This window comes from Lontra canadensis, unplaced genomic scaffold (assembly GCF_010015895.1).
Source record: "Lontra canadensis isolate GAN:19392208 unplaced genomic scaffold, GSC_riverotter_1.0 scaffold16, whole genome shotgun sequence".
NCBI lineage: Eukaryota > Metazoa > Chordata > Mammalia > Carnivora > Mustelidae > Lontra > Lontra canadensis.
The window spans coordinates 6,076,191-6,195,722 of NW_022631010.1; the positions used below are offsets into that span (position 1 = coordinate 6,076,191).

At 46.3% G+C, this 119,532-nt stretch overlaps 3 protein-coding genes, 5 non-coding genes and 1 pseudogene across 10 annotated transcripts; 7 read left to right on the plus strand and 2 right to left on the minus strand.

Moving 5' to 3' along the window:
* Window positions 1-24,992: 24,992 nt before the first annotated feature.
* Window positions 24,993-77,025, plus strand: TMC2 (transmembrane channel like 2). The gene is made up of 19 exons (XM_032859430.1): window positions 24,993-25,023; window positions 26,649-26,970; window positions 29,970-30,122; window positions 38,384-38,474; window positions 40,347-40,428; window positions 40,776-40,882; window positions 42,975-43,073; window positions 46,226-46,368; window positions 48,239-48,386; window positions 51,585-51,773; window positions 54,786-54,965; window positions 56,474-56,623; window positions 58,676-58,804; window positions 61,312-61,379; window positions 62,192-62,431; window positions 69,689-69,814; window positions 72,657-72,735; window positions 73,601-73,718; window positions 76,808-77,025. The coding sequence occupies exons 1-19, from the start codon at window positions 24,993-24,995 to the stop codon at window positions 77,023-77,025; spliced, it is 2,673 nt and encodes an 890-aa protein (XP_032715321.1).
* A 9,656-nt stretch (window positions 77,026-86,681) lies between these two features.
* Window positions 86,682-92,351, plus strand: NOP56 (NOP56 ribonucleoprotein). The gene is made up of 12 exons (XM_032859034.1): window positions 86,682-86,757; window positions 86,920-87,009; window positions 87,376-87,490; window positions 88,418-88,579; window positions 88,745-88,943; window positions 89,309-89,496; window positions 89,575-89,726; window positions 89,901-90,001; window positions 90,360-90,508; window positions 90,741-90,862; window positions 91,051-91,188; window positions 91,887-92,351. The coding sequence occupies exons 1-12, from the start codon at window positions 86,755-86,757 to the stop codon at window positions 92,259-92,261; spliced, it is 1,794 nt and encodes a 597-aa protein (XP_032714925.1). The 5' UTR covers window positions 86,682-86,754; the 3' UTR covers window positions 92,262-92,351.
* On the plus strand, window positions 88,189-88,256 carry LOC116868826. The gene has a single exon (XR_004382904.1). It is a non-coding gene; the product is annotated as a small nucleolar RNA SNORD110 (small nucleolar RNA).
* On the plus strand, window positions 89,057-89,187 carry LOC116868822. Its single transcript, XR_004382900.1, has one exon. It is a non-coding gene; the product is annotated as a small nucleolar RNA SNORA51 (small nucleolar RNA).
* Window positions 90,064-90,149, plus strand: LOC116868825. The gene has a single exon (XR_004382903.1). It is a non-coding gene; the product is annotated as a small nucleolar RNA SNORD86 (small nucleolar RNA).
* Window positions 90,576-90,646, plus strand: LOC116868821. The gene has a single exon (XR_004382899.1). It is a non-coding gene; the product is annotated as a small nucleolar RNA SNORD56 (small nucleolar RNA).
* LOC116868820 lies at window positions 90,909-90,979 on the plus strand. The gene has a single exon (XR_004382898.1). It is a non-coding gene; the product is annotated as a small nucleolar RNA SNORD57 (small nucleolar RNA).
* On the minus strand, window positions 92,342-97,573 carry IDH3B (isocitrate dehydrogenase (NAD(+)) 3 non-catalytic subunit beta). Of its 3 annotated transcripts, XR_004382865.1 has the most exons (13): window positions 97,491-97,573; window positions 97,287-97,367; window positions 97,080-97,178; window positions 96,857-96,977; window positions 94,867-94,927; window positions 94,658-94,790; window positions 94,420-94,553; window positions 94,226-94,328; window positions 93,983-94,129; window positions 93,652-93,746; window positions 93,465-93,525; window positions 92,591-92,793; window positions 92,364-92,475 (listed from the first exon to the last, which is right to left on the minus strand). XR_004382865.1 is itself a non-coding variant. In XM_032859037.1 (12 exons), exons 1-12 carry the CDS (start codon window positions 97,524-97,526, stop codon window positions 92,395-92,397), a joined length of 1,152 nt encoding a protein of 383 aa, XP_032714928.1. In that variant the 5' UTR covers window positions 97,527-97,573; the 3' UTR covers window positions 92,342-92,394. The 3 variants fall into 3 exon arrangements, 2 of the variants coding, with proteins under 2 accessions (XP_032714928.1, XP_032714926.1); XM_032859037.1 differs by lacking the exon at window positions 92,591-92,793 and having other exon boundaries at window positions 92,342-92,475; XM_032859035.1 differs by lacking the exon at window positions 92,364-92,475 and having other exon boundaries at window positions 92,527-92,793.
* A 5,248-nt stretch (window positions 97,574-102,821) lies between these two features.
* Window positions 102,822-106,606, minus strand: LOC116868734 (annotated as a pseudogene).
* Between the last annotated feature and the right edge of the window lie 12,926 nt (window positions 106,607-119,532).

Below are 119,532 nucleotides of genomic sequence, written 5' to 3' on the forward strand. Positions count from 1 at the left end.
CAAAACAAAACTGCTTAGATGCCAATCCCCAGCAGTGCAATCCACCATCACTAGAGGATATCCGTCCCAGGACAAAACCTCCCCCACCCTAAAAACCCCCAGGGACTCCAGACACTCCGCCATAACCTCCTAAGTGTATTTCACCCACATTAGACTCACCTCCCACCCCCAACAAAATCAAGGCACAGCGGAGCCTGGGACGGTCCGCACACACCCCGATTATGGGTCCGGAGTAAGCCCCACCAAAAGCAACCAACCCAAAACTTGACCTTCACGATCAGCCCCGGGTTTCTACAGCCTCACCGGGATGAAGACCCAAGTAAATGTTCCCTCGCCCAAGCACAACTGGGCATTCAGGGCCCGAGCCCCCCACCAGGGCGATGTTTGCTGTTTGACCCTGGCTGAACTCATCCCTACCATCAAATAAACCCTGAGGTTTATTTGGGCCCCCCTATCCGGAAACCGTTTGGCCCAGAATATACCCACCCCCTTCAGAAATAAAAAGTTATGGAGTTCCAAGTCATTCGCCCCAGCCGGGAAAGGGAGTTCCGCACAGCCCCCAGGAACTTAGGGATTCCCGGCTGGCTAAGGGTCCCTCGGTTCCCTCGCCCTAAGCGTGCGCCCCCTCCTCCCAACATGGAAGTCCCAGCCCCCCACCCGCCGGCCTCAGCAGCCACACTCCCCACCTGCCGCAGTCTAGGGGGGGTCCCTGACCCTAGGCCCGCCCTTTGCTGACCCTCCTAACGCTACTAGAAGGACCTCGAGGTTGCCAAGGGCCGGGGCAGCCCTCGCTCACCGTAGCTGACTGAACCCGCCCCGCCTGCCCTTGGCCATGGCCGGTCCTCGCCAGAACTACATTTCCCAGAATCCCCGCAAGCACGGCCTAGGGTTAGCAGCCGCTGCGGCCGCTCCTCAGCCGTGTTCATTTACTAGGACAATGGCTATTGTAATGACAGCCTACCCTTAAAACAGGTAGTGATTTCTGTGTGAAATCGAGGCTCCCTCTGCCTCTTCTCTGGAAAGACTACACTCCCCAGAAACCTCTGCGGCAGCTCCCTACACAACTTCTGGACTCCGATCTCCGTGGGAGGGCCAGGTCGTGCATCCCCAGGCAGTTCTGGATTGGCTTTCTGGGCCGAGTTTTTGCATTTCAGTTTTGTTTTCCTCCCGTGACAGAACTAAATTCAATAGGCTTGGGCTCTACGACAAACACAACACCCTCGTGAGTGCTATCAAATGTAATAAATGGTACAGCAACTTTGGAAGACAGCTGCCAGTTATAAAACTAAACATACTCTCTAACCAAGTGATCCAGCAATTGTGGTCCTTGGTGATGTGATGTGGGCCAGGAAGGAACTGTCAAGAAAGACTTCTTGAGATGTTTTCAGTGCAAAAAGGTGCTTTTATTGAAGCACAGGGACAGGACCGTGGGCAGAAAGAACTGCACTGTGAAATTGTGAGGAGTGATTAATTGTATACTTTAAGTTGGGGGTGGGTGGTAGAGATAAAGGAAGTCTCAGGATCCTGAAGGTCTGGATATTGTCTAGCTGATGAGGGAGCAGAAGGCAAGCTGAGGACAAAGCACAGGCTGACACCCTGCACACCACCCTCCCATCCCCAACCCCTACCCCCACCCACACACCCCACTCCTGGGTGGGATCTGTGTGACATTCCTCCAGAAAGCTTCCACCTGTCTTAATGCCTTGCTAGAGGGAAAGACAACCTTAACTTCACAATGGCAAGGCCTCCCGTATCCTGTGAGTCTTTAACAGATGAAAATCCTTTTGAAACCTTCCTTTTCCTTACTTCCCCCAACTCCCAAGTATATAATCAGGCACCACCACCACCACCACCACCACCCCACCCCCGGCGCAGCAACTCTTTCTGCCTGCAGGTCCTGTCCCCATGCATTAATAAAACCACCATTTTGCACCAAAGACATCTCAAGAATTTTCTCTTGGTGGTCAGCCCCAGACCCCACCCCACTGAACCTCACCTATATTCCAAAACTACATCAAACCTAAGGTTGCTTTTTGCCTCTAGCAAAGCAGTAACATTAAGGCAGTTTTAATGTGACACTATGACTGTCTCAGGTGATGGGGTCTTAGAATATAGGTGAGGTTCAGTGGGGTGGGGTCTGGAGCCAACAACCAAGAGAGAATTCTTGAGACATCTTTGGTGCAAAATATTGGTTTATTAAAGCACAGAGACAGGACCCCAGGGCGAAAAGAGCTGCTGCCTTGGGGTTGTGAGGGGTGGTTGATTATATACTACGGGGCTGGGGAGGTGATAAGGAAAAGGGAGGTTTTCAAAAGGATTTTCATATGTTAAGAAGACTCAACAGGTTACCAGAGGCCTTGCCACTGTCAAGTTAAAGTTGTTTTTCTCTCTAGCAAGGTATTAACAATAATATAGTTGGGAGCTTCTGAGAGGAACATCATACTCTGCCAGCTTCAAGTGTCAGTCAATGGGCTGCAGGTGAAAGGTCCCCCAATAATGGGTCCGTGATCAAAGGAGCGAGACTGATACAAAGCGAAGGTCAAGCAAAGCTTTATTTTGAGCCAAGCTTTGAGAATCAAACCGACCGGCCAGGGCCATCTCTTACAAAGAGGCGACCCCTCCCTGCCTTACAGACTAACTTTTATAGAGCAAAGGCCATGTGGTTGGGCCTGGCCACACAGAGGTGGCCAGTGAGATTGTAACACACAGAGAAAGCAGCACAGTCGTGCTAGGTCACACACAGGTGGCCAATTGAATTACAATTTACCCTATAGATGTTTGAACTAGCCTATCACCTTGGTCAGAATTGTTGCCCAAAAGGCGGGACCCACACTCCTTGGTAGCTAGGGAGACAGTATGCGCGCCCCACTGATTGGATGTCTCCACCTGGCCTGACCCACCCTTGTATTTGGGCTTTGTTGCCAGGGACTGGTTTCCCGGACTTGCTTTTAAGTAAGTTCCCTGAGGGGGGGGCAGGGTAAGTTTAAGTTTTACTGCATAAACAACAAAATCACTGTTTAACCGGATGGAATCGCTCTGGCTAAATAGGCCCTTACATAGGTTATAGGGACATTAAATTGTGACTGAAAATGATTGTCAGGGTCAAAGTTAGAGTCAGGTTCAGTGTGCAAGTCAGGGTCAGGGTCTGGGTCTAAACATGTTCTAACGCACAATAAGAAATTTCATTTGAAATGTTCCTGGACCTCAACTGAAAGTATGGTTTTCTGCCTGTTTTCAATTATTCTGCTTATTTTCATTTGGATTTTAGCTCAGTCACCATAGGAAGTTACCTTAGATAAGAATGCACTTCAGTTTGGGAAGTGGGATGTAGCCTGTGGGGTAACAGGTGACCCCTAGGGCCAAAATGAGACTCTCACCAGCAGGACATGTGGTGGGGTCTTTGCATCTGTATGGAAAAGTAGGGTCTTAGCCTCTGGTGTGAGGAGTGGAATCTTCACTTCACTTCCCACAAATGGGAGATGGGGGGGGGCTTAGCTTCTGGAGCTGAAATCTGGACTCAGTCTCTGGAGGGGGAAGCAGAGATGTAGGTGCTGGTAGTCTCCCTCAAAACCATTTCTGTCTGGGAAAAGAGGGGCCTTTATGCTAGACCTGAAGAGCTCCCCCTAGCAAGTGAGAGAAGCAGGAAATTTTGAGATGAATGTGTTCTGAGCTTTTTTGCACACATAAAGTTTTTTTTTTTTAATTTCTATTTATTTATTTGACAGAGAGAGAGAGATCACAAGTAGGGATAGAGGCAGGCAGGGGTGCGGGTGGGGTGGGAAGCAGGCTCCCTGCCAAGCAGAGAGCCCAGTGCAGGGCTTGATCCCAGGACCCTGAGATCATGACCTGAGCCAAAGGCAGAGGCTTAACCCACTGAGCCACCCAGGTGCCCCTGCATACATAAAGTTTACAAAGTACTTATGAAGCTTAAAAGATTTTTTTGAAATGATTGAATGGTTTCGAGCTTGATTTCACATAAACTCTTAGATACACTCTAAATTACTCTAAGAATGTCCTTTCAAGAATGCTTGAATGGGACTTGTGTTAATATTAACTTTTATGGGTGGCTCAGTTGGTTAAGCAACTGCCTTTGGCTCAGGTCATGATCCTGGAGTCCCAGGATCAAGTCCCACATCAGGACCTCTGCTCATCGGGGAGCCGGCTTCTCCCTCTGTGCCTCGCCCCTTGCATGCTCTCTCTCTCTCAAATAAATAAAATCTTTAAAAAAAAAAAAAAAAGAAATATTAACTTTTACATATGAATTATCTTTAAGGGGCAATAAGGAGTTTCATTGGAAATGAATGAGTGATTTGGAACTTGATTTCACCGAAAGTGCCTCGTATTAAATCTATTTACTCTAATTCCTCCTAACAAGGTAGATTAAGGAATGATGACATATTCCCTAATACTGCTGAGATTTATCTAAATTGGGCTTAACTCATTTTTATTTGCTCTTTGTCACCATTGGATGTTTCCTTAGAGGGAAATGTCTGATTCTTAGCTTGTTTACAGACCCATTGCTTGCTTATACACATAGTTTAGTTTCATTTTATTTTCACTAACTCAACATGTTACTTTTAATTTACTTTACATATAACTGTGTGATGTAACACTGTTTTTACTTAACCTACTTAATTTGCTCAAATTTGCACTAAACTTCTGATGTGACAGTGTGTTTCTGAGCTTATCTGCACATAAAGAAATTTTTACATCACAATTTAAAGCTCATGCATTTGATCACAGATGCATGATTTTGAGCCCAATTTCACGGAGATGCAATGTATTCTAATTTCCCATAGGAAGTTAGGTTTAGGAATACTACTTAGATTTATCTTAATTTGTTCTGAGTTGCAATAAGATATTTAATTTGAGATGCGTCTTTCTGAGCTAATTTGCTAATGTACCTTTCTGAGCTAATGTGCTCTAGCTCCTGATAAGAAGTCAATATAGCTTAGTCTTAATTTTAACATTAACGGCTTAATTACATTTATGTTTGCTCTTACTCACAGTAAGAAGTGACTTTTTTTTTTTTTAATTAGAGAGAGAAAGCATAAGCAGGGGGAGTGGCAGGCAGAGGGAGAAGCAGGCTCCCACCATGCAAGGAGCCCGAAGCGGAACTCCGTCCCAGGACCCCAGGATCATGACCTGAGCCAAAGGCAGCTGCTCAACTGGCTGAGCCACCCAGGCATCCCAAGAAGTGAGTTTTACCACAAAAACAAAACATAGTTCTGCCAGTCTGCATCAGACTTCCAACTTCCCAGTGAAAGCCTGTTCTGTGTTCTTATGTCACGACCAAACCCATAGTAAAATGTTGATTTTATTTATTTATTTATTTATTTATTTATTTATTTATTTTTAAAGTAGGTTCCACTCCCAACATGGAGCCCAGCGTGGGGCTTGAACTCACTACCTTGAAATCAAGACTTGAACTGAGATCAAAAGTCAAACACTGGGGCGCCTGGGTGGCTCAGTGGTTAAAGCCTCTGCCTTAGTCTCAGGTCATGATCCCACGGTCCTGGGATCGAGTCCTGCATGGGGTTCTCTGCTCAGCAGGGAGCCTGCCTCCTCCTCTCTCTCTCTGCCTACCTCTCTGCCTACCTGTGATCTGTCTGTCAAATAAATTAAAAAAAAAAAAGTCAGACACTGGGGCACCTGGGTGCCTCAGTCATTAAGCGTCTACCTTCGGCTTTCTCTCCCTCTCCTTTTCCCTCAAGACTTGAGCCCCACAATGAGCTGGCTGCTCCATAGGGAGCCTTCTTCTGCCTCCAACTCCCCTTACTTGTGTTCTCTCTCTCTGTCAAATAAACAAACAACTACAAAAAAAAAAAAAAAAAAAGCCAGACACTTAACCGACTGAGACACCCAGGTGCCCCTAGAAAGTTGATTTTAATCATCCACATAGCTTGTTACTGTTCTGGGTTCTTCCTTTTGTTTTCTTATGAATTCTAAGGAAAATATATTTGGGAAAACAGATTTCTTTGGAAATAACCTAGTAATCTAGCCCAGAAATCATCAGCTGAAATAAATAATCATTGACTACAGCAGCCAATATTAATTTCAATCTCTACTAATGCCAACTATTCTCTTGAGAAATTCTGTTAAGAATAAAAAACAAAAACAAAAACGGGGGGGTGGGGGGGCGGCTCCTGGCTGGCTCATTCAGAAGAGCATGCTACTTTTTCTCTCAGGGTCATGAGTTCAAGCTCCATATTGGGTGTAGAGATTACGTAATAAAAACTTTAAAATAAATAAAAATAAAAAGCTACTTTTGAGATCAAAGACCTGAGCCTCTTTTAAATTATACTGCTCAGAATCATCTAAAGTTGCCTTAACAAGAAATGCTGATCTTGGCAAACAATTGTGTGATTTTGAGGCTGTTTTCACACATCCTGCTTAGTATCTACCCATGCTGCACCTCGATGGGTCTCTCCAGGCTCCTTCCGGAGGCTGGTTCTGGTCCTGGCTGCAGGTCTGTCCCCGCCGCGAGCCTCTACCCCTGAACCCTAAGGTCTGCGCAATAGCCAAGTCTCGGCTTGGCCGACAGGGGGCGCCCGACGGACCAGCCTGGACCCAGGCAGGCCAACAGCTTCCCCTCCCGGTTCTCACTTCGGGGGCGAGCAATCCGGTAGACGGGCCGGACTGGCTGGAAGCCCCAGGTGCAGGGCGACGTGAGACACCCCCCTCCCCCGCCCCGGCTCCGCCGCTGGCTCGACCGCGCCCTCCCCTATCTGGTCCTTTCCTGGCCCGAGGCCGAGGCGGGGAGGGTGGAAGGCGGTGGGGACCTTTAGGGAGCACTTTCCTTACAGCTGGTCCGGGAGGCCAACTTCCCCATTCTCCATTCAGAAGCTGAGTCCCTTGCTTAAAGCCCACCTGGATCCCTGCCGGCGCCCCCAGTGCTTAGGCAATGAAACATCCAAAAAGTGAGGACTTAGGAGCGCTTACCCAAGTGACTAAGAGAGCTTAATGATGTCCCTGACAAACATACCATCTCATCTGAAGTCCCTCGGCGTCCTTTCCAGCTTTCTTTGCCGTGGTCCATGCTCACCATGCAGCATTTCAACCAACTGGTCTAGTGGTTTCCCGGGGATCTTAAAAGGGAGAATTTCCTGCTCGGTATAAGGACTTTTTCTCCACGTCAACCTGTGCATAATTATCCTGCCGTCCTAGTTTATCAGACCAGCCCTGTCTCGCTAGCAAGAGGGAGCTCTAGAAACGAAGTGGCAGAAGAAAACATCTGCGGGATGGGGGCATTCCTGTGGCACAAGTGGCCAGGGATCTTCAAGCTGTTAATTCCTCCCGGTTTAGGGTTTCCTGCCCTGGGCTCTGCTATAACCCCAACCGGTGACAGGCAAGTTGTGGACGAGAGTGGTTACACACCAGAGCCTAGGCTTAGTCTGCTCTGTGGAATAGAGTAGAAATTGCTCCCCTACAGAGCCAAACGAGCTGGAGGAAGCAGAGCAGGGGCAGAGAGAGAGAGAGCGAGTTTGACCCTTCTGCCACTGTAGCCATCCTTCTGTGAAGCAGTTGCACACAGTAAAGGGCTTTGTGGCAGGTGCATAAAGAAGCAGAGGAAAAGGGGCGGGTCTGTGCCTCATAGAAGTGGGGCCTGCCATCCACCACAGGTCCACCTAATGGGGTTTGGAATATAGGTGTGGAGTCCGGAGCTGACAACCAAGAAAGAATTCTTGAGACGTCTTTGGTGCAAAATGGTTTATGAAAGCATGGGGACAGGACCCCAGGGCAGAAGGTGCTGCTGCCTTGAGGTTGTGAGTGGTGGCTGATTATATACTATGGGGTTGGGGGGAGGGGATAAGGAGAAGGAAGGTTTCAAAAGGATTTTCATATGTTAAAGAACACTCACAGGAGGGGCGCCTGGGATGGCTCAGTGAGTTAAAGTTTCTGCCTTCAGCTCATGTCAAGATCCCAGGGCTCTCTGCTCGGTGGGGAGCCAGCTCCCCCCCCCCCCCCCCCCCCCCCCCGCCTGCTTGTGATCTCTGTCTGTGAAGTAAATAAATAAATAAATAAATATCTTTAAAAAAAAAACAAACACTCACAGGATACCAGAGGCCTTACCCTTGTCAAGTTAAGGTTGTTTTTCCTTCTAGTAAAGCAGTAACAGTAATATATTTGGGATCTTCCTGGAGGAACATTACACTCGGCCCACTTCAAGTATCTGTCCTTGGGCTGCAGATTATAAGGACATTTAATTGTATCTACATTTCCTCCTGGAAGCTAGGTGATTGATAGAAATGCTTTGTTCTTGTAGATCGCTAAGATATTTGTAAACGGAGGGAGAATCCCCTCCCACAGGATTGTGATCTCTGTAAATTTAACTATTTGTTTTTCCTTTCCTTAGCTTTAGGGCAGCCCAGGATGCTTGGAGGAATGCCACATATATCCCACCTGAAGGGGAGGAGGGTTGTGGGGTGTCACCTTCTACTTTGTCCTCAGCTTGCCTTCTGTTCCCTCATCCCACGCACTGCAGCTGTGAGCCAAGTGATGGCCCGGCCAAGTGACGGTGGGCAGGCATTCCAGAGACCCGTCTGAACTCCTCGGGGCATTGAGATGTTCTGTCTGTAGCCGTGTTGTCTCCCTCTATGCCCAAAGGACCCTTGTAGGAATTGTAGCAGAATTACCTCCACCCATCAAGTGAAGAAAAGGAGGGTACAAAAATCTTCAGCAGCTTGCTTAATACCTACACCTGGTAGAAGGCTGAAAGAGGATTTGTCACCATCTGTAAATGGGGTTTGACTTTTGTCATTTAACATCTCACATTTGCTAGTGAGAGTTTTCCTGTTGTTAATCGCCCTTTCAGCTACAGGCAGAAGTAATAGAACCCCGGAATTCTGGCTCCCAGCTCTCTTTCCCTGACTCTGCCTCCCCGGGTGGAGGCAGGAATAGGCAGACACATAGAATCGTGGCCCATAGACCCCACCTGGCAGCGGCTTTCTTCATGGGCTGTGTAGGAGGTGTCTAGCTAGGGCTCTCCGTCTGTCTGGCTTTAACCTGGCAGGAGTCGCCCCTGCCTTGGGACGAATGTCCCTCAGGTTACAAACACCCGGGTGTGAATCTCCCTTCCAAACTAAGAGCCCTAAATGGCAGAGACAACTCTCCCAGTTCCTTGCAAACAAGACCCTTCTGCCCCATCTTCAGTCCTCACTGAGGAAAGTCCAAGAGCTGAGAAATAATCTGTTCAAAATACACGTCCCCAAATCTTATAATGTGGGAAGGGGACATGTGGCCACTGGTCAGATCTTCTACAGCTTCTCTGCTCCCCGGCACCACACGCAAGCCCAGCGAGGGTCTTTGCGGCAGGTTAGCAGGTGGATGGCTGTGCCAGGCAGCCAATGCCCGCTCACACTATCCAGAAAGGGCATTACCACCCATCACCCAAGCCTCCGCATTGCACTGCTTTACAGCATCCACAAGCAACACTGGAGGTTTGGTAAGCAGATACCCAAAGCTAATTATATTTTTTAAATTAATTAATTTTTTATTATTATTTATATTATATAAAAAACATTGTTTTATTTTTATTTTACTATTTATTTATATGTTATATGTTTTTATTTTTTATTTATTTACTTATTTTTTTAAGATCTTATTTATTTATTTGACAGACAGAGATCACAAGTAGGCAGAGAGGCAGGAAGAGAGAGAGAGGGAAGCGGACTCCCAGTTGAGCAGAGAGCCCTATGCAGGGCTCGATCCCAGGACCCTGAGATCATGACCTGAGCTGAAGGCAGAGGCTTAACCCACTCAGCCACCCAGGCGCTCCTTATTTATTTTATTTTATTTTTTTGATGAGAGAGAGAAAGCAACAAGATGGCTCAAGAAGCTTCCCAATTAACAAAGCCTTTTGAGACAAAACCACCACTGGATTTAGACATCCTGAAACTTTTAGTTGAAATTGTGCATGATTTTTGTGGTTGTCATACTGGAATTGAGGGTTTTATTTCCCGATGAAATATTAGGAGCCACTCCAATATCACTATCCTTCAGAACAATGTTTATTTTTTTTTAATTTTTTAAATTTTTTTTGCTTTTATTATTTATTTTTATTTTTAATTTTTTTCTACTTTTACATTTTTTTAATTTTTAAAAAAGATTTTATTTTACTTGAAAAAGAGAGAGCACAAGTAGGCAGAGCAGCAAGCAGAGGAAGCAGAAGGCTCCCTGCTCAGGGAGCCAGATGCAGGGCTCGATCCCAGGACCCCAGGATCATGACCTGAGCCGAATGCAGCCATTTAACTGACTGAGCCACCCAGGCACCCCCTGGGTCATATTTGTAAATGTCGAATGGCCATTGTGCTGCCACAGCCTTCAGAGTTGTGCTCCAGGCAGAAAGGACAGTAGAAGCAAAAGCGAAAGGAAAGCATAGTCCCAGCCCCAGAGCAAGGTGCATTGGTAGGTTGGAATAAGACTGAAGTGCAGTTTTATTTTTGTTTTTCAACATTTCCTTAGCGATTCGGGGTCTCCTTCTGTTTCCATACAAATTTTAGGATTATTTGCTCCAGCTCTTTGAAAAATACCGGTGGAATTTTGATCGGAATGGCATTAAAAGTATAGATGGCTCTAGGCAGTATAGACATTTTAACTATGTTTATTCTTTCAATCCAAGAGCATGGAATGGTCTTCCATCTTTTTGTGTCTTCTTCAATTTCTTTCATGAGTGTTCTGTAGTTCCTCGAGTACAGATCCTTTACCTCTTTGGTTAGGTTTATTCCCAGGTATCTTATGGTTCTTGGTGCCATAGTAAATGGAATCGATTCTCTAATTTCCCTTTCTGTATTTTCATTGTTAGTGTATAAGAAAGCCACTGATTTCTGTACATTGACTTTGTATCCAGCCACGTTACACCTCAAACTCAACACACACAAAACAGACAATCATATCAAAAAATGGGCAGAAGATATGAACAGGCACTTCTCCAATGAAGACATACAAATGGCTATCAGACACATGAAAAAATGTTCATCATCACTAGCCATCAGGGAGATTCAAATTAAAACCACATTGAGATACCACCTTACACCAGTTAGAATGGCCAAAATTAGCAAGACAGGAAACAACATGTGTTGGAGGGGATGTGGAGAAAGGGGAACCCTCTTACACTGTTGGTGGGAATGCAAGTTGGTGCAGCCACTTTGGAGAACAGTGTGGAGATTCCTGAAGAAATTAAAAATAGAGCTTCCCTATGACCCTGCAATTGCACTACTGGGTATTTACCCCAAAGATACAGATGTAGTGAAAAGAAGGGCCAACTGTACCCCAGTGTTTATAGCAGCAATGGCCACGGTCGCCAAACTGTGGAAAGAACCAAGATGCCCTTCAACAGATGAATGGATAAGGAAGATGTGGTCCATATACACTATGGAGTATTATGCCTCCATCAGAAAGGATGAATACCCAACTTTTGTAGCAACATGGATGCAACTGGAAGAGATTATGCTGAGTGAAATAAGTCAAGCAGAGAGAGTCAATTATCATATGGTTTCACTTATTTGTGGAGCATAACAAATAGCATGGAGGACAAGGGGAGTTAGAGAGGAGAAGGGAGTCGGGGGGAATTGGAAGGGGAGGTGAACCATGAGAGACAATGGACTCTGAAAAACAATCTGAGGGGTTTGAAGTGGCAGGGGGTGGGAGGTTGGGGGATCCAGGTGGTGGGTATTGGAGAGGGCACGGATTTCATGGAGCACTGGGTGTGGTGCAAAAACAAGGAATACTGTTATGCTGAAAAAAAAATTAAATTAAAAATATTTAAAAAAAAAAAAAAGACTGAAATGCAGAGGCAGAGGGGAGCTGGAGGGGCCCGGAGCTCTCTGGGTGGGGAGTGGGGGGGTGCTTAACTGGCAGGGTAGGGAGTCTGAGGCTGTGGGGTTCCAGGACATGGTGTTAATGCGGGTCAAAATGTGGTCAGACTTCTGTTTGGGGGCTCCCCCCACTGCCATGCAGGAGAGAGGTGGAAGGCGAAGAGCCAGAAGCCCGGGGCCCAGGTAGGAGATAGACACAGTGATCTTTCGAAGGAAGGATGTGGTATGGTCCAGATTTTTCCTGAGAGGTGAAGCGTGTGAACTATAGAAGCCTGGCCTAGGAGTGAGAGCAGTCACCAGTGCTGGTCCCTGTTCCTGGGGACTTTGGGGACATGTTACTTATCTTAACCTCAGGTTCTTCATCTGTTAAAAAAAAAAAGGGGGGGGGAAGAAGAAGAAGAAAAAGGAGGAGGAGGAGAAAATGAGACTATAAGCTTCAGATGGTTGGGGTGATACATCAGTCGTTTAAAGGGCTTGGCAAATGCCTGACAGAAAGGAAAAGAGAAACCTTTCAGAGAGATCCCAGCACCATACAACACACGTGCGACATGAATAAGAGTTATAAAATATTAATGTCATCTCTTTCTGTCACTCCTTGAGCAAGTGGCTCAAACCCAGATCCCTGTGCCTCACAAGCCCTGGCTTCCCCACCCCCTGCTGCTACCCTGTTGTTTGGGGGGGGCGGGCTTGGAGATGAGGACAGACTCCCCTTCCTCCATTCCTCAGGGCAGTATGATAGCAGAGGAGGTGTTTACCTCAGGAGTATTGATGTGAATGGTGAGCCACCAATAAAGCAGAATACTCAGTGTTTGTCTTGACTCCCAAACTTGGACTTTGAATTCTCTAGCAAGAGTTGTCACAGGCTTTGTTGGGAGAAAGGAGACATTTCTGAATTCCCAGCTTTCCCCTCGAGACGTCAAGGCCTCCCTCACGCAGCAGAGACAGCAGAAATAGCCTCCCCCTGCATGGCAGGGGTCTCTGCTTTAGTCACTGATGATTCCTCCATCCCTACAAATGAGTCAAGCCCTCGTGGGTGCTTGCCATGCTCTGTGGGAAGCAGAGAAATGGTGTTTTCTTTGGCATAGATGGGCCAGATGCTGGCCTGCGAGGGCATTTCCCTCCAGCGGTGAAGTTGGTGTAGAAAGCCTTCCCTTCCAACTTTTGTATCAACATGAACGGGACTGGAAGAGATTATGCTGAGTGAAATAAGTCAAGCAGAGAGAGTCAATTATCATATGGTTTTGCTTATTTGTGGAGCATAAAGAATAACAGGGAGGAGACGTGGGGAGATGGAGAGGAAAAGGAAATTGGGGGAAATTGGAGGGGGATATGAGCCATGAGAGACTGTGGACTCTGAGAAACTATCTGAGGGTTTTGGAGGGGCTGGGGGTGGGAGGTTGGGTGAGCCTGGTGGTGGGTATTATGGAGGGCACGTATTGCATGGAGCACTGGGTGTGGTGCATAAACAATGAATTCTGGAACACTGAAAATAAATTTAAAAAATAAATAAAAATTTAAAAAGAAAGAAAGAAAGAAAGAAAGCCTTCCTCCTCAGACAATAGAAAACGGGGAAGGGCTGGGAGGGTCCTCACTTGTCAGCAGAGGTGGGCAGGTGAGCTGGGAGCACTAGGGGAGGGGAGGATGGTGGATTGCTGCAGTGGGCGCAGGGGGCTCTACAAGGGTTTGCTCTGGCTGCAGGCCCACTAGCCTCCCCCCTGCCCCACCCGTGCTAAAGCATGGAGGTCACAGAATGCAACAGAATCCCCTCACTGCCCTGGAGTCCTGGGGCTGGGGGATGCTGCCGGAAATTTCTGGATCAGGGAGGCCAGGTGACAAAAGGAAAGTTTTAAAGCCTGAACTGAACCATGTGCATTTCAGTTGCTACCACACGGGATGGTTCTTTTGCCCCTTCCCTTCACGAAGGTGGCCAGGCCACAGGCCCTCCTGATAAGCAAATAACAAGGTCTAGGAGCAGGTTTATAACTATCATACTTTCAAAGTAGCGATATAAGCATAAATGATATTTTGAGAAGCCCTTCATGGCTTAATGGGCTGAGAAAATGTCTATTTTGGGGACAAAATCACACATTTTTGAGGGAAATGCTGAATGTCCGTTCAAAGACTAAGAAAAATAAAATTGTTATGTTCCCCTCTTTCTGCTCCCAGGGACCCCAGGTGAAGAACCCCATCCCCGAGGGCCGGTGACTGCCTTCCAGAGGATCTACTCAGAACCTCGAGCAGCCAGATTTGCCCTTTGGGAAGACGGGCAGCAGTAGGAAGAGCTACGAAGTAAGTGACAGGCGGCAGGAGGGGAGCAGCTCTTCAGAGGGGACCCAGGACTCGGCATCAGGACACCAGGTGTAGATTCCTCAGGTGCTGCCCAGACCTACTGATTCGAATGCCCCATGTCAGTCCTGGGAATCTGCATTTTAAACAGAAGCCCCGTGATTGATTTTCACCAATATCCTAGGATTTCCCTGGTGCCTTGTCCTGACCAGGGACTCAAAGTAGAGGGAAAGAGCTCTGGGAATGCTCCTCACATCTCCCGGGGCAGGTGGCGTCATGGCTGGGAGGTGAGCTGGCAGCTCCCGGCCCCTCCAGGGCCCCTCTGTGTGTAAGTGATGCCTGAAACGTGAGGCCACACTACCTCTTTGCTGGGGAACCTGAGCGGAGGAGTGTGTGGAAGGATTGAAGGGCTGGGAACTCCCCGCCTCTTGCCCTCCTCTCTCCCAACCTTCCCCCTCCTCGGGTTCAGTCTCTAACAAGCCCAGGAGCCCTGGCAGCTGGCGGGGCCCAGAAAGAGAGCCCAGCCACCATGAGGGAGGAAAGGCATCCCCGGTTGAAGGTGTGTGCAGACCAGCAAGCCGTGTGAGCAGTGCCGAGAGCCCAGCTGACCATGAGCCGCCAGCTGAAGGGCCGGGGGGAGGAAGGTGAGTGGTCCTCATCTCTGAGGGGAGCACCCACGGGGTTCCTGGGCAGCAGCAGGGGGCCAGGCAAAGCAGAGGGGGACTCTCGAGGCACAGGGACCGGGCTTGAGTCCAGGGCCTGCCACTTGCTCACTGAGTGACCCCAGTCTGCTTACCCAGCCTCTCTTGGCCTCAGTGCCCATGCTGGGATTGAGTGGCGGTGACCCTCAGAGCGCACCGGGGCTTTCAGCCTCCTGCTCTCTTGGTTAAAATCACCTTTCCTCAGCAATCCCCGCAGCAGACTTGTCTGTCTGTCTGGGGCAGCAGGATGTGGGACTTTCTGACCTCATGTCTGCTGCGGGGTGTCAGAGCTACGTCAGGACTGGGGATGCTGGTTAGTAAAATAGTCAGGGTCAGGTCCTGGTCTGAGGCAGCAGCCCCCAGCTGAGGGTTCCCACTGTGAAACAAGGGTGACGTGGCAGGGGGACTCCCAGAGGTCAGCCACCCCTCACGTGCCATCTCTTCCAGCAGACGGTGGAGCCAGAGGGCGGGCGAGGAGTGGCTCTCCGGGAACAGGTGAGGCGGGATGGTTCTTGAGGCGGTATGTGTGTGAGATGGGGTGGTGTATTCCCGGTCCAGCCACCACCCAGAGTTCTCTTCCATCCTCCTTCCTCTCTCCCTTCTTCTGTCCCTCCCTCCCTCACATGTAAGGAGCCCTGGCGGTGGGTGGTTCAACCTGAGGGGGAGGCCCAGAGAGGACCTGCCCACAGACCAGAGTTAGCGACACTGAGTTGAGCCTCAGGAAGCAGTGACCATTCATCAGCCTGGGGGGCAGGGAAGCTGGTGGGGCCAGGACTCACACCCAGGCCACAGGACTCCAGACGGCACACTCTTCACCTCCACAAAGCACCGGCAGGAGTGGGGCTAGGCCACCTTCCCATTAGGAATGTGGCCATGGCTCTTCTGTGAGGCAGAGAGGGATTTACCTCTCTGAGGTAAAGTGGGGAGACCCCAGACAGTGGGCCCACTTGCTCCAGGAGGAGCTAGAGGAAGTCATATGCAGGAGACAAGACCCTCCACTTCCATGAGGTAGGCAGAAGCCATACCCACAGGTCAGGCCATCCTACACTTCAAGTCCTGAGACAGGATGGAGATAGGACGCCATTTTCTCCTTCTTGACTCATAGGCGGGGCCTGCACACACACCAGTAAGTGAGGAAGCAGACTCTCAGGAAAGAATGGACTTCCGAGATGGGGGTGGAAGAGAATCCCCCTGGACAATTCTGAGGGGGAGGGACTTGTCCAGCCCCCACTCAGGCACACTGAGGTATGTGGGGGAGCTGACGAGGATCAGCCCTCCTCTGCCAAGCCCTTCCCTCTTATCATCCACTGCTCCCCCACTGCCAGGGGCCTGAGTCCCTGCTGAGGCAGGTCTGTGACAGAGGGGGAGACCCAAGAGCAAGACTGGTGGAAAAGCCAGGATCCTGGGCAGGAAGAAGGCCCACAGGGAGGCACCCCTGGCATCTCAATACCCCCTCCTACCTCCGGAGCTGCCCCTCAGCCATGTCTGTCCTCCCCACCGCACCCACCATCCCGTCATTCTTTCCCTCCAGACATGGGGACGAGCGTTCAAAAATGTGCCTGAGTGTGACTGGATGAGAAAAGCCTTCCTCATGGGAAGGTTGGTGCTCTTGGTCACAGTTGTCTAGACATATGACGCTCAGATCTGGTTCTCCACATTCCATTCTCCTTGTAGTCCTCCAGTTGCTGTCCCTTCTGGACCCAACCTCGCTCCCCTCTGCCCCAGCCAAAGACACTACTCTTGGAGGGGTCACCTGTGGGCACATGGTCCTTTAAGCAGGACTGAAATGGAAAGTCATTCTGCCTAAAATACAAACCTTTTCTTCCTGAAATATGCCACTCACAGCCCCACCCTTAAAGAAAGAAGAATTTTCATTTAGGGGTCCAGATGGTCAAGGAATACAGCAAAGTTAAATATTGGGAATCCACTAAATGAACTGAAATCCAATTACAAAAAACTTTCCATTTTAAATCTCCTCTGGAGTCACCTCTGAGGGGACCTGATAGCGTATTCCTTCAGCTTATGGTCTACAAGGAGAAAAAAAAAAAAGTCTGAGAATACAAAGTTATTTTCTCAAAATAATTACAATTTGTTATTCTACTAGTTGACAAAAAGGGTCAGAACTCTTCCTCCTTCCAGATCATTTGCTAAATCTACTTAACAGGTTAAAATCACCAAGTTGGAGGATGAGCCAAATCCATTGGGCCTTCCAGCTTCTCCTCAGCCTATTTTCACCTTAGGTCATATGCGTATGCATGAGGAGGCCTATGACATGTGAGGGAGAGTGTGCTGGGCTTGGAGGTCTTCCTAATGGAGCAGCTGTTTTTCTGGCTCCTAAATTATTCATTACATGGAGTCCATGGAAAACTGGCTGCAAAGAAAAAAAACTAAAAAAATAGCTCATTTTCTGTTGCTCTCCAAGTTCCATATGAATTGCGTTCAGATGGGAAATAAGATTAAAATGGAAATCACAGCATATAAAAAATGCATGAACGCCCAACTTCTACCTACAGTGTTTGAAAGAACGCCTGGTACAGATCATTACCAAAAAGAAGACCATTTGTTAGCTGATTGAGAACACACAATGCTCAGAAGAAGACGCAGACAGATGTTGACATTCTTACCCAGTTCTTCCAAGCAATATGGTGCCAGTAGTGTATGCGGGCCTAGGAGATACTTCTCCTTCACCTCTTGCACACACTCTTTGCTCTTCTGTCCTCTCTCTCAATTCTAGAACTTTACTAGGGGTCACGGCAGCAGGGACACACACTTTCTCACACTTGCTCCTGGGTCTTTGGAGGGAGTGGATTTGTTTCTGTCTCCATCCCTCCTCCAAGATGGGGGCTGAAGCCTTCCAGAGCCATGGGGAAGAACATCTAGAGGACAACCCACCTCTCATTGGCTGATACTGACCAGCTTCCTAACTTGGATGAGTTCTCATTATACTCAAATAGTCCTGCTTTACATTTTCTGACTGAGACCAGGGCTGGTGTGGGCCAAGAAAACCTGTCCCCTCCTCCCCACCCCCCACCCCGCCACACACACACACAAGCATCTCTCTTTCCGTCCATAAACAGCACTCACTGCTTTTCAATGTGCTTGCAACCAGTTAGCTCAAGCAGTAATCGCCCCAATTAGAACTGAGCCCCAGAGATTGTTAATGGTGGAGTCAGACCCTTGCTTGGTGTCCTTTTGTGCGTTCACAGTGGGTGAAGCAGCCACAGCAAACACGCTCGCACTTGTTGGGGGCAGGGAGAGCATTTCTCTGCAGTGACTGGGAGCTGGTGTCCATGTTCCACGACAGCCTCTGCCGTGTTGTTAGCATGATCCTTGGGTGCAGACCACATCCTGCAAAACAGGCTGCACTATCACACCTTCACCCTCCAGATTTCAACCCAGCAGCCCCACCAGTATAGCTCTCCCTTAGCACACTCCCCATCTCCAGCTACCGGATCCCACCTGAGACTCAGCTCTGCATTGTTCACCCCTATCTCCGACCTCTTGCATTTCCACTGGGGCCCCTCAGTCCCCTGTTTCCTCTGCCTAGAATCCCCTCACCCTGCTAGCGCCACCCTCCTCCCATTCTTCTCTTGGCAAACTCCTGTTCATCTTCAGCAATCAGAGTAAACATCTGTTCCAATTATACCCTGTCCCACTCTCTCTGTATTCCCATGGCTTTTTTTTTTCATCCACCATTTGTTCCCTCTTTTTAAAAACAAAAATATGTTTATCTGAGTTATTGTCAAAAACTGGCTTCCTAAGTATCACCAACCCATCTTATCGATAATACAAAGCTGCCTTGTTGCTTACAGCAGGCAAGGTCTCAGAAAGGGGAAGGTAAGGTCGGAATTTCTTGAGAATCAAAAGTTTGATTTAAGGCAGGACTTCCAAAGTGGGGAGCTTGACTGGGATTGGGTAAGAATTACCGTATAACAGTCCACAATAAACAGCAAGGCCAGGGTTTTGAGGCAAAGCATTCAAGGAAACTTAGGGTGCAAATTGTCTGTGATGCTTTCCATTGAAGAGCTGATGAGTCTTTGGGGAAATCCTGCAATGACCAGTCAAGCCACTTGCTTGGGCAGGAGACTCCTGGAAAAATAAAGTCATGCCAATGAAGACAGAGATATAGCACAAAGTCCATCTTAATGAAGACACGATGGTGTAGGTTGGGTTCTCCGTGTCTGGGATGAATGTGGGATAGATGGTTTCAGTTCTCAGTTGGTCTTTGTGGTCATTATTTAGCCCAGACTGAAGAATGCCAATCCAGATCTTCACCACTGTTTGAGGAATCCTAACTGAATGTCAGTTAGGATAACTGTTTGGAATTCCAGATTTCTGGGGGAAATTGTTTCAACCTGTGTGTGAAGTTTTCCGGCTCCTTCTTCTGGGTGACCCTTTGCTGAATCATTTGACACACAGCAGCTGTACAACAGCATTGAAAACCCTGGAGATCACCCGTCTGAATGTTGGTACACAGACAAATGCGAAGAGGATTATGACCGGACTTTTTATGGTTCCGTTTTCCGCCAGGAGCCAAGAATGTCCAGACTAAATAAAAGAACAAAACTCCTGCCCAATCAGAAAAGTCCATAGAACCAAAGGCCAACATATATCTAAAGCAGCTCTGTTCTAGGGGCACCTGACTGGCTCAGTGAGAGGAACCTGGGACTCTTGATCCCAGGGTCATGAGTTTAAGCCCCACATTGGGTGTAGAGATTACTTAAATAAATAAAACTTGAAAAAATAAGGCAGCTCCATTCTAAGTCATCACCTGTCTAATTTCATAAACCTCTCAGGATATGTGTTCTTGATGGTATTGTCCACTTACCTGCTATTCTCTTAATCATAACATATAAGATTCACTTCACTCTCCAGACCTCTTGTAATGTGCGGAAATGCAAGTCCTGAATTTCACAGTTCTCCTAGAGTAGTTAGGGAATCAGGGCACACTTTTTCTCCTTCCAGTAAATTGTCTATTTATCCTGTTTTCCTAAAGGACAAACTAATAGTCCAAAATAGATCCTGGGAGATGTCACAGGCTATCCTGAGAATAGGTATCAACATATTAATGTTAATTAATTATTTAGTATTAATTATTACTTTTTACCAAAGTAATAATTTCCTGTCTGACTTGTGAGTAACTGTAGACTTCTGTACCAGATCCAATACCAGTCACTGGGGACCACAGAGTGATCTGGTTTTGGCCAAAATACTCCTTTGCAAAGGAGTATTGTGAAGTAATGCTGTAATCTTTTGGCACTGTTCATCAAGAGTAGTTTGGTGTAGTGAATTTTCTAGTATGGAGATCATTAGGTGGGACTAAAGGAAAAGAAGAGTAACATGTCTTACTTGTAGATCTGTGAAAGTGAGACGGTGTCCAAAAATATGCCATAGGTTCCCTGATCTCCTCCCAAATTCTCTTTCAGTGAAAGTTCAAAGTTGTGATAATCTCTGTCAATTTTTGACAAATACATCTCTGTATTTGACAATACATCTCTGAAGTATTGCTTCAGAGAGTCAAGACCCTTCTAGGAAGTGATGGGAGTTTTAGATTTTTCACCAGCTGGCCTGCTGTGGAATTTCTCATCTAATACATCGCCCAAAGGTGGGGTTCAGTTACTCAGGAAACCAACTGATTTCTTATAAGAAACTGGAACCAAAGAAAGCTGACTGGGAAATAAGTACTTTAGTCAGTTCATGAATGAATTGTAACTGGGTATTGGATTCATACCAAGGAGGGATTAAGGATGAAAAGAGCAATATTAGAAATAGAGGCTTATTAGTAACACAATTAAAAATAACCTTAAGTAGGGGCGCCTGGGTGGCTCAGTGGGTTAAAGCCTCTGCCTTCGGCTCAGGTCATGATCCCAGGTCCTGGAATTGAGCCCTGCATCAGGATCTCTGCTCAGCGGGTAGCCTGCTTCCCTTCCTCTCTCTCTGCCTGCCTCTCTGCCTAGTTGTGATCTCTGTCTGTCAAATAAGTAAATAAAAATTTTTATTTAAAAAAAGTAATCTTTAAAAAAATAAATAAATAACCTTAAGTTAGTGCAGGATAGAATTAGATTAAAGAATAGAAAACAGAAGAATACAGGTTACAAAGTGACAATCTGTGGTCTTGTTCCAGTGGATTTTGAGCACAGCTTTCTATATCCAAAGACTGTCTGGTTTAACCCTCAAACCAAGGTCACCAGTAGGGATGGATGGTCTTCCGGTAATTTGAGGATGGTGATGTCTTTTCAGTTGAAGGACATGAATCCAAGAATCAATCCCTTTGACAGTTATACTACTGTGCTAGTTAGCAGTAACCACTAGAGTCCTTCCTGTCGGGGTTCCAAGACAGTCCAGTGGTTGAAGACAAAAACGCTGGTCTACAGTTGAGGTTTCAAGGAACTTTGAGGATACAACCTGTAACATCCGTAAATGAGAGAAACTTAAAATGGCAATGGCAACTTATTACCGATAACTTTCAAAAGTCAAACGTTATCCATAGCAATAGTGAAACTGACAAGGAAATTTGGTCATTCCTATAGGATGCAAAACAAACATTAATAAGGCAATCTGAAAGTTTTGGGCAAAATGCTTTTAATGATTAAACATGTTTTTACAGACATGGAACATTATCTCTGACTTACAAAGATGGTTTAACCTAGTCTTTACGGAGAAAAAGATCTTGAGGTATAATGTATAATTAGATAAAGACATATATGCAATATAACAAGAATATAACAAACATATAAGAAAAAGAGATCAAGAATATTAAGTAAAGAGATTCAGTGAGTCCAGAGTAGGTCCTAAGCAGGTGTGGTTTTTTTGAGAGAAAGAGTGAGTGAGGGGAGGGGCAGAGGGAGAGAGAGAGAGAGAGAGAGAGGTTCTCAAAGAGGCTTTATGCTCAGTGCAGAGGCTGACATGGGGCTCAATCCCAGGACCCCAAGATCATGACCTGAGCCAAAATCAAGAGTCACACACTAAACCAACTGAGCCACCCAGGCTCCTCTAAGCATGTATATTTTAATAAAACTCCATAGGTAAATCTGATCAGTATTTCCAGCTGAAAAGCACTGGCCTAAAAGATGCCAGATTCAAATTAAAGACTTGATACCAAGTAAACATTTTAAATGATAACTGAACTTTGGTTATTACACTGTTGCCTAACATTAGGCAAAGCACCTTCAGGACTCTGATTAATGGAAACAGGTCATGGACAGCAAGGGCAATGACAAATTTCTAGGAACTGCCCACAGAGCATTCAGTTGCTGAAGTATTTAAACATTCGACCTAAACCAACTTAACCTAGAAAAGGCTGAGCCTCTCTTCTGATTTGACAGCTCTTCTCATGAAACTCCAACAGTAACATCAAATAATCCTGATTGTTTCTGGCACCTCTCTTTTTCATAAGGTGGAAGAGGAAGTTTTTGTGATTTTCCAGGACCTTTGGGAAATCTCAAAGATAGTTTTAGACACAAAAGATATCCTAAAAGTTATTTTACTTCATTTTACACTTAGGAGTCAGTCTTGGAAAGAAGAAATCAAAAGTTGTCAGATATGAACACTTAAGATCATGGGGGGACACATGGGTGTCTCCATCGGTTATATGTCTGCCTTTGGCTCAGGTCATGATCTCAGGGTCCTGGGAATGAGTCCTGCATTGGGCTCCTTACTCAGAAGGGAGCCTGCTCTCCCCCTGCTTGTGCTCTCTCTCTCTCTTTCTCTGTGTCAAATAAATAAAGTTTAAAAAAAAAAAGTTAAAAAAAAAAGATAGGATTGTGGGTGCCTTAGAAACAATATTATATTTGCCTACTCATTTGTTTTATAGGCCAGAATGTAGTCTGTCTTGGTGAATGTTCCATGCGGGCTCAAGAAGAAGGTGTATTCTGTTGTGGTTGGATTAAGTGTTCTAGAAACATCAATTAGATTCAGTTGCTTGACGGTGCTGTTCCGTTTAACTATGTCCTTATTGACTTTGTGCCTGCTGGATCTCTTGATTAGTGACAGAGGGGGCTGGACTCTCCAGCTGTAATCATGGATTTGCCCATTTCTCCCTGCAGTTCTACCAGTTTTCGATGTTCTGTTGTTAGGCGTATGCATATTAAGAAATGTTATGCCTTTCTGGAGAACTGATCTCTTTAACATTATGCAATGTGATGCTCTACGTTTTCCATGATAATTTTCCCTGCTCTAAAATCTGCTTCATCTGAAATTAGTACAGTTACTCCAGCTTTCTTTTGGTTCGTGTTAGCATGGCATAGTCTCCTACACCCTTTCCCTTGTAATCTGAATTTTTCTTCCTATTTAAAGTGGATTTCTTGTAGACAGTTTCTTGTTGGGCCTTTTTTGCTATCGACTCTGACAATCTCTTTCTTTAACTGGTGTAGTTAGACCATTGCTGTTAAAGTGATTGTTAATATAGTTGGATTAATATTTGCCATAGTTGATGCTGTTTTCTAATCATTGCCATTGTTCTTTGTTCCTATTTTTGTCTTCCACTCTCCTACCTCTTGTGGGTTTTTTTTTTTAAGATTTTATTTATTTATTTGACAGACAGAGATCACAAGTAGGCAGAGAGGCAGGCAGAGAGAGAGAGAGGAGGAAGCAGGCTCCCTGCGGAGCAGAGAGCCCGATGCGGGGCTCGATCCCAGGACTCTGGGATCATGACCTGAGCCGAAGGCAGAGGCTTTAACCCACTGAGCCACCCAGGTGCCCCCACCTCTTGTGGTTTTGACTGAGCATTTCATATGATTCCAGCTTTTTAGCTTATCAGTTATAGTTCTTTTTTTTTTTTTCCACTTTTCTTAGTGGTTTCACTAGAGTTCGCAGTATCGGTTTACAATTAATCCAAGTCCACTTCCAAAGAACACCAGGCCACTCCATGGGTAATGCAGGTGCATTATAACAGCGTGTTCCCAGTTCCTCCTCCATGGCCCTTGAACACCACTGCCATTCATTTCACTTTTCCATAAGCTACAGTCATCCAATACATTGTTGCTAGCGTTATTTTAAACAAACTGTTATCTGTTGGATCAGTTAAGAATAAGATCTCAGGATGCCTGAGTGGCTCAATCTGTTAAGCATCTGCTTCGGTCATGATCCAAGGGTCCTGGGATGAAGTCCAACATAGGGCTCTTTGTGCAGCTGGGAGCTTGCTTCTCCCTCTGCCTCTCCCCCTGCTTGTGCTCTTTCTCTCTCACTGTCTCTTTCTATCAGATAAATAAATAAATAAATAAATAAATATCTTAAAAAAAAGGAAGAAGAAGAAGAAGAAGAAGAAGTTCTCAGATCTCAGCTTAAAAGTTTCTTCCTTTTGGGGCGCCTGGGTGGCTCAGTTGGTCAAGCATCTGACATTTGATTTCAGCTCAGGTCATGATCTCAGGGTGGTGAGATCAAGCCCTGTCACATCGGGCATGGAGCCTGCTTAAGAGTCTCTCTCTCCCTCTCCCTCTGCCCCTCCCCCTGCCTTGCTTGAAGTCTGGGTCAAGCCCACCCTTGTGCTTCTTGAATCATAGAACTGATCACATTGCCTCTCCACTAACTCAAAACATGCTGAGGGACAGAATCTTTTCAGTCTCATTTGCTGCTCTAGCCTCCGTAGCATCTAATCAATGATCAATAAATGTTTTGGTTTGGGTGAGTGAATTAGCAAATAAAAGGCCTTTGAGTTCTTGGCCAGCTCAGTTGGCCAGGCAGCCAGGCACCTTGTCCATATGAATGTGTCACCAGTATCCTAGTTTGAAACCCAGAAAGAGAACTTGGAGCAGTTTGTCCCTGAACCTCAATGCAAATCCCATTCACAAATCTAGCACGCTCCAGCTTCCATCACACTTGGACAGATGTTATCTCGATTGGATTTCCCTACCACACTTTGATATAGGTGCCTATGGACCAGTCCGGTTCCCTGGAAGCAGAGCCTGAGATAGGGATTCTTGAGCATATAATTTTATCAAGGGTGGCTCTCCGGAGGTAAGAAGTGAGGGAAGGAAGTAGGGCAGAGAAGGATAAGAGAAACAAGGATGTGGCCCAGGTGGAGTCTAGCCAAGGCCTGATCCTACAGGAAGCGCGAGAGCACAAATGAGCTACAGACTTGCCCAGCCTTGACTTACACACTGGATTTTGTGCCTCTGTATCAGTTAGTAATTAGTTATGGGCTGACTTAAGGAGAGGAGTGACTGTAAATTTCCAGGCATTTTCCAGCAAGATGGTTCCCATCAACCAAGAAGAGAGAACCTGTGAGCTGTTAGAGCCACCACACACAGCAGCTAGGGGAGGACCCAGTGGCCAGGTAATGGGAATCTGGGTAGACCACCACCAGCACTTACTAGATTACCTACAAGAAAGCTGACTCTGAAACAATAAGCAACCTGCCCAGAGTTACCCAGACAAAAACCATCAGAACCAGACGTCAAGCCCAGACGTCCAGACTCTGAATCCCCAGATCCAGCCCCACTTACATTGGACTAATTCTGGTTGCTGTTTGACAGGCTGGCTTGCTTCTCAGAGTATAAAATCTCAAGGGCCAGAGAAGCAGAGAGAAAAGGTCTCTGGGGCCTCCATATTGAATGCACAACTTTGAGGGGCTGGATAAGGTGGAGGGTAGAGTTGAGAATTTGGGAACCTGGGATTCCACCTTCCCAGAGTCTATAGCTGCTGCTGGGAATGGCAGGTGGCAAACTTCTCCTCTGCTTTGCCCCAAGTTGGGCCTTTGGCAATGCAGCTGGGGATATCTGCCTGCCCATGGCGGAAAAGGCTGGATGGGGACCCATGTGGGCAATGGGAACGAGTGCCCTACAGAAGACGGTTTCCAGGCACTGCCCACTCAGACACAGGGGCTCAGAGCACAAGAGTGGCAAGGCAGGCTGGAGACAGGAGGGGAGGGAGCCTTTGCTGAGTATTTCCCACTGGCCAGAACTTTTACTCCTGTTTTTAATTAGCACCCTGCCCCCAATCAAGAAAGGAAATGGGAGCTCCTAGAGACATTATACAGATGAGGAAACTGAGGCGCATCTTTTACAGAGATAAAAGAGGGTAGAAATGATCTTTTCAGGCAAACCAGTCTAGCTCGAAACCTCTCTTTTTCCTATAAGCAAAAAATATTTTATTTCTGGGTAAAAGTATCAGGGTAATGACATCTGTCTTCAGACGTCAGTCACTGTCCTGTGTTCATTAAGAAGCTAATAGGGTAAGGATGAACATCGCCCATGTTAGAGATGAGCTGAGACTCAGAGAAGTCAAGTGACTTGCTCAAAGACACCCAGCTAGTAAGTGGGAGAGAGGTTGGCTATTAATACCAGAACTGTATGATAATTTCCCAGCATTTGATTTGTAAATGCTTATACAAAGAGTTGTAGTTAGCATAGTCGTTCAACCAGGCCATTTGTCAATGCTTCAAAGTCATGGTTTACACACACACACACACACACACACACACACACTCTCTCTCTCTCTCTCTCTCTCTCAAACGCAAGAGGAGCTCATCAGGCAGCAGCCCCTGGACAAAGGAACCCACCCAGCCCTTCCTGTGCCAGTGGTCCTGCCTTGCCAAACAGAGACCCGTGCTTGGCTGGCCCCGGGGGTCAGGAGATGACTCAGTTCTGACCCCAAGGAGCTACACCCAAAAACAGGAAAGGCATGTGCCTAGGTTTCTACCTAAGGTTGATGCAAGAGTGTGGAAATGCCAGCTGGTCAGAAGAGGTAGACATTAATTCTCATCCCAAACCAAAGTTTCTGGAAGAGGTGGCCTTTGGAGCTAACAAGCTCCAGAAAGCATCTTGGACATCTGATTCCTCACAGGCTAGGGCACTTTCCTGCAGTGGAGGCCAGTGAGGCCAGAACTGTCCATTTCCTCTCCCTGCAGGTGACAGGTCCGGGAGGAGATCCTCACGGAAGCAGGCTCCCAGAGCTGAGGGTGCTGCAGCAGGCAGGCGTGGAGCTCAACCTGGCCAGAAGGAGCGGGCTGGGGGCAGCCCAAGGCCTGGGTCTCCCCGCAGGAAGCAGGCAGAGCTCAGGAGACACGGAGAAGAGCAGGGGGAGCAGGGACGGAGCTCCACAGAGAGGACCTGTGAAGGGAGGAGGAAGAGAGATGGGAGGGCTTCCTTCAAGGAGCAGAGAGCTCCCCCAAAGAAGGAAAAGGAGGTGCCAAGAAAGGAGGAGATGTGGAAGCGGCCAAAGAAACACAGGTATGTTGTGATTCTGATTCAGGTGCATTTTTTGACTGGCACCCTCCTCTCCTTTGGCCCTTCACCCTGCCCTGATGAAGGGCTGAGGTCCTCTCCATCGGTATAGGAGGGCTGCTTCTGTTCGTCCCTGCCTTGTCCACTGCCCTGCCTTCCCCATCTGGGACAGAAATGGGATGAGGGTCTTGGTCATTCCAGGCAGATTGGCCCCTGGGCACTCTCAGAGCCAATGCCCCCTGTCTGGCAGGTGTGAGTGGAAGCACTGGGGGTGGGGGGGTGGGGAGGGGGTGTGTGTGACATGGCAGACAGGTGGGACAAGATCCCAAGTCTCCTGAATTTCAGCTGGTGACTCACCACAGCTCTGGAAGAGGCATTGAGAGAAACTAACAAAATTGGACGCAGCAGTCATCATAGGACTTAAGCACGCCATCTCCCCAGTCTGGACCTGTGTCCTCTTCTGTGATGTGTGGCATTGATCTAGAGGACCGTCGGGGATTCCAACAGCCCTGAAACTTGGGATTTGGAGGGAGGGAGTATTTGTTTTGTTTCCTTTGTCTCATTAGCACTGGCACACGGGGGTCTGTGGACTAAGCCAGCTTATAGAATCAGCAAGTCAGGATTTGCTCCATTCTTTGCTATAAATTTTGATGGAACATCAACTTTTCCTGTCCTCCTTCTTTGACATTACTCACTTCTTGGGATGTTTTAAGAATGCCTCTTGATAATGGCTGGGGAGGCTTTTGAAATTTTTGAAGGAATCGGGGTTATGGTGAAAATGGTGTTCCTTCCCACAGGGCTCTAGGCTCTTCCACCGGACCTCTCCGCCTTTACAGAGGGAACTGGGACCCTCAAAAGAGCCCACTGATTTCTTGTCACCATGCCAGCCGTTCCTGGCTTGATTGGGGCTTTTTTTCTACTGTCTAATGGTCTTTGGACATCAACTAAAGGGGTAAAGGTGCCCTTAGCAATTGAAAGAAAATTTAAAGCACGCAGATTGGGCCCTGGAGTGTCCTGAACTTTACAAGGAGGCTGCCCTCCCCCTACCCGGAAACAGACCCCCAGTGTCTGGATGGCAGATGCAAAGTAAGGGGTACAGACAGGGGCTCATTCATGTCATTCTCAGCTAAGTGCTGCGACAGGTATAGAGAGATGGAAAAGACTCAGTCCTGTTTCCCAGGTGCTGACAGTCTGGCAGGGGAGAGAGGCCTTGGGCAGCAGTCATCACAAGACAAGACAGAAAGCAATAGGATCTGAGAAAGGATTTAACGAAATGCCTTCCTAGGGGGTGCTGGGACATCAGGGTTCCTCCATGGAAAAGGTAAGCTTTTCGGCCGGTCATGGAAGCCCAGGTGACATTTGAACAAGAAATGACTGAAGCCCCCTCACCCCCAGGTTAAGGGAACCCCTGTGGAAAAACTCAAAGGCAGGTAATCATGGGGTGTGCCTGAGGTGTGACAAGACACTCCCGTGCCCGAGTGTTCCCAGAAGTGAAGTGTCGGCCCCTCCTCTCACCTCTGTCTTCTTCTGAGCTCCTCAGAAATTAAGACTTATAGGGGCTCCTGTAAATTGTTCTCTAAGTCGAGCCCACATCCTGGTGTTTCCATTTATGGAACTTGCTAAGGAGCAGCTGGGGCATAGCCTTTTCCTGTGCCCCCCTCACCTCGGGGTGGCGGGGGGGGGGGCTGCTGTCCCTCCCAGAGTCACCGTGTCTGCGAGTGAAGGACAGCGTGAGAAGCACACACAAGAACTAGGATTTTGTGGCAGCTGAACACATCATCTTGTCTGTGAGATGCTGAGGCTCCTCACGTGGGGAGAAGGGTTCCTCACCTGGGGAGAAGGATTCCGGCTGGATGCTGTCCAATACCATCCCTGTCAGCCCCGTGCTGAGCCCTTGAACTGTGGCCCACGCAGACCAAGACGCTGAATTTCTAATTTCCTTTCATTCTAATTCAGTGTTATTACTACAGAGTTAACACAAGAGTTAGTGAATTTACTTAACCCGGAGAGACAGCTGTAGCTTTGAAATCAATTTAACTTTGAAGCCGGCGCATTTCAAATCTCTAAAAAATAAAAGGCAAACTGCTTTTGTCAATGCAGATGCAAATGTCAAAGGGAAATGGCATTTGGCTACTCGAGTCATTTGTTGGGAAACTTCTAAGTATGTCTGAAACAACCTGGGTATGTAAATCTACCTTTTCAACGACAAATTTTCTGAAATCCAGATACGGATGAAATATGTTCAAGGAAAATTTAATGTCTGAATTGATATGCACAGCAGTTGTGGGATGAACACCAGATTTTGAAGACAGTACAAGAAGAATATAAAATTTCTCATTAATAATTTTTTATATTGGTTACATGTTAAAATAACAATTTTTGACATATTGGAGTCAATGAAATGTATTATTAAAACTAGCTTGCCCACCTCCTTTTGCCATTTTTTTTTTTAGAGATTTTACTTATTTATTTGAAAGAGAGAGAGAGAGTGAGAAAGAGTGAGCATGAGCGGGATGAGAGGCAGAGGGAGAAGCAGACTCCCTGTTGAGCAGGGAGCTCGATGGGGAGCTCAATCCCAGGACTCTGGGACCATGACCTGAGCCAAAGGCAGATGCTGAACAAATGAGCCCCCCAGGCGCCCCTTGCCATTTTAGTATGGTTCCTAGAAAATTTAAAATTACAACACGTGGCTCAGGTTACGTTTCTGTTGAGCAGCACTGTACTCGAGTGTGGTGGGTGGGGAGGACTCAGAGAAATGGAGTCGGGGGAGGCAACCCTCCTGGTGTTTTGGGCTACAGGACAAAGCGTGGCCTCTTCTGATGGGCGGTGGGAGTCACTGAGGGCTTCTGCGCAGGCGCAGTCCTCTGAGGGGCGATCAGCGCTGGGAAGGCCAGGGAACACAGCCCACCTGCCTTGCCTGTGGGTTCCTCTCCGTTCCACAGAGCACCTGAAGACACTTTTCAACTTTTCACTCTCCCCTGCTCTGCCCCGGCTCTGCCTTCCAGATCACCCTCCTTGGCCTCCCGTGCCTCTGGAGTGGAGTCTCTCTCAGAGGAGGAACTGGCCCGGATCCTGGAGCAGGTGGAAGACAAGAAGAAGCTCATCGCCAGCATGCGGAACAAGCCCTGGCCCATGGCGAAAAAGCTCAGAGAGCTCAGGTGAGCGAGGGGTGGTCAACCGGGGCCTCTGGAAGTCCAAAGGGCGCAAGTCCTTCCCATGGGCCCCAAACCCCTTCCCCCTGTCGGCCGCAAGAGGACTTGAGAGGAAGTGGGATTCACTCTCCCACTCTGCTTTGGTCCCTCCGCTACCCAGCACAAGCACGGTGCGTGAGTGGGGTCTGTTAGAGCCCAGACAAACAGGAGTCGTTACTGCTACCAGAGGGCCTGCGGTTGGCCAGCGCCAAGCAGGATCTGGGGGCGAGATGAGGATCATGGTGCTCTGGCCTAGAGCCAACCCTGCCACTCTGCCTGATGTCTCTTCTGTCCCGTACCCCTTCACCTTCATGGCGAAGGTTCCTGCGCCTTCCTCACAACCCAACACAGACATGCCTTCGTTGGGGGGCTCTCTGTGACCCTCCTCTGCCTCTGCAAGGTCAGAACTCCCTTCGTGTTCCTTAGGCACCCAGAACCTCTCCAGGTGTAGCACACTCCCACTTACGTGTGGGGAGCAGGGACTGGGTCTGTCTCAGCTACTCCTGCAGCCTGAGGGCCTGACCCCGGGTCAAGCTCACCAGCATGCTCCATGAATATTGTTCTGACCTCCTCAGGCCCCAGCCCTGACTCCTGTTTCCAGCTGGTCCTTCTCTGGCTTCCATACAAAGGCCAGCACGCCACACACGTTATGAGCCTCATGTCTCATAAGGGCGAGAGTCACATTGCTTAACTTCTGGTTTTCTACTTAAAAAAAAAAAAAAAAAAAAAAAAAAAAATCCAACATTACCATTTCCCCCCCACAAGTACTCTCTTGGCTTTTCTGCTGCAGGGCTGGGCAGGGAATGCTCCCTCTCCCCTTCCCTCTTTGTGAAGCCCTTTTCCCTGGCTCCTCTCACACGTGTGTTTCCCAGCGGCTCAAGTCAAATGCCTCATCCTCTATTGGGCAGAACAATCTGGCAGCTGTATTTGGACACATTGTATTTGGACACATTGGGATTCACGGTTTGCCCCTCCGAGAGGCACCACCCAGATGCTAGTTGCACAAACACAGGTCGGGCTTCTGGTGAACAGAGCTTACTCCATGCCAGCAAATGACCACATTGTGTCCTACACAGTTGCGGGAAGAAAGGTGTCCCTGCGGTGCCCACCAGCCAGTGTGTCCCAACAGGACCTCTGGGGATGATGGGAGTGCTCTAAATCCGTACTAATACTCCTGCCGCCAGCTACAGGTGGCCACTAAGCTCTTGGAGAGTAGCGAGTGTGACTGAGACACGGATTTGGGGGTTTTATTTTAATTTATTTAAATTAAATCATCCCCTGTGGCTGGTGGCTACAGTTACAGCGGAAGGGACAGCTCTCAGAGATGGCTGTCTTCCCACTTAGCCTCTTTTCCTGAGACTCTTCTCCCTAGTCCCTCAGGGCCAGGTTCTTCTTCCTGCAGGGGGGCACAGAACAGCCATCTGTCACCCTCACAGGACCTCACCCCCACTCAGGTGTCACCTGAACACATCTTTTATTAACAGTGGAAAAAGAGCAACCGAGGTGCTTATGGAAATGAGATCTCCAGGCAGCTGGAAGTCACGGGGACTGGGAGATTTCCTGAGGGCTGTCTAGCTGCCTGGAGGAGAAGTGTGACATCTCCTCCAGCCAGAGGGCAGAGCTTCTGCTCTTGGGATGGGTGACAAATGGCTAAAGCCTGGGGAGCCTAACAGGCCCATGTGTTTCTCCTTGGAGCAGGGATCTTCAGCCAATGCTGGCCTTCTTCCCTCTTCCCTCTCCCAAGACTCCTTATCTCAGGCTCACGTCCAAGGCCAGAGAGCCTCTGAGTCCCCAAGCAAGCTGGTGCCTCTGCCTTGATCTTTGCTTTCTGTCAGCCCACCTGGCTAATTCCCACATATCCTGCAAGACTGGGGCCAAGTGTCCCCTCTGCAGGGACACTCCCATCCTTTCTCAGCAGTAATGAAGAGTTCCTACCCAGTCTTGAATGCCAAAAGGGGCCAAATGAGGAGCATGGACTGCCATCTGGAAGGACCCAGACAGTATCCTTTCCTTTTTACCCACTAAAGTCAGAGGATGCCTGTTAAAACAGAAGATTTAAACAAGATCCAGAGTTTTATAATATCCAAAGTGTCCAGGCTTCAACTGAAAATCACTCATCATACCAAGAACTAGGATGATCTCAAGCTGAATGATAAAAGACAACTAAAGATGCTAACACCAAGATGACATAGATGCTACAATTATCTGGCAAAATTTTTAAAGAAACCACCATAAAAGTGTTTCACTGAGCAATTATGAGGACATGAAACTAATGAAGAAGTAGAAAATCTAAGAAAAGAAATAGAAGATGTAAAGAAAAACAACTAGAAATTTTAGAAGTAAAAAATAGAACAACTGAAATTTTAAAAAAATGAATGAGCAATCTCAACAGCAGAATGGAGAACACAAAGAATCAATGAAATTGAAGGTAGAACAAGAGAAATTACCCAATCTAAACAATACAGAGAAAATAATCTGGGGGGAAAAATGAACAGAACCTCAGGGACATGTGGGACTACAATAAATGTTCTAACATTAGTGTTTCTTCCATATCCCTTGCCCTGGGTATGAGAGGATCAGGGGGAGGAGTCCCAGAAAAGAGAAGAGAGAGGGTGGGGCTGAAAAAAACCTTCAAAGAAATAATGACTAAAAATTTTCAAAATGGGCAAAACTTACAGACTCAAGAAAATGAAAGAAACCGTACATGGAATGAACCCAAAGTAATCCATGTCAAGACACATCATAGTCAAACTTCTTACCAGCAGTCAGAGAGAAACAATGCATTACCTATAGGGGAAAACAATTAGAATGAAAGCAAATTTCTTATCAGAAGCCCTGGAGGACAGAGGAAGGTGACACAATTTTTCAAGTGCTAAATAAAAGAATTGTCAGCCCAGAATTCTATAGCCAGCAAAAATATCCTTTAAGAAGAAGAAGAAGAAATTGGGACACCTGACTTTGCTCGAGTTGTGATCTGAGGGTCCTGGGATCAAGCCCTGCATCGAGCCCCAGATTCAGTGGTAAATCTGCTTACCCTCCACCCCTCCCCCTGCTCATGTTCTCTCTCTCTCTCTCAAATAAATAAATAAAATATTTTTTTTTAAGTAAAAAGAAATCAAGACATTCTCAGATGAAGGAAACATAAAAGAATTTGTTACCAGCAAACCAACCCTAAAAGAATGGCTAAATTCTCTAAATAAAAAAGAAATGATAAAACAAAGACTCTTGGAACATCAGGAAGGAAGAGCATGGTAAGAGCTAAAATATTGGAAACTGTCATAGATTTTCCTTCTCCCCATGAGTATTTAAAATTATGTTTAACAGTTGAAGAAAAAATTATAACAACATTTAATGTGGTTCTCAATGAATATAGAGAAAATATTTAAGACAATTATAAATGAGAGGATAAAGGGACATAAGGAACACACACACACATCTTACATTACATATTACATTATATAGTAATATGTAGTAATACTTAGAGCAACTACTGAAAAGACCATACAAAGAGATAACACTGAAAAGTATCACAGATAAACCAAAATGGAATCCTAAAAAATGTTGAAGTAACTTGCAGGAAAAAGGATTATAGAAATGAAAAACAGAAAGAATAAACAAAACAAACAAAAGTAAAACAGTAGGTTTAAATCTTTTTTTTTTAAAGATTTTATTTATTAATTTGACAGAGAGATAGAGATCACAAGTAGGCAGAGAGGCAGGCAGAGAGAGAGAGGGAAGCAGGCTCCCTGCTGAGCGGAAAGCCCAATGCAGGGCTCGTTCCCGGACCCTGACATCGTGACCTGAGCCAAAGGTAGAGGTTTAACCCACTGAGCCTCCCACGCGCCCCATTAGGTTTAAATCTTAACATATCAATAACTACATTAAATGTAAGTTGTCTAAATATACCAGTTAAAAGACAGACTGGCAGAGTAATTTTAAAAATGACTTAACTGCATACAGTCTGTAAGAAACTCACTTTATTTTTTTTTTAAGATTTTATTTATTTATTTGACAGAGATAGACACAGACAAAGAGGGAACACAATCAGGGGAAATGGGAGAGGGAGAAGTAGGCTCCCCACTGAGGAGGGAGACTGATGCAGGGCTTGATCCCAGGACCCTGGGATCATGACCTGAGCTGAAGGCAGACACCTAACCAACTGAGCCACCCAGGCATCCCAAGAAATTCACTTTAAATATGATGATTTATATAGGTTGAGAGTATAAAGATGACCAAAAAATATATCCCATGCAAACGTTAACCAAAATAAGGTAGTAGATGGGGCAGTGTAAATATCAAATAAAGTCAACTTCAGAGTAAATGGAATTAACAGGGACAGAAAGGAATATTATAGAGTGATAAAAGTGTCAATCCATTAAGATGAAAACAGCAAACCTAAATGTGTGAGCACCAAGTGGTTTGGGTTCTGCAGTGTAGTATCTAGGGATGTGTAAACTTAGCAGTTTAAAATAGTAATGAACATGTACTGCCTTCTATGGGCCAGGAATTCAGGAGCAGCTTAACTGGGCAGTTCCATCTTGGAGTCTCTCATAAGGTTGGGTCAGGATGTTGGGCAGGGCTGCTGTCATCTGAAGGGTTGACTGGGGCTGGTGGTTGTTAGAAATAGGTCTCAGTTTCTCTCCATAGACTGCTTGAATTTTCTCAAGACATGGCAGCTGGCTTCCCTCAGAAGAGGAGAAGTCACAATTACCCTTTATTGTCCTAGTCTCAGAAGTCATCAATAGTCACTTCTACCACTTTCTGTTCATTGGAGACAAGTCACTAAGTCTGGCCCACATTCCAGGGGAGGAGAATTCAGTTCTCCATTTTATTTATTTATTTATTTATTTATTTATTTATTTATTTATTTTAAGATTTTATTTATTTATTTGAGAGAGAGAGTGCAAGGGAGGAGCAGAGGGAGAAGGACAAGCAGACTCCACACTGAGTGAGAAGCCTGATACGGGGCTTAGCCTCACCACCCAGAGATCATGACCTGAGCCAAAATCAAAAGTCGGACATTTAACCAATTGAGAGCACCAGGAACCCCTAGTTCTCCATTTTAAAGGGAAGAATAACAATTTGCTACCATATTTTAAACCACCACCCATGGAAGCCAGGCATGCTTGGTTAACCTCCACTGCCCTTGGACACAGATCCTCACCTGGCCCATCCAAATTTCTACTTAGTGTGAGCTCAGCATTTATTTGATTCTTGTCTCCACAACTAAAAATGGAAATTGCACAGGGACAAAGGGAGGCCCCAAACCAGCATGGCCCAGACCACCTTCAACCTCTGGCCATCCCCAGCTCCTAGCTACTTCCTTTTGACCATCAGGGCTTCCCTCCTACTTCCTTGAGATCCACACCCCTAAACTCTTCCTCAAAACAACAGACCCTCCTCTCTTTGCCTTTTCACTGCATTTACCACATATCATCTGGTCTGAGGAAAAAAGGGAGACAAGTTTGCAAGAAGTCCCCAATTTCAAAGGACACTTGGTGACAAGGAAGGGACAGAAGTAAGATTTGCCACAATCGAGAAGTACAGGGCAGGAGCCAATGTTTCTATAAACCAAATCCTCTCTGGTAAGGAAGAACGGGACAGTCTGGATTATAGGTAACGTGTTTAAAAAGGAGTTTTCTGCAAAACGTTAGTTGTTACTATTTATGTACCTTCACTATATCCAGAAAAGCTCGCTGTGTCCACCAAAATTCTTAAACCAGGTGGGTTCTTCATAGTGAACAATCCCTGGAGTTTGCACCCACTGCGGCGCATGGCCTTCTGATCTCCTGAGCACTGTCTGGGGGTCTAGACACAGAGTCTGGATCTCAAGGAGAGAAGTATTTGCTGCTGGGTCCAACAGCTCAGGAACATGAGCTGGCTCTTACTTTGGGAAGTTTCACTTGAAGTTCCCAAATCTTAAAAGCTGGCACATTTAAGGATTTATTTATTTATTCTAGAGTGAGAGACTGCGGAGAAGGGCAGAGGGAGAAAATCTCCAAGCAGACTCCCCACTGAACACGGAGTCCAACCAGTTGGGGCTCGATCCCATGGCCCACGAGATCATGACTTGAGTCGAAGCTCGACTGATGGAGCCACCCAGGCGCCCCAAAAGCTGGTGCATTTAAACTCACAAACTCCAAGTGCTTAGGAGCCTCTGCTCACTTGTCAAATACAGGAAGAGAACAAAAATACAAATTTCATGAAAACATGTTTTTGTGTTGTGCCTAGTTGGTAGCCACAGATAGCTAACTGCCAGGACATGTCCTGCCTGGGGGGAAACAGGGAGCTGATCCCATTAAGGAGCCTTAATCCCCTACAGACCAGCTTTTAACCCTGGGGCTAGGGAGCTAGACAGTCAGCCTCATTAATATGGAGAAAACGGAATAAAACCAGCTTCAGGATTAACCTGAGGTTAGAATGTGACTTTGGCTTTGATCTGCCTGCAGTCGCTCTTTGGAGGTGGGATAGGGAGTGCGTAGCATACAGGGAGGGCTGTAGCAATAGCCACCAAACACACAGCTCCACGACACCTTCCCCCCCTAGCCCCGGGGCCACCCTGAAATGGACTTCATTCCTCATCCATTTGTGGTGCTCTATCCAGGGGCTGATGAAAAACTGGCTTTCTGGGGTCTGCGAAGGAGGGGGCCTGATTTACAGCATTTGCTGATTTCCACTGTCTAAATACTCCCTCCGTGGCCAATTTCAAGCTACCAACAGTTTAACAGCTGGGTGCCCGAGTTCCTGAATATTTAACATCAGGTTCTCAGGAGCCGTTCTCACCGGCCCCAGCACACCCCCCAGAATACCTAATAGACAAACTGATCCATGTTGTTCTCATCCAACCGTCCTGGGTTATGCAGTCCCTCATTCAACATTCATGCTGTCCACAAATGTCTCTTGAATGTTGTATTCATTCTCCTTTTCTTTACTGAAGTATAATTGACATATAAAATTATATTCATTTCAGGTGTGCAACAGCATGATTCGACATAAGCATACACCACGCAACACTCGCCACTATAAGCCTAGCTACCATCTGTCACCATACAACGTTATTAGTATTATTGGCTATCTTCCCTAGGCTGTACTTTGCCTCCCCATGACTTAGTTATTTTATAACTGGAATTTTTTTTAATTTAATTTTATTTTTTTCAGTGTTCCAAGATTCATTGTTCATGCACCACACCCAGTGCTCCATGCAATATGTGCCCTCCTTAATACCCACCACCAGGCTCACCCAACCCCCACCTCCTCCCCTCCAAAACCCTCAGTTTGTTTCTCAAAGTCCACAGTCTCTCATGCTTTCTCTCCCCCTCTAATTTCCCCCAACTCACTTTTCCTTTCCTTCTCCTAATGTCCTCCACATTACTCCCTATGCTCCACAAGTAAGTGAAACCATATGATAATTGACTTTCTCTGCTTGATTTATTTCACTCAGCATAATCTCCTCTAGTCCTGGCCATTATTACTGGAATTTTTTACCCTTTTAACTCCTTCACCTGTTTTGCCATGTCTGTTTCTATTGCTGCTACAACACACTGCCACAGTGCAACTGTTTGAGCTGCTACTCCCCTATCTACCAGCTCACAGCGCTGCTGGCCACAAGTCCAGCAGGACACGACTGCATTCTCTCTCTGCACAGGGTCTCACCTGGCTAAAATCAAAGTATTAGCAGGGCTGAGGTTCCCATGTGGGGCTAGAGGTCTTCTTCCAAGCTTGCTGGGTTTTGGCAGAAATCTCTTCCTTCTCTTGCTTACCATGTGGCTTCCTCTCCAGGGGTCACAGCAACAGAGGGTGACCTCTGTTGCTTCTAATTTCTCCGACTTTTCCTTTTGCTACGTCTCTCTCTCTGACTCTCTGCCTTCTATGTTTAGGGGCTCATGTGATTCTCCTGGGCCCTTCCCAAGAATCCAGGATAATATATTTTAAATTCCAGAATTTTAATTATGTCTGCCAAGTCCCTTTTGCCATTCATGGGTGTGCCACCAGGGGGCTACCCTCATGGGGGCCCAAATTCTGCCTATGGGTGCCTACCATGTACTAAGCATTCTTCTTAGCATTTGGGAAACTTCAATGAATGAAACAGACAAAGAGTCCTGCCTTCGTGGAGCTTACATTCTAACTAGGAGTATAAAAACCCTTCAGATTTCTTTTGGTTTGGTATTAATTGCAGTTCTGCCTCTAACCCCGCCTCCTTTTTTTTTTTTTTTTTTTTTCCTAAACAGGGAGGCCCAAGAGTTTGTGGAGAAGTATGAAGGAGCCTTGGGAAAGGGGAAAGGCAAGCGACTCTACGCCTGTAGGATGCTGGTTGCTAAGGTGGGTGGCACAGAGACAGCCAAACCCTGAGAAGTGTTTGCTCAGCCTCTGAACCTGGGTGACCATCACAGGCCCTTGCCCAGCCTCTTCATTTCTGTCTAGTTCCCCCAGGATCCCCTCTGAGAGGTCCGGCTGACTAGCCGATTTGTCCAGGAATGGAGACTGTTTGTTGTCAGTTTCTCTACATTTATCTGTAAGGGCTTCGGTGTATCTGAGATTCATTTCCTCTCTGAAAAACTATAAACTCACAAAACTGATGAGGTGAAAGCACTGAGATCTTATTTCCCAAGCTCCAAATCCAGACACACTGTTTGATGCCCACAGCCCCGAGGGACTGTCAGATGGTGGCCAAGTAATCAGCTAACTGGCAGGCTGTCCCCAGGGGCCTCCCTTGGCAATGTTCATTACCCGTCTTGGCCCTCAGCCTTGCAAGTCTATATTCTGTACTGATATTATCAGCACCCGACAGGGGATCCATCCCTCGGGGTTGGGGGGATCACATTAATAAAGTTTCTGAGACTGATAGGTAAAACCAGGTGCTGGATTATTAATTTACAAGAAGAAATAACCATGAGAGAACTTGAAATATGAAGAATTCACATCAGCAGCGCCTTTTTTCTTTTTTTTGGATAGTAGAGTTACTTTATGTGGTTAGCTAACCATAATCCCAATTCCAATCTATTAACTTGCAACCACAAATCATTACCATAGAAATCAAAATACTCACAGCCCAGGTGATGGGCAGTTTTCCTTATAGACAGACTTAAGTAGAAAGCCAAATAAACCACCAAAGATGAATTTTGAGCGTGGAATCAGAGCTAGGGAACGTAGATAAAGCAGTGGGACTAGAATGCCCAATGCTAGTCTCCATACCCCTTCCTGTTGTAGGGATTGCTTTGCCATTGTTATCAACCAGGCTTTTGCTTACACACTCCTCTTCTCTATTGTACCTGTGACCACCGTCCTTTTCGACAGGTGCTTCCTTCCTTGTATAGCAATCATCCCATCAGGATATATTCAAAGCCTACAGGTCTGGAAACGCATTTGATCCCTTCAGATAAATGTTCCTTTTTAGCCTTTAGTGACTTTACATGGGAAACCCCACTTCCTTTACAAACAAGTCCTTAGGAGGCCTTTGTTATAATAGAAACTGATCCTAGGGTCTTCTCCAGACTACCTCTTTGTCTGCTGTTTTCTATGAGGTTTGTTTTTTTTTTTTTTTTTAATTCCAAATAGATGTATTTCCAGGGAGTACGGTTGTTGGAAGAGCAACCCCCTTGAGAGTTGACAAATTTTCACCCAGTCAGCAGACAGACAGCTATTCAGGTTTCCAGCTGGTACCAACTCTGAATGTTGGTGCTGAGAACAGACCTTGGAAAGAAGCAAAACACCTAACTTCTTTCAGAAAAACAGAAACAAGAACCAAAAAAACAGGCCGTTGTTCTCACCAGGAGAATAATGGAAGCCACGGGTCAAGGTCCTACCAATTCCAGCACCACGAAGATTGAGCGAAGTTCTTATCAGATTTATGCACTTGGCTGTCTGCCAAATGTGGACGTAAGCCTTGTGAGATTTTTCCTTCCTTTGAATGTTTAAGAATTAAAAAAAAAAAAAAATGTTGCACCAGAGGTTGCTAACCCAATTTGATCCCCCAAACCAGAAGTATATACAGAATTCCTAAGTTCACATATATACTGTCCAAACATGAAATTTTATCAGCAAACACAAGGCACTGTGCCACGCTGGCTTCTCTCTCGCCCCACTCTTGACTTTGGTGTTGACGTGTCAGCATCAACATGTCCCTGCAGTGTGTTCCTCCAGGCCCTAAGGCAGGATGTTAATGTACTGAGTGTATTACCTGTTTAATTTCAGAAGTGGGTCAAGTTTAAGAGAGACTTCCATAACTTCAAGACTCAATGTATACCCTGGGAAATGAAGATCAAGGACATTGAAAGTAAGTATTTTGGTGTAACTGTGTTGAGCTGGTTTCCTAACGAGTTTTCCAAGGGCTTGGATTGTGTTCTTGACCAGCTGATCAGGTTATTCCACAGGACCTGTGGTCTTGGACAACAGGATGGCCTTTGAGCGAGTCAGACCCAGATTTAAATCCTGTTTCTTCATTTTCTTATTGCAGGAGCACAGGTAAATGGGTTAGCCCCTCAGAGCCCCCAGGTTATTTATCTGGAACATCCGTTCCACAGGCCGACATGAAAACGGAATCCATCACACACATGAAGAGCTCGGTCATGCTATCTTCCTCCTTCCACAACATTTAAACCCTGCTGCCTTTCCTTATGCCAGGTCACTTTGGTTCTTCTGTGGCATCATATTTCATCTTTCTCCGATGGATGTATGGAGTTAACCTCGTCCTTTTTGGCTTAATATTTGGTCTAGTTATCATCCCAGAGGTAAGACAAGAGCTTCCTAGATCTCTAGAGAGTGTGGAGGCTTATCATGACCATGATCCTCATTTATATTTATCAAATACTCTCCGTTTTACAAAAAATCCGTCATTCATTTTAAGTTCTCTACTCCCATCCATTGCCCAGATAGCTTAGGACAAAAAACGGAACCAAAATACTTGTGTTCCGTTTTTTTGGGTGTTTTTTTTTTTTTTCAGAGTGTTCAGCTTTATTGAGGGCATGGATGTCTGCAGATAAGGTCTGGAATCGGCCTGGAAGGGCAGTGACACAATGGGCAGCCAGGGATGGCGTTTCTATGACTTGGGTTTTCTTGAAGGTGTGACTCTCAGCTCCACCCCACCCAATGCCTTTGAGTCCAAACATGGCGTCATAAGAGGGATGATTGTAATAGGGCTTGTCTTCATGCTCCACAAGGCCCCCTGACATCAGCGTCTTTCCCCATTTCTCACACGTCATCCCTCAAAGCTGATGCCAGTCCTTCCCCAGAGAGCTCACCTGCTCACCCAGGGTCTCAGTGGGTCCCTGTGCCAGGGTCTCAGTGAGTCCCTGTGCCCCATGGGTGGGGAGGGGCACCTCCAGTCCCCTAGGCCAATCCAACCAAACAAATGAGGGGTGGGTTCAAGATACTTGTGTTTCTAAATTAAGACATGGACCCTACATTTTTCTGTCTTTTGTTTTACTTTAAGATTAGTGGAGAATTAATGTCTTAGTAAGTTTTTTTCTTTACCCTGAAAAAAAAAAAAGAGAGAGAGAATGCATTGTGTCATAAGTTACTTAAAAAAAAAACCCTGCATTTAAATTGTATTCCTCACTATTCTCCCAGATATAATCTTATACAAATGTATGTGCATACCTACCTATAGATGAGTAACTGAGAGACAGGAAAGGAATAAGCAACTTGTGCAAAGTCACACAGTAAGTTTGTAGTAAATGAGATCCAGGTCTCCAGAGTGTTGGTCTGGGATCTTTTCCAAGGGAAATCTGACAAATTAGAAGACTTCTGGGCAGAACACCGTCAAGCATTACAGGACCAAAATACAACTGAATACACAGGAGGATATGTTCTTGGAAGGGAAAACTTAATATTGTAAAATAAAAAAGCCAATCCCTCCTAAATCAATATGTAAACTTCATACAATTCTGATTTTTTTAGAATTAAGGATGCAAATAGAGACATATATATTAGGTTATTAGTAACATAACCATGTACACTTGAAGAACTGGCAATATTCTAATATCCAACAACAGGTGATTTGTTAAGTAAATTTATGGTAGATAGATGGGATTAAATATTCTGAAGTCATTTTATTCAGAGACATACCATATGCCATAGAGAATTGGTCATAAAATAATATTAAGCTAAATAACCAGACTAAAATATAGATAAAACTCAGAAACAACCATAAGGAAATCTATGATTATCTAACAATCATTATCTTTGGGATATGGTGGTGATAGGGATTTTTTTAAAGATGTATTTATTATCGGGGCGCCTGGATGGCTTAGTGGGTTAAGCCTCTACCTTCAGCTCAGGTCCCAATCTCAGGGTCCTGGGATCGAGCCCCTCATTGTGCTCTCTGCTCAGCGGGGGGCCTGCCCCCCCCGCCCCGCCTACTTATGATCTCTCTCTCTGTCAAATAAATAAATAAAATATTTTTTAAAATGTATTTATTATTTATTTATTTGAGAGTGAGCAAGCACAAGCAGAAGGGGACAGAGGGAAAGGGTGAGAGAATCTCAAGCAGACTCCATGATGAACGCAGAGCTGGATTTGGGGCTCCATCTCAGGACCCTGAGATCATGACCTGAGCCAAAACCAAGAGTAAGATGTTTAAGTGACTAAGCCACCCAGGCGCTCCAGTGATGGGGAATTTTTTTAAATGCTCTTCTGTACTTTTTCAAATTTTCTACAATGAGTATGTGATAGTTCTACACCAGGAAAGGGATTAATATTCTCTAAAGAAGAAAGCAGGGTGTGTCCTGCTCTGAGAAGGGAGATATTTAACCCAGTATATTAATATCTCCATGTGTTTGTATTTTCTCCATTCATCATGCTGTCGTTCTGTCCCTACACAAGGTACTGATGGGTGTGCCCTATGGCAGCATTCCCAGGAAGACAGTGCCTCGGGCTGAGGAAGAAAGAGCCATGGATTTTTCTGTCCTTTGGGATTTTGAGGTACCAACACTAACATGCCAATGCCCTTCTACTATGTGATTGTAAGACCTAAAGTTTCCATAGATAAGTGTGAAATATTGCATTTAGTCATTGGAAAACCAGTGCTTAACTCAAATGAGATCCCCACTATGCAAAATGAGCTAGCCAACACTGTCCTCCTAAGACCCTTTCATAGGTCCTTCCTGCAGCCACACACCGCTCCTCTCTCTCTCTGCCAGATCCATGTAAGTGATCCTACAGGACAGATTTCTCTTCCCATACCCACAGGAAGACTCCAGGGCTATCGCCAGCTCAGCCGTTCCCAAGCTTCACATGGCATCCTCAAATTCAACATCTATCCAGCCAAACCCACATTGCGTTTTCCCACCTCCTTTACTGGAACCACCATTCACCCAACCGTTCAAGTGTGAGACCTGAAATTCATCCTACACTTTTCCCTCTTCCTCACTACCACCTCCCCTCCACCCCCACAACAAACCAACCACTAACTCTATCTTAATTCAGTCCCCCTTTCTCTATGCCTCTTACCTCTTCTTTGGATAATGTCCACACCATACCAGGACCATGTCAGAATCTTCTACCTCTGCTTCCTGCTTTGACTTGGCTCCTAAAATCTCCATTTGCTCTGCTGTCAGAGTGATCTTTTTGAAAGGCAAACCTGACCCTGTCATTCCCTACCTTGGATATCCATTTATTCCCATTCCTAAAGGGAATAAAATCCAGTGTTTTAAATCAGGTTTACAAAAGAACTGTTCACCACTTGGCTGCTCCCTCCCTTTCCAGCTCCATTTCTGTCTCAGACCTCATACTTTAATTTCCAATTTTTTATCAAGTTTGGGGGAAGTCCCTGAACGCATCACATACTAGTGCCTCCCTACTTTTGCTCAGGACATGGCCTGGAATACCCCTTCCTCCTTTTGAGTCTCCTCACCTCTATGCCTTTGTAGAGTTCTGTCTGCAACTCCAAAGAGTTCCTGAGGCTGGGAAGTTCAGGCAACAGGTCATCACTGCTGCCATCCTTCATTCTCGTAGTCAGGTTCAAGTTCAGGTCAGGTTCATACTTCTCAGGTACGTGTGGTAGTGTGTTGGAGTATTTTTCCAAGTCATTCAGAATAAGGGTGTTCCAAACAACTACTACATTTCTATACTACTAAGTATTATATACTACTACTACTGTGTACTACCACTAAGGATTTCCTTTATTCTTTATTTCACTCAAGGACCCCTAAGGAAACATCCTAGCTGCACAAAACAAACTGAATTTGTTCAACAATAATCCTCTGTTTTGTTGTTGTTGTTGTTGTTACCAATGGTAAAAAAATTTTTTCTTTTTTTTTTTAATGTGTTTTTTAAAAAATAATCTCTACACCCAGCATGGGGCTCAAACTCACAACCCCAAGATCAAGAGTTGTGTGCCCCACCAACTGAGCCAGCCAGGTGGCCCTTAAATTGTATTTTTCAAGCTAAAATTAAAGCTTTGGAAAACTTATATCCATCACCATCACAGTGGCAGTTTCTCAATGGGTAAATGCTTTTCTGATGAGATCAATGAAGATATTAACACATATGATTTTTTACATTGTGTACAAAGCGCCTCAACATTTGGTAGATTTTTATAACTCAGGGAACCATTATTTTCCACTTGACCAATCCATGATCTTATGGAATTATGTGTGGGTAAAAGATCCCACATCTTAATAGTACAAGATAGAGCAATTAAGCTTTAAAAACTTCAAATCTTTAAAAAAAAAAAAAACTTCAAATCTTGAGATAATTTTAGACTTACAGAAGAGTTGCATAAATAGTACAGAGATTCCCCCCCACGCACAAAAAAAATAGTATAGAGTTCTCGTATACCCTTCACCTGGCTTCACTTTATGATAACATCTTATCTACCCATAGAACAATTTTCAAAACTAAGAAATTAACTTTGGTACAATATTATTAACTAAAGTGTAGAATTTATTTGGATTTCATCAATTTTTTCACTAATATTCTTTTTCTATTCCAGGACCAAATTCAAAATCTCACATTGTATTTGTCCTATCTCCTTAGTCTCCTCCAAATCTGTGACAATTCTCTTTCAGTGCCCTTGACACTTTTGAGGAGAACTGGTCAGTTGTTTTGGAAAATGTCCCTCAATTTGGGTTTATTTGATGTTCCCTCATGATTGTAGTGAGATCATACATTATTGGGAAGGCTGCCACAGAGGTAATGTGCCCTTCTCAGGGTGGCAAATTGGGGTAATACTATGTTGATACGTGTTATGATTGGCAACATTGTGACCACTTGGGTAAAGTCGTGTCTGTCAGGATTCCTTATGGCAAAGTTAGTATTTTTCTCCTTTCAATTACTCAGTATTTTGGGGAGTGCAATGGAGTTTAATGTAACAAGGTATGAAAAGCTTAATATGTGATTCAGGTTCCACATTACAACTAATATTTAAGTGATGACTATTTATTTATTGAGTTTAGGTATCATATCAAAGAAGAAACAACCTTAAGTATATGAAAAGATTATTAAGATTTGCCTCCCCTTTCCGAATACATACCTGTGTGAGGCCAGAATAATCTCGTTTAACTTCAGCAAAGACATACAAGAAATGCTAAAATTCTAAGCTAGTATCACACCTGAAAATGTACTGATTATACCTAAAGCCAATTATACCTAAAAACCAAAACAAAACAAAACTTGAGGTTTAGATTAGACTGTAAGCCCTGTAAAGGTATGGTTTTCTTTGTAAGTTTTATACTGAGAAAGTTCACAGACTCCAGCCTACTTCCAGAGTGTGACATTAAGATCTCGGAAATGTGAGGGGAAAGAATTTGGAGCTCTTTGTGCATGCGTGCGCACAGGCACACACACACACATTGTATCCACAATGTCAGCAACGCTGTCCTCCTTGTTCTGTATCTGTATGCATTCTGTGTAATGGAGAACAAAGAGAATGAAGGGGAGACTCAGGGACATGGATAGACTCTGGAGAAACTGGGGGAATTTGAAGGAAGAATCCTTATTATTGCGCAGAATTCCTCCTTTCACCCCTCAGATTCCCATTACATCCTGAGAAAGAAATCCCAGGTAGAATGAAAGTGTCTGGAGACCATCTGTGCTAAGCTTACGAACCCAGAACATTTGGACCTATCCCACAGGGTTACATCAAGTATTCTGCTCTCTTCTACGGCTACTACAACAACCAGAGGACTATTGGGTGGCTGAGGTACAGGTTGCCCATGGCATACTTTATGGTGGGGGTCAGCGTGTTCGGCTATAGCCTGATGATTGTCATTAGATCGTAAGTATGACCGTCTCTTTTACAGGCTTTTCATTTTCTTCACACAAACAACCCACTCCCATGGCCACCCTGTGCCTCCTTACCTTCTTATGGGGATTTAGAGAGAAAACAAGGAGACATATAAAGCAGATATGGATTGTCATATGTGATATAAAAGATATAAACAGGGTAATAAGGGAAGTTTTCGGAAAAGGGATAAAAACACCTTTACATGATGCTGAGAACTGCCAGTCACCTTAAAAGTCTGGGGCACAGCGGTTTACACAAAGGAAGAGCATGTGCAAAGGCCCTGAGGCAGCAAATATCTTAGTAAGTCCCAAAACCTGTCAAAAGGCCAGAGTGGTTTGAGAGAGAGCATGTACCTGGTAAGGTAAGGCTGGAGAAGTCTTCGAGTCTGTTTTCACTTTCCCCAGAGCTCAGCTTCCTCAGAAAAACTCTTCTGCTTCTCTATAACTCTAGTTTGCATGTGAGTACTGAGCTCCGCATTTGAAAGATATCAATAAAAACTGTGAAGGAACATATGTGGTGTGATTTAACCATGGTGTCCTCTTGGCCCCAACTCTATCTGTATCTGTGGCCAGAAATGACCTTTTTTTTTTTAAGATTTTATTTATTTATTTGACAGAGGGCGGGGGGAACACAAGCAGGGAGAGTAGGAATGGGAGAAGCAGGCTCCCTGCTGAGCAGGGAGCCCAATTTAGGACTCGATCCCAGAACCCTGGGATCATGACCTGAGCCAAAGGCAGATGCTTAACGACTGAGCCACCCAGGCACCCAGAAATGAAATTTTAATATGTCTGTGTCTCTTAATTTATGTTCTCTGAGGAAAAACTCTGGCCCATGAATTGCCTTCTTCTAAGCCAGGGGACCCCAATCAGCAAAGGCTGATGTAGGGTGGGGGACACAGTCTCCTGCACAAATCTGACTACCGGGCCCCATCCACCCTTCAGCATTCCTCCAGGAAGAGCACAAGATCCTGTGTCTTCAGGAGAGGAGTAGAGCAGGTGTTAAAAACTCCAAAAAGTCAGTTGTTAGCCCAGTATGGCTTTCTGTCACGTCCTCTCAAGGGGAAATGTTGCTGTTCACGAGGGACTGCCCAGCACAATAGTGACCATTTGGTGATGGGTGGCTGCCCAGCCAGATCTATCAGGGGAGATAGGCTTGCTTTTATTCTTAGCCCTTGTGTTTGTTGCAATGTTCCTTGTTATTATCCCAGATGAGTATAGGGATATAGAAGGTTTTCCTGATGAACCAAAAACCTAAGTCAACTAAGTCCATGGAATAGCAGATCCCAAAAGCTGACCCATAAGATAAAGAGGCACAAATTCTGTCGTACACACATTGTATCTGAGAGAGGATCTGCTTGGAATTCTGATTCCCACAGCAAGGTTGAGTCTAGGTAGGATAAAATGGGTGGGTAATGAGGCAGGTCCAAGGAGCTTTCAACCAAGTTTGCTTAAGAGAAGGATGTACCTGTCACTAGTTTCCATAACAACTACTTCATGGATTGTTGGGTTTTATATCAGAATATAAGTATATTTTCTGCTCAAGAAAATACGTGAATTAGAAGGGGATATTCTGGTTTGAGAATTGAGTTCCCACAAAGAGTTCTCAAACAACATTGGTAGATGAGTCTAGCCACAGGAAGTCAAATGTCAGGGTAGAAAACATGGTTCAGTGGTTCGTTGTCCAGATGATACCACGTGTGCTTGCTGTGGACTCTGAATCTGGGGGGAAGTCACCCTGGGTATAATTAGTTCAATTTGAATCATCTTGGCTCTTTCCCCTCATTGCATGTCTACTACCTGTGCCCCAGCCCAGCTGAGGCCAAGGTTCCCCTGAGCTAACAGCAGTGGTATGCACCCTACAGGATGGCCAGCAATACCCAGGGCAGTGCGAGTGAGGGGGAGAGTGCTAACTTCACATTCAGCTTCAAGATGTTCACCAGCTGGGATTACCTGATTGGGAATTCAGAGACAGCTGACAATAAATATGCCTCCATCACCACCAGCTTCAAGGTAGGTGTCCCAGGGTTGTTCCCACTTCCTCGAGGAATTCTGGGTCCCTTTGCTCATTAGGAGACTTCACCAAGTTGGGGCATGATAGATAAGATCCCCAAGTAGTTTGTGGAAAGGGCTTTACCAGAGGTATGAGCCGAGGTCTCAAGCCTTCAAGAAAGAATGCCCATGACTGGTACCCACATCTGTTTCGTAATATAGCAGAGAATCTTGGTTGCTGGGACCTAGTCCTGACTGTTTCCTTGTGGAACTCTTTTCTGCCAGAGAAACTGGAAGGAATCATTTGGGGCTGCACTTCTCAACCTTTGATGTATGTTTGAATCACATAAGCAGCTTTAAAAATCTTTTGGGTCCAAACCCCCAGAGATTCTAGTATAATTGGTCAGGGGCTAGGGGCTTCCTGGCATTAAATTCTTCAAAGGCTCCCTGAGTGATTAGAAATCCCAGAAAGACTTGAGAACTCTGGTTTGTGTGGGTGGAAGGAGTCAATTAAATGTGCAGCAACTTCCTACTTAATTACCTCATAAATTTGTTCACAAAAGACATGTGAAGTGGCCTACATATCTCTATTTTTTAGAATAAAAGCAAACCTAGGGGTAAACAAATGAATGAAGACAGAAGCTAGTATGTTGAAGAGCAGCACATCTTATTTTTTTCCTTCATGTCTATAAAAACCATTCAGAGTTCTTATAGTTCAGTATGTCTCCCATCTGATCAGACTTTCTTTCCCCCAGGACCTGCCAAAGGTCAGATTTACAACACGCTTAATTGCCTTGTCTTCTTCCCTTTCCTCTCTTCTGGCCCTTCCTGGCAGCTACCCACTCACCAATGCCTACAAAGGGCAGGTACACCCACCAGGGGCAGAGTGTGGGCTGAGCAGCTCGCTACATGGGTTTCATGAGCCCACAGTCCTGACAGCTTGGCAGTGGGTAGTGCAGGGAGCTGACTGGGCTCTCCTCCCTTCTCCTTCTGGCAGCAGTTAAGCAGTGGGCGGGGAGGCACTAGTGGAGCATCCAAGGGCAAAAGAGGGGTCAACAGAGGCTTTGCCTCTTCCTCCATACCTACCCAAGAGAGAAAAAGAAGGTCAGTGCCTATGTCTGAAGCCCTTTGAACATCTGGCAAGGTGAAGGCTTTTTCTCTGAGTCTATTAAAACCAGAGATAATAACTTTATATAACAGAGCATATATGAAAACTGTGGAGCTAATGTATATTAACTGCTTGATAAATTAGTTAAACCTGGACCTGAATACAGTAACTGTTCATTGATTAGAAATTCTCCTTCCCAGTACTTTGGTAATCAGGAGACCTCATTTACTGTCTTGGGTCCACTGTGAACTATTTCTGTCTTCATAGGGAGTTACTGATGCAGGATGCAAAGTCTATAACAAAATATCTAGGGGTGCCTGGTGGCTCAGTCAGTTAAGTAGGCGGGGGGGTGGGGGGAGCAGGCTCCCTGCCGAACAGAGAGCCCGAAGCGGGGCTCGATCCCAGGACCCTGGGATCATGACCTGAGCAAAAGGCAGAGGCTTTAACCCACTGAGCCACTCAGGTGCCCCTAAGTATCTGATTCTTGATCTCAACTCAGGTCTTGATATCGGAGTCATGAGTTCAAGCCCTGCATTGGATTCCATGCTGGGCATGAAGCCTACTTTAAAAAAAAATTAAAATTAAAATTAAATATATATATATGACTATTATATTTTTATATACAACAGCAAACAAGAAAATAATTTTAATCCCATTTACAATAAAATTACATAAAATTCTTAAGAATAGAATTAACAACAACAAATATAAGGCATTTCTGAAAGAAATTAAGAAACCCTAAATAAAGGGGGATATACCACGTTCATAGATTAGACAGGGATCAACAAATTATTGTCCAGGGGCAAATCCAACCTGCTGCCTACTTTTGTAAATAAGATTTTATAGAAACAAATCAATGCCTATTTATTCCCATATTGTCAGTGGTTGCTTTCATATATTATGGGGTAGTTGAGTAGTTGTGAAAGAGACCACATGGCTTGCAAAGCCAAAACTATTTACTATATGACTCTTTAAAAAGAAAAAAAAAAGATTTTAGGGGTGCCTCTGTGGCTCAGTCATTGGGCGTCTGCCTTCCGTTCAGGTTATGATCCTGGGGTCCTGGTATCGAGCCCCACATTGAGCTCCCTACTCTCCCTCTCCCACTCCCCCTGCCTGTGTTCCTTCTCTCGTTGTGTCTCTCTATGTCAAATAAATAGATAAATAAATAAATAAAATCTTTAAAAAAATTAAAATTTAAAAAGATTTTATTTATTTATTTATTTGAGAAAGAGAGTAGAAGTTGGCGGAGGGAGAGGGACAAGCAGACACTGCAAAGAACATTTAGCTTGATGCAGTGCTCAGTCTCACAACCCTGAGATCATGACCCAAGCTGAAATCAGGATTTTGACACAACCGACTGAGCCACCCAGGTGCCCCTACTATTATGGCTCTTAATAGAAAATGTTTGCTGGCCCCTGGATTAGAAGACTCAGTATTGTTAACATGTCATTTTAATCTATTTGCTCTATAGTTTTAAAACAATCCCAGTCAGACAGTTGCTGAGATCTCTCTGGGCCAAGTATCTATGACATGGGTGATAATAGAAATTACCACATTGGTTTGTTATTGGATTATGAGGGTGATACAAAACAGGTGTTTAGCACCACAACTGGCATACAGTAGGTATTCAGTAAATCTAAGCTTTTGTTATCACATGTACCAAAATGGGAATAACAACAAGGTATATCTTCTTAAAGAAAACAATTCTTGAGGCGCCTAAGTGGCTCAGTTGGTTGAGCACTGGACTTTTCATTTTGGCTCAGGTCATGGTCTTGGGGTCATGGGATTGGGTCACTTGTTGGGTCCTACATGAGGCTCCATGCTGAGTGAGGAGTCTGCTTGAAATTCTCTCTCTCTCTCTCTCTCCCTTAGTCCCCCCTCCCCCACTTGTGTGCTCTTTCTCTCTCTCTCTCAAAAAATAGATAAATAAATCTTATAAAGAAAGAAGAAAGAAAGGAAGGAAGAAAGAAAGAAAATTCTCCATAGGGCAACAGTGCTCTGCAGCACCTCCTCTGTATTATTTCATTTATGATAATATACTAAGTAGTCATTTCAGGAACCCAATTGGTTCCTAGCCTGTCCTTACTCACATCTTATTTCCACATATTAAGGAATCAATAGTGGATGAACAAGAGAGTAACAAAGAAGAAAATATCCATCTGACAAGATTTCTCCGGGTCCTGGCCAATTTTCTTATCATCTGCTGTTTGTGTGGAAGTGGGTACCTCATTTACTTTGTGGTGAAGCGATCCCAGGAATTCTCCAAAATGCAGAATGTCAGCTGGTATGAAAGAAATGAGGTAAAAAGGCCATCTCTGTAGAAGTGAATGCTGAGGGCAAACATGGAAAAGTATACTGGTTCCTATGCAATTCAGCTGAATTATTGAAAATCTGGATTATAGGACATATTTTATTTATTTTTTTAAAGATTTTATTTATTCATTTGACAGAGAGAGACACAGCAAGAGAGGGCACACAAGCAGGGGGAGTGGGAGAGGGAGAAGCAGGTCTCCTGCAGAGCAGGGAGCACGATGTGGGACTCAATCCCAGTACGCCAAGGTCTTGACTGAGCCAAAGGCAGACACCCAATGACTGAGCCACCCTATAGGACATATTTAAAAAGTGAAATCACATCCCTTTCCAGTTAAGTAGCATGAACATTTGAAAAAAGAGTCACGTCTTATTAGTCTCTTATAGGTTATTAAAGCTGGATTATAATTAGCATGTCAGTCAACTGAATAATAAGTTGTCTTAGCACCAACTATTAAAAAGGTGATCCTTTCTTCACAGCTCTATAGTGCCATACATCATAAATCAAGTATCAAGTTAAATCAAGTATCTGTGGGGTGCCTGGGTGGCTCAGTGGGTTAAGCCTCTGCCTTCGGCTCGGGTCACGGTCTCAGCATCCTGGGATCGAGCCCCGCATTGGGCTTTCTGCTCAGCGGAGAGCCTGCTTCCTCCTTTCTCTCTGCCTGCCTCTCTGCCTGATCTCTCTCTCTCTCTCTCTCTGTCAAATAAATAAATAAAATCTTTTTTTAAAAAATCAAGTATCTGTTAATGTATGAATGTGATTCTGGGCTCTCTATTCTATACCACTGGTTTATTTACCTGTTCCTGCCCAAAGAAATACACTGATAAACTATGCCTTTAAAGTATGTCTTGATATCTGGTAAAGTGAGTTCTCTCATCAAGATCCACAATAAAACTCATTAAAGTTTCATTGTGGTTATATTGAGTCCATAAATCTCTTTGGGGAACTTAACATCTTTAGTAGTTGGCAAAATGGCTACAAGTTTTTCCTCTTCTTATATTCCTATATTTCTTTGCAATATGATTTTCTAGCTCCCCTCATTAAGAGGTAGAATCTGTTTCCCCACCCTTGGAATCCAGCTAGGTTAGCCATGTGAATTGCTTTAACAATGAGACAATAGCAACCATGATATAAGTAGACTGGAAAAATGCTTGTGTATTGGAACTTACCCTCTTGGAAACCCTAAGACCTCCACCATGTGAACAGTTCCAGACTAGGCTGTTGAATGATGAGAGACATATGGCCCAGTTATCTCATCACTCTACATGATAGCCAGTCAACTAGCAGACATATGAATGAAGTCATCAACCATCTGACCATAGATGTATGAATGAATCCACATGAGACCAGCAAAAGAACCACCTACCTAAGCCCAGAGAAAAAATACTGATCTACAGAATCATAAGCTAGATAAATTAAAAAATAAAAAAGAATCTATCTCTTCCCATGAAGCAAAAAAGGATAGAAAAAGAAATGTGCAACTGGTAGGACAAATATAAAGCATAAAATCAGATAGAATTAATGTCATGATTACAATAAATATAAATGGATTAAAGCTATGGTTTAAAAGCAATAATGGGGCACCTGTGTGATTCAAGTGGTTAAGTCTGCCTTTGGTTCAGGTCATGATCCCAGGATACTGGGATCAAGCCCCACATTGGGCTCCCTGCTCACTGATCTCCTTCTTCCTCTCCCTCTCCCTCTGTGCTCTCTCTTTCACTCTCTCTCTCTCTAGTAAATAAATAAATTCTTTTCTTAAAATAAAGGCAATAATCAGAATGAATGTTTTTAAGCTACATGCTACTTACAATTAACTTATCTAAAACATCAGATCACTAAAGTACGAGAGGGATACAAAAGATGCCTGACATGGATTCTGCCCTTAAGCAGATTACAGTTTCCTTAGGAAGCAGACTTGACAAGAATAAACCAAAGCACGAACAGCAGTGGGCAGGAATAGCGATCAATTAAGATGTTTTGGTTTACAGATGTGTGCCAGGTGGAGAGTTCTACGTGAGCTGGAGAGGCAGGGGGACTTTGTGGGAAAGGCAGGAATTAGGCTATGCATTAAACACACATGTGAAGAAGGGCGGTGGTGGATGTGGTGCAGTGATGCACCACAGTGATGGCTGTCCAGGTGGGAAACACTGCATCAACAGGTGTGAGGGTGATAAGTAGCCAAGCCAACAGTCAGTGTGATAGAGTATAAGGGAGTCAGAACCAGCCCAGAAGAGTTGACCCACCTGCACTTTGGTCAGCAGTTCAAAGATTTACTCTCTACTAGATGAGCAGTTTTAGTTGGAAAAAAAATGTTCTACCATGGTCAGGTTCAGTTATACAAGTCAGGATTCTCCCAAAATTGGAGCCAAATTTAGTGCTTACCAGGCTCCAGGCTAGCAGACTTATGTCCACAATCTCATCTGACTCTCACAATAAAAAACTGTCTTTCTCCCTTTACACGTGAAGAAACAAGAAACTCAGAGAAGTTATGTAACTTGTCCTAAGTTACAAACCTAGCAAGGGATAGAGCTGGAGCTCAAACCCAGAGAACTGACTCCAGATGCCATACTCTTTACCACGTCCCTCTGCTGTTAGTTCCCTTCTGTGATCTCAGCTTCCTGTCTTCCGTGCTCCTGAGATAAGAGCTACCACAGTGACTCTTGCCCAGCTCATGATTTTACCGAACACAAAGAACTGTTCCATATGTTAACGCATTTATTTCTCAAAGAAAATTTGCCATTTTTATCAATACTAACAGCAAAATCATGACGGCATCTAGTCACAGAGCAATTATGATGTCTGGGACATAGGCTGACAGTTCCAGGCATGTTGGCAGCTTAGGCACAGTCACACAGTAAGTTGTGGAGTCCTGAGGGCATCTTCAGAGGCAGAAGAGGAGGCAACAGGGAGATGGAGATGCATGGCCCTAGGGAGTACAGAGATGGTGACCTAACAAGTGATACAGATGACCCAAGTAATCCAGGCTTTCCTGATTTCTCAGGTAGAAATTGTGATGTCCCTGCTTGGTATGTTTTGTCCCCCTTTGTTTGAAACCATCGCTGCTCTGGAGAATTATCACCCACGCATTGGACTAAAGTGGCAGCTGGGACGCATCTTTGCACTCTTCTTGGGGAACCTCTACACGTTTCTCTTGGCCCTGATGGATGATGTTCATCTCAAGGTAAAGACCACAAACTCTTCTAATCCCTGGTGCATATGAGATTTCCTTTTTCAACTATATTTTCCTAATGTATAATCCCTATTAATTAAAGAAATTTTAGAAAATTGAGAAAAGTAAAATGAAGAAAAAAGTATCCCCAGAATCCTATTACCCAAATACAACCATTGTTAATATTTTGTTGCAGGTCATTACTGTCTTTTTCTTAGGTAGTCTTTTTATATCATATACATGTCATTTGGTATCCTTAATAGTTTATCTGCAGCCTTTCCTATATTGCTTCATAGCTACCATAAATATTTACCAGCCAAGTAAGTGTCTATTGACATGATATCTCATGGTTGACACCACCTTCCATCACTGCTCACTAGACAGTCATGGAGCACCCACTATATCAGGCCTTGAGGGTACAGCAAACTGCAAGACACAGTCCTGTTCCAAGGATATTTACATCTAGGCTGGGAGACAGACTCATTCAGTACAGCATATTGTGGCATGTGCTCCAGTGGGGGCAAGCCCAGGGAAGCATGACAATCCATAGGAGGAACTCCAGAATTCCCCACCCAACCTGGGGAGTCCTACCAGACATTGGAAAAAGCAGAGGGAACAGCTGGTGCAAACAAGGAACTGTAGGATGGTAAAGAATAGAGTGGAGAGAAGAAGGGGAAAATGAACCCAAGGAAAGGGTCAGATGATGATGGTCCTCTTCCCCACCTCTTCCTCGTCATTACTGAGCTGTATGAACTTTTACCTGAGTTTGACAGAAAACTATTGGAAGATTCTAAGCATGGAAGTAACTTGCCTACCCCTCCACCTTCATCTCTGGCTTTCATCCTACCCCAGTGAACTCTTCCACTCTCTTGAACCTCACATTTCCTCCATGGGACAGAATTTTCTCTTGCCTGTCTCTCTACCCTTCTCCCCATGTTTAACTCATTGACTAATCCTTCCTGAGATTTTGTCTCAGATGTCATTGCTCCCAGTAAGTTCTCTGTGGCCCCATGGTCTGATGTGGATTTCCTTGGTCCCTGGGAAGTATTTCCTATAGCTCTTATCACTCTATTCTATAATTGTCTGTTCACCTCTGTCACCTCCAGGCTATGAACTTTCTGAGGGAAGCCTGTCTCTTTTTTTCACTCTTGTGTCACCTCTACCTTACATGCCTAGAATAGATCCTGAAAAACATTACTCTCAAAAGAAGAATGAATGACTGGATGATGGTTGGTTGGATGGAAGGTTGGATGGATGGATGGACGGACGAATGGACAGATGGACAGACAGATAGTAACTTAGAAAAAATCTCATGGAAAAGAACCAAGGACTTCAGCCATTGCCCCCTCTACTGTATAGACTGAAAGGCTGGGGAGGGTATTTCTGTAGATACCGCTGAGGGGTAGGGCAGAGGCTAGGTGGTAGACTGGTGGCATATTCTAGCTTTAATTGTTGTTCCCTTGGAAACAATTGAACCATCCTGGCTCCTTCCAACCCTACATTTCCATCTTCCATTCTAGCTTTCTAATGAAGAGACAATAAAGAACATCACTCACTGGACTCTGTTTAACTATTACAATGCCTCAGGTTGGAACGAGAGTGTCCCCCGGCCACCCTTGCACCCCGCAGATGTGCCCCGGGGTTCTTGCTGGGAGACAGCCGTGGGCATTGTGAGTAATTACGCTGTCCTGCATAAGTGATCCCTGTTCTCAGTCCTTTGTTATTTCTTTCTGGATGTTTCTATTTTTAAGCCACCAAAATTCAAGCCAGTATTTCCTAGGAAACTTTTACCTTTTCTCTTTCCCATTTTTTTTTCAGCATCCCATATACTTTTCTACATGCTCCATTCATCGGTCTAATACCACTTGGATTCATTTAGAGTCTTACTGTAGATTTCACTGAAAGCCTGAGGTTCTCCATCTCAAAATAAGGAATAAATACTCCTAAAAACTGGGGGCAGGATTTGTGTCCATATATGCATCTGTGCATTTTTGTAAAGAGAATTAATGGTTTTCATTAGTCCCAAATATTAACAACTACCATTTCACCATATGCACTGTCACCACCATTCCAGTAGCTTGCATAGTATGGACTTCAAAGGCTAATGTTCTTTGCCTTCCTGGGAAGAAACTTGAAGTATTTTCAGGTAACACAGGGATCAGCTGTCCTCTCTTCCTCAACTCCATCTCCTGCCCAGGGCTTTCTTTCCTATGCCACCACACTGAGATGCAGAGTTTATTACTTCATCATGGGTTCCCTGAAGAATCCAATCACACAAAGCATTAGACAGCAGTGTTTTTAACTGAGGGTGGTGAAGTACAATGAAGGAAGGGATGTATCATATAGTCCATCAAACATTGCCTATAAATCCACCAGCAGATATTTTCCTGTGGCAGAGTTTCCTTCCCATGGGGTCCCGAAAGCCTTTTTTCCCTAGTTCCTCCGTGGAGGCTCAGACTCATCATTTCTTATCTCTTCTAGTCCAGATTCCCCCCATACTCTTGAAATCCTCCTCCTTTGTACATTCATGTACAAAGCAATCCAGCTTCCCAAGCTCCTGCATTTCTAAAGCCATCACGGGATATAACAGAGAAAGAGTCTTCAAGTCAATAAAACCCACCCTCCTTAGAAGGCAAAAGAGAGTCTATTACCTATGTGGTTCCTTTGGAATACTCTGCAATAGAATTTCTCATGTCCTGTCTCGTGCCCTTGGAAGATGTCTCTCTTGCCTTCCTCCCTGAATGCCCATCACTGTTCCCAACACTGGTTAAAGCTTGTCTCTTTCTGAACATGTCAGTAATGATAGGTTTGATCTGTTACCTCCTGCTCACCTGTATCCTTCACTGCCTCCACCACACATCCCAGAGCATCACCTTGCACAGAAGTGGAGACCTGATACATGTTGATTTGTCTGTTACTTAGGAGCATTAACTTGAATTCTTTTTGAGGAATAATCCTGAAAACTCATCAGCTGTTCATCCAGCAAACATTCTTTAATCATCTTGAAGGATACAAAAATGAATAAAGCAGACCCTGTGCCCCCAAGGAAATCCAAGGCTATTAGACAGATGTCTTAAAGGTTGTGATGATGCCTGGTAGATCTTTTCCAATTTTTTAAATTAATAAATTATATACACTCTATAAAGCAGAGAAAAACTTTGCTTTTGGCTCTTCTACTATGTGCCTCATGAAAACACCTGCATGATTATCTCTGTATAACAAGCCAAAAATCCAATTAGCAGGAGATGAAGAATGCTGGCTCTTGTCCCCAGGGACGATGGTCAGATTCAGTCTTAGCTGGGGGCAGCTACACTTCAGAGGAGGTGCAGGAAGCAAGGAGGGAGCCTTCAGATCCTCTCTCTGTGCAATAGTGCTGATAACTGCCATACACTGGGCATTGCCAATGTCCTAGACAATTTGCATGCATAATTGCTAAGCTTCCCAATAACCCTGCAAGGTTGATATCACTATCAGCTTTCAGAGGCTCAGAGACTATTCCAAAAGCAAAAGATGATTGGTAACTTGTAGAGCTGGGAACTAAAAGTAATGATTTTCCAAAGCCTGGGGTCCTTTTTCTGTACCGCCTCTGTACCACCATGAGCCAGCAGGTCACAGAAAAGATTCAAGTGGGTAGGGAAGACTTTTCATGGCTTCAGTCAGCTGGGAGAAATGGACAAGGTTTGACGTGACCATGCCTTTTTTTCCTGTGCTGCCCCTTGCAGGAATTTATGAGGCTGACGGTGTCTGACATGCTGGTAACATACATCACCATCCTGCTGGGGGACTTCCTGCGGGCTTGTTTTGTCCGGTTCATGAACTACTGTTGGTGCTGGGACCTGGAGGCTGGATTTGTAGGTCACCGTTTCATGAACATCCCACAGAGAGGGGTCTCAACCATCCTATCTGATACAGTCAGATGCATTCTTGGGCATTTATTTGGATAATTGATGCCAGTCTCTGCTCTGCAAAATAGTGAAGCATTTCATCTCTATTTCCTTTAAGTGACCTATTTGCCTTCCGAGACGAAACTCCACTTTTTCCTCATGTAATTAACAATATGACCTTCCTATCTGGCACTTGGCCTTGGGAGATCACATGCTTTGGTACTGAGCAGACAGTAGTAGAGAAATGCCAAAGTGGCATCAACTCTCATTAGGGAAGGCAAAGACCACCATCCTTTGGAGTCCACACCGAGCAAGGTATAGGAATGGTAACAGAAGTGGGTAAGACAAAATGGTAGTTTCTTTTTTTTTAAGATTTTATTTATTTATTTGAGAGAGAGAGAGCAAGAGCAAGCATGAGGGATGAGGAGAGGGAGAAGCAGACTCCCTGATGAACAGGGAGCCTGAAGCAGGGCTTGATCCCAGGACCCTGAGATCATGACCTGAGCCAGAAGCAGACACTTAACCAACTGAGCCACCCAAGCAGCCTAGAAATGGTAGTTCTTAATTTTTGAGACTGTAATGAAATCCTGGGGTGGGAGAGGGCAGGTGGATGTGAATGTTTCGGAAAGTCTTGGGACAAACCAAGAACATAGTAACCATTGGTGCTATCTTCTGGATTATGCTTTGATAAACCTCTTTGCACTCATTTCCTCCACCTGAGATACTCTTCTTCCTCCCCTACCTGGGAAACTGCTCCTTCTAAATGTGTGTCATCTCCTCTCTGTAGTGGCCTTCTGTGATAAGGCAGAATGTCTGGCTTCCTCTGTCCTGTGTGTGTCTCTTCCACAACACCTCACTCGCTGTCCCTATAAGTCACTGTTGTTGGGGGGTGGGAGGGGCACAACCCCTTAACTGATCTCCATATCTTGTTTACCTGTGTCATCATCATGACCTGCAGTAAGGTACCTGGTCTAGGTAAGGGCTCCAGTACAGGTTTCTGTCATATTTTTTTTTCTTTTAGTCGCCAGCCACAATTTTGCACAAGCCTACTCAACTTCTCTTCACAGTGAGGAAAACTTCATAATCTCATCCGAGAACAAGGTTGAAAGAACCTCATGCTCAAAGAAGATGCCATCTTTAATAGGACAAAAGGAAACTGCTAAGATATTGCCCTCAAATTAACTTATAAGTTTAACTTATACTAAATTTCATTCTAAAAATAAACATGTAGAAATAGCCAGGAAAAATTTTAAGACAGCAAAATGAAAGGGACTAGACCTACCATTATGTTAAAACATATTATGAAGCTATAATAATTAAAACTAGTACTAGGGAACAGCCAAAGTTATCAATGGAACAGAATAGAAAATCCAGAAATACAATCTATACGAAATAATCTATGTGGAAATTTAGTTTAGGATAAAGGCAGTCTTTCAACCCAGTGGGAAAGGATTTTATAACAAAGGGTGGAGACAACTGGTTGACCACTGGGGGAAGGGACTATATCTCTCACCCATTTCACCTACATACATAAATTGTAGGTAGATCAAAGTTTTCATCATCAAAAAATTAAATCATAAATGTCTAAAAGAAAGCATATATAAAGTTACAATCTTGGGGTGAGGACAATTTTTCTAACCAGGACACAAAACACAGAGATGAGAAGTTTTCAAAAATATTTTTAAACATTTCATTTTAAGGTCCCAAGACTAAGCCCTCATTTATTTGGAAAATGCACATTTCCTCTTCCTCCTTTGATCCATTCCTGACCCTCCTTTCTCTCCTAATTTCTTCCTCTTCCTCATCTCTGTCTCTCTTGACTTCCATTTCCAGAGGACAAATGGGGAAGTCGGTTTAAGCATGTTGCCTGAGGACCCCTCACTCCCCAGTGCTCACACAATCTGCAGTCTTTCAAATAGTTGACAAATCTCCAAAATTCTGAAAATCAGAGTCTGGCTGAGCTCTTTCCTTTGCACGAACTACTCTCAAACTAGAGGAAAATGAGAAGGAGAAAAGATAGTTGGAGGAGTGGTTTAATTATTGTGTTTGCGTGTTTGCTTTTAAAACTATCATTTGACCCCTCACGTAATTATTTGCATTTGGTTACCTATTAGATTTATTCCTTTATTATAATTTTAAGGTAAATTTCTGATTAGAGCATTGATAAAATGTTCTCGTTGGGGCCAGGGTCCTCCCAAGAATACACAGTTGGCCTGCAGGCCCTAAAAGGTTAAAAACTCTCACTTTTTTAATGGAAAAAGTAATTGGAAAAACTTTCGACTTTGAGAATTTCAAAACCTTCCTTGAAACTTGGAAAATGTGTTAAAGAAACAGAACCATGAATCCAAGGCTCCTCTAAGATCACCAGAGCAGGCTCTTTGGGATAGGGTGTCTCTGGCTTAGCCAGTTGGCTGGTCATGGAGGCCTGCTAATGCCTAACAACTTCCTTTCTCTCTGTCTGCCTCCCCCTGCAGCCGTCATATGCTGAGTTTGATATTAGTGGAAATGTACTTGGTTTGATCTTCAACCAAGGAATGATCTGGTGAGCTATGTGTTTTGTTTGGGGACCACCTCATCAGGGAAGTCAGAAAACTGGAATCCCAGGCTTGGCCTCCCAGCTAGCTGGGGAAGAGGTTAGACAAATCCTCAGGCCTCTCTGAACTGCCTCTTTTCAGATGACAAATAGAGGACAGGACAAGATGAGAACCAGGACCATATCTGGCCTACTCATGGGCTACCACGGACAAAGAGGAAAGGAGAGGAACAGAGGAAGGCTGAAGGGGAATGAGAAGGAGGAAGGAAAAAAGGACGAAGTAGAGAAGGGAGGAAGGAAGAGGCAAAAGGGAGAGAGGAGGAGAAACAGAGGAGGAAAGAGAAGAGGAGGGAGAAAACAGGTAAGAGAGGAGGAGGAAAGGAGCCAAGGGTCTTCCTCCTCTGAGGCAGGGGTTAGAAGAAAAGGCTGAGTAATTTCAACCAAAGACTTTTAAGAGACTGAGGGCTCACTGAAAGCCAGTGTCCCATTCTCTTCATTTGAGAACTTCAGATAATTTTCTGAGCAGCACTATTGTTTTAGGGGAACCACAGAGAAAGAGACAGGAGGCCAAATAATTTGTTAGGTGCCTCGTGGTCATAACCCAAGCCAGTGGTGCTTGGAGATCTCCCTCTCCTGAGGAATGGGTGGCTACGGCTTGGCAATAAATGTCCAGCTTAAATGGGAGACCACTGATTTCAGAACATGCGGGGAAGGCAGTGAGGCCTCATGCTCCTAACCCATCTATGCCATTTCCTCCTGTCATCCTTCCTTGGCCTCACCTCCTGGGGGGCCAACTGAGTATGAGGTTTCTGCCCTTCCAGGATGGGCTCCTTCTACGCTCCAGGACTGGTAGGCATCAACGTGCTGCGCCTGCTGACCTCCATGTACTTCCAGTGCTGGGCAGTGATGAGCAGCAATGTGCCCCACGAACGCGTGTTCAAAGCCTCCCGATCCAACAACTTCTACATGGGCCTCCTGCTGCTGGTGCTCTTCCTCAGCCTCCTGCCAGTGGCTTACACCATCATGTCCCTCCCGCCCTCCTTCGACTGCGGACCATTCAGGTGCATAGTCCCAGTTGCATGGGAGCAGCTCCTTCCCCAGAGCAGTCTGTTGAGAGAGCCATGGCTCAGAAGTCCTCTTCTAGCATCCCATCAGCCTGCAAAAGGCCATGGAGCTCTGTGCAAATCATCAGAGCCATTCAATGGCGTTTTCTGCAAGGATGGACATGTTCTATCTCTGCATGATCCAATATGGTAGCCCCCAGCCACGTGTGGCTCTTGAACATTGGAATGACAACCAAGAAACTGAATTTCTTTATTCCATACAATTCACTGTAATTTAAATAACCTCCCATGCCTGATGGCTACCATATTGGACAGTGCAGCTCTGACCTTTTAACAAGTGGATAGTCTACTGCTCCGGATTACCTTACCATAGGATGAGTAATGGGGGGGATAGTCTGAAGATGAAATAACCATACATTTATAAGTGCCATTCACATTGGAAGCAGCAACTGAGACTTTTGACTTGGTTCCCATCCCCTGCAGAGCATTTGTCAGCACTGTGGGTTCAGGGTATAAGCAGACCAGTTTAGGAGACTGGACATTGTATAAAGAATGTATAAGTAATGAGATAAGGAGGTACACTGAGAAATAATATGCATCTGCTGCTCTCTTTCCAAGCATAAGACCCTCTGGAAATAAAGCCATCTCTCTACTCCATAAGAAGGAGTTCTGTGGTTCAAGCAGTTTGGGACATGCTGACCATTTTATCTGCCACCTTCTCACTTAAAAATGCTTGGGGCACACTATTAATGGATCAGAAGTCAGCATTTCTGTCCTTCTTGACCATAGACTCTTCATGGAACACTCATCCAGGGCCAGAAGTGAGGTGAGGTGGGTGAGGCACCGTTCTGAGCTTGCACGACACTACGAGTGAGTAGCTCCTTCCGTTGTGCATCCCAGGGCCTGACCCAGCTCACTCTGATCCTGGCTCTGGGCCTACCATAGTGGATCAACACATGGGGAAATGCTGCTCTGGTACTTTTCCATTTAGAAGGGACTTATGTAGCTAAAGCCCTGTAGTGTGTACCCCCCCACACCCCCAGTGAGTGCTGTGATGCTCAGAGGCAGTAGTGGCGTGCTCGTGGCAGAGTGAGATCTGGCTGCACAGAGGTTCAGGTGGAAGGAATGCGATTGGGGGGTGACCAGATCTAGAGAAGAAGAATTTGCTGAGCTGTAGAAGGCCTGGGATGCCAGGCTGAAGGGAGAGCCACATGATAAGAATGGTAGAACCCTCTCTTGACTTCTTCCTAAGCAAGGTTTGGAGGGCTGAGCTCTAGATACAAATGCCAGTGCTCCTTTGTTCAGGCTGCCTACCTGCTGCCAGAAAGGAGGCCCAAGGGCAGGCCTAAGCCATGCCTGGCCCTTGCCCTCTGCCCCACCCTTGCTTCGTCTGCTACCCTCAGAGGCCCTGACAGCCTACAGCCAGAGAGCAGGGAAAGGAATCTGAAAACGGAACTCAGAAGGAAACATGGCTGCCACCGCCTTCCTGTCACCCTTCTCATCAAAACTCACCAACAGTTAGTTCATTCCTCAGATATTTCTACAGCTATTCTCTCTCTCACTTGCTTCAGGTGTTTTCTCAAAGGTCACCTTCTCAGTGAGACCTTCCCTGGAGAGCCTAACTAAAATGTCACACACAGTCTTCTTATCATTGTTTCTGCTTATTGTATCTCCTGATCAACATCTAACAGTCCAGGTTTTTTGCTTATTTATTGTGTTCGTTGTCTATCGCCTTCACCAGGACATAAGCTCCAGGAGGGTGTGATTTTTGCTTCCTTTCTTACTGCCTTATACCCAGTGTCTAGAAGAGAATGCCTAGTTTATGGTCAGTGTTCAAACTAGACCCTTCACATCTCAAAAATTCACTTTTACCTGGAGGGACTTGGGGTTTCAACCAGATCCAAACAGACAACATTAACGGCTGAGACATAGAATTTCTGTAGAGTTTCATTGGAGCACAGCCACACCCATTTGCTTACATATAATCTCTTGCCACAGATTTCTCACAACAACAGCACAATGGAGTCATGTCAACAGAGACCATCTGGTTCACAAAGCTAAAATCTTTATTATTAGCTTTTCCCAGAAGAAAAACTTCTCAACCCCCTAACTCTAGAGTCAGCTCAGTCAGTTGCCAGCTGGGTCATCTTGTGAAGTTACTTAACTCCCTACACCACAAGTTAATTGCCTATAACATGGAAATAATTGTAGTGCTTCTGTCCTAGTGTTGTTATGAGGATTTAGTGTATTATTTGCAAAACACTTAAAGGAGGGTGCTAATTTCCATGGTAAGGTGTATATACGAGTTTGTGAAGCCTGAGCCCTGCCCAAGTTGGGGGTAGTTGGTACACCTAACAAGGCTATGAGGTGGAAAGCATCATCTACACCAGGGCTCAGCTACCTTTTTCTGGTAAGAGCCTGACAGTAAATATTTTCAGCTCGGGAATCAGGAGAAAAAAAATCAAGAATATTATGTAAATACTTCTATAATTAGAGAAACAAATGGTCACAAAGTTTATATTATTGACAAAACTCAAGATACGATAATAATAGAGGATAATTTTTGTAATATAGGTCTACCGATGGAAAGAATGGAGTTCTTGAGGGGAAGGCGATGATAATATCTCACATAACAGGGGCTCAAAGTTACTGTCCCTTGTCATCAACATCAGATTTACTTCTTAGAGAGCAGTACAGTCCATCTTTTTACCAGACATGACAACACATCTCCTATCCTAGAAGAAAAATTCCCGTAAAGCTTTACTACTACTAAGCCATTGAACTGCTATGCAGTTGGGCAAGCCAGAATCCTCAGTTTCCATTTCTGACAAAATGTGCAGTTTGGAAAATGATTAACTTATGAGAGCAGATGAAATTCACTATTGACATTATTGACTGATTGCAGTAGCACATGAAAGATTTAAATATTTTCTGCAAATTACCCAATGATGAGTAAGGTAGTGAATAACCATAGTCTGTCCACACCTAAAATTTCACAAGCTTTATAAATTTGTCCAGCTAAGCCTTCTTCTGCCCTATATATATTTTGACCATTGTCAACTGTAGCATGTCATAGCAGATCCCACATCAATTGTACCAAATTCCATTCCATTCAGTTGTACTGAATTAACGTATTCTCAACTTCTTTGAGAAAATTTCATCCATATTTGTTCCACATGGTGTATTCATAGAAATCAGTTCTTCAGTCACTTCAAACTTGGCATTCGTTCCTCAGTTAAACAACTGAGCAGCATCAGTAACATCTACTGACTCATCAAAGGCCAAAGAAAACCACTTGACATTTACCTCTCTTGGAATATACCCTTGTTCTCAATGTCCTCAACTCTTCAAGCAGCTGCTTTTGCTGGAAATTCTCCAAGTCTTAAGCAAGTTTATTTCCTCCAGATACATTTCTTCAGCTCCTGCAATCAAATACAATTTAATCACTTCACCACTGGTCAGTGAGGAACATGATTTTGGGAAGTGGAGGAAAGGGGAGTCCTTGCTATATAGAGAACAGAAAGCTTAGCTGAATGATGTCCTACAGGTATATGGAAATCTGAATCTGTAAATAATGAACTTGGATGTTTGGCTAAGGAGATTCCTGAGCAAAGTATTGAAGGTGCAACCTGGTTTCGTCCTGCTGCTTCTACTAAAATGTGAGAGGAAAGAGACAAATTGAGAAAAGAACTGATAAGCCTAAAGGAACCAGAACCTGATGATTTGGGAAATTCTCAGCCTGTCCAGATTGCTAAAGACACTGCAAACAGATTTACTGGCAGGAAAGCATGCTCTAAAGAAAAAAAAGGGGGGGGGGCAGGCTGAGCAACTTTTGCAAGTGCCTCTGAGGGATCAAAAAACCTAAATATTCATTCATGCAGAGGATTTTTTTAAGGACTGGGATCCTCTCAACCATCTCAGCAGAAGGCAAGCATAGAGATAGAATTCTCCAGTAAAGATCTGTGTGGGACCCTCTTGTCTAATGGACTGAATTCCCATGACATACATGGAAGACCCACCAGATATTTAAGAATGTCATATGAGCAGTAACACTGCCATCTTTTACTGTTATCTTAGGGCTGACACATCACTGTATTTTGGGAGTAAATAACTCATTTTCTAGTTTTATGGGTCCATAGAGAGAAGAATTTTGCCCCAAGATGGATCATACCCAAGGTCTCACCTATATGTAATTTAGATGGTGAGATTTGGGACTTTTGTGCTGATGATATTTAGATGAGATTTTGGACTGTGGGTTGATGCTTTATAGGGTTGCAAGTTTGGGGGATACATGGATAGCAATGAATGTACTTTGCAGGTGAGATGAACATGAATCTTCAAGGACTAGAGAGCATAAGGTGATGGGCTGAATAATGGATCCTGAAGATGTTTGCTTCTCATCCCTGGAACCTGTGGACCTTATTTTACACAGCAAAGTGACCTTTGCCAATGTGATTAAGTTAAGGATCTTGAGGTGGAGAGATTATCCTGGATTATCCCGATGAGCCCTAAATCACAAGTTTCCTTATAAGAGGGAGGCACAGGGATATTTGACTACAGAAGAACAGAAAGTGATGTCACCATGGAAGGAGAGGCGTTACCAGTTTTGAAGACAGAGGAAGGGGCCATGAGCCAAGGAATGCCAGGAATAAAGCATGAGATGCTGGGGAAAAAAATGAGGAAACAGATTCTCCCCTAGCACCTCCCTCTGTAGGGAGTGCAGCCCTGCCAACACCTTGGTGTCAACCTAGTGAAACACATCAGACTTTTGGCATGCAGTACTATAAGAGAACAAATTTGTATTGTTTAAAGTAACCTGTGTGGCAATTTGTTATAACACCCACTGGAAACTAATACATCACGTAATACATCATGATTCAAGGACAAAATAACCCATACTTAATTGTGACTTAAAAGCATAACAGGTGAAATTCACTTTTCTTGGTTTTACATGACAGGAACGCATGAATAAGAATAAAAAATGAATTAATTAAATGTCATAATACGATACACATGGCACTTAAAAGCGCTAAGCATTGAGATGGCCATGAGTGGTCTCTGACACAACTATTTCTTGTCAGCCATTAGAGCACAAAAACAACCACAGACCATATATAAATAAACAGGCATGGCTGTGTTCCAATAATATTTTACTTAGTGACACTAAAGTTTGAATTTCCTACTTCAATTTTTATGTATCACAAAATATTCTTCTTTTTTCCCCCCAACCACTGAAATATGTAAAAACCATTCTTTGTTTTCAGGCCATAGGAAAACAAATCATAAGTCAAATCTGGCCCATGGGCCATTATTTGCCAACCTTTGATCAATACTTTACAGAAGAGAAAGATGAAGCTTCTGGCTGCAACATATTGGAGGGCACTTATCATTTGATGACGCCATACATGTGTTTTATATAAAGTTGTATCTACACCCTCTAAACAATTCTCTGAGGCAAATACAATTATTCTACTCATAATATCATATTATACTGTATCATTATTATGCTATATTATACAGATAAGGCTATATTATACATAATACATTATTATGCTATATTATACAGATATCATAATACCATATTATATTGTATCATTATTATGCTATATTATACAGATAATGTAGCATAATATTATGCTATATTATGCATAATATTGTCATTATTATGTTATATTATACAGCAGAGAAATTTTCAGTATCTTGGCCAAAGATATCAAACATCTACAGCACTGTCTGATAGAATTTTCTATGTGATGAAAAAAAATTCCATATCTACTCTTCAAAAATAGTAGCTACTAGTCCCATGACTACTGAGCATACTTGAAATGTGAGACTAAAAAACCTGAATTTTTAATTTTACTTAATTTTAATTAACTTTTTTTATCAAAAGAGTTGTTTAATCATGAAAAGGGAAATGGTCCAATAACTAACTAATAAACATAAACAACATAAAGGATGCTGGGTGTTGACTTCTTAGTGCTCATCATTTTTAGCCATCAGCTGCAGCTGTCCGTATTTGCTGTTTTCCTCTGTAGAAAAGGGAAAAAAGACAGACCTAGAGCAAATCAGAATGAGAAACTGAGTGCTCTGGTATTGATCTGCCAGAGAAAATACAGGATGCCCAGCTGAGTTTAAATTTTAGATAGATAATGAATAATTTGCTCTGTGAGACATACTTATACTTCTGAAATTCAAATTTAGCTGGACATCTTGTATTTTTTTTAATTAACTTTTTTTTTCTTTTAAAGATTTTATTTATTTATTTGACAGACAGAGATCACAAGTAGGCAGAGAGGCAGGCAGAGAGAGAGAGGAGGAAGCAGGGTCCCTGCGGAGCAGAGAGCCCAACGTGGGACCCGATCCCAGAACCCTGAGATCACGACCCGAGCCGAAGGCAGAGGCTCAACCCACTGAGCCACCCAGGCGCCCTTAAATTAACTTTTAAATTGATTTTTATTTTATTCTTTTTTTTTTAATAGCTACACTGAACAACACAGCTCTAATGGGGAGACCGAGGGAACTGAGAGAAACAGGCAGAAAGAGAATAAATAAATTATCCCGTGTGTCCCACAGCTAATAGATGAAGGAGCAAGGATTTGAACCAGGAATTTTAAGCCCTAAAGTCCATTTCTTGGCCCTGAAATGATTAACCATAGCCATCAAGGGACTGTAGTCTCTGGGCAGGAATTTGTGGAAGTCAGTCTGCATAATAGTTCTTGGGTATTTGAAGAAAATCAAAATTACCACTGTGACCTGTCCAGGAGCCTGTCCTAAGTGATCCAATCTCCTGAAACTATCATCTGAAGACAATTTGTAGGTATTTCTGAGCAACCCCATGAAGTTGTCTCCAACATAAGCCTCTGGAGAGCTCTTTCCTTCCCTGGGGGCCCAAAGGGAGCTCCATGTTGATCTTACAACCAGCTGGCAGGCAATTTTCTCCCAGGAGAGTAGAGTAGAAAACCCATTTTCATCTTGCTAAGGAAGATGTCAGACCCAGGAGACCCATGCAGGTTGAGAAGTTCTGAGGTTCCAAGGACATGATGCTGGCCAGAGGGCTGACCAGCTATAAGACAGAGCCAAATGGCAGCCCCTCATGGGGCATGTTTTACATGCAGCCCCTTTGGAGCAGAGCTCTGGTTCTTCTGGGAAAGCAGTGGTGAGTGGCAGCTTGGGACACACGGGGACACGGGCGCAGCTGTGTTCGCCACACAAGCTTCATATATTGAGCTGTCATATGTTCTCTCTTCTTCACAGTGGGAAAAACAGAATGTATGATGTCATCCAAGAGACAATTGAAAATGATTTTCCAACCTTCCTGGGCAAGATCTTTGCTTTCCTTGCCAACCCTGGCCTGATCATCCCAGCCATCCTGCTGATGTTGTAAGTTAGGGGCTCTGCCTCCTGGCAACCTTCCCCTTACACTTGAGACTTCCCAGGCAGGTCCTTCTCCTCCAACCCCCAGCCCTCTTCCTTAATCTGCATTTCCCAGAAGCAGATCCTGAGACAAAGATGCAAAGGCAAATAGTTCACTGGGGAGCGAGGGAAGGAAGTGAGATGGGGAAGGGGACAGCAAGATCATTACCACTGGGATGACTTTAATCCTGCTGGGGAACACTGCGAAACAGTGGGGCTCAGAGTTATCCGGCTCAAGGGTCAGGGATGGGGCATCTGTAGACCAGCACCCATAGCTCACTGGTGGGTTGGACTGGGAAACCTAAAAGGGGAGCAGGGTGGGTTAGTTCCCTGGCAATTTGGGTCAGCTGCATTCCTGGGTCAAAGGGTTTCTGCAGGGGATGGAAAGGAAGCTCCAGGCACAGAGATAAAGGAACTGCTAGTCATAAGTCTTTCAGGGAGCACACTGAAAGACGGGGCCCAAGGAATATGGATGGCCACTGACAGTATCTGTAACACTCTTCTAAACACTCCTTAGAAATATCAAAGCCGTCTGGGCTCTGGGTCTCTGAGAAAGCAGAGGGTCTGATTCAGCCTGTCCTTGGGTGCACTGGAACCTTTGGTTCATTCCCCACTCTCCCTCCCACCAAAGACCGAGAAACCCGTGAGAATGGTGAGTAGGTTGGGTGATCTCTGGACCCCCAACACCAGCCCCAGGCCTAGGGCAGAGGAGGCAAATAACACACGTTCAAGGAAAGAGCAAGGGAAGAAAGAAAAGAAGAAGGTGGGAAGTGAGACTCCTGAATTTGAATTATGGTCATCGAAAATGTACTGGTGAAAATATTAGGGTGTTTTTTCTTTACAAAAACCCATTTTGGCATGCTTTTTTTAAAATTGTGAAATATTCCTAACATACAGAAAAGTACAGACAACATGAATGGGATCACAAGAGTAAACAGATGTTACTAGTTTGCATTATTTGCACCAATCTGTCCTTTACAAGAAATAAAATATTACAGATACACTTCAAGCCCTCTCCCACCCAATCCAGCTCTCTTTTTCCCTCCCCAAAAGTAACCACTGTAGGAATTCACTGTGATCATTTCCACACGTAGTTGGGTGTTTTCATCAGGCATGGCTGTGCTATCCTTTTCTGGGCTTTAAATTTTTTTCAGGAATGGTTCACTTTCTCACTCAACATTATATTTGGGAGATGTATCCATGTGGATCCAGGAGCTCTACTCCTCTATGAACGGCTCTACTCCACTCTGCAGTGTGATTAAACCACAGTTTTTCTGTCCCTCTGCAGAGAGGTGGTTAGGTTTCCCACTTTTTTGCTATTGCAAATGTGGTCCTTGTGCAGATGTGTGAGGGCTTCTCTTGGACAGACCTCTGGAAGTAGAAGTGCAGAGTCATACGTATGTGTTTCCCCAGTCCTTCTAGAGAGTGTTGAATTGTTCCCCCAAATAGGTGTATTTTCTTACATCTTTGACTGGAACATCTTCTGCTCCTAGTCGTGGCCTAAGAAAGGACTGGCATGATAGTGACCACCTGTACTAGCCCTTGAATGCCTGAGGAAATTCTGGAACCCAGACCTGACCCCTTACAGGCAGCAAAGGGAAATGCTGAATTTGGGAATGGAGGGACACAGCCACCCATGAGCATTTCCTCCTCTCTGACCCCCAGTTCCTCCCTAATAGATGGGTGGTTAGTTAGGAGAGAAGGTGAGGTCTGGCCTTCAGGGTAGGAGCCTTACAAAACAGGTTCTGCTACCTCCCACTGTCCTCCCTGACTCCCCCTGAGTCTTTGCTGCCTCGGGCTCATGGGATAGCCTCTGACCCACACTCTGCCCTAAACACAACAGGATTCCTCCTCTCTGGCTGGAAAGAGCTCGGGGACTCAATGAATTGGCTCTGGGTGGCCCCGCCCTGAGAGGAAGGCTTAGAAGACCCAAGCTGGAGCAGCTAAGACTTTAAATCTATGGAGAAAAATGACAAAGAAGGATGAACCTCAAAAGCTCCCAAGTAACAGGATGGCGAGGCACCCAATCCACGTGGTACCTTGGCTTTTATGGCCCCTCCCCTCTCAGGTGGTGCACCTAGGTCATAGCCCTCAACCTTAGGTCCTGTGAAAGGGAAGCTTCAAAGGACACCCGGTGGGAGCTGGACTCTGAAAACCAGCCCAGGACCAGACATCCCCATCAGCGCTCCCTAAGCAGGGACCTCCAGGCCTTCTGCACTTGTGCTTCTAGGCAAACTTGGAGTAGGCACCTAGCATCCAGACCTTCCTCTCTTAGCCCTTGATGACTGGGGAAGGAGCTTTGGCTTTAAATATTTGGCTCCAACAAGTACTGATAGATGGGGTAACCTTCGACAAAGTACTTAACCTCTCTGAGTTCTAGGAGACTGATTTGGAAAGATGGGAGACATCCTTTCAACTTCATGGGGTTTCTGTGAAAACCACAGATGTGGAGTGGGACACGCATGACACAGAACCTGACCCAGGGCAGCTCCCCAGGAAGTATAAGCAACTTCTTCTGCTTTCAATAACCCCTGCCCCTCCCCCACCTCTTCAGATTTCCAAGAAGAATGATTCCTTAGCCAACATTTACTGAGCTGAGAGCTTAAAATGTGTAGGTCATTTCCGCTTTTAATAAAATAGAAAATAGGGTGTCCAGAACCTTCTCCTCATTAAGTCGGGAGGTTAATCTCTCCACCGTGCCCAGAGGCAAACTACTCCAGGAAGCCTGCCTTGATTCCTCCAGAAGGAGTCCAGCTCTTGTCATTTTCCAAGACTGCCTTATCACAGGAGGCTCACTTTTCTCTTGCAGCCTGGCCATCTACTACCTGAACTCAGTTTCCAAAAGCCTTTCCCGAGCTAATGCCCAGCTGAGAAAGAAAATTCAAGCGGTGAGTCTGTCAGGAGTATTCATTTGAAAAGATGTCATGGTTTTGGTTTTTGCTAATTTGCTCTGTGAGCCCAGTTGTATTAGCTAAATGGCTTCCTTCCAAACCAGATCCCAAAGTATCTGTGTTACAGGAAGCCTTGTAAGATTGAACAACATGCATTTCTATTTTGAGGTTATTCAGGGGGCACACAATAATGATGGCTTAAATTTGGAGAGGTTGTTAAAGAACAGGAGACATTCAATGGACTCAAGCAATGTTCATACATAGTAAAACCAGTACCCCCAGTAATATGTATAGATTAAAACTAATACCATAAATACTAGAGAAAATATTGTCAGAATGACGTAGGGCTTGTGCACACAGCCTAAGAGGTCTCTTAAGCCCCCGGCTGCACACAGATAGCCTCTCTCCCCACCAGCTGAGTTCTGACTGCTCTCTTGTCTCTCCCAGCACCCAACCTCCCTGGCCTCCCCAAAAGCGGTGAAGGGCAGACCCCACCCCGCTCTAAGCCCTGTCCTCCTTGCTCCTTGCTCCCTCTTCTGGAACTAATTTCATCTACCTCGCAGCCAGCTCCCCCTCTCTATCTCCCTCTGTTAACCTCACTGTCCTCCTGCCCAGATACAAAGAACCTTGAAATGCAGGATTGGCAGGGTTTCTGTCCTCCCCTGGCCAGATGTCCCTTCAAATGCTGTGCAAAGCTGAATCTTGGGCTCCTCTGTCCAACCAGGTGCAAGGACCAAGACCTGGCAATTTAAGGTAGTTACCAAAAACTGAAGATGGATTCCTTGTCCCTTAGACCTCGCCATCGTGGGCTCTGTTCCTCAAACACCCATTTCCCTGAGAACCGCTCATTCTTTTCCTGCAGCTCCGTGAAGTTGAGAAGAGCCACAAATCTGTCAAAGGCAGAACCACAGTCCAAGATTCAGAGGACACAGCTAAAGACACCTCCAAAAATGCCACCCAGCTCCAACTCACCAAAGAAGGTAAATTCTATTTCATGATGATTCCTTCTTTATGGGGCCACATGGGAGGGTGTATAGAACATCAGCTGAGAAATCAGATGGAACTGGGATGAAGTCAGAATTCTAACAATTAACTGTGCGAAGCTGGGCACATTAAGCTAAGAATGGGTCATAGGTCCTACCTCATGGGGTGGGGAGAATGAGATGGGATTCTGCAAGAGGCGAGCTTCACAGAGGCCTGGCACACAGAGAGAGAACCCATGACTATGAGCTGGGAGGGGCGTCTTGACATGGGGAAGCATCTCCACTTCTCCTCTGGGGCTGTCTCCCTCACCTCTACCCACCAAGTCTCTCGCTGCATTTTCTATGGTGACTCTTGACTTTCGCCGCAAGTGAGCCTTCTTTTCTGAAACAATTTCGTCTTCTTCACTTTCTCTCTTGAGTCTGACAGTCCCCTTCTGATATCCTCTTTCTATCTGGCTCTTTAACCCAATGGAGGGGCCCTGCTGGTGTCCTACCCAGATGCCGCTAAGATACCCTGAGGGTTGGCTGACAGGGGGTCACAGTCACCTGGGGATGGAGGAGGTATTTGTTCTCTGTGTTGTCTTGAATGTTTTCTTCAGAAGGAAAAACATATTTGAATCCGGCAGTTGCTAATCCTACCGGAACCAATTTGTATTCTCTTAAAAACGAGAAACACTGGAATATGTAGAATGGAAGGATAAGAAATGACCACATGTGTTCCAAAGAAAGTGTCATAGGACTTCAGCACGGATTGGTCACAGACCATCTCCACCTTGAGAGAGGAAATGTCAAGCCAAAAAGAGACCATCTCCTCGGTGACCCCATGTCCAAAAGCTTGTCCCTATTGTAAAATTAAACCACATCAGCGTGCTGTGATTTTGGCCTCTGATACCAAAAGTGAATAAGATGCACAAGAAATGGCTGACAGTTCAGGAGTTCGAATTTTTAATGCAGAAATTGTATTATTTATTTGATGACTTTATGACATATAAGCAAGATCACAAAAAACAGAAACAAAGAATTTAAACCGCACAGTATTATCTCCCTACAAGGCGAACGTCCTCTGTTGGCATATTTTTCTTTTTCTTTTTCTTTTTTTTTAAGATTTTATTTATTTATTTGACAGATAGAAAGATCACAAGTAGGCAGAGAGGCAGGCAGAGAGAGAGGGGGGAAGCAGGCTCCCTGTTGAGCAGAGAGCCCGATACAGATCTTGGTCCCAGGACACTGAGATCATGACCTGAGCCTAAGGCAGAGGTTTAACCCACTGAGCCACCCAGGTGCCCCATTGGCGTATTTTTCATTTTTGAGGTCCAACCATGATGGAAGTGGCTGTGGAAGCAGGTCAGGAAACTTTTGCATCCCTGGCAAACCCTGTGTTGGTATTGGAATACTTGTCAATATCAGTATTGACACTGAAATAGTAATGAATTACTACTGAATGGTTGGTAGCAAGTAAACAAGTGGATATTGCAGAAAGAAGACAAGAAGTCTGTGTCACAATAGAACCTGTCCCTAGTGATTCTCCCAAAATAAATGGAAGGCATTTCAAAGCTACAGACCTCCTTGTTGGTCAGATCGGCTGGCAGTCCTTCAATGCTCTCCAAGACTGGTTCAGGGTTGAAATGTAGAAGAGTGACTGGCTAGCAGCTTATCATGACACTGAAGAAAATATTTGAAATCACCTAATTGTCCCACACGGGGCAGGAAATGGAGTACATGCAATGTTATATTGTAGTATCACCAACAAAAATGAGAAAATGGGGGGCACCTTGGTGGCTCAGTAGGTTAAAGCCTCTGCCTTTGGCTCAGGTCATGATCCCAGGGTCCTGGGATCGAGCTCCGCATCGGGCTCTCTGCTCAGCAGACAGCCTGCCTCCCCCTCTCTCTCTGCCTGCCTCTCTGCCTACTTGTGATCTCTGTCTGTCAAATAAATAAATAAAATCTTTTTAAAAAATGAGAAAATGGAATGGAACTATTTGGACACTGATGGACTTAAGTATGGAAGGAAAACAATAGGTGTACAAAATGTTTTCTATGAGAAACCAAGGAACTTACACTGGTTTGACAGTGGTCGGCTCACGTCCCCACAGTCCCAATGACACACTTCTTCCCTGCCTTGCTCTACTAGGCTGCTGCTTTAAAGTTTGCCCCTCTCCAAATGTGAGTTTTTAGTACGGATCCAAAGTTCTTTTCATTTTGTACTGCTTACCTCAGTACTTCAGTGTTTGATTTTTTAAAATTAGTGTGATCTGAACACATCAGTGGGAGTAGGCTATGGGGGAAAGCCTGGGAAGATGGCCACCAGTGGCCTCCATGGCTGCCCTCACTTAGCTTCTCTTCTCGAAGTAGTCGCTAGAATGATGTCAGTTACTATAACAAATAGGCCCAAGCAAGTAATGACTCAAACACAATGAAAGTTGACGTCTCACTCCACGTGAAGTCTAAATTGTGTGTTTCCACTTGACGGCGACTTTCTTCTCAAGGGACACTGCTGCAAGGATGCTGGCTCCTTCCACCTGGTGACTCCACCTACCCCAGACAGGCACAAGGGGGAGGGGCAGGGAGGAAGTGGGGCATGTCAAAGCCTGGACTTCAGGCACAGGCCACATTCACCCACCAGGGAAACCTAGTCCGTTTCTGTGTCGCAGGAACTGAGGTTGGTAAAGAGCAAGCCAGTATCACCCTGAGGCCAGAGTTAGGGGAAGGGCAGAAGACAAGTAAACGGGCGCACTGGAAGTTGGATATGATTCCATGCAGGTCACACAGCCCCTGCCAGCATCATATGTTACTGTTGTCCCAGCTTTGTATTCCAGAAAAGCAAGGCTCAGAGAGTCCAGTGTAAGGCCGGTGTTCAAAACCTAGCTCTCCAGCCAGCGGACCATATTCTTCCAACAAATCTGTTTATGCCAAGGCCGGGCCAAGATGCCCCCAGACACCCAGGGCCATCTGACCATTCTCACTTCGCCAAATGGGACTGATATACACACACACAGCAGGGCAGCTCCAGAGGGCTCCCGTTTGATACCAGGAAACTGAAGCAGATTCCCCCACATCCTCATTCTTAATCTTGGTTCCTTTTCCAGGTACCACATCTCACCCTGCCAGCCAAAACCAGACCACAGACAAGAAGGTCCAGGATCCTGGGACCTCCAGTTCTGCCAGCGGGACCACACTGCCTGCCTCCCGGCACCTCTCTGGAGCTCGGCTTACTGGTGTCAGACCAGATTCTGGCCCTGCTCAGCCTCAGACTCATCCTTGGAGGTCAGCCTCTGGAAAGAGTGCTCAGAGACCTTCCCACTGACAGCTGGGACTCACAGAAGCACCATTCTGGGGCTGATTCTTTGGCCCCACCAGCTCACACACCCAAAATGATATTCTCTGTTCCTCTCTCTCTCTACACACACACACACACACACACACACACACACACACACACTCTCTCTCTCTCTCTCTCTCTCTCTCACCTGTCATTGTGGGAATTTCAATTATTTACTCTCAGGCACTTGTTGGCTACCGTAATGGAAGGACAATGGTTTCGTCCACTCTTCAGGGAAGCTGAGTCTCTCCTCACTCCCCATAAATTGCACTTTCCAGTATCTTGGTTCAGGCAATTCTGGACCTTACACTCACTGTGGTTCCCTCCGCTCCAGAATTTGGGAGGAGGGGCAGGGCCTCAAACACCACCATAGACTTTTTTCATGGCCGCCATGTTGGGACACCGGTTTCTGCTAACCTTACTAACTGGGAGGAAGATGTGAGACAGAGCAGCCCCCATTCCTGACCATCACCTCTATCCAAAGGAGATGAGGTGGTTTAAGTGAAAGGTACAAGAAGCCACTGAATATAAAGGTAGTGAACTAAAGTCCAGCCATGGTGAATAGGAAGATGATTGTCCCCCAGAACCCAGCCTGAGGGGAGCTGACCCCATTAAGCAGCAAAAATGCATGGGAGCCTTCTAGCAATAAGGCAAGGAGCAAGTGTTTCTTCTGACTAGAGACAACATAGATTGCTCAGGGCAGAAAAGTCCTTCTCAAGCACCAAATCTGAAAAGGAATTTGATAGTCTGCTTACTGTGTAAGGAATGTTGAAGATGGTTTCTCTGAGAAGTTTGGCAAATGGTGCAATGCAGAGCCTTGTCTCCGGGGATTCTCTGTTGAACTAGTGTCATGGTGTGGTTCTAGGCAGAATGTCTCCTTGGGGGCACAAGCCAGGGAGATCAGACCACTGAGAGGGCCTTGGCAACAAGGACAAAGGCTCAGCAGCATGCGAGTCACAGTGTAAGACTCTGAAGTTGCAGGAGTCCTGTGGGTGGTTTCCTCCTCTCCTCTGCCCCATGTTCCCATACCCCACGGACGCAATATAACTTCAAAATCGTCTCATGCCATGTCTCTGAGTGTTCTAAAGGGAGTCTTCTCCCCTGCCCGCTGCACAACCATGGCCCCAGGGGTTCTCAGGAGAATCTCCCACACTCTGGAAGTCAGCCAAAGTCCTGGTGGGGAGATAGATATTTTACAGAGACTTCATAAGCTATGAATTAAAGTATTTCCCAGGTTTCCTCCCAATTCCTTCCCCTTCCCAACCCAGCACCAGCACTTCACACATGACCTAGAATGGAATGGGAATGGGGACGCATGACCAGGAGAAAGAGATCAGTCCTTTTGCCCCCGTGCATCTCCAGGTGAAGATGTTTCATGGGCCTCCTATCCGTGAAACTCAGGTCCAACCTCCAATCCCAAATTATGCTGTGCCTTATGCCTCTTCTGAGAGGACACATGTTGGCCCTGAGCTTATATGCCTGACACTCTGACACCAGGATCCAGGCAATCTAACCCAACCAAGCAGGACTGGGAGGCCCAAAAATGGCCACCACATGACCCCTGGCCTTCAAGACTACCTGCCTGGGTAATGCCAGCCCCTAGGGAGGGACAGTGATTACTGTCAGGCTTCCGATGGCTACCAACATGCCTGAACACCCACCATAAACACAAAACATGATCCTGTCCTGGTGATGCACAATTTTATGTGAGGGAATGTCTTCGTTATCTATTTCTGCACATCAGATTATCCCCCAAACTTAATGGCTTAAAGAAAGAAACACTGATCATCTCACACAGTTTCTGTGGGTCAACAACTTGGGAGTGGCTTTGCCGAGCAGTTCTGGTTCTGGGTAGAGCGCAAGATCTCAGGTGAGGCCACCAGCCCTGTAAGAGCTGATTGGGACTGGAAGATCTGTTCTCAAGCTGGTTTATACACATGGCTGTGGACAGGAGGAGTCACTCCTTGCTGGCTGTTAACAGGAGACTTTGATTACTGCCCACGTGGACCTCTCCGCAGGGCTGCTGGGGTGTCCTCGCAACTCAGCAGCTGGTGTCCCCCAGAGCTAGTGACAAGAGAGAGAAAAAAGAGGAAGCCATGTGCCTTTTATAACCAGTCTCAGAAGTTACACCATCAATCCTACCACTTTCTATCCATTAGAACTCAGTCACTAAGTATAGCTTCCACTCAAGGAAAGGAGATTAGACTCCCTCTCTTAAAGGGGCTTATCCAAGAATTTATGGAAATAGTTTAACAGGAGGTTTCCTAATTCAAATAGTTGCAAGACCACTCTCAAGACAACTCAAAGATTTTTCAAGAGATGTTCTTCAGAGAATTGGCTCATGGTGGCTCCCAGGACCCTCAAGCAGCAGGAAACTTCCCGTGAGCTGGGAAACAGGCAGAGGAAGAAGGCATGGGTAAGAGAGGAAGGGTGCTGCTCTGACTTTAGAGTGGGGATGTGTTATTAGAAAGCAGTCCCATCATCTCTGCATTCTTGGGTTTGACCTGCCAGCTCATTCTATCTTAACACTTAGCTTCAGCCTATGCAGGAGCCATCAGGCATGAACATCACTCTTTCTTCTTTTCTCCCTCCCTCCTTCCTTCTCTCCTCCCCCTGCCTCTCTTTCTTTCCTCAGCTCTCCTAAGAATGATTTAACAATAAATTTAACAATTTATCCAGAGAACTACAACCATTGTCTTACTGATATCACCCAAGTTTATACATTTTGTATTGGGGGGGAAATGAAAGAGACACTGGATTTTCTCTGTCGGAATGCCCATAAAGAACAACAATTCCACTGTACACAGACTCACATAGGTAGAAACACACCTTGGGTGAAGGTCAAAGGAGACACCTGTCATACTCACAGAAACTGGAGAGTGAGACACCAGCCAGTAGGGGGAGCTGGGCCAGGTACCAGCACGGTCTGCTATGCTGGTGACCCTCCGTTTAGTAAACTCACTTCAGATATGCTTCAGATATGCTCTATAGAGCTCCACCCAATAATATATATATTATTATATATTATATTATATATAATAATATAATTCCTGTAAGGGATTATAAGAAACAAACGTGCACTGCAGAAAGGGACACTTGTCTCCTTTGACCTTGGCAGCAAGTGGGGAGAAAAAGTCTCCCTTGAGAATTTATATCCACAAGGCAACCCTCACACAGAGGATCTAAATTCCCACACCACCTGTGTGCTTCAAAAACCTCAAATGGAAGATTTTAATTTAAAGTACTCTTATAGGGGCACCTGGGTGGCTCAATGCGTTAAAGCCTCTGCCTTCGGCTCAGGTCATGATCCCAGAGTCCTGGGATTGAGCCCCGCATCGCATCGGGCTCTCTGCCTGCCTCTCTGCCTACTTGTGATCTCTGTCTGTCAAATAAATAAATAAAATCTTAAAAAAAAAATAATAAAGTACTCTTAGATTAACAGTCCCTCCCAGAAGGAGGGGGAAGAAAGCAAAGCAACAAAAAAACAACACAGCAAAGAGAAAGTGTGTAAAATGATAGAAAAAGAATATATCAGGAATCAAAATAAATGGAAATAGACTAAGTTCGGCAGATTGAAGACAGGATCAGATGAATATTTTATAATCCCATGCACTGTTTCCAAGAGATACGATTAAAACCTACAGACAGAGTCGCTAGGGATTTTATCCCTTTTTGTTCCTAGGGAACAAAACTAAAACACAATCTTCAAGGGCAAAATCCCCAGGTGTGTGAGTGCTGTCCAATTTTGTAAGTTAGGCTTCTTTTTGAGGGTTGAGGATTGCTAATTAAAGACAGCTCTCTGCAGCATTGTGCCAGATAATTCTTTGATGCAGTATTAGTTTGGAAAATGCAAAGAAAGGCCCAAGATCGTGGTTGGGGTTGGTGAGGGATACAGAGAATACAGACATCTTTATCACTGAACCACATCTGGGTGATGAGCCATGTAAACCTCACCCCCCAAATTCTCTTATGAAGATTCTACGAGTGGACACAGGTAAGACTAGTGTCAAGCCCCATGCTCTGTGCTTATAAGTAAGAGATATGATCACAGGCATGGGTAAGATCAAACATTCCTCAGGCTCAGATTCTGAATGCCAACAGCACTGGCTGAACAAAACATTTACCCTACAATCCTGATTACACTGGGCTTTACAAGCTGCACCGAGAAGACAAGGAACGCTGAGCTCGAGGACCATCCTTGGATGCTTTTCATTCTTCTGTGTCTATGGGAATAATTACTGTATATATGTGTAACTCATTACTGTTGCAGGGGTTTTTTCCATGATTGAGAAATGGGCCAAGGAATTCCTAGAAGTCTTTCAAATTCTATGGGAGGGTTTTCCATTCTAGAAATGAGTGTAGAGAGTCGCCATCTTGTGGTTCTTTCACACAATTTCCTTTCCCGAAGCTCTCTCTACAGCCTGGAATTTAAATAGCCCATTCCATTTCCATAGGTGCCCATTAGCGTTGCCACGAGTAAAAACTCTGGGTTAATTTACACCAAGATGACACAGTGAGCCACAGCCTGGTCTAAATGAAAGAGGACTAGATGCTATAGAGTATGATCCTTCCTGGTGAGTGGAGAGTTCCACCTACACGGAGAAAGAAAAGGCCCCAGGTGCCACAGGACTTTCAAGCTTGAACCCGGAACATGCCTGGGAAACCCTCAACCCTTCAGACCTTCTGCCCATGCAGGACACTTTTTCAGCTGGAACTTTTTGGGAAATCTGTCTTGCATCTCACCTTCAAACTAGTCTCCAATCAAACTTTGAGCGATGGAAAACAAGAGTTCTGACCCAAGCCACCCATCCTGGCTTTCCTTCGTCTTCTTAGGTTCTGGGTCTTACATACTAGATCCTCCAGTCTTTTGTTCAACTACTGACCAGGATGAATCTTACATTTCTAGCAATTCCTTCTTTCACTGCTGGCTTTTGCTTCCACGCTCATTCCATCCTACATCTCTAGATGACCTACACGTTCTTCCGTGACTACCCAGAACTACCATTATAGCTGTGAAGTCTTCCCCAGGAACACAGGCCCAAGTGGTCTTCCGGTCAGCCTCCCACACTACTGTGCCTCAGTACTTGCTCATGTCCAGTGTCCCAGGATCAGAAAGTCCCTGGAGTCAGAAGTCACAGGTTAGTGTTATCATTGTGTTTATTACTCTCCCAGAGCTCGGCATTGCTGACTCCCTTGCTTAAGATCTCAGCTCAGTGTTGCCTCTTCGCTGAGCACCTGGGTAACACCACGCCACCTTCTGGAACACATCAGCACCTGATGCACTATATTTTTACTTAATGGTTTTATCTTCAAGAATGTGAACTCCGTGATGGCGGTGACTTACTTGGTTTGTTGACTACTGTATCCCCAGCACCTAGCTTTCTAGGTGCCATGCTTACGTACCTGGGATGTTACAGGCTCACAAAAACCCTTCTTTTTTTTTTTTAAGATTTTATTTATTTGACACAGAGAGAGAGAGAGAGAGAGAGAGAGCGCGCGCGCGCATGCGTGCACAAGGAGGGGGAGTGGCAGGCAGAGGGAGAGGGAGAAACAGACTCTCACAAAGCAGGAAGCCGAATGCAGGACTTGATCCCAGGACCCCAGGATCATGACCTGAGCCAAAGGCAGATGCTCAACGACTGAGCCACCCAGGTGCCCCAAAACCTTTTTTTTTTTTTAACAAATGGTAGAATTAATTGATTCTGTAGCTTCATGAATACCCAGATCCCTCAACCTGACTCCTGAACATCCTGATTCCTCACCTGTAAAGGATGCTGGATCACACAATGTCCAAAGTGCTCACTAATTCAAAACTTACCTATGTTCTCAGGAGACCAAAAAAGACTAGCTGGATTCAGTTGTTTAGTTTGGTTCTGAGAAGATGAGTGGAGGCAGCTTTGGGCTCATTTTTCTGCTCCCTCCTCCCAGTCGCTGTCACCATTCCATCTTCATGTCTGTGAGGTGTCTGCAGACTGAAAGGAGAGCCCTGGGCCTCAGGCACATATAATGATGCCAGTTGTTGGGGCCACACGGGAACCTGTAAGACGGAGTTGGAACAATACAATGGGGGTAGTAAATCTGAGGTTAGGAAGCTCACCAGCTTGGGGCACCCCAAACTTTTTCATCAATAGCATCTTGATTCCTTACCCAAAAGGTAAGCAATGTCCTTCACAAGGCAAAATCAGACACTACCAAGCAATGATGGGTGGCCGATGTTTTTCAAAGAGAAGGAGAAGGAAATAATGCTTAGAAAGCAGCAACGAGAAACAAGGAGGACAACAGCCTTTATCACCAGCCCAAACAACATGTGGGTCATAATTGCATGCATAGCAGAAACCAGAATTCCTGTGGAAGTGAATTAGAAGGAAAATATTGCACAGGAAAATTTGCAGACTATCACTAAAACAGTATTTTGAGGGTAATGTATATGTAAGAAGAAAAGTTTAAATTAATGAGCCAAAGGAGGTACAAATAATCGGCAAGCTTACGTATTTTCCAGGTTCCAGCAACGTTTCATCAGAGGGACAGATGATGAACCGTCCATCTACTACCACCGGCAGTAGAAAAATGGTATGCATCCCTGTTGTACCATGTAAAACTAAACTGTGCTACAGGTGATCTGTCTACATGGGTGAGTTAGTGGCTGAAGTGGTAGAATTAAATTATGGCAACGGGATGTATTAAAAAATTCAGTTACAGTAGATTCTATGGGAGGCAATGGGAGAAGTGGGGCTCACCTGAGAACAGATGCAAGGAAATGTCATCAGGCTATTTATCACCAAGGTACAAAAGAAGATGAAAGACCACTAACTTTTGTTGAGTACCTACTATCTGCTCAGTACTACCCCTGTGTCATACCCGGCCCCTAGGAGATGGCCAGTAAAATGTTTGTTGAAGGGATAAATGAATCCTCAGTGTTCAGTCTGCAGAGGAAATGAAAGCTCAGGAAGGTGATTCATTTAGGTCACATCACAAGTAGTAGGACTGGGGTCTGAACCCAGGTTTATGGTCGGATTTATATCTATTACAGCTTAACAAATCATCCCAAAATTTAGTGGCTGAAAACCACAATGTATTATTTCTCACAATTCTGTGCATAGGTGGGGCTCAACTAGGTGGTTCTTCTGCTCGTCCTGTTTCTGGTTGCTCACGTGGCTGCAGTCAGATGTTGGCAAGGGCTGGGAACACACAAAATGGCTTTATATGTGTCTCCTTTCTTGGGACAGCTGCAAGGCTGGGCTTAGTTGAGCTGCTGGGAAAGCTGGACCTGTCCGTGAAGCATCAGGGCCTTTCCTCCTCTATGTGGTCTTTCCAGCAGAGTAGCTGAATTTCTCATAAGATAACTCAAGGCCCCCAAGAATGCAAAAGGCTGAGGCTTGGAAAGGGCACAGAATCACTCCTGCCACGTTCTATTGCCAAGAATGCATCACAGACCCAGCCCAGGAGGTCACTGGATCACTGGGGATCATTTTTGGACACTAGCTCCCACAGGTGATTCTGAGATACCAAGCCCGTAATCTTCCTATGACTTCATGCCATGATGAGCACCTGCAAACTGAACATGATTGGGTTTATGATCATCCCGGCAATGAAGACGAGGGTGGCTTGGAGAAGGGGAAACCAAAAGTTTTGCAAAGTCTGCTTTGGTGCTGAATAACAGAACCTCGGTAGTTATGAACCCAGCCCAAAGGGAAGGAAGGTATGGTTTCTAATATCACACACTGTAGAAATGCCCATTGCGGATAGATCATGAACTATTGGGGACATAGCTTAGTACAAGAGGTGAAAGTGAGGAACCCAAAAGAATATTTTCAGTGTTTACCCCACATCCCATCTAATCATGCGTTTGTATCTCACCAGTGGAAGTGCAGTTTTCTTCCATCATTTCTGAGTTAGCATCTGTCCCAGTACAGCTCCTATGTAACCAGAGGACTCAACTCTTTCCCAAGCATGACTGTGGCTAACTTCCAGCTCCGTGACTCTCTTTGTATTTAATCCACAGAAATGTATGTTTATGTAACATATATATACTATTAAATTTGTATGTGTACACACGTGTTTTACATACACATGTTTAGCTAAAGCAAAAAGTTTTACAGATCAGTATGGTATGTAACATACTCTTATTTCTATTCTCTTTCATCCTATTTTTCTTAATTCTGGCAAAGAATGTCTAAATTAATTCTGCAATCCATTAATGGATTCTGACTTGTTCTTTGAAAACTTCTACTTTAGTAGATAAGCACCTGAAACCCCAGGAATATTTAGCACTAAATATAGAAATAATGAAAAAAAAAATCAGTCACAGAATTAATATTTCCCATTACATTTTGGGATCATCTGCTTAATTTGGTATTTATAATTAAGAGAATTTAACATACTGATGTATGTAACATTAATTTTGCAATTCTACTTTTAAGTGTGAGAGAATTGATTCATACACATAACCATATTTAAATATATGTAACAGAATTCCATCACGTTTTAAGCGATATTGAGATTATGAGACTTTAAGATTCGCTGTACTAAGTTTTAAGACTGAGCTTGCTACTTGGATTTTGTTTACCAAGTAACGGAATTGTTTAAGAAGAAAATATGTTAAATGTATAAATGCACTTCAGTTATAAGACTATACAGAATAAAAATCCCCTTAATGATTTTATAAGGGGCGCCTGGATGGCTCAGTCACTTAAGTGGTTGCCTTCAGCTCAGGTGACGATCCTAGGGTCCTGGGATAGTGACCTGCCTTGGGCTTCCTGTTCAGCAGGGAGTGTGCTTCTCCCTGTTACTTTCCCTCTGGCTTGTGCTCTTTACCAGTACATACACCACTTTAGGATAAACAAGTTTGGGCTTTATCATTCTAATATTAATTATTAAAGCAAAGGTAATTTCAAAATAATCGCCAAAATGCACAGAACCCACCGTCGAGGACATGAAAGGAGCTCCAGTTCATTTGGAGCTAACTGAGGGTTCCACGGGGCGAGCAACACGTGGTCCTTCAAAAGGAGCTGGTTCTTCTTGTAGAGGAGCCAGAAACCGACTTAGGAAGCGGTGAGATCGTTATTCTTTCCTACTTTATCGCCTGTGATAAACATTAAAAAAATAAAATACAACCGAAAAGCTCGAAGCCGGGCACAAGAAGCCGTTTCCTCCCGGTCTGCGCCGACGCGCCCCAGGCCCCGCTTCGGTCGGCGGGAGCAGGGTGGGTCCCGAGTGGGAATCGGGGACGCAGGGGTCCCGGGCACTGGGGGGCGCCGGGATTAGTCCCCGGCCCCAGGTCACCCCCGCCGCGGAAAGCGGGCTCCGCAAGCTTCTGCACAGGAATGGTGGCCGCGACCCGCGCGGGGCCTGCCGCCCGGCGACTGCCGAGCTCCGCCATCTAGAATTTCTACGATTGAAGACCTGAGGGGTTATGATATCCGGGAAAGCACTCCCCAGGACACCGATGAGGCCTGCAGGGCCGAGCACCAGCCCGCACATCCCCGGCAACCACGCCGGCCCGCGCAGCAGCAGAAACCGGAAGGCCACCCGCGTTCCCGCGCTCCCCCTCCCGTGCTCCGGAGGATACCATCGCGGCGGACCCCTCCGAAGGCCCGCAAAGGTATCGTCCCCGGCTTGTGATTGGCCGGCGGCGCGGGGGCGTGGCCTCCAGAGCCCCGTTCCGCGCGCCAGAGCCCGCTCGCCGCATTGCGAGCCGGGCCGGGAGCGGGCGCCATGGTGAGGAGTGGTTGTACCTGCGGTTGTGGTGAAGGCCGAGCTTTGGGCCTGGGTGCGGGCGGAAGCCCGGGCCGGGGCCGGGGCCGGGGCCGGAGCCTGCCCTGGGAAACGGCGGGCGAACGCGGGGACCGCGCTGATGCTCGCGCCGCGGCTCTCTTGCAGGTGCTGCTGCACGTGCTGTTCGAGCACGCGGTCGGCTACGCGCTGCTGGCGCTGAAGGAGGTGGAGGAGATAAGCTTGCTGCTGCCGCAGGTGGGTAAAGCGGCGGGCTCACCGGCATCGCCGCAGCCCCTCGGGCCCCGGTGCCCCAGCATGCACCGCGCCCTCCCACGTGGCCGGCCGCTCATCAAGGGTTGCACTGGGCCGGAAAGCCCCAGAGCCGGGGGTCCATACCCGCTTTCGCGACTAGGGTCGCGTTAGGAGCATTTAGAAGTAAGCCCCCCGGACTCCACCCGGTACGGTGAAGCGGACCGGGATTTAGGGCCTGCCTATAATCGGCTCATTTACGAAGCGTGCGGTTGCTTGGTACCTGTGACCAGGGCTGGAAACCGCTGCTTTACTGCGCCCTAGAGGCAAGAGCGAGGGAAGAAAACCGCTTATGCTCTCTTCTCCCACAAGGTAGAGGAGTGCGTGCTCAACCTGGGCAAGTTCCATAACATCGTTCGTCTCGTGGCCTTTTGTCCCTTTGCCTCGTCCCAGGTTGCCTTGGAAAATGCCAACGCTGTGTCCGAAGGTGAGTCGGCCACAACCAAGTATTTTAGGGAGATGAGCGGAGGTTCAGTTGCTGCTGCTTTTATCCTCATGGGAGTTTGTGATAGCATTTTCATCCCCTTGGCTCATTTGTTCTAAATCTGATGCATGTTGGGCAGTATTTGGTGGGTACAGGATGTGGCTTATAACGGCCCAAGGTGGGCACCTGGGTGGCTCAGTTGTTAAAGCATCTGCCTTCGGCTCGGGTCATGATCCGGGGGGTTCTGGAAGTGAGCCCCACATCCGGATCCCTGCTGGGGGGAGCCTGCTTCTCCCTCTCCCACTCCCGGTGCTGGTGTTCCCTGTCTCATGTCTCTTTCTGTCAAATAAATGAATAAAATCTTTAAAAACAAACAAAAAACAGAGCCCAAGGTCTGGGGAATATGGTATACTAAATATTTGAGGTGCACAATCCAGGCCTAGGCTTTGTGAGTGATAATTGATTAAGTGAAATCTGGTAGGGAGGCGTGGTTTAATGCTGAAGGTAGTTCTTTGGTCATTGTTGAAGTAATTGGAAAAGGCAATTTTGGTACAGAAGAGCCAAGAAAAAGGTTTGGCCCCAGAAGGCAAATCAGATACTAAATACTTGTCTCCATAGTCCCCCTGGGGATGTTTAAGGTTTCCGTTCTATATTTAACACATGTGCTGTTAGTCTTGTACATCCTGTGGTTGATGCAGGCTTTGCAATGATGACTTGAGTCTGTCAATCCCCTGAGTGCAGTCACTGATGTCTCCATGTCTCTGAGCAAAGCCTGAAGCAAGGAAGGATATAGGCATGCCGTCTCCGCATGCTCTGTGGGACCAATGTAGGATCCGTTTGTCACTCAGTCAGTGGTTAAGGGGCAAGGATTCCTTATATGACCTAAGCATTATTCAGCATATTAGTGGGAGCTCTGTTCTTTGCCTTGAGGTGTTGTTCATGAGGACCTCCGCCTGCTCTTGGAGACTCACCTGCCAACCAAAAAGAAGAAAGTGCTCCTGGGGGTTGGAGACCCCAAGATTGGTGCTGCTATACAAGAGGAGTTAGGGTACAACTGCCAGACTGGAGGCGTGATAGCTGAGATCCTGCGAGGTGGGACCACCTGTTAGCATTCTTGACATCTTTGAGGAGGGGGATCTGCAAACTTAACCAGGGTGCTTAAGGTTGCTTTTGGGAAGCCTCTCTGCTTGGCTGGCACCCATGGGTGCTAGAGGTGGCTTAGAGCCTTCTCTGGCTCACTGTCTTGCCCTCCTCCAGGGGTTCGTCTGCATTTCCACAACCTGGTGAAAGGTCTAACAGATCTGTCTGCTTGTAAAGCCCAGTTGGGGCTGGGACACAGCTATTCTCGTGCCAAAGTTAAGTTTAATGTGAACCGGGTGGATAATATGATTATCCAGTCCATCAGCCTCCTGGACCAGCTGGATAAGGACATCAATACTTTCTCCATGCGTGTCAGGTAAAGTGCCCAAGCAAGCCCTGAGAAATGGGGTCTTTGCCCTGTGGTTTAGCGAATTTGGAATGCTAAAATCAGGACTGGCTCCTGTGGGTAGAACAACATGGGGTGGGGCGAGCCTCCCGGTGCTTACCACAGGCTGTGTTCTTACACTGACTGTACAGAAAGAGGAGGCAGAGTAAATCCACCCATATACACCCCAGCCCAGGCTCTTTGCCTGGACTGTATTGTGAATGGGGGGACATGGAGTTTAGGTTTAGGTTTTGTACTGGTCTTGATCCCTTTTCTCTGGGTAAAGAATAGCTATGGAGAGGGCTGAGGCTTTGAGACCTACCCTCTCGGCTGGGAGTGATTGTGGCCCTTTGCAGGGAGTGGTATGGGTATCACTTTCCTGAGCTGGTGAAGATCATCAACGACAACGCTACATACTGCCGCCTTGCTCAGTTCATTGGCAACCGGAGGGAGCTGAACGAAGAGAAGCTGGAGAAGCTGGAAGAGCTGACGATGGATGGGGCCAAGGCTAAGGCTATTCTGGATGCTTCGCGATCCTCCATGGGTCAGTACAGCCCTGGTGGCCAGGATAAGTTTGGGGCTGTGAATATCTGGTCCCGCGTTCACACTGGGTGTCCCTTAGGCATGGACATATCGGCCATCGACTTGATAAACATCGAGAGCTTCTCCAGCCGTGTGGTGTCTTTGTCAGAGTACCGCCAGAGCCTGCATACTTACCTGCGGTCCAAGATGAGCCAAGTGGCCCCCAGCCTCTCGGCCCTGATTGGGGAAGCGGTGCGTCACAGGGAGCAGAAAACAGGGCCAAGGAGTGTTACCACATAGGTCCATACTGCTGTGTTTCCTGACCCTCTGTTATGTTCCCCTGCTGTACTTGATGAGGTGAAGCAGAATTAGGCAGTTGGTAGATGGGCAGTTCCAGCTTCTCTAATTCCTTGACTCCTTTTCCAGGTAGGTGCACGTCTCATTGCTCATGCTGGCAGCCTCACCAACCTGGCCAAGTATCCAGCGTCCACAGTGCAGATCCTTGGGGCTGAAAAGGCCCTGTTCAGGTACCAGTGAGGGCACCTGCCCGCACTCAGGTGCCACTTCTGGTGCCCACTGCTTGTTTGGGGATCACGGTGATGGCTGACCAGGGCTCCCTGACCTGTACAGACCTCTGCTATGGGGGTGATGGCCAGTCCTGGTGTCTGAGTGATTCCCAGGGCCCAGCAAAGGGACCAGATTTCCAGGTCAGCGACGTTGGATCCCTTCCCTCTGCTTCTGGGAGCTGTGGGTTGGTGTGAGGTGGGGTCACGGGCCTAAGGCTCACTCTGGACACCAAGGGTACAGGGGAGGGGAGGAGCTGCCTTGGCTAGCAGGGTTGGAATTTCTGATCTTAAAACTCCCCACTAAATATTCTTCTCCCAGAGCCCTGAAGACAAGGGGTAACACCCCAAAATATGGACTCATTTTCCACTCCACCTTCATTGGCCGAGCAGCTGCCAAGAACAAAGGCCGCATCTCCCGATACCTGGCAAACAAATGCAGTATTGCCTCACGAATTGATTGCTTCTCTGGTATGGGTGGGGGGGGCTTGGAGGAGAAGGGGTTGGGAGGGAGGGAAGGCTGACTACCTAGCAGCTTCTACAATGATGGCAGTATTTTTCGTCAACAGCAGTTCACCTAGTGAGTGTTGATACCTTGGGTCTGAGTGAAGCTGAGGGTAGAGGGGAAACCGGGTGGGGAGCAGCTGGCCCTTTAGGGGCTGACAAGCTTTGTTTATCCACACATACACACACACACATCTAGAGGTGCCCACAAGTGTATTTGGGGAGAAGCTTCGAGAGCAAGTTGAGGAGCGCCTGTCATTCTATGAGACAGGAGAGATTCCACGAAAGAATCTGGATGTCATGAAAGAAGCAATGGTTCAGGTCAGTTTGGACTTTGCTGGGTGGGGGGAGGACCAGAGCTGGCCATTGGAAGTGATGAGCTGTCTCAGCCTGACCTCGTAGAGTGGAGGCAAAAAACTGATTTAATGAGCCTGATCCAGGGAGGCCAGAAGGGAGGCCTGGAAAGCCTGCAGTCTTCAGGGCCTCTTCAGCACCTTTCTTTGGGCCAGGCAGAGGAAGCGGCTGCTGAGATGGCTAGGAAGCTGGAGAAGCAGGAGAAGAAACGGCTGAAGAAGGAGAAGAAACGGCTGGCCGCCCTGGCGCTCGCGTCTTCGGAGAACAGCAGCAGTACCCCAGAGGAGTGTGAGGTCAGTAGGCAGGCTGGCCCTCAGCCCAGGGCGAACACCCTGGATGTAGGGTTCTTGACAGCAGAACAAAGGATGTACTACCTCAAGCCATGGTCTTGGGTCCAGGCTTTTGGACTGAAAGAAGGACCTGAAACATCTCAACTACCTCTTGATTCTATAGGAAGGAGATAGGTGCTGAGAGAACTGGCTCAGGAGCCCAGAGAGCTGGTTGTAGCACACCGGGTCCCTGGGCAAGTGTTCTGTCCTCGGCTGCCTCCCAGGAGTCCTCAACCGGGGGTAGTGTAAATCCCTGCTCTGCGCGTTCTCAGCCGTGTGTCCGGAGGCGGTGCCATTTCCTAGTGGGGCTTGGGGCAGGGGTCTCCACAGTGCAGCATCGGGGTCCCTCCACCCCTGGGATTTTTCATGGAGTGCCCAGTTTGTCAAGTAGTTTTTCAGGGTCCCCTTTGCAACACGGCATGATGGTTCTGTTGTGGGTTTTTCTAGAAGCTATTTCACGGGCTTAGATGACCATTCTCCCTTTCTAAGTGGGAGTCACCTTTGGGGTGGATTTCCAGTGTCTGTTAAACCATCCCAGAAACACTGGGCGATTTTCACATCATTTCCGCATCTTTATGCCCCAACTATTTAGTTGCTGCAGTTTTAATACGCATGTGTGTTCATACGATGAATGATGGTTTCATACCCATTTCATTCTTTAGGAGACAAATGAAAGACCCAAAAAGAAGAAAAAGCAAAAGCCCCAGGAGACTCCACAGGAGAATGGAATGGAAGACCTATCTGTCCCTGTCTCCAAACCCAAGAAAAAGAAATCTTTTTCCAAGGAGGAGCTGGTTAGTAGTGATCTTAAAGAGACAGCTGGCAGTGTAAGTCTTCCCAAGAGGAAGAAATCTGCCCCCAAAGAGGAACCAGTTAGTGATGCTGAAGAGGCAGGAACCAGGAGCATCCCCAAGAAAAAGAGGAAATTCTCTTCCAAGGAGGAGCCACTCAGCAGTGGGCCTGAGGAAGCTGCTGGCAGCAAGAGCAGCAGCTCCAAGAAAAAGAAAAAGCTTCAGAAGCTAGCCCAGGAAGACTAGGTCGGACATTTCCTGGTGGGAGGCATAGCCCCCATGCCCTTTCCCAACCCACCATTATATCCCAATAAAAAACAACTTCACAAGAGTCAATAATGTGTTTTTATTGAACACCTTACATGGTTATGGGTGGGACCTATAGTTGAGGCAGAGCACCAATGACCGCCTCAGTGAAGTCCTGGCAGGTGGCATAGCCACCCATGTCAGAAGTTCGAACCTGTAGGGGAGAATTGCCATCATCCCTGTGGCCTAGGCCCCATCCCTAACCTCTCCCCCACCCCCCACCCCCACCCGATAACACCATTCCCTAAGGAAGCCAGCCCCAGGACAACCTAGGCTCCGCCCAGATGATTATAGTCTAAAGGTTTAAGAACTCTTCTCTGGTCCACTGTACTGAAGGGAGGTGTAGGTAGTATGGTCCTTGTGAGGTTGGAGGGAATAAAGGGGTCTAGCCCCCATGGGGGTGCAGGTGGCCGATGACAGACTTGATGAAGTCGGTTGTGGTGCTGTAGCCGCCCATGTCTCGAGTCCGCACCTACAGCCACCACCGGCAACAGCCGTGGGGAAGAAGAGAAGAGAGCCCATGAAGGGGGGATAGGGCAATGTGATGGAAATGGAATCCAAGAAAGGATGGCAAGGCCAGGAAGAAGATGCAGTGCGGCAGTCGCAAGGAGGCGGCCAGATGTGCTGAGGGCCAGAGCCCCTGTCGGAGCTGTGCTGCAGCCGGGGCAGGATGGGAGGGAGGCTGAGCGTGAAGTGAAATGGAGAATGCGAATCAAAGACAGGACAAGGATGCCTTGGAGAAAGTCAGACCAGGTGCGGGGAAAGGCGGCCAGGAATGCAGACGGGGACAGGCTTCCAGGTGTGAAGGTGCCACCTGGGCCTCATCCTGCCTGCTATGTCCCTCTGCTCCTCCATCCCCTGGGCTCTCCCCGGATAAAGAGCTGCAAGTGCTGCCTTCAGACGGCTATAAAAGAGCCAATGGATGGAGCAGGAAAGAGGGAATAGCAGACGGTAACCAAGAGGCAAAGGAGAGCCAGAGGATGAAACAGCCAGGAGAAGGGAGGTGAAGAACAGCCCTGAGAGCCACAGGGGAAGATCAGAGAGCAGAAGATGTTCTGGGGACCTGGAGGGAAAGGCGGCCCCAATTCAGGTTCCCCAAAGAGGAGTGCCAAGGCCCTGAAACCCATAGCCTCTCTAACTCACCTTGCCAACCTTGATCACCTTCTTCACCGCATCCGCAATCATGTTGGAGTGATACTCGAGACTGTCAATGTGGACAGGAAGGAACTGAGATTCTCCCCACAGCATTCCCGATCTCCTCCACTGTGCTCCCCCTTAACACCACCCTGCCTCCTGCCCCAGCCCTCCATAACCTTCTCGAGATACCCACTTCAGGTGCCGCAGCATGTTGGAAGCAGAGAGCAGCATGGCTGTGGGGTTGGCGATGTTCCTGCCCACTGCCTGGGCAAACGGGTGCCGGGCTCCCTGTGGACAGAGGGCAGACGAGAGTCACTGGGGGCAGACGTTATGCAGAGTCTGAGGTCAGGGAAAGGCATAAGGGAAGAGAGGACGGGCCAGGGACACTGAGAAAAGGCATGAGGGAGGGGACGGAGCACAGCAGTCATTTAGGAAGGGAGCATGTTGGGAGGCAGCTATCAAGGGACCTCAAGACAGAAGACAGACATGCAGAGAAAGCTGGGGGAAGTGGGGACCTCACTCACCGTCTCAAAGACTGCGTACTCTGCACTGTAGCTCTCACCAGGGACCACACCAGCTCCCCCAACCAAACCAGCAGCCAGATTGTCGATAATGTTCCCATAGAGATTGGGCATCACTAGCACATCAAACTGGTAAGGATTCTGCACCAGCTAGGGGGTAAAATGTGTGGCATGGACAAGAGAAGTAAGTTCTGCTCCCAGCCCCTCCCCGGCACCATGAGAGCAGAGACATGGGGAGGACATTACCTGCATGCAGCAGTTGTCTATGATCATTGTCTCAAACTTGATTTTGGGGTACAATTCAGCAACTTCCTCACAGCACTGCAGGAACAATCCATCCCCAAGTTTCCTGTCCGTGAGGACAAAGGGAACAAATTCAGTCAAGAGTGCAACAGGCTACCTTCCTGGGAGCCTATCCCATGCAAATCCATGTCCCTCACATGATGTTGGCCTTGTGGACAGCCGTGACCTTGCCCCGCCCCTTCTTGGTGGCATAGTCAAAGGCAAACTTTGCAATCCGCTGAGATTTGGTTCGAGTGACAATCTTCAAGCACTCAATCACACCTCTTGCACTCTGTGTAAGAAGAGAGAAGCAGCCAGGTGACCCTGAAAAGAAGGGAAGGAGCTATGCCACTCTCCCACCTTCACCCCTGACCTCCCCAATTTCTAGGCCCTCACCTCATGTTCCAGGGAGCTGTATTCTCCTTCTGTCTGCTCCCGAATGATCACCAGATCTAGATTGTTGTGTCGAGTCTTGTACCCAGGAAGTGATTTCACATGGACTACATTGGCAAACAAGTCCAACTTACGCCTGGGGGTGGGGCAGAGCCATTAGCACCATGTCTGGTGCTCCAGGACTCCTCTGACCCATGGCCCCCACCACCTACCTCAGCCGCATATCGTAGGAGGCTAGCTCGCCTTTATATTCCATTGGGGTATGGATCTTTCCTGCATAAACAAAGGGGTCAGGGTCGGGCACAAACCAAGCCCAAGGGAAGCCAGATCAGTGTCTGATCCTCTCAGTGACAAGATGCAACCCAGACTCCTCTCCCACTCCCAAATCTGTGACTTTTAAGTGCCTCTGGAGGCAAAGAAAAATGCTGTTAAAACCAGTGTTTTACAAGATGAAACCAGAGAGGGAGACAAACCATAAGAGATTCTTAATCTCAGGAAACAAACAGAGTTGCTGGGAGGGGAGTGGGAGGGATGGGGTGGCTGGGGGATGGACATAGAGGAGGGTATGTGCTATGGTGAGCGCTGTGAATTGTGTAAGACTGATGAATCACAGACCTGTACCCCTGAAACAATACATTATATGTTAATTAAAAAACAAAACAAAACAGTATTTTATTTTTAGTTACTCTATTTAATTTACATTGAAACTTCAAGGTGACCTAAAAGGAGAACAGAAAACATTTTCATGTGATCAAAGAGCCTGGGTTTAATAGGCTGAGAAACAATGCTAAGGAACCTATGACCTTTCTTGATGTATGCCTGTCTACCCACTTGACAGTTTTTCAACTGATACTTACTGAATATTGGCCATGCGTCAGGCACTAGGGATTTCAACCAAAAAACACAATACCCAATTCCTGTCCTCAAGGGGCAAACAATACAACGGGGAAGACAAATAACACAAAACACATGATAAATACCATGGGCGAGGTATTAACGTCGTGTACAGGAACCCCGAGCAGAAATTCCCTGTGGTAACATCTAGAAATGTCATAGAACAGCTGGCATTTCAGCCAAGCCTTTAGTTAAGTGAGTACAGTAGGTTGAATAGTGACCCCCCAAATGGTATGTCCATTACCATTTACCCTAACTCCTGGATCTTATTTGTGACCTTATTTGGGAATATATAATATGACCTTATTTGGGAAAATAGGGTTTGTAGACACAATTAAGGATCTTGAGATGAAATCAACTTGAATTAGGGTACCCTAAATCCAGTAAGTCTTCCTACAGGAAAACAAAGAGAAACAGATACACAGATACAGAGAGGGAAAAGCCATAGGATGACTAAGGCAGAGATCGTAGTGATGCATCTCAAAGTCAAGAAAGAAACACCAGGAGCCACCAGGAGCTGGAAGACGCAAAGAAGCATTCTCCCTGAAGCCTTCAGAGGAAGCCCTTCCAACAACTTAATCTGGGGATTCTGGCCTCCAGAACTGTCAGAACAGATTTGTTATTTTAGGCCCCTAGCTTTGAGGTAATTTGTACAGTAGCCCTAGGAAACTGTAATACAGTAAGTGAGAACTAATCTAACAGGCAGCATCCGAGAAAGAACATTCTGGGCAGAAGTAATGACTAAGTCAAGATAGTCAAGATAGTACACGTATTTGGAAACTAACAGTCCAGTGTGACCAAAGCACAGAATAAGTGTTATGGAAATAAAGGCAGAAGAAGTGAGAGTCAGCTTACGAAAAACTTACTTTCCTAAGCTAAGGCTGGGCCTGACAAAGTCATGTTGGTCTTTCTAAAAGAAGAGATGCAGAGGGAGGATTGTAGGGGCAGGACCAGAAGCCCCCAAGACAAACAACAAACAACAAACAAATGACATTAAAGCAAAGAAGCAGAGGGGAAGACAGAAGAAAAGAGGCAGCTAGAAGAGGCATCCTAGAAACAATGAACAAGATTTGATGAACCATGATGGAGCCCCCTGACAGACTTCGAACCATTCATACCTTCCTGCAAAGGCAGCTCACATGATCTCTCCACTCCTGAGTTAACAGACAGAAGAAACAAACGGCCACAAAATGGTGATGGGAGCTTGGGGGACTTAATATGTTAGCATGTGCGGAAAGAAGCTTAAAGAATATTTGCTCACATGACTTTAAGGGGCATGTGGGTGGCGTAGCAAGGGAGCACACATACCAATGATGGCCACCTTGTTTTCCTTCATGGAACTCAACACCTGCTCCAGCTTCTCCTCAGATGCCATATTCTGCACCTCGCTCAGGTGATGCTCCTGGAACTCCACTGGGACAGAGGCAGCCTTTGGGGACACGTACCAAAAATCTCTGGGTCAGGATCGAGTAAGCAGTCCTTTCCAACCCACGCCATAGTCCGTGCTGGCTGATTCCCCCAGGGCCCTCACCTTGAACACCTCCTTGACAGCGTGCATCAGTTCGGGCCCCACGCCGTCTCCTGGCAGCATAGTCACGGGAAAGGCTCCCTCGACTCTCATGTCCTCAGCCTGGAAGCAGTGCCGTCAGAGCTAGAGCTGCGGCTGGGGTACAGACTCCCGGGGAGAGGGAATGAGGGGTCAGGGGAGTGGGCAGGCAGGAGTCGGACCTGCCCTTACCTGGCTCCGCGAGGCGGCGTGCGCCACGGCTGAGGTACACAGGCTCCTCCATGCCCCGGGGTTCGGGGCGGCGACTAGAGCCTGCGACACAGACGCACATGCCTGTGAGGTCGGGTATGGGAGTCCCAGCCCCCGTGTACCACTGTGAACCCGGTACAATCCCCCGCCCGCCCGCCCTCGGCCCGACCTGACCCCGGGCCTCACTTGGGTCAAACAGCGGACACCTATGCGAGCTGCCATGTTTTCAGCAGGAAGTCCAGGGGAAGTGACGCCGGAAGCCGGCGTGGCCCGGCACCCCGACTTCCGGTCCGCACAATACGGCGGTGAGGGGCAGCGGGCGGTTCTCTCTTCCTTCCAGCAGCGCCACCTGTCCTCTCCTGTGTCTCTGGCTCTTTCCTCGTCTTTGCTTACCCCTTGCCCTGGAGCCTGACGGGAGACATAAGTGCTCTGTCCGTTGCTTGGTTTTCAAGCTCCATATTTATGCTGAAACTAACACTGAAGGAGAATATGCGATTTCATGCAAGTACCTGAATTCAACGGGTTAAGAAACAACCAGGAATCTGGCTTTTCTTCATGTTTTTGTGTCTATGTCTTTGTTTCTCTCTTAGCCAGTACTCGCTGAACATTCGTGTATGAGGCACTAAAAGAGTACATAAACACAATATAGCCCATGGGGGAAGGTATCTGTCTGGTTTCTCCTGCAGTCTCCTAGCCGGCCCAGTTACTCCGTATTAATCAAGTTTCTTGGTTTTTTCCTATGTGGCCTTGTTCTTTGCTCTGATAGTGTGTCCCAGGCCTCAACTACCCTGGGCAGGACCATTAACTGGAGACAGAAATTACGTCAAGCATGTAAGTGTGACCAAAGGGGAATTTTAAACTGATTTTTTTTTAAGATTTAATTTTTTTAATTTTTTTTATTTTTTTAAAAGATTTTTTTTTTTAATTTATTAGGCAGAGATTACAAGTAGGCAGAGAGGCAGTTAGAGAGAGGAGGAAGCAGACTCCCTGCTGAGCAGAGAGCCTGATGTGGGGCTCCATGCCAGAACCCTTGGGATTATGACCTGAGCCAAAGGCAGAGGCTTTAACCCACAGAGCCACCCAGGCGCCCCTTAAGATTTTATTTTTAAACAACCTCTACACCCAACAGGGAGCTGGAACTCACAACCCTGAGATCAAGAGACAGATGCTCTATTGAGCCAGCCAGGGGCTCCCCGACTGATTTTAAAAATTCCACTCACTTGCCATTTACAGGTGACCTGCCTAAAACCAAAATGGCAAGGGAGGATTTGCCTAAACCAGTATTCTAGAAGTGTGATTTTTGGATCTCCTGTCCAAGTGGACCAGGGGCATTTGTTTAAAAAGCAGACTTAGGGGGTGCCTGAGTGGCTCAGTGGGTTAAAGCCTCTACCTTCAGCTCAGGTCATGATCCCAGGGTCCTGGGATCAAGCCCCACATCAGGCTCTCTGCTCAGTGGGGAGCCTGCTTCCCCTGCTCTCTCTTCACGTGTCTGCCTACTTGTGATCTCTATCTGACCAATAAATAAATAAATATCTTTTAAAAAATTCTAAAAAAAAAAAAAAAAAAGCAGACTTAGGAATTCTACCCCAGACTTGCAGAATCTGAGTCTCAAGATTGGGGACCCCAGGAAATATATTTTCAACGAGCACCTCCAGATGACACACACTGAAAGCCACACACTAGTTAGGTTCTCTGTAATTTATATACCTCATCCATCTGGAAAAAGTGCAGGGCATTCTGGCAGCCCAAGGGAGGAAATGTAGTCGTTCTAATCTTAGGGATCAAGTACAAACTTTGTACCTCTTTCTCTGAAGGAATGTACGCATTCCTTCAGACAGAGCATTCTCTACAGTAATGGGATGAAAAGATTTATGGATTTAAAGATTAGATAATGGTTAAGAGTCTTGAACAAATGAAAAGTGCTGTGTAGATACAAGGCTGCCATAAATATTATAGTTAATAGAATTTATTAATGTGTACTACTACTATTCCTCAATCTCCATTCATTTATTCCATGAAACAAATCAAAACTAGAGAGAATCAGGGGCACCTGGGTGGCTCAGTCGCTTGAGTGACCAACTCTTGATCTCTGCTCATGTCTTAATCTCGGGGTCATGAGGTCAAGCCCCAAATTGTACTCTAGGCTGGACATGGAATCTACTTAAAAACAAACAAGCAAACAAACAAAAAACAAAACAACAACAAAAAAAAACTAGAGTGTATCCGTACCTTATTCCTATAGACTCCCTAGTCTGAACTTCCATGGTGCTATTGCCATTCACCACCATTTTACTCCTCCAGACATCACTCTGATAAAGAAAAAGTGAGAGATTTACTCTTCTTAAAAATCTATATTTTTTGTTACTTTGGGAAATTTAAGGTGGGAAAGAAGAAAGATGTACAATCTTGATCCAATCTCTGGTGATAATCTAATTTTCTTTTTTTTCATAGCTGAATGCTTTGTTTTTTAAGATTTTATTTATTTGAGAGAGAGAGAGCACAGAGGGAGAGTGAGGGGGAGAAGCAGACTCCCCACTGAGCAGGGAACCCTATGCGATGCTCATTCCCAAGACCCTGAGATCATGACCTGGTCCAAAGCCAGACACCTAAATAACTGAGTCATCCGGGTACCCTGATCATCTAATTTTCATCCCAGAAAACATTAATTTTCTTGAGGATAACTACAACATTATTTTCATCCCTAAATTCTGCCCAGCCTGACATTCAAGCAATACCTAAGACATTCTGCTCTTAATTGAGCCCAGCCTGACTTTCAAATATCTGCTACCTGATATGACACCATGTGGCTGTCCCCTGGATGAAAAGGACTGATGAAGAGTACCAAGTGATTCAAGTTGAGAAGATGAGACCATCATTGTCTGAAGGCCGTGTGTCTTCCCTGTGAGCTTGGTGAGCTCTCCTGGCCTTCCCAGTCCCCAGGAAGGCATCTCTCACTGATACTGCCTGAGAATGGGGAAGTTTAGTCATGACCCTTGAAAAGTTCCTCAAACAGTCTCTTGGGCAGGGGTGGGACTGTTTAACTGATAAACAATCTATTTAACTGTTAAGAACCATGTAGTGTGAGGCTGAGTGAATCGAATGCCAGTTTCCTAGACCTACAAATCCTCTAGTATGGGGGTCTCAACCTGGGGTCCACAGAGCCTACAGCCATCCATGAATACAAGTCAGTATCATGAACTTGGATGGGGAAAATCCAAAAATCACATCTTTATTCTTACTCACCTCCGACTGAAATTTAGCATTTCCTTTCATTACGAAGGTAGAATGAAATTGTGCTACCTGTAGTACCCTTGACTTTGTCACAAACAGAAATTACATTTCATTCCTCATTTCACTAGGCCCTTCATGGCCTAACTCTCCCGGCACGTGTGGCTCTCAGAGGCTCCATTGTCCACAGACAACCCACCAGAGAAGGGGGTGGCTGTGAGCAGTTAACAACTAACACCCAAAGCAGGTGAGAAACTGTATGCACCAGCTGGCGGAGGGTCTGAACAAGGCAGCTCCTGCCCGGTGGAGGTGAGAATGAACATGGTTCTCTGGGGCACGATTAGGAGAGCAGGCATGTTTGAGGAGTTGATGTACAGTGAGGAGTGGTGAGTAAGGGTGGTGCAAGTCTCAGGACTGAGAGAGTGGAAAGGAGTTTATGAGTAATACCAAGGACTCTATTGGGCTGGTGATGTGAATTTATCATGTGTGTGATTTCATGGAGAAAGCTAACTCTTGGGTTCATCCAGAAATACTATTTTGTCAGGATCCCTGCTCAGTGGGAAGCCTGCTTCTGCCTCTCTCTCTGCTCTCCCCCAACTCATGCGCTCTCTCTCTCTCTCTCTCTCACTCTGCTCTCTCTCTCTCTCTTTCAAATAAATAAATAAAATCTTAAAAAAAGAAAAGAAGGGGCACCTGGGTGGCTCAGCTGTTGGGCGTCTGCCTTTGGCTCGGGTCATGGTCCCGGGGTCCTGGGATGGAGCCCCGCATCGGGCTCCCTGCTCGGTGGGAAGCCGGCTTCTCCCTCTCCCACTCCCCCTGCTTCTGTTCCCTCTGTCGCTGTGTCTTTCTCTGTCAAATAAATAAATAAAAATCTTAAAAAAAAAAAAAAAGAAAAGAAAAGAAGAACAACTGTGTTTGGACCCAAATGTCAGAGCTTTAATGTAACAATCTGGGATGGGACCCAGATACTGATGTTCTTCAAAAGCTCCCTGGATTATTCTAAAAGTGGACCAGAGTTGAGAACCAGTGGCTTACATTCCTCATGACCCTGCACTTGGGGCTGGGCAGGTGTCTCAGTTAGGATTAGATTCAGGTGCAGGGAACAATGCACAACATAACCATGGCCCAAATAAGGGAGGGTGTTACTTCTGGCTGATATAAAAATTCAGTGCTAGTGGTTCAGAGCAAGGTCGGCCCCCTGTGGTGTCAGAGGCTCAGATGCCTTATGTCGTTACCTTTCCTTGCAAGGCCTCCATTCCCAAGTTCATTCAAGAGCTAAGACTGTAATTCCAGCTCCAGCCATCATGTCTGTATTCTGGCCAGCAAGAAAGACCTGGCAGAAGAGCAAAGGCTGCCAGCCCGTTAATGACACTGAAATGTCCCACAGCATCTCTGTATCCTCTGTGATAAAGAAACATGTCAGTCTTTGTCTTCGAAGCTCTGGCTTTTGTTTCAGAAGGCCTCCTCTAAAGATGATAAAGATATTCTCCAATTTCTTTTTTATCTGAGAGAAAGTTTATAGTTCTGGTTTACTGAGACTTAAAATATTCCATCTAGAAAATCCAGGTAGCTGAAATATCTCAGGGCGCCTATGGCTGGCTCAGTCATTAGAGCAAGTGACTCTTGATGTCAGGGTTGTAAGTTGGAGCCCCACGTTGGGTGTAGAGATGACTTACAAATAAAATTTAAATAAAGAAAGAAATTGGGGTGCCTGGGTGGCTCAGTCATTAGAGCGTCTCCCTTCGGCTCAGGTCATGATCTCTGGGTCCTGGGATCGAGCCTGGCACTGGGCTCCCTGTTTGGTGGGGAGTCTGCTTCTCCCTTTCCCTCTCCTTGCTCATGCTCTCTCTCTCTCTCACACACACACTCTCTCAAATAAAATCTTTTAAAAAGTAATTATAAATAAAAATCTTAAAAAATAAATATTTAACACTGCCCATTCCTTCAAGAGGCCTGAAATGAGTTTTAAAAGACCACAGAATGTATACTCACACACTATGCCACTTAAATCACTTCCGCCATATACACTTGAAGACCTCAAGTATAGACATAAGCCCTGAAGTGCTCAGGTAATACTGTAGCCTCCCCACAACATGACTGGGTAGGTATTTGGGGTTAAGGTGAATGTTACTGGGAGGTTCCAAGTCACATGATGGGTCAATCCCATTTCAGTTTTAAACCAAAAGCAACACATGATACATGCCCCTGAAGGGGCTGTGTTCAGCGTATGTGTGTAAGGAACAGATATGTGCCAGAGGGAGGTTGCCTGAAACGCATTAATAATGAAAGTCAGAAGTCTGCTGTTGTCAGGAATATTGAAACACACATCTTCAGGTTCGAAGTCTTCGTGGGGATTTCTTCATCATTTCATCTGTGAGTCTCATTCAGAAACAGTTTTAGCTTCCTGCTCAGAAGGCCGAATGCGTTGGCGGCTTCATACAGAAGACCTTGGGGGCCGCAAGTCAAGTCTACCCAAGCAGGGTTTCCAGTAGGAGAGTACCCACTGTTCCTATGAAACACTCTCCCATGCCTGTTCAGGAGCTGCAGTTTGAGCACTGGCAGAGATCAGTGCCTGGCCCTCCACCACGGCGCGGGCAGACCCTGCTGCCATCCTAAGGCTTTTTCCAGTGAGACTCCGTAAGTCGGTTTGGTTTCATATTTCTCTTTCACCATGGAGGACCGCCACCTCTCTATGTTTTCCACCAAAATATTAGTAACAATACTTCAGCTTTAAAAGATGTAACCTACTGCTGCTTTTTGGATTTTTCCAGAAGCAATCCTCCCACCTTGCTTGCTGCCATTTGTACCAATGTTATGATGGATGTACAAACAACCAGGGCCAGGCAGGGATGATCTTCTGGTGAGTGTAATGTTCAGGTCAGACCCCTTTAACTGTGTTTGTTTGTTTAAACATTTTATTTGTTTACTTGAGAAAGAGAGAACAAGCAGGGAGAGGAACAGAGGGAGAGGGACAAGCAGACTCCATGCTTAGCGTGGAGCCTGATGTAGGGCTTGATCCCAGGACCCTGAGATCATGACCTGAGCCAAAATTAAGAGTCAGATACCCAACGAACTGAGCCACCCAAGTGCCCCTAATTTTTTTTTTCTCGAATAAGGACTGTATCTGATGTTGGAACTGGATACGGCTTCAAGGGAGCCTTTATGGTGGCAAGTATGAACTCCATGTGGCTTTCAGTAACATTCAGATACTTCCCTGCAGACTTTGCTTCATAATAAACTATTATTTCATCAGTTACAACCAGACTGCTCTTTCTGTGAAGTTTCTGGTTGTGAGCTACTCCTTCATCCATGTAAGAGAACCAAAGCCTGAGCATCTGAGGGTCATCCCTCCTGTTGTCTGATCAAAGGTGTACATGAGACGAACGTCCTCTTCGTGCAGTTCCTGCCTTCTGCAACAATGGTCCCTCTCCTGGAAGCCCTCCAGCAACTCATCCCTCTGCTGCTTGATGGACACATCACAGCCTTCAAGTTTCCCTTCAGAGGCTTCCCCAGGACCATGGGATCAGGATCTGCCCTTAGGGGAATGTCACACATGTATTTTGTCTGAAGATAGTATAACTTTTCAAACATTCAATTCCTCAGCGATAGACTTCTCCAAAGACTTGGTCTCAGTAAGACTTCTGGATCCTGAAGGGATAACCACAATTTCTTTCAAAGGATACTTTATCAGAATGGTTTTGGAGGCTCAAATCATTCACCCACATTCAATCGGACTACATCCAAGACACTGCACCCTCTGTTTTCTTGTCAATCAGCTCCTCTCAAACATAGGGCAGCATGAGGTAGTGGACGCTGAGTATGTCTGTCCTGGACATAAATAGGGTCAGTCAGCATCTTTGGATTCCAGGACATCAGTTCAGTAGGAAAAGGTGTATAAGGGGCTATAAGTCTGCACAGGGAAGACAGGACACTGAACAAGGTCTCCAGGGGCCATAACATAGTCCTCTACCCTGTCTGCATCCTTTTGTCTTCTCTGGTTCCTCCTGACATACCAGTTGATCAGGACATCCATGAACTTGATCAGGCAAAGCACAACAGTATAGAGCCTGTAAGCTGTCATTTCAGTCTCAAAAAACCCAATAGTGCCTGTGTGAAGGGCAAGACCTTCTGGTCTGTGATGCTGGCACTTTCTTAAGCCATGTTCTGGTTGTAGAAGAATTCCATTTCTTCCTTATTATGCAACTTCAGGACATTCTGGATGAAGAAGCGGTAGGCACTGTACCAAGGGAGCAGCACATCCTTCAAGATATCACACACACCCTCCTCCTTAAGGCTGAGGCTTCCTGCTCTCAACACAGGGGAATTAATAAGATACAATCTGAAGGCATCGGCACCATATTTATGGATGATCGAAAGTGGATCCAGATAATTCTTATTTTTTTAAGATTTTATTTATTTATTTGACAGAGATCACAAGTAGGCAGAGAGGCAGGCAGAGAGAGAGGAGGAAGCAGGCTCCCCGCCGAGCAGAGACCCCGACGCGGGGCTTGATCCCAGGACCCTGGGATCATGACCTGAGCCGAAGGCAGAGGCTTTAACCCACTGAGCCACCCAGGTGCCCCCAGATAATTCTTATTTTGTTTGCTCATTTTTTGGCCAGCACTCTCCAGGATGAGCCTGTTCACAATCACATTCCTAAAAGACACTGTCCTAAGAGAGCAATGGCCAGCACCACCAGAGTGTAAACCCATCCTCTGGTCTGGTTAGTGTCTCAGCATCCTCAAACTCCCTCTTGTTTTCAAATGATAATGAAGTTGATCATAAGGCAAGCTGCCACTCTTGAACCAGCAGTCAAACTCTTTAGAGATGTGGTGCAACAACTTTCACAGCAGGCAGGGATGGTCAGATGGTCAATGTTCTCTCTGTGCAGATCAGAGATCTTTGTTCCCGACAGTTCTTCAAGTTCTGCCTTTGACCCAATGCGTACTGCCTCCTCAAAGTCATCACTGACCCACAATGGGAGAGGGGTGCCCCACTACCTGTTTCTGGAAATTGCCCAGTCACATGCATTCTTCAGCAAGTTTCCTAAACCCTTTTCTCATACAAACCCTGGGACCCAGGAACACAGGTCATTAATTCCTCAGCAACCAGTCTAACCAACTTCTCCACCAGCTAGGCCCTGCTTTGTAAACGAGGGGAGTGACCAACCTCCAGCAAGAAGGGTAGCTGTGAGTGAAGGTACTGGCAACAAGAAGTCGGCCTCCTTTTTTCAGGGTCCTGATGATGTTTTGATGTTTCTGTCAGCATCCCTCACATGCTGTCCTGTGAAATCAGTCACTTCTGATGTCGAACAACCTCAAGCATCCGTAGGGCGAACAAGGGAAGTCTCTCCAGATGATGCTGAAGTCCACACAGACCCAATAATCATCAGCACCAAAGTAAAGAGCCTGGTGGGCCACTCCAGGGCCCTTCACCTCCTACATATGGCCATCATCAAGCCCAGTAAAAGCACCATTCTCCTTACCTGCACAAAATAGTCAAACAGGGGCCTATATTTCTTGCTCTTTGAGATAGGTGCCAGGAGTCTTTCAAGGATCTCATAGTCACTCTCCATCGTGGAGAGCTCATAATCTGGCTTCTGTGAAAATCAGTAATTTTCCTCTGAAAAACATTTTAATCTTCATATACTGTGTATCTGGATTAACACACAGGACAAGGTTACTAAGATGTCTAGGGAGTGGTTATCTAAGCAACCAAAGATACAGTTTCATCTTCCTCCAAAAAGAAAGTTACAAATTTTGAAGGATCTTGAACATCCTTGTATTTCTGGTGAGATTCAAAGTTGGAAAGTGGAATGTTGCATGTGGTATAGAAGGACATACCTCTATCCACAAGGCCTTTCTATCCACACCCCTATCCACAAACCCTTTGTTGTAGAGTTGTTTGAAGACCCACTAGACTGATTCCATGAATTGTGGATACAGAGTGTTGTAGTCATTGTCAAGTTCAATACACTGGCCAACCCTTCTAACAGCGGACTTCCATGATATCACTTCACAGATTGCTTGGCACTGATTGTTATGCTCTACAATCCCCATTTTGGCTATGTCCCCTGGTCCTCTGGTTCCCAGTATCTTAACAATATCATGTTCTCCATGTAAGCAAAAATCCCATCCAAATCTTCTGTCAAAATGAGACCCACTCTGGTGAGCATATCTGGTAATTATATCTTTCATTGTCCCTGCAAATGTATGTTCATAGTGAAGCAGTCCAGTTGCAAAAGGAGGCCCATAATAAAATGTAGATCTGGGCCAATGTTTTTGTTTTGTTTTGTTTTAAGATTTTATTTATTTATTTGACAGACAGAGATCACAGGTAGGCAGAGAGGCAAGCAGAGAGAGAGGAGGAAGCTGGCTCCCCGCTGAGCAGAGAGCCCGATGCGGGGCTTGATCCCAGGACCCTGAGATCATGACCTGATGGGCCCATGTTTTGACTGCTCTAACCATTCCTGAAAACAGGGGCACCTGGGTGGCTCAGTCAGGTAGGCCTCCGACTTTTGATTTCAGCTTGGGTCATGATCTCAGACTGGTGGGATGGAGCCCCAAGTTGGGCTCCATGCTTGGAGGGGAGTCTGCTTGAGGTTCTCTCTGTCTCTCTCCCTATGCCCTTCCCACCACCCGCTCTCTTTCTCAAATAAAGAAATCATTTTTAAAAATTAAAAAGAGACAAGCATGGCTTGGAAATGGACACAGGGTAGGAGCTATGGGGAGAGCTTGGAGTGTCCCTGCACATTCTTTATGGGTATCCAAGATTGTGAGGTCCCTAACTGTTCTTTGTGCCATTTCTCAGGCTTGTACTTACAGAGCAGCTTTGAGGAATGTGGTAATACCTTCCTCCAGGACAAAGAGCAGGCTTGATTATTTTCTGCTATAAAAGACCTGGGTTCCCCAGGCTCAGTGTTCTCAGATACAACACAAACCTACTGCATACACAGCATCCACTGAGGCCCTCCACGTTGCGCCTGTGGGACTTGGGGGGAAAGGGAGGTGATGTAAACTCTGCTTATGCTGCTTGCTGTGCCCTGAGTAATAAACTCCTTAGTCTCACCTTGGCCAGCATCCAGGAAACTGTAAGAGGCCAATTAATCACTGATCCACAGGAGAAATTCAGATGCCAGACCATGATGGTTTTGGCAGTGAGGATGTGTTGCTAAAGGAGACATGGCCTTTCTGGAAGAGGAAGGACCCTGTGGACCAGGCCAAGGGTTACGAAGAGACTCCCTGGCATATGTTAGTGAATTCTCTTCCCACAGTGGTGGGTGGCAGGGTGAGGAGGGCTCCAGTGAGGGCCTCCCAGTGGCCTACCAGTTAATGAGATAAAGCAGGGAGAGATAGGATTGAAACAAGCCCCCGGAATGGCACTTTGGTTCTGGCTTACGCTCATCTGCGCAGGAGGTGGAAGGGAAGTCACGACAGTGGGGTGACAGTACGGCTCTGGCTGCTAAGTCAAAGGACTCAAAGGCTGAAATAAATGGTATCAGTCAGTATGTTTGACACAGAACCTAACCTGAACCAAAAGCATTACACATGTATTTGGGTGAGCCATTCAAACCCAAGTGACCAAAAAACATTGCTTGCTGGCAAGGACCTGCTCTGTCCCTCTCTGCACCCCGATCCCTCTCCCCACTCAGCTGCTTTGATGAAAAAGTGGAGTATGCTGGGAACTTCATGGAGGGATGGGCTCCGACATTTGTAGCTCTATAGGACCTGTCACCTTACCAAGCCTGTCACCACCATGTCCTGTGGATAGATGCAGCTGGGATGGCTGAAGGGACCAAGGAATGCAGTGTGGGACGGGGGCAAAATGACCCGGGCTCAGGGGCTCTCTGGGCTGACACTAGAGGTACATGGCCAGTGGTATGTCAACTCTATAGCCAGAAGCCAAGAGAAAATAAAAGCCTACCAGCTGTCCCCACTGCTGTCCCATGGGCTAGCCTCCCCCACCCCCCAGCACCCTCTGTTCTCCTCCATCCCTCCTCCACGCCCCCGCATCTCCCCAAAAGCCCCCCAACCTCCCCACCCCTCTGCCTTGGAATAGTATGATTTCCCAATGCCTGGGTGGTTCAATCAGTTAAGTGTTTGCCTTTGGCTCAGGTCCTAATCCCAGAGTTCTGGGATCCAGTCCGGCATCCAAGTCCTTGCTGGGTGGGGAGTCCACTTCTCCCTTTACCTGCTGCTCTCCCTACTTGTGTATTCTCTCTCTGACAAATAAATAAAATCTTTTTTTAAAAGGGAGGTGGATAGCATAATCTCCTATCTCCTGTCACTGTTGCTACAGCTCCTGATTGGCACACACTAAACTCCTTGGTCTGTTTTTCCATAAGGTAAAAAAAAAAAAAAAAAAAGAAAAATCACCCAACTTCAACGGCTGGGCTCTGAGCAACGTTTGCAGTAGGGAAGGGAAATTAAAGCCGCCCTGTAGCTGGGATCTTTGGGCCAATGCTCTGCGTTGGGGATGCAGCTGCTGAAAATATAATTGGTATTGGTGCTTGTTCAGGCTAGTGCTGTGAGTGCCCCTAAGTGTCAGCGCATTTGCCCATTCGGAGGCTGCTGCTTGTCCACAAGTGATTCCTGAGCACTCCAAATGGAACAAACTACAGGCTTCCAAGAGGAGAAAGGTGAACGGGAAAATAGCCTCTATGGCTGCAATTACGTAAAGGCCATTTCCGGGTACAACAGCGCCACCAGCCGGACACAGTCGTGAAGTACATCGCTTTTAAAAAACAACAACAACAATGGAAAAAACCCTACTACTACCTTGTTACTGAGCCATACTGGTCCTGTCACTTTACACCTGACGTCCCCCATTCTGGCATAGGTCAGCTTGGATTTGGCAGTTATCAAGAGAAGAGCACAAAAGGCCTTAACGGTCCAATGGAAATGCTTTATTCAAGAGTACAGCTGGCCTGCCCCTAACATAACCCGAATTGTACGTAGAAGGGTGGTGGCAATCCCTTTGGGGAGAACTCCCTTCCTCACTTCATCACCTGAAGCATCACTTGCTAGCTCAGTGGGGCCCTCGATTCACAGAGGGTCCCCCAAGTGCCTGCCTGGTTCGCTGGTGGTTTGGCTATGCTCACCCATGATGATGTCCACACTCAACCCCAGCACCAGCACAGCAGAATCAAAGGAGCCATGTTCATTCTGCTCAATGTGCAGAACTCAAGGCAGTGCTGATAGCTCTCGCCGATACTTCCCCTGATGAAACGTGGCCCAGTTTTACTGCATTGTGTCTTGTCATCAATGACCTAGCAGTCCCGTGGGGGAGACCGGCAGATCAAAGACATTTCTCACAGGAGCTGTGAATTGGAAACAGATCTATCTGCCAATCACACACTCATGGTCATTCATGGAAATGCCCATGGTAAGGACCCTTCTCTAGTATGACCTGCGGGATTCAGGCTGCCAACCCAGCCTGAGTTGGCCATACACCTGCCACCATTGCCTAGACCCATCATTGCACCAGACATGGCAACACAGCCACAATTGTGGACAGGGCACAAAATAGAGAACTGTCTGTTTCCGTTGCAGAGGCCACTATAAAACTTGTGATGCCTCCCAGAAATTAGACTGCTTATCTCACTGTAAAGAAGCCATATCGCATGGGGCACTGCTCCTGTCTGCTCCTAGATAACTAGGATAATCCCTAGATAATCATACCTCTGAATGGGGGTCCATTTTCAGGTGATCGTGTTCCTACCTTAATCTGACCAGGAGACTGGCCACATTTCTGTGGCCCTCGTAACTGAGCCATGTGAAGTTTTGGCTTTTCACACTGTCTACAGCCTGACAGTGATGCACCCTTTGTCGCAAAAGACACACAACAGGGGGCCCATAGTCAAGGTATCTGATGGCCATGCCATGCGCCTTGCCATCTGCAGGCATTCCATATTATTGGGCATTGGAATGGCTGCCTCAAAAATTGCTCATAAGCCTCTGACTACCTCCCTCCTCTCCTTCTGGTCCACACACTTCAGTGAGACCGTGTGGTCACTGAGCATAGTTGTCCCCAGACAAGAATCATCCCTCAGCCATTTCTCCAGTAATGATCAGGACAAAAGGGGGGTGTTATATAGCCCTTTTCTGAAGATTTAGGATTCAGATTAGTCCTGGGAATAGTGCTTCCTTTTGTCCCCCAAGGACAACCCCAGGCCAGCCTAGCTGGTACAGCCTCTGGTTGTCAGCCTGGCAGAGGGGATCTAGGGGATTCACACCTCACTCTAGTTTAGCCCCCTGGACTGTCCAATGGCTTTACACAAGCCTAGGTCATAAAGGTAATGATGACATAGTTGAGTACACTGCTTGCCAGGTCCCCCTACGTGGGCCCACAGAGGCCAAGGTTGGAGATATAAGGGGTCTCTGTGCATTTGGTTCCACTCACACCTGGCCCCACCAGATAACAGGTCAGGGTGCAGAGGGAAAGCCCGGAGAAAAGGCAAAGTTCTAGCTACTACTGGAATGGACACTGGTCCCACAGGTGCAGAGGCCCGGGGACACCCCAGATGCCAGGAGGTGCAGGGAGGGAAGAGTGACTGAACTTCTCTGTGTTCCCCCAGTCTAGGCCTACAACCTGGCAAAACCACCACCTGGTTTATACGAGTTACGTTTCAGCGGTCAGCCTGACCCCTTCTGGTTTTGGCATCCTGTGTCCACGTGTTATGGAAACAGGAAACTCACATCCCCATGACTGGTCCTGGACTATTTGGTTATGCCCTTTGCCAGTGATGGTAGCTCCGAAATGCCGAACCTCCCCTTCCCTGACCTTGGACAAACGCGCCATCCAGTACAACCTTGTTGCAGTCTGACGGGTACAGATGCACACGCTTTTCGTGTCGCCTGAGTGTTCTTGGGTCATATATGGCAACCGAGGCTGCACCGATTTGGTGACACTGCCCACAGGGCTTAACCGATCTGCACAATGGAGATACCAATCAGAATTCACTGCAAATCTTGAACTGGGGTGACGTGTGTGGAGGCATATGTTTGTATGTGGGCCATGGAATGGCTCTCCGTTAGGGATGGGGATTACTTTTTGGCCCATCTACTGCCTCCCATCATTATTGGCAGTGACATCAAAAGTCGGTAGATTAATCTAAAACTCACTTGTGAGAATTGTAATGGATTGTAACCTGGGTTTAGACTGTATCCCAACCATCTGAAATTAGACCTACTGTTCCCCCTTGGGTCGCCCTTGGGACTCGTTCACTGGTGACTGAGTCTGGAACACTAGGTGTCCAGGTTGAAGCCAATACTCAAAGTTGGCCTCATCTTGATGCTTCAAGTTCTATAGAAAGTAGACTTAATTAAATTCTGTATGAAACAGATTGAGCAGCTTTGGTCCCAGGCTCTGTGATCAGATTAATCAGTGGCGGACGGCGTGACATACTCTTGTGAATATTCAAGTGAGCCACGAATGTGCAGGGCCGATTGTTGGGAGAGGCAAACCACATCAGCCCTGTGCATCACTGTACATTTGTGCTGGGCATGCCAGGAATATAAGGCCCTGACCGCTGTGCCTCTGGTAGGTCTCGGGGTTGTGTGTGTAGCAAGCAACCTTGAGGTTGCTTCAAGGACAAAGAGCTTGCTTATTGATTTCTACAAAAGGGGCAGCTTCCCCATTCTCATGCCGGCCACATGCACAGCGCCCAGAGCGCTCCCCTGTCTGGCCCCTGGAGGACTCGGAGGCCAAGGCAACTGATGCTGACGGGATGCTTTCACTACTTGCTATGCTGTGAGTGATAAAGCTCATTGTCTCTGATCCAGGAATCGTATGTCTTCAGCCAGCATCCATGAACAGGTCAACATTCACATCCAGTAACAAGTTAACTTATTAGCTTGAAAGTAGGGCAAGTTGAAATTCCAAACACTTACATGGTCAGTGCTAAAAAGGGCCTCAGGAGAAGGGCTGTCCTTGGGTGTTGGCGCTGTCTGCTTGGCATGCCAGGACAAAATACCACGGATGAGGGGCTTGCGTCACAGACAGTTATGTGCTGGAGGCTGGGAAGTCCAAGCTCAATGTGCTAGCCAATTCATTTCCTGATGAGGACGCTCTGCCTGGCTTGCAGCTGGCCACATTCTCATGGTGTCCTCCCATGGTAGGGGGAGAGTTCTCCCTTCCACTCCTCACAAGGGCACCAACACAATGCGATTAGTGCCCCATCCTTGTGATGTCATTCAACCTTTACCACCACCTCCCAGAGCCTAGCTCCAAATACAGTCACATTGGGGGCTAGGGCTCAGAACAGGAATTTCAGGGGGACATAAATATTCAGTCCATAACCAGTGTCATTCAGGTGTCAGTTAAGACTAGAGAGGACAGAAGCATTGAAAGAAATGTTGAGAACAGGAAGAAGTGGACTAATTACGGAGAAGGGATTCTGAGGGGTATGGCCAATGTTTTGGGAGGTGAGGAAGTGGTGGAGGCTGAGTCAGGGCCAAGGAGAAGCAGAGCATCATGGGACTAAGTATGAGACCAGGAGGGCCAACCTGTGGAATCCACGGTTTGATAGATGAGTGACAGAAACAGTCATGAGAAGCATGAAAACAAAAACTTTTATTGAGTTAAAGTTATTAAAAGTCAGCACTAGGAATACTACACAGAAGTGGGAAGACTCTTACACATGACAACATGGATAAACTTTCACAGATCTAACAATGAATAAAAGCCAGATACAAAAAACTCCACAGTGCATGATACCATTTAGACGAACTCCAGAATGGAGAAAACTCATTTATGGGGCACGCACTGACAAGAAGGAGGAACCCGAAAGACTGCTGGGATGTGGCAAAGGGCTTGTATCTTAATCCAGGCAGGGGCTATATGGGTATATATGTGCAAAAACTTTATCAAGGTATACATGTGGTATGACTGCATTATACCTTAATTTTTAAAAATCAGCATTTTTTGAAAAAAAATTTTTTTTAATTGGGCTTTGGGCCAGATCGATTATCTACATACATTTCACCCAACTTGAAGCAATCTCACCAGTAAAAAGAAAGGCCCACATACAGCCTGACCCAGAATAGGGGTCTCTTTGTCCACCACTCTTGTTCAAGTGGTAGGGGACTTCTATCACCGTGCCCACACCAGGGCATGCTAGTTTCAGTTCGTATGGGGCTCTGGAGAAGCTACTGTGTGTATCTTTTCCCCACATGTCCAGTCACATCACATTACTCCTTTTAAATGAGCCATAGCAGAAACATAGCTCATGAAAATCAGCAAATGCAGGGGTGCCTGGATGGCTCAGTCATTAGCATCTGCCTTCAGCTCAGGTCGTGATCCCAAGGTCCTGGGATCGAGCCCCACAGCGTGCTCCCTGCTCAGCAGAACACCTGCTTCTCCCTCTCCCACACCCCCTGCTTCTGTTCCCTCTCTGGCTGTGTGTGTCTCTCTCTCAAATAATAAATATATAAAAATCTTAAGGAAAAAAAGGAAAATCAGCCAGTGTTTACAAATCAGGTTTATTTTTTTGAGAGGTGGTTGTTAAACACTTAACCATCACACCAATGGACCCTCGCCATCCCAGGCTTACCCAGGAAGTAAGTGAAGCTGAGGATAATTATGCAAGAATATTTAATTATATTAACTATACCTACTTGAGTCTCTAGACCCCAAGTCCTTTTCACCCTGTGGTGTTTTCCAAGGACCTGGCTCCAACGGACCAAGTGGTCACTGAAAGTTAAAAAGCAGAGGCCTTGGGGCGCCTGGGTGGCTCAGTGGGTTAAAGCCTCTGCCTTTGGCTCAGGTCATGATCTCAGGGTCCTGGGATTGAGCCCCACATCGGGCTCTCTGCTCATCGGGGAGCCTGCTTCCCCCTCTCCCTCTGCCTGCTTCTCTGGCTACTTATGATCTCTCTCTCTCTCTGTCAAATAAATAAATAAAATCTTAAAAAAAAAAAAAAAGCAGAGGCCCTGATGCTTTCTACCCCAGGAGTGGGTATGGGTGACGCGGCAGAGCAGGGCTGGGAGACAGGGGGAAGGCATGCTAAGCTCGTCTATTTGGGGCACCCTGTATGACCCCCCTCATACCTAATTAGTCGTGAGTTCCTGACCTCTGCCTCCCAGACAAATAGTCATCACTCAAGGATTTGTGCACCAGGCACTGTTCTGAACACTATGGACACCAGAGAAGAGACAGAAATCCCCAGCAGCAAGAGCTACAGGTCGGTCAGTGACAGTCCTTTCTCATGGAAGCATCTCTCTCCTCTGTTCCTCTCATTTCCCTCCTTGACCTGCCTTTGTTGAAGGTTTTCATTTTCTCTTACCTGAATGGTTCCTACCCAACTCCAGGTCCTGTGGGGCATTGGGGGTTCAGGGGAGCCTGAAGCTCATAAAACCAGAGAGGGTATGGCTCTTTCAGAAGAAAAAGACAAACTTTTGAATACATAATTATATATAACCATGGGAACACTCTGCAAGGAGATATCAAAGGCCTTGGAAGGGGTCTGTGAGGATGAGGGTCCCTGAAGCTTAAGCCTCCTGGAGAACTGGCCTTTGCCAGACCATCTCCCTACTTCACCCAGAACAAGGTGAAAAATGGGCCCCTCCCACCCTCCTCTACTCCCCTCACCCCTTACCCTACTTTTACTTCCAACATGATGGCTTTCTTTCCTGCTGACCATCCCACAACCATAAGAAAAGGAATTTGCTCTTGTCCCATGTGTAAATATAATATATATATATATATTATATTTACATGCTAAAATAGTTCCCTTCCTCTTCGTCAATGAGCATGAGACTGGTTGTCTTTGAGATGGTTTGTGATCTGTAGAAGTGTGGACAACCAGGAAAATGGAAGAGACATGCAGTCTTTTCTTTCTTCCAGCCTAGAAACTGGAGATGGGACCTCTACTCTTTTGCCCAAGCGTTGACTCCCATTGTGTATAATTCAACACGAGTAATTCAGCCTAGATTTGGGAGTGGGAAGGACCCCAAGGCAAAACTAACACATGTAGTTTGGGTCTTTCCCATAACAACAGGGGAAGTCAACTGGGAGGAAGGCTGAAAGCTGGAGCATACCCACCCAGAAACCTTCTGAGATGGCCCCAGGCATTTTCTTTTTCCTCCTGGAACATGTGGACAACCGTATCTAGTGGATGCTTTAATATTTTTTTTTTCTGTCTTCACGTTAATGCCTATCAAGAAAACTTGACCTTGAAGTGGATCCAAGTAACTGACGCTCTGGGACCTCCAGGGGGCGCTATGGCCCAACACACAGCCTGGCCGGGAGCCTTCTGCCTAATACACCACCTTAGATCTGTTTTCTGTCGTGTTGCATCCGTGTTTTGAGAGAGTGAGTTCTGCTGGTTTTCTAAAACACTGTTTGGGGTCTCCTGGGTGGCTCAGTCGGTTAAGCATCTTCCTTTGGCTCAGGTCATGATCCCAGGGGTCCTGGGATTGAGTTCCTCATTGAGTCCCTCATCAGGCTCCTTGCTTGGCTGGGAGTCTGTTTCTCCCTCTCCCTCTGCTGTCCCCCCTGCGTGTACGCGTGCTCTCTCTCTCTCTCTCTCTCTCTCAAATAAATAGATAAACAAAATCTTCAAAATACAGTTTTAAAGCCCAGGCTTCCAGGAAAAATGCCATGCTCCTCCACATCACCTGTGATGTTGCAGGTGGAAGCTAAAGGCTTCCACCTTGAAGCAGGTACAGCAAACGCATTCAGCTCCCACCGACCTTTACATGCACTGTCTTGATCTCAGGCTCGGGCCCTTCCTCCGAGCTGCCCCAGTCCCTGCCCCTGCATCTCTAATGGCCCAGGTCACTCACTCTGGATAACTGAGTGTTCACAAGTCTCTCACTGCCACACTGTGATACCCAGAAAACACAAAACATAAAAATGCACGCAGAGCTCCAAGAACCAGCCTTGCTGGGTCTAAAGTAGAGATACTTACCTCCAACCACAGGGACTGACTCAGAATTTGCTCACTGGCCTTCTACCTGCTGGCCCAATTGATGTCCTCATCACTCAGCAGGCTTGCCCCTTGGTCCAGTGGCTCTAACCCAGAAAGCCTTTCTCTGGGACTCCAGACCCTAGGAAGCCACCAACACCATCCTGGTTGATTTCTTTCTAGTCCGTGTGGTTAATAGAGAACAGACAACTGTCCAAGTAAAGAGCCCTTCCAAGATGACTTTAGCTCAGTGCCACTAAGTCCTCTTTCTGCCCCAAGTCTACTTTGGGGAGAGTCTTCCAGAACCACAAAGATCTGCAACAGCAAAGCCCTTCCACCATCATGAAAAGGAATGCGGACTCTTCAGCCTCCCAGAGAAGAAAGGCGGGGCAATAGTGAGGACACTGCCCCCCCACCCCACCCCCAATCCGGAGAGAACAGCCAGGTGAAGGCTGGTGTTTCCAAACCTGTGTTTGCGAAAGAGTAAGATCTTCAGCGTCGGGCAAGAAAGGGAATGGAGGGAAGACTGGCAAGAGACAGGTGGATCAGGCATCAAAGGGCTTAGACGGTCCCTAAACTGGTCCCTAAATGTCTACTTGGGGAGCCACTAGAGACATTTGTAAGTTTCTAAGCAAGTGACGGCAGGAGGACAGAGGGTGATTGGGGTGGGCTGCTGGAGACAGGGGGCTAGTATCAGAGGTGAGCTCCTGCCCCTAAGCCTGATGGATATCAGGAGAGGGTGCCATGGACAGACACAGGGAGGAAGACGGGAGGAAGAGCTGGGTTGCCAGACCAAGCCGCCTCATTTCTGGCCCCAGGGGATAAAGCTATTGTGTTAGGGACCCTCTGTGGAGGCAGGTGCTTCCTCGAGAGTTGAGGCCAGTTCTGTGCTCACCAGGACTGGCAGAAACAGGATGGAGGCCCACACTAGGAGATCGTGTCCCCAAGACGGCCTCTGAGGCTGCGGACCAGCATGAGCTCTCTGGGGGGGAGAAGGAAGAAGGAAGCATGGCCCAGCAGCCTGGGGCACTCACAGGATCAAGAGAGGCAGAGAGCTCTGGTCCTCAGGATGGCTTTCCCTGGGTTGTGTGTGGGAAGAAGGAGGGCTGGAGAGCCCAGGGCTGCAGGGAGTCAGAGAGCCTGAGGCCTGAGTGCAGTGCACACAGAGGCAGAGCTGGAAGGGAGCCAGACCATTAGGGCTCCGGGAGTGGCCTGATGGGGGCTGGCAGGGCATCCTTGGTGGAGTGCTCCTGGGGACTCTCAGAAATAGGAGGGGCACAAGTCGAAGGAGGAGGCGGGGACAAGGGGAGGGCTCTTTTAAGAATGGGGAGGTCTGAGCTGAGGAAAGGAAGACCAAGATACAAACAGATCAGATGGGGCAACGTCAGGAGATGCAGAAGCTGGGACTTAGTAAAGAGGTCCCTGAGCCTGCATGTTTAGTGGGGGTCCAAGGAAAGAATAGAATGGGCGATGAGACTGAGAATGGATGGAAACCACGAACGGCTGAGAGAGACAGAGGGATCTTGCCACCGTTCTCCGGGCCCTCTCCATTAAGTAAGAGGTAGGCTGTCTGCTGGAAATTTTGAGAGCGAGAGGTATGTTTGAGGGTTGGAGAGAGGGGAGAAGCAAGTATGGAACACTGCGGCAGGGGAAGGTCTCTAAAGCAACACTTCCCAAATGTAAGTGTACATGAATGCCCTGGGATCTTGTTAAAATTGGGTTCTGATTCAGCAGGCCTGGGTAGAATGTGGGACCCTGTATTTCTTTCTTTTTTTTTTTTTAAGATTTTATTTATTTATTTGACAGACAGAGATCACAAGCAGGCAGAGAGGCAGGCAGAGAAAGCGGGGTCGGGGAGGGAAGCAGACTCCACGCTGAGCAGAGAGCCCAATATGGGGCTCGGTCCCAGGACCCCGAGACCATAACCGGAGCTGAAGGCAGAGGCTTAACCCACTGAGCCATCTAGGTGCCCCGACCCTGCATTTCTAACAAGCTCCCAGGTAGATCTGCTGCTGGTGGTCCAGGACCCCCCTGGGAGGAGCAAGGATCTAGAGTCAAATAAGGAGGTGGAGAAAGAGCCTGGCAGAAGAATTCACCTTAAGGAGAGACCTACCTTTGATAATCTCACCCAGGGTGAAAGCTGACACTTGGAGAAGTCTGGGTGGGAGTCACAGCCCCTGCAGGTAATGGGAAGGCGGACATGGAGAAGGAGGGATGGCAAAGAGGAAAGAAGTCAGGAGAGAAGGTAGGGGAGCCTCTGGGATGATAGGAGGCGTGGCAGTGCCCCTGCGCGGCTCCCTATCTAGGTTAGTGTGGGGTGGACCACCAACTGCACACTTGGAGACCCTCCAACAGAGGATAGGAGTCAGCTGGGGCAAGAAAGTGTTATTCCAGGGTTATCTGAGAGAGCAAGCGGCAGGCATGGCCGGCCACCCCTGTGCTGTTCCGAACGAAAGAAAGTACTGGACTCATTCTGGCTTTTTCAAAGCTTGGCCTGGACACATCAAGCCAGAATGTGAGGTGAGGGGCACACACAGCTCTGCCCTACGAACAAGGGTGAGATGATTTCTGTGCCAGAAACTTAAAAAAAAAAAAAAAAAAAAAGGAATGAAATCTGCAAATCTGCGAAGGAAGGTGCTGGGGAGAAAGAGGAAGTGCGTTGGGCTCCCAGTCCTAACTCTGAGCCCTAAGTGTCTAACTTGCAATCAGAAATCAAGAGGGTTCAGAAAGGCACAGGCTGGAAATGAAAATGCTTTGGGTTTAGACAACCCGGGGAAGGGGCTGAGGAAGGCCGCTCAGCCGTCTGGGGCCCAGGCTCCGAGAGAGGGAGCTTTGAGTCCTAGGCTGAGGTTAAGGCGAGGTCAGGTTCGCCAGGGGAAATGCAAGGACAGTAAGGGCAAGCAAAGAACATCAAGAGTAAAAGCTTGGAGGCGTCAACATGAGCAGCAAGTGCAGGCAGAGGGTGTCAGCATGGGGAATCTGGCGGGTACTTGGGAGAGGGAGGTGAGGCCATAAGCCCGAGCTCTGTCCCACCGCGACCCGGAGGCGGCGGAGGTTTCTGAGCGCGGCGTGGCGCGCTCCTCCGGCTTTGGC

What these genes read in the sequence shown, in the direction of transcription:
- NOP56 (XM_032859034.1), top strand. An exon ending in ACTTTCTCCATGCGTGTCAG is followed by an intron (nt 88,944 to 89,308) that starts GTAAAGTGCCCA and finishes GGCCCTTTGCAG; the next exon opens with GGAGTGGTATGGGTATCACT. An exon ending in TGCTTCGCGATCCTCCATGG is followed by an intron (nt 89,497 to 89,574) that starts GTCAGTACAGCC and finishes GGTGTCCCTTAG; the next exon opens with GCATGGACATATCGGCCATC.
- TMC2 (XM_032859430.1), top strand. Translation starts at nt 24,993, where the DNA reads ATGGTTCCCATCAACCAAGAAGAGAGAACCT. An exon ending in AAAAAGCTCAGAGAGCTCAG is followed by an intron (nt 30,123 to 38,383) that starts GTGAGCGAGGGG and finishes TTTCCTAAACAG; the next exon opens with GGAGGCCCAAGAGTTTGTGG. An exon ending in GTCTAGTTATCATCCCAGAG is followed by an intron (nt 40,883 to 42,974) that starts GTAAGACAAGAG and finishes TCCCTACACAAG; the next exon opens with GTACTGATGGGTGTGCCCTA.
- IDH3B (XM_032859035.1), bottom strand. Translation starts at nt 97,526, where the DNA reads ATGGCAGCTCGCATAGGTGTCCGCTGTTTGACCCAA. An exon ending in GTGTCCGCTGTTTGACCCAA is followed by an intron (nt 97,368 to 97,490) that starts GTGAGGCCCGGG and finishes TCTGTGTCGCAG; the next exon opens with GCTCTAGTCGCCGCCCCGAA. An exon ending in TCCTACGATATGCGGCTGAG is followed by an intron (nt 94,791 to 94,866) that starts GTAGGTGGTGGG and finishes CCCCACCCCCAG; the next exon opens with GCGTAAGTTGGACTTGTTTG.